The sequence below is a fragment of the Staurois parvus genome, unplaced genomic scaffold (assembly GCF_062004578.1).
Source record: "Staurois parvus isolate SC_StPar_1 unplaced genomic scaffold, SC_StPar_1.0 ptg000226l, whole genome shotgun sequence".
NCBI classification, from domain to species: domain Eukaryota; kingdom Metazoa; phylum Chordata; class Amphibia; order Anura; family Ranidae; genus Staurois; species Staurois parvus.
In genome coordinates this window covers 276,788-420,000 of record NW_028318022.1, presented here as the reverse complement: position 1 = coordinate 420,000, position 143,213 = coordinate 276,788, and the positions used below count along the sequence as shown (strand labels likewise).

Genomic DNA, 143,213 nt, shown 5'->3' with positions numbered 1-143,213 from the left:
CCTAGGGACCAGCATCATCTATATACAGCGCTTGTTGTTAAGATAGTTGCCACTGCCCCAAAATCAGAAGCTGGCTTACGTTCCAGGGATGGGAAGGGATGGGATGTGATGTATCGGCTGGGGAACACTGCTTCGACTAGTTTTGTCTGTAATTGGACGTCCAATTACAGACGAAACTAGTTGAACGTGCACAAAAAAAAAAAAAAGTAGGACACATGCAGATATTATGCATGTATGCGCATAAACGTGAGTACTTTAGGAGCGTATTTTATGCCAGATCTTCTAGCTCTGCCAGCAAGAACATTTTATTCATGCAGAAAATAATTGTAAGCCATTTGAATGAGCCCTGAAAGAAAAATCTTTATTCTAGAATGGGGTCTGAAACCCATCGATCGCAGGCAGGTGACGGTAGATCGCATCCCTGCCATGCCGAACTTTCATCTGAAATGCTCCTACCCGACATGCAGAGCGGCATATCCCTATGTGTACTGTGCTGATCCCTATCAACCCTCCTGCCCATCTCAGGCATTTGTATGTGACATCATATGAGAGCAGAGGCTGGCAGGGATTAATGCAACTGAAAAGGTATCACTGTGTTTTAACAGCTTCCCTGAGGAAACCATTTCTATCCCCCAAACTGCTGCCCCCCTGGACACTGCCCTACATATTACTGACTCCTGGATACTGCATTTAGCACACGTTTAGCATTTTTTTGGCAAAAATGTTCCTCTCCTGAGTGCGATTCTTCTGTGTTCTGTGTATCAGGAGAGGGACATTTAACTGGCCCTAAACTCTGCTGCTGTTATACTCTGGTAAACGTCTACGTGTGCATGGACACATAGACATAGTTGACAAAAACCAAAAGCTCCTGAATTCATGTTTATGAGCAGCAGTGTGCATGAGGCCTTACAGTGACATTTGTTTTAGTATATTTCACATCTCACATTTCACCTATCCCTGCTCTAGAGAAAGTTTACCTTTAGCTCACGAAGATTCATGCATTCTTCCCAGGAGTAAAATTTCCTTTTCATCCTGTTAAAGGAAAGAATGTAACAAAATGTATAAACATATAATTTAGTTTAAAACCATCCACTTTTACACTTTTTGAAGTGAATCAAACAAGAAGGCCCCTTCCAAAAGGGGTGGACTCCACCAGGGGATCTGACCACGGAGCAGGCGGATGGCTGGTCCGTGTCCGCTCCGCTTATGGCTGGTCAGATGTAAATGGACCACCTGTCCATTTACACTCGACTGCCATCTGATCTGCTAGACAGATCGGATCAGATTTAGGCGGGTGTAAAACAGATACATGTCCGATTACACCGCCACTCTATAGAGGAGAATGGAAGGTCCGATCGGGTCTACCTGAAAAACGGACAGCCAAACTTGATTGGTCCACTTGTGTAAAAGCGGCCTAAAACTGTACATTTAAAACAATTTCAAAACTATAAATTGGAAACAATGTTTCTGCAAGCACTGTAAAACAAAACAGTGTTTTGAACTGAAGGGTTTTAGTAGAAAATAATTTTTATTCAAAAAAAAATGACCAATCAAAGTATGGAGGGGTTGCTAAGGGCACCAACATCCTGATAACATTTATCATATAAAGAAAAAGAATCAGATGGACTTTTGAGGTGCCAGGACGCAAACAAAATTACTTTTAATAAGGTTACAGCATAATCATTTTTCTAAAAACATCTGGTTAAAAGTATTAACATGTGCATAGGTACAAAACTAGAATACCTCCCTTTAACTACAAACATGTGGACCCCACAATTGCAAGATCAATATAGGTGTTCTGTCCAATAACCTTTAACACGAGCTTGGGATATCCTCCAAATAGATTAGTTGATTCAACAAGTTTTTGCAGGATACCCCACTTCTTCAGGAGATGTAGGGGAGCTAAGCAGACAAACCAATGGGAGATCCAACAACTTGGCTGGCAGCAATCATGGCCAACTGCAAGTGATGTCTCTCCCAGGAAGCAGGAGTGGGAGCTAATTTAGGTGGTACCCTAAATGCTGAACAATTAAGCTGACACACAAGTAGAGGTACAGACTGTAGTCATTTGAAGTTTTGTAATCCACTGTGCTATAGGCGGCCAATAGGGACAAAATAGTATATTTCTGAAAAAGTGCAAATAGCCACTCTTCAGAATATACTGGAATAAGCCTGAACACTTCTTTGCTTAGGTAATCCCAAGAGTCCCCAAAAAATTCTGTGTCGAAAACAAAAACACAAGCTATAATAGCAGATTACATCTGCCTCTACATCATATTGCTGCTGACACCCCATGATGTAGAGGCAGACAAGATTGGTTATTATAGTTTGTGTTTTTGGCTCTTTGAATTTTTTACTCCTGCGGGGGTCAAACTACAGCCTTCACAGCTGCTGCTGAAGATATGCTGATCCAGAAAGCTGCTATGTACAGACAAGCTCAAGCAGGATTGTTTTAAGTCTTTATTGAAGTCATGAAAGAAAAAAACATCTTTAGTTGACAAAAAAATATATTGATAAATGTTGGCAAACAATACAGAGTGTTTCTCAACAATGCTGAGGAAAAGACATCAAACCTTCTAGGGCATTAGCAAAAACTGAGGCAGGACTGTATAGAAGCTGACTTAACATTACTTTTGTTTGCTATTGTCCAAACCCCTTGAAGGCAAACAGTATAACTCTAATATCTAAGAATTCCTTCATTCCTGTATCCCTGAATGAACGATAAAGAAATTTACGTTGTTTTATTTATGCATAAAATTACAAATAAAAAAAAATTTTTTGCAAGACAATATCACCAAAATAAACCTGGTTTGGCCTAAAAAAAATTATACATGTATTACATGGTTATCTTAAGTACTGACAAATGTTGCTGCCAAACAATAGACCCATAGCAGAAATATAAAATTGCTTTGGTCCACCCCCGTACCACACCATACCGGTGTAGAGGTACTCACTTTTTAACAGCAATCAGTTCTCCAGACTCTGTGCTTCGTGCAAGAAGAACTGAGCCATATGTGCCATCTCCAAGCTGTTTGATAGTTGTATAACGGTTCATGATGGCAGGTGAGAGATTGCAGGGACATTGCAATAGTAAGGGGAAATCCCACTATCAGTACGATGAATCTTCTAAGCACAGTCAAAGTGGAAGCCGCCAGGGAGGCTACAGGCAGTCAAATGTAGTCATATTCTGAGAATAAAGAGAAAAAACAAAACAAAAAACAACTTGTAAAAACATACAGCATGCAATGTGGGTCACTGGTATGCAATATGGACCAATCAGAAAAATGCTTTTACTTATTACTGCTCTTCTAATTGTTTGCTGTAACTTGATGCATGAATGTGTGGTAACCTCTGCTTATAGGATAAGTTCACCTTTCCTAACATGCTACACCCATATTCAGTGTGCAACATGTTACAAAGTACCAGCCTCCATTTTCCCCCACCCCCCCTAGATCTCCCGCTTTGACAGTTAGCGGGGATTTTCCTCTCTAGCTCTCACAATTTTAGAAAAATGTGGCCGTGCAGGACTCCACTGACCAGGCTGCATAATTCACAGTGTTCTGTGAATGGGAACCTACAAGCCCTGACAGCCTTTGCGGTCATTGGCTTGCAGTTCTCAATGAACATCCATGTTGCTAATGAGTGTTGCAGGTCTGCAGGAGTCCTGCATAGCACCAGCAATCTGCTGGTGCCATGCTGATCACTGGTGCAATGCTTTACAGGCTCCCAAAACAAAAAAAAAATAAATGCACATTTTTTACCTGCAAAAAAATGTGCATTTATTATTTTTTGTTAAAAGGTGAATCTATCCTTTAAAGTGATTCTAAAACGCATATATTTTTTTTCTAAATAACAAATATGTTATACTTACCTGCTGTGTGCAGTGGTTTTGCACAGAGCAGCCTGGATCCTTTTCTTCTCTGGGCCCCCGCAGGCTCTCCTGGCTCCTCCCTCCTGTCGGGTGTCCCCACACCAAGCAGCTTGCTATGGGGGCACCTGCTGCTTCGTGTGTCCATTCACACACGGAGCCATGGCTCGGCCTCACCCTCTCTCTCTTCTCATTGACTCACTTGCTGTGATTGACAGCAGCAAAAGCCAATGACTCCCATTGCTGTCTCTGCCAATGAGAAGAGGGAGTCCTGGTATAGCCGAGACTCCAGTGCACATTGCTGGATCGAGAGGGGGCTTAGGTGAGCATTAGGTGAGGCTGGGTGGAATACTGCACACAAAAGGTTTTTTAGCATCATGCATCCACTTTAAACAGTCTTCCACAAAAGAAGCACACATACGCTAAATCCTGCATAGTTATCAAATCCACTGTGAAGGTGTAATTTTAGAGCTACAAAATGCTCGGTATCCATACTAAGTATAAGGACTCAGGTGTATAAAATCAAGCACCTAGGCATGCAGACTGCTTCTACAAACATTTGTGAAAGAATGGGTTGCTCTCAGGAACTCTCAGTGAATTCAAGCGTAGTACCATGATAGGTTGCCACCTGTGCAATAAATCCATCTGTGAAATTTCTTTGCTACTAAATATTCCACGGTCAACTAATCGTGGTATTATAACAAAGTGGAAGCAACTGGGAACCACAGCAACTCAGCCACCAAGTGGTAGGCCACGTAAAATGACAAAGCGGGCTCAGCGCATGCTGAAGCACACAGTGAGCAGAAGTCGCCAACTGTCTGTAGAGTCAATAGCTAAAGACCTCCAAACGTTGTGTGGCCTTCAGATTAGCACCACAACAGTGCATAGAGAGCTTCATGGAATGGGTTTCCATGGTAGTGCAGCTGCATCCAAGCCTTACATCACCAAGTGCAATGCAAAGCGTTGAATGCAGAGGTGTAAAGCACACCACCACTTGACTCTAGAGCAGTGGAGATGTGTTCTCTGGAGTGACTAATCACGCTTCTCTGTCTGGCAATCCGATGGACGTGTCTGGATTGCCAGGAGTATGGTACTTGCCTGACTGCATTGTGCCAAGTGTAAAGTTTGTGGGGTGGGGGAATTAAAGCGTGGGGTTTCAGAGATTGGACTTGGCCCCTTAGGTCCAGTGAAGGGAACTCTTAAGGCGTCAGCATACTAAGGCATTTTGGATAATTTCATGCTCCCAAATTTGTGGGAACAGTTTGGGGATGACTCCTTCCTGTTTCAACATGTCTGTGCACAAAGCAAGGTCCAGAAAGACCTTTGGGGCGAGTTTGGGGTGGAGGAACTTGACTGGCCTGCAGAGAGTCCTGACCGCAACCTGATAGAACACCTTTGGGATGAATTAGACCGGAGACTACATGCCAGGACTTCTTTTCCGACATCAGTGCCTGACCTCACAAATGTGCTTCTGGAAGAATGGTCAAACATTCCCAAGACACACTCCTAAACCTTGTGGACAGCCTTCCCAGAAGAGTTAAAGCTGTTATAGCAGCAAAGGGTGGGCCAACTCAATATTGAACCTTAAGGACCTAGACTGGGATCTCATTAAGATTTATGTGCGTGTAAAGGCAGAAGTCCCAATACTTTTGGCAATATAATGTATGTCAGAAAGCAAGGTGGTGTTTTACCACACACTAGCTAACTGAAGATCAGTTAAAGCAGAGTTCCATTCACCCTGTCAAAAAATAAAACTCAGCAGCTACAAAAACTGTAGCTGCTGACTTTTAAAAAACAGCCACTAACCTGTCCTCGGTCCCGCGGTGTGTTCCAGGCGCCGGCATCTTCAGTGTGGACACTCACTGCATGCGCTAGTAGCGCTGCGCTTCAAGAATGGTCCTGTAGTCTTCTGGGACCTGTCATGTGTCCCAAAAGACTACATGGAGGGAGGGAGAGAGGACATCTTCCGCTTCTGGTTGCCTAGGCAATCAGACCGGAAGTGGGAGTGGGTACCTGTCAAATTCGGGTACCCACTCACCCCCGCCCCCCAAAGGTGCCAATCCTTAATGGGGAGCAGGGGAGTCGTTAAAGTGGAACTTCCCCTTTTGGGTGGAGCTCCACTTTAAGCTTGCCATACACTGTGCAAAATCGCTCCGTAGGAGGTCATGTCGCCACCCTCTCACATGTAATCCTTCTGCAGAAAAGTAAAAAAATGGTCAACTGAACAGCAGCTGCATTCAATCAGATGTAGCCACTATTCAGGTATTCTGATAGCCACTGGTGGCGGCTCTCAAAATACAATATCTGACGGGAGATTCCTCCATCCCTACTGTATAGCGCCTATGGAAGGATTTGTTTGATTATTCTCCTTTAGCTTGCAGGCTGACTGAAAAAAAAATAACTGTATATGGCCAGCTTTAGTTCCAGTCAAACCTCAATAATATCAATATTATTACTGTCTATGCTTCAGTTGAAGGGACATGGCAGAATGTAAGAGAAAATGCCCCCAAATGAAGCAGAAATCACATTATTTAGATCTTCAACTGGAAATGGTTTTTCCACCAGCAGACCTCCCCTCCGCTCTTTTCTGGTGACAACTGTCAAATTTTGAGGGTGAAGCACCCCACCAGAAATACAATAGCAATAAAACCTGACAGACATTCTAAGTCGTCATCACTATATCCAAAACTACAAAAGAAAAAAAATAATCTGGGCGCCCCAAAAAAAAAAAAAAAAAAAAATGTGGAGCTCTGCTTTCAAATGTTTTATTGGTTGCTGTGAGTTACTGTTTATCACTACTCTTTGTTCAGGGTACTGGAATGTCAAATATACGTACTGAAACCCATGCCTAGTGTTACTGAAATATTCTGTATAGCAAATGTCAAGCTGTGTAGAATTGCAGGGAAGTCTACAACATCTCCACAACAGTAGACAAATTAATTCAGCAACCAGTCAGTGCAATCCTAAAGGAAAAGTTCACTTTAAAAAAAAAAAAAATTATAAATGCACATTTTTTTGCCGGTAAAATAAAATTTTTTTGGAGCTTGTAAAGCATAGTACCAGGGATCAGCAGATTGGTGGTGCCATGCAGGTCTCCTGCACACTGTCAGTGTAATCTATGTGCTTGTACCTTGTACAGGTAGACAGTTGACACTGACAAGAAGACTCAATGAATGTCAGGACTTGTAGGTTCATTCATTCACAGAACTCTTTGAATGAATGATGTTGCTGTGTGACAGCTAATATAGGGAACTTCTTCTTGTACTGCTGTCACAAGGGGAGAGGGCAGCGGCTGTGGGAACATGCAACATGTTCCACCCTAAAAATGGGTGGAACATGTAACATGTTCCCAAAGGTGATCTTATCCTTTATGACAATAGGTACATTTTTCGAAGCCATGGGACTTGTTCTTCATAGACATTAATATACTGTACTGTAACTATTAGAACATTACTATGTTACTCCAGTCATGTTTTTAACTAATCAGCAAGACAGAACAGGCTTATAATACATGTTATCTAGGCGATCAAAGAAAAATAAATAGAGAAAGATAATATAAAAACGCATATCAACATAAGTTTATCCACTCATAGATTTATCAACTCTCCTAGATTAGGAAAACATACAGAACATAAAGGATGCCCAATATTACCTCATCTTTGAGACCAGCGACAAAAACATTCAGCACTGTGCTATAATAATGATCATCTCCTGCCGACTTCCTGTCTAACAAATCTCTTCGGAAAAAGCATAGCACATTAGATGCTGCCTCACTTAGCAACGCATACACTGACAAAAGTAAAATACCTTTGGGGATGAATACCAGCCAAAGTCAATAAAGCAGAAGACATTACTGTAAATCTGAAAGGAATACATTTACAGCATCTCAAGCGTACCCAAACAATGTATAAGAAATGCAAAATGAATTCTAACACTACACTACAGAAATCAATCACAAAATAAGCGCTAACCGATGAATACATATCCAACAGAAACAAAAGCTGCAGGCTAGGCCAAAACCTAGGAACAAACACAGGTGAAAGCAAGTAGGTACAGTAATCTCCAGCTTACCTGTGTTCTGCTGGTGCCAAGGTCACCTGTATCTGCCTAAGCTGCAGCCTGCATTGAAGGATCCAAAATGCAGTATTGCCTCCTCCACTTGTGGCGCCTTGACAGCAACTGCTGGAAGTAACCACTATTAAGGCACCAGACAGCCCTTACCCTCTGTGGAGAATGAGGCTTGGAACCAGAACACCTAGAAATGACTTCATCCCCCTAGAGATTGACGCCTAGTGTCATCCATTCAAACAGGATCACAGTCAGGCCACATTTTCAATGCAGCTAATGTGCGAGCCCCTGCCACAAAATTCCCTACAGTGCACATACCCAGACACCAGGACTGGAAAGCCACACTGCCTGTGTTAGTCCCTGTCAAGGGGATGTACCACTACTACACATGGCCCTTCCCAGGCACAGAAGGAGAAGGGGGAACCAAGCCACCTCCTTCCCATACAGAGGATGGGTTCTGGAGGAAATTCTAGCACAGAATCCTACCAGCTGTTTGCAGTGCAGCCGGGTAGGTAAAGGAGTGGATGGAAGAAAAGGATAACCAGAGAAACAGGGGCCTCCCTCACCTAGGTTCCGACCGGAAGAAACAATAAAAGTGACTGGATCGGGAGAAGGACTTCCTTTTTTACCTTTTAAAAAGTGTCTTTGGTGATGCATTTCCTGTTTCTGTTGGGGAAGGTGCCTATATCTCAAATGCTGTCTGGGAAGATGATTGGGAAAAAGGTTTTGAGTAGGTAGAGCTTTTTAGTAGAAGAAACAATGCATGTCTTTTCACCCAAACAGATTTTATATACATTGCCTGCAGCAAAATATGCAGTACAGTGTATTCTTCTGACCCACTTTTGGCACCTGTAAGATGTCTAAAACAGAGTTAGGTGCAGATAGCAGCAATGAGGATTATAGAGCTGTTAGCACTTGAGAAGGCCAAACACAGAAAAACGGCTAATAAAAATAAAAGTGCAGAGCAACAGAAGCACATCTACCCAAAATCACCATATAAACTCAATTAAATGCAAAAATATTATAATATGTCCAAAATGTGAACGTCCAATTCAATCTCCATGACACGCACATCCACGTGTGACTTACAGGTGAAACTCGAAAAAAATTAGAATATTGTGCAAAAGTTCATTTATTTCAGTAATGCAACTTAAAAAGTGAAACTAATATATGAGATAGACTCATTACATGCAAAGCAAGATAGTTCAAGCTGTGATTTGTCATAATTGTGATGATTATGGCTTACAGCTCATGAAAACCCCAAATCCACAATCTCAGAAAATTAGAATATTACATGCAATCAATAAAACAAGGATTGTACATAGAACAATATCGGACCTCTGCAAAGTATAAGCATGCATATGTACTCAGTACTTGGTTTGGGCCCCTTTTGCAGCAATTACTGCCTCAATGCAGCGTGGCATGGAAGCTATCAGCCTGTGGCACTGCTGAGGTGTTATGGAAGACCAGGATGCTTCAATAGCGGCCTTCAGCTCTTCTGCATTGTTCGGTCTCATGTCTCTCATCTTTCTCTTGGCAATGCCCCATAGATTCTCTATGGGGTTCAGGTCAGGCGAGTTTGCTGGCTAATCAAGCACAGTAATCCCACGGTCATTGAACCAGGTTTTGGTGCTTTTGGCAGTGTGGGCAGGTGCCAAGTCCTGCTGGAAAATGAAGTCAGCATCCCCATAAAGCTTGTCTGTGGAAGGAAGCATGAAGTGCTCCAAAATCTCCTGGTAGACAGCTGCGTTAACCTTGGACTTAATGAAGCACAGTGGACCAACACCAGCAGATGACATGGCTCCCCAAATCAACACAGACTGTGGAAACTTCACACTGGACTTCACGCATCTTGCAGTGTGTGCCTCTCCATTCTTCCTCCATACTCTGAGTCCTTGGTTTCCAAATGAGATGCAAAAGTTGCTCTCATCAGAAAAAACTTTGGACTACTGAGCAACAGACCAGGTCTGTTTTTCTTTAGTCCAGATAAGATGCTTCTGACGTTGTTTGTTGTTCAGGAGTGGCTTGACAAGAGGAATACGACATTTGAAGCTCATGTCCAGGATCCGTCTGTGTGTGGTGGCTCTTGATGCACTGACTCCAGCCTCAGTCCACTCTTTGTGAAAGTCCCCAACATTTTTGAATGGCCTTTTCCTGACAATCCTCTCCAGGCTGCGGTCATCCCTGCTGCTTGTGCACCTTTTTCTTCCACACTTTTCCCTTCCACATAACTTTCTATTAATGTGCTTTGATACAGCACTTTGGGAACATCCACCTTCTTTTGCAATTACCTTTTGAGGCTTTCCCTCCTTATGGAGGGTGTCAATGATGGTTTTCTGCACAACTGTCAGGTCAGCAGTCTTTCCCATGATTGTGATTCCTACTGAATCAGACTGAGAGACCATTTAAAGTCTCAGGAACCCTTTGCAGGTGTTATGGCTTAATTAGCTGATTAGAGTGGGACACTTTGAGCCTAGAATATTGCACCTTTTCACAATATTCTCATTTTCTGAGATTGGGAATTAGGGGTTTTCATGAGCTGTAAGCCATAATCATCACAATTATGACAAATCACGGCTTGAACTATTTTGTTTTGCATGTAATAAGTCTATCTCATATATTAGTTTCACCTTTTAAGTTGCATTACTGAAATAAATTAACTTTTGCACCATATTCTAATTTTTCGAGTTTCACCTGTAGATGTGTTCACTTCTTTATACTATAAGTGCACCTCTACCACACCAGGAGAAAAACCTGCTCACCTCCAATATTTCATTTAAAGCTCATCTCCTTCAAAATAAAGCAGACTTTCTGGTCCCCAAATCCACTTCTTTTACAGGTGATAACCCTCTTCTCCCCCGCTTATGCCCAGAGATTGGTGGATGTGTGTACCATGTAATAAAAAGGCTAAAACATAGTGCTCTGTTTGAGACTTTATTTTCCCCACCGTTAAAATCACTCTCACATAATTCTCATGTAAAATCAGCATATAAGTGTGATTTTAATGGTGGGGAAAATAAAGCAGAGGAGAAGAGGGATATCATCTGGATAAGAAGTGGATTTCGGAACCAGAAAGGCTGCTTTATTTTGAATGCGATAAGCTTTATATTATATATTGGAGGTGAGCAGGTTTTTCACCTGGTGTGGTGGCAGTGCACTGATTGTGTAAGTGAAGACATGAACACATCTAAGTCACACGTGGATGTGCATGTGTCACGGAGATTCAATTGGATGTTCACATTTTGGACTTTGGTTATATTATTTTTGCACTAATTGAGCTTATATGGTGCTTTTGGGTAGATGTGCTTATGTTGCGCTACACTTTTATTTGTATTAGTTTATGTTAGGGTGAGGTGATATTCACTAACAAGTGTTCAGCTTGCATTATTATATTGGGGTTTAAGTTTTATTTATTTACTTATTCATTCACTGTCATTTGTATACATAGTTGCACTGATTACAAATTTGTTTTTTTTTGATCAGACCCAAGTCTGCTATATTGTGTACGTATAGTAAAAACACATTTGGGTTGGATTGGGTTGTTTTTTTTTTTTTTCTTTTCTTTATTGGAAGAAATATGGGGCTTCCAGCCAACTGAAAATGCTTGTTTCCTGGCTGTCTATAACCTCAATATTTTGCAGCAAGCAAAGTCAGAATAAAGTCAGAACTCTCGATCTGCATTTATGTTCTAGGACAGTGGCTCTAAGTATTGAAGCCTTTGGTCCAGCAAGACAGCCAGGCAACTTGCTTTTTCAGCAATAGCAGCCTGTGTATTTTCTCATTACCGGGACTCTTTATAAAAACCTTTTTACTCCTTGATTAGACTGATTTAAGTGTCAAATCTATATTATACCCCCACTACAACACATTCCCTTGTACTTTGACCCAAAATGTTTCTATATTCTGCAAGAAATGGAAACAGACATTTTTGAAGATGTATGGACTGATACCTATTATCCTGACACATTTCTATTATTCGGAAGCATCCATGGTGATTTTTATACTGGAAACCTACACAGAAATGGATCTCCAGTTCATACCAGAGCTGGAACCTTGAACTGGACTCCTCTATGTGATAACATAAGGGAGTCTCCACTACCATATGGCAGCATGATTCCCATCCCAACATTGTTCAAGCTGCATCATCAAGCAAATTCCAACCCTTTGGATGAACCTGCTCTCACAATATTCCAATATATGTGAATGGATCAGCTGTGAAATCACTTTTCAGTAGATGAAATCTGAGACATGGCACTAAGCCATGATGAACAATAGAAGTCATGACAGAGGAGAAACTCCAATGTGTTGTGTTCTGCTACCAAGTCCCATTCAACAATACACCCCATGCAATGCCATAGAAATCATCTTGTGACAAGGGAATTACTAAAGAACTGCAGGTTACATCATGTGCACTACTTGTGTAGTTATCACCCAGGTGCTAATCTAAACAACACTGCTCTTCTATTGCTGCACAGAGCAACATTTATTCCATGTACATAATATAGGCGATGGATGATCGATTCTACTAACCAATCATGTCAGAGTTTCAGGTGCAAAATGTGTGAGAAACAAAGATAAGTAAGTGGTAATACAATACCAGCAACAACTATACATTTTTTTTTTCTATTAAAGTGGAACTTTACCCACCCCCCATCTTTTCCACTGGATTATCTACAAAACACATACTCACACACTCAGCAAATCCCATGTCATTCTTCTGGACTTCCATGCTCTGGTGCTGTATACTGCACTGGACACCCTAGCTGCCGTTGTGCTATATGCTGGGTGTCCAGTGTGCCCCCGTAACTTTAAAGAGGGGTGGGCTCCCTCAGGTTCACCTGCCCTCAGTCTATCCATTTATGCACATGCTTCTACTATGGAGGCTCTCAAAATTTAGAGTTAGGAACTGCAGAATATTGGGTTGCCGTGAAGAGGCTCTGCAGCGTACACATGTATTTGCGAATGTGTGCAAACTAAACCCCTGTTTTTAATGCATACTGTTAGACAGGACAATTCGGTTTGTTCGCAAGCTGGTCAGTTCGTTGAGCTGGGAATTTTTCTCTTTTATTGTTTGGCATGCTGTATACTAGGTCCCACGCTGCCATCGAGAGACAGCGGTCTCTTCCGCCGAAAACCTCTGATGATGCGCTGTGGTGCATGGGCTGTAGAGTACTCCAAGGCCTTATGGGATGCATGGAACAAATATACAAATCCTTTGATAGGCAAAACAGTTCTCATAAATGTATATCTTCTGTGTATTAAAGCTGATTGCTCCATTTATTGTCCCTTTAAATAGCTGGCCCAAACTATTTACTGCACTTGCCCTTGCTGTGTGCACCAGCTACATACAATATGCAGCGCTGTGTTCCGAAAATAATGTGGACTTCCCGTCTCATTCCTGGAACAAGACATAGTTGGTCTAAATGTCACTTAGCCAATAAGAGGAAGCTTTTATTCATTCATAGAACATAAAGCTTCCTGTGAATGGCTGAGGCAGGCATCACAATCTCTGATTAAGCCAATCAGAGGAAGCTTTGTATTCATTGATAGAATACAAAGCTTCTAGTAAAGTAGCAGTCCACCTGACTATCTTGTTCCAGGAATGAGACTGGAAGTCCCCATCTCAATGCCAGAACACAGTTCTGTATACATACAGTTATTACAATGTGCCTAGCAAACACACCTGTTACTGCAGCAGATTGTTTGAGCCAGCTTGGCCCAAACAAACTATATGAAGAGGCATTAACCACTTGCCCTCCAGAGGATTTACCACCCTTCCTGACAAGGTCATTTTTTGCATTATGGTGCCGCGTTACTTTAACTGACAATTGCATGGTCATGCAACGCTGCACCCAAATTAAATTTACGTCTTTCTTTTCCCCACGAATAGAGCTTTTTTTGTTGGTATTTGATTGCTTGTGCACTTTTTATTTTATGCGCTAGAACAAAAAAAAAAAAAAAAAAAAGACCGACAATTTTGAGAACAAAATCCCAATACGTGTAAATTAATTGGTTTACTTGAAAGTTATAGCGTTTACAAATGGCGGTATATATACTGGGCTTTTTTTTTTACATTTTTACTAGTAATGGTGGCAATCAGTGACTTATAGTGAGACTGCGGCGGGCATTCTGACACTGGGGGGAACTGACTTGGTGTCAATGCGGTTTTGCATTTTCCCACGATCGGCGGTCAAAACGTTCCTAACCTGAACGCGATTCTTCCATGTTCAGGAGAGGGAGGTTTAACCTCACCTAAATGCGGCAGCTCCTAAACTCTGCTAAAAGCCTATGTGCACGAGTCGAGTTTTGGAGCTTTGGCAAAACAAATGCCAAAGCTCATAAACTCGAGTTTAGGAACTGCTCGTGTACATAGAGCCTAAAGCAGAAAACTGATGCAGCCATCACATCTAATAGGAAAGCTGCAATATGTTTACTTTTGGGTTTAATACTGCTTTAATCCGTTGTCTGCTGGGAACTGTGTTTTCTTCAAGGGCCCCAACTTTACCGGCCAATATTTTTTTTCAATCAATCACTGGCCAGTGGGATATAACTGGGGCTGTTAGAGCAAGTTAGGACTGTCTTTATATACGGTTACTAGGTAAATGCTGTTCAGTTCTGTTAATTACGGTTAATAAGAATACTGCAGGAGTTTCACCATATCTATCACATAACTACCACCTCTACGCCGATGACATGCAAATCTACCTCTCTACCCCTCGCCTCACCCCTTCAGTCTCCGCCCGAATCACAAGCCTACTGAACGACATATCAGACTGGATGTCACTCCACTTCCTCAAATTAAACCTTTCCAAAACGGAGCTCCTAGTTTTCCCCCCAGCCCGAACCCCCCCCCCCTCCTACCCTCTCCATCACAACCAATGACGCCACCATCAGTCCCACCCCGCAAGTCAAAGTCCTAGGTGTCACTCTAGACTCAAACCTGTCCTTCCTACCCCATGTCCAATCACTGTCAAACTCATGCAGGCTCCACCTCCGCAACATCTCCAAAATACGTCCGTTCCTAACCCCAGACACTACTAAACAACTCATTCACTCCCTTATTATCTCACGACTCGACTACTGCAACTCCCTCCTCACCGGCCTACCTCATCACAGACTATCCCCGCTTCAGTCTATCCTGAACTCAGCAGCCAGACTCATCCACCTTACCAACCGTTCCGCATCTGCCACCCCCCTCTGTCATTCCCTCCACTGGCTTCCGATTGCCCAACGCATAAAATTCAAACTTCTAACATTGAAGTACAAAGCTATTCATAACACTGCCCCAAACTACCTCACTGACCTGATATCCAAATACCACCCAACCCGTACTCTTTGCTTCTAACAAGACCTCCTACTTTCTAGCTCCCTGGTCTCCTCCTCCCATGCCCAACTACAGGACTTCTCCAGGACTTCCCCCATCAGACTGTCACCTACCCTCCTCACCTTTAGGCGTACCCTGAAAACCCATCTCTTCAGGGAAGCCTACCCCGCTCTCACCTAACAGCCAATCTCCTCCACTCCTCCTACCACTCCATCCCCCACAGCCACTTCCTCCTGTACCACTATCCCCTCCCTCCTAGATTGTAAGCTCGAAAGAGCAGGGCCCTCGAACCCCTCGTGTATTGTTTTGTTACTGTATTGTCTCATGTACTGTGCCCCACTATATTGTACAGCACTGAGCAAACTTTTTGGTGCTATATAAATACTGTATAATAATAATGTCTCTTAGAGCAACATTATTTGTCTGATTGTTTGCATAAGTACACTTACTAGTCATTTCTCTTGCCCTCTCTTTCCTCTGCAACATCTCCAAAATACGCCCCTTCCTAACCAATGACACCACAAAGCTTTTAATGCACTCCCAGGTTCTCTCTCTCCTCGACTACTGCATCTCCCTCCTCATTGGCTTACCTTTACATAGGTTATCCCCCCTCCAGTCCATCATGAATACTGCTGCCAGACTCATCCACCATACCAACCATTAAGTGTCTGCTACCCCTCTCTGCCATTCCCTCCATTGGCTGCCACTCACTCAACAAATTAAATTCAAAATACTAACAACTTACAAAGCCATCCATATCTCAGCGCCCAGGTACATCACTAACCTAGTCTCAAAATACCAACCAAATCGCACTCTTCGTTCCTCCCAAGAACTCCTGCTATCTAGTTCCCTTGTCACTTTCTCCCATGCTCGCCTGCAGGACTTCTCCCGAGCCTCTTCCATCCTATGGAATTCCCTACCCCACTCAGTCAAACTATCCTACTCTGTCAACTTTTAGGAGATCTCTAAAAACATTTCTCTTCAGAGAAGCCTATCCTGCCTCCAACTATCAACTGTACATGTATTTTCTCCATCGGCTCATCCCCCACAGTTATTACCTTTTGTATCACTTAACCCCCCCCCCCCTTTTAGATTGTAAGCTCTAATAAGCAGGGCCCTCTGATTCCTCCTGTATTCAACTGTATTGTAACTGTACTATTTGCAATCACATTGTAAAGAGCTGCACTATATAAATTCTGTATAATAACACTCATTTCTCCTTTTAGGCTATGCTTGACCCCAATATATTTTTTTTATATCCCTCTGCACTGTCTGGTCTGAAGAGGAAGCTGAGTGACCTGCAGACACAGCTGAGTCATGAAATTCAGAGTGATGTCATCACTATAAACTGAATAAAATAACATTGCCATCCCCCTCTCCTTCCCCACTCCCATGCCTGTTTTGTAATAAAGTGTTCTCTATAATGGGAACAAAAAAAGAAATCCCTCAATGTGTGTCAGTAAGTGCTGGGTGAAAAACAAATCCCCAAATTTTGACAGGTTCGGGACCCTCCAACAATGAGGGACTGGATAGATAGAATCAAATATATTATTAGGATGGAGCAGTTATGCCATATGGAGGAAGACAAAATGGAAAAATGTAGAAATTCATACCACCTACTCCAATCTTTTCGAAAACATCTGAAAAATACCTTAAGATGAGGAGTGCCCCGGTGGCAGAGTTACAAACTGGTTAACTAGATCAGTGTTTCTCAACCTTTATTCTGTCAAGGAACCCTTTAAAATTATAGACAGCCCCAAGGCACCCTTTAAAATTACGGACAGTCCCAAGGCACCCTTTAAAATTATTGACAGTCCCAAGGCACCCTTTAAAATTATGGACAGTCTTGAAGCACCTGTCTATAATTTTAAAAAGGCACCCCATTCTAAAATGTGAAAAACTAATAGTTTTATATAATGCAGCAACATCCACACATGTAGGAAAACCAACACTAGAGGTGATTTTTTTTCTTCCAAAGCAAACACACTTTTGCACACTGGTACTGAGAAGTATTCCAGTGTTTCTCTTCTCTCTCAGTTTTTCTCCATCACTGAAATAATGTGACCCCAGCACTGATGGAGAGGGGCAGGGGAGGGTCAAACTAGGATGATGTGCAGGCAGCTGACATCCTCCTTATCAACTGATATCAATGACTGTCAGGACGTCGGAGGCTAAAAGGTCGGAATGGTGCACAATGAACACCTGTGGATTTGTACAACCAAAAGGCAGGCTTGTTCCACCCACTAGGTTTTGGGCAATTTGTAGACATTTTGCCAAGGCACCCCTGAAGAAACCTCAAGGCACCCTGGTTGAGAAAGGCTGAACTAGATAATAAAAAATAGGGTTGTAGACATAGGTTTGAAAACAGGGAAGGAAAGAGATGGTAAGAATTACTTGGAATACTGGGAGGGGAGTGAGAATGGGGTTAAGGTTTTTTTTTTCCCTTTTGGGAATGTATATCTTGTGATAAATGATATATGGTTGATTTATGTATTATAATAACACAATAAAATATATAATAAAAAAAAAGTAAGTGCTGGGTGAGCGAGGCATGTCATCTTCAGAGTAATCACAAGACAATTCAAATGGCTCCTCTGGGAGTATATACGCATTAAGGATCTGAACACAGCATATTGGGCACTTGTGTGCATGATCCCTAAGGCTCCGTTCACACTTGGGGGTTTGTGATCTTGGGCAGATTCCAAAATGCTCTGCAAAAATGACAAATTACAAAGCGCCTGATCAGGTGCCATTCATTTTCAATGGCACCAAAAACACAGTGTGGTTCTGCCACAACTGATACACAATGAATCATGCTGCAATCACAGCAAACTGTATCTTGTTGCTCAAAAAGGAGCAGGAGCTTCTTTTGGGGGACAAGCATTGCCTGATAGTCACTGCGTTTTGGTGCCACTCAAAATGCATGGCACCTGAGCAGGTGTTGTGATTTGAAATCTTTGCAGAACGGTTTGAGATCGCAGGCAGAATGGCGTGATTGTAGATGCCCAAGTTTGAACAGAGCCAAGGTGAGAGACACAAATCCAGAGGAAATAAAGTTGCTGTGAGCTGCCAATTACAGCCTAAAATCTATTTTGTTTGGTCACACCAGCACAGCACCATCACCATGGAATAAGACTCGAAATGTAAACAAGTCTAATATTAGACACGCTATGTTGGATTAGAACACATACACACCGACTTGTTTACTACCAGAATAAATCAGAGAGGCTCACACAGAATGATATGTAAAGTGCACCACTCACCAAGTGTCCTAGGCAGCAGAGTTGGCTCTCTCCCATCTTCTCTGTGGTAGAAGTGAGACACTCCTGCCTGCTCTCGCTGGTTCCGATGTGTCGTTATCCTCCCCCGGTCTCACGTTTCCTCTTGCAGCCGTTCTAGACAATAGAGTATGGCTACAGAATGCAGCCCCATTTTTGACAGGAAACATATGACCTCCACTCTCCCATCTTTTTTTCCAGTGAACTTTAATGTAACAAACAAGTATAGATTGGAGAGTGGAGCTCCACTTGACAGGAAGCATGTGACCTCCACTCCATTTTGGTATGTAATAAACTTTAATGTCATAAATAACCAATAAACACAACTCAAGGAAGTAGAGGTCACATATATCCTGTCACATATTTCATGTGTATACTCTTCAAGGTGTTGTGACTACAGACTGGAGCTCCACTCTGGAAACTTTAAAAAAAAACAAAGTTGGAGTGGAGGTCACATGTTTCCTGTCCAGAGTGGAGCTCCAGTCTGCGGCCACACCCTCTTAAACCGTATACACAGGAAATATGTGACGGGACGCATGTGACCTCCAATTCCTTGAATTGAGTTTAGTGTTTGACGTTAAAGTTCATTAAATAAAAAAACTGGTGGATTGGAGGTCACATTCTTCCTGTCAAGTGGAGCTTCACTCTGCAATCTCTACTTGTTCATTACAATTAAAGTTCACTGGAAAAAAAAGGGAGGAGTTGAGGTCACATGTTTCCTGTCGAGAATGGAGCTCTATTCTGCAAGCCGACTCTATTGCCTTTAGCCACCTGTTGATCTCGCTTGTTCCGGTGATCTTATCTCGCCAGCATCAGCTTCCCTCTCGCTGGTTCCGGTGGTCCTCTCCAGTGTTTTGCTCCGTGTTGTCGCCGCTCCTAGTGCTGTCACCACGCTCGGCTCCCGGGTGTTCCGCTCAGTCATGGCTGCCGCCCGCAGGTCTCGCTCAGACTCCCGCTGCGTCCTGCGTTATTCCGACCGAGAACTGTGCTGAGCTCAGAGGACCCGACAACCGCCCAGCATGGTAATATGAGGAGGGGGCCCTGAGGCGGGGAAGGGGGAAGCGGAGGATGACTGAGCGTTATTAGAGTTTATTAGGGGCAAAATAACGTGTTCATTGTGTGAGAAATACATTGCAGTGACGTGACGTAAGGAGGGCCAATCAGCTGGCGCCTAAGTACAGCATACGCCCGCCTGTGGGACTGCTGGGCTTGTCCTCAGATGTCATGTACAGGGAACTGTACTCTCCACACCACCCCCTACTGTATGTACAGGGAGTGGCAAACCTCATGTCAGTGTCAGAAATCGGCTCCTTTACCACATGCCTAGCGGGCACTTTTACCCCCTTCCTGCCCAGGCCAATTTTCAGCCTTCAGCACTGTCACACTTTGAGTGACAATTGTGCGGTTATGCAACACTGCACTGAAACAACATTTTTGTGCCCTTTTTTTAAATAGATATATAAAGCTTTCTTTTGGTGGTATTTAATCACCACTGAGGTTTTTCATATTTTTGCTAAAGAAACTGAAAAAGACTGAAACATTTTTTTTTAAAGTTTTTTTTTTTTAGTTTCTGTTATAAAATGTTGTAAATAAATAATTTTTCTCCTTCACTGATGTGTACTAATGAGGCTGCAGTGATGGGCACTGATAGGCGGCACGGTGGGCATTGATGGGCATCACTGATGGGAGCTGATAGGTGGCACTGACAGGTGGCATTGATGGGCACTGACAGGTGGCACTGATGGGGCTACACTGATAATTAGTGTTCATGTCCCCTCTGAGAAATGCCACTTACCGGCTCTCCTCTTCTCATGCGCTGTCAGCATGAGGAGAGGACTGTCTATAGCCGGCATTTCCTGTTCACATGCGATCAGCTGTGATTGGACACAGCTGATCACATGACAGCCAACGTCATTGGCTTTTTACAGTGATCAGTGATCCGCTGTGTCTTAGGGACACTGCACCACCGATCACTGTGTGCCCCCCGGGGGCATGCATGCATGCGCATAGTGGGAGGACATCATATGATGTCCTCCCAGAATATAATAATGTAATCAAATCAAACACAGAATTCTGTCCAAACAATATTATATAGACACTGCATATTCTAGATAACATCACGGGTGTGGTATATTTTGAAAAATGGGACTGCGCAAAGTCCGACATCGCAATCAGGACAGTGGAACCTCGTTTCCTTACAGATTTTTTTCCACTCATCTCGCCGAGAGCAAAATACCACGCACATCCGTGTAGGTGCTGCCTTTTTTTGGGTTGGTGGGATGTGGTCCATAAAGTGATGTCCAGTCAGGCATTGTGGGTTGACAACTCCCACAGCACGTCGTCCGGATCTACCCACAGACACTGATGGTGTTTGATGTTTGAGGAAAATCGATTCCGCCACTTTCCAGATAAAGTCCGCATGAAGCACAGGCTTGTCACTGTTTTTGCAGAACAGAATAGGCATTCCACAAGCACTGTTCCAGAAGATGCTGGAAAATCTTTTTGTAATATTTCCTCTGCTGTTTTCTCATCGCCGGATAGAAATTCATAGGTTGGTCAGCTCTGTCAACACCTCCCATGGTGTTATTGTAGTCAATAACTACCTGTGGCTTCGGAATGATTTTCCCGCCTTTTGTTTGTACCATCACTGTGGAGGCATTGTGCACATCCTTCTTGTCCCGCCATCTAAGTGCCATCATTTTGCCTTTCTGCCGGGCAACTATTTCTCCCGACTTGGTTTTTTCCAAACATCGATGGCAGGTTGCGCAGGTTAACCCGAACGGTTTCATATGCATCCATTTTGTGCTGCAGAAGAACCTCGTAAAGTTCTGGAGAGGTATAGAAATTGTCCGTTGTTACACAGTAGCCTTGGTTTAGCAGAGACTCAATCAGTGACAGGACGGAAGATGTTGCCATTACATATTTGCTGTACTTGGGATCAAATTTTGTGCCTTTGCTGGTGTATATAACTGTGTTCCATATGTAGCCGTTAGAGGATTCGCACAGCAGGTAGGATTTGCGATGTACTATATCCAGCTGAGCCTTCCCTAGTAGGCCATTAGACTTTCGTCTATGCTAATGTCTCTCTCTGGCATATAGCTGTGCTGGAAATTTCTGAAAATTATTTGGGAGACTTCCCAAATTTTTTTTAGCTTGGGAGCTGGATGAGATGTTTCATCAAAATCCTCATGTTTGCGAAGTGCAAAAATTTCATAAGTGAAAAGCTGTACACTGACATGACTGTGGCAAGCATTTTGTTTGTGGTCCAGTACCGCTTCTGCAGCGGTTTCTCCACCACTCCTTGCAGAATAATTAGGCCAAGAAACAGCCAAAAATCCTCTTTGGTTACAGGTTCCCACTTTCTGCTTTGTGAAAACCTGCTGTATGGAGCAGCTAATTGTTGCGCTGCGTACTTATTTGTCTCTGTCACAATTATTTCAATAACCTCATTGGTCAGAAACAATTCTAAGTACACCAAGGGGTTGTCACCTTCAACATGGACTTTCATACCAGGTGCACCGGTAAACGGAAATCTTGGTGGTGCTGGCGTACCGCAATCAATAGTGCACCACGTTTGCAGATCACTCACGTCAATCTCAGATTCGCCACTGTCTTCACTGTCGATGTCTGAAGACAAATCACCACATGAGTCGCTATCGCTCAATTCACGTAGCTCCTCGCTGTCGATGTTTGCTAGGTCATCATAAACTGTTTTGGCGCTAGCGAGATGCTTTTTGGAAGCCATGAGTGCAAAACCATTCTTAGTCACAGAAACTGCACTATGGATATATCTGAGTTACAATGTATGCACTAGAGTAACACTTTATTTTGACACAGGTCTATTTTTAAAACTCCTGCCTCCTACAAACCCCGCCCCCGACAGCACAGCATGGCTGTCTCACGCTGATCACACTGATCAGCGTGCGATAGCCGGGAAGGAGACGGGACGGAGGAGATGGCTCGAGGCGGCTGCAGGACCTGGGACACGGATCGCAGGACCAGATATGTATTTGCGGTGACCCCGGCTCTGTTTCGGGGTTACCGCTTTTGACAGCTAGATTTAACCCCGAGCCAGGCTCGGGAAAACCGCTAGGGAGGTTAAAGTAGAACTATATCCAAAATGTTTTGTTTTTATTTTCATTCTGGATAGCGTAAGGGAGGGTTATCACCCCCTGTCAGTGTTTTTGTTTTTTTGCCCTCTGTGTCCCATTGGGGAGATCTTTTCACTTCCTGTGTCATATCCTAAACAGGAAGTTAGAAACAATCCCTCCAAAGTAAAGGAAACACCTGGTTGTTACCAGAACAAGTGCCCCATTGAAAGATTTGTCCTCCTGATGACAACCCAAAAGTTGGGTTTGTTTCACTCTCAATGCTAATAGTAAACAGGACAAATAGGGTGAATTTCCCCTAATAGGAAAGAGATTGCAATAAAAGCCTGACAGGTGTTGTAATCCCTCTTCACTGTATCCTAAACTAAAAAAAAAACTGCCTTTAGTTACACTTTAAACTTAAATTTTATTTTACATAAGTAAAAGCTAACCAACATAAGCACCCCTGCCAGTGATAAATCATTTGTCCCAACCTTCTGTCACATTGACTGAATATCTATCTTGGTCTGTTAAATGTAATTTTGTGGCATTTCATTAAAGTTGAAAAAACATTGCTATGCATCTTTAGCCATTTGCCCTCCAGAGGCTGTACCCCCCTTCCTGACCAGGCCATTTTTTGTGTTACAGCGCTGCGATACTTTGACTGACAATTGCGCAGTCATGCAACACTGCACCCAAATGAAATTTATGTCCTTTTTTTCCCTCGAATTGAGCTTTTTGTCATAAATTTAGGCCAAAATGTATTCTGCGACATGTCTTTGCTAAAAAAAAATCCCAATACGTGTAAATTAATTTATCTACATGAGAGGTTTTTTTTTTTTATAGCGTTTACAAATGGCGGTATAAATACTAGAATTTTTTTTTTTCCCAACTAGTAATGGCGATCAGCGACTTATAGTGGGACTGTGGTGGACATTCTGACACTGGGGAGAACTGACTTGGTGTCACTGACATCCCCAATGACATCAATACAGTGATCAGTGCTTAAAAAAAAAAAAAAAAGCATTGACACTGTACTAATGGCACTGGGCAGGCAGGGGTTAACATGAGGGCAATCAAAGAGTTAACTGTGTGCAGGGAGTGTTTTACAAGGGGGCAGTGTGTTGGTGCTTCACTGTAAACACAGCCATCCAGAGTAGTGTGCCTGAGCAGACAGGGAGGAGAACTGTTTGGAAACAAAACAGTCCTCCTCTCCGTCGGTTGCTCGGTAATCACTGGGTGCCGGCGGGTAATCACGGGCCGGGACCTGGTGATTTACAGCAGCAAATGGCGGCGCATCCCCTACCTGGAAATGCAAAATCGCGTGTGTGTATATATATGTGATTTTGCGCACCCCTGCCACCCTGTAGCAGTATATCTGCTATAGGGTGGTCGGGATGTGGTTAAAATGCATATCACAACCACTAGTGTAAACAAGATCCCTTGATGGATACATCAGGGGTCTATTAGAATGCTAAGATCTCCCCTGCACTTTGCCTTAACAGATCCAGTACAGAAAGTATTCTATCTGTGGTCGGCACAGTCACGACAGCTTTGAATCCAGAAGTGTTCAGAGCAGAGCACTTCTAGATTCACTGTAGCAAGGATAGATCCGTTATGTGATGTCTCATTCATGCCTCTCACTGGCCGTTCTGACAACCGATATTGTGGTCCTGGGCTCCAAGGAGTGGGGATGCTTGAGACCCTATGTTTGGATTTTAATCTTTAACCATTTCCCGCCCTCCACATAGTAAAATGGTGGACACAAGGCGGTTCTCTCGTTCTGGGAGGACGTCATATGACGTCCTCCCATTCTAACTGTGCATGCGCAGCTCCGGGAGCACGCAGCATTGCGATCGGCGGTGCGCTGTGTCTCTCGGACACAGCTGATCAATGGAAAGAGCTGAAGATGTCGGCTCGGTCATGTGATCAGCTGTGTCCAATCACAGCTGATCACGTAAACAGGGAAATGCCGGTTATCGGCATTTTTCTCCCCACGAGCTGTCACGCTGACAGCTCGTGAGGAGAGCTGAGCTGGTAATCGGCATTCCTCGGAGGGGACATGTACACAGATCATCAGAGCACTGATGATCAGTGTGCCCCGATGATCTGTGTAGCCCCAGCAGCGCCACCTGTCTGTGTCCATCAGTCCCAGCTCTCAGTACTCATCCATTCCACCTGCCAGTGCCCATCAGTGCCACTTCAATGCCACATGTCAGTGCCCATCTGAGCTGACTTTCAGTGCTACCTATCAATGCCAGTCAGTACCGCCTATCTGTGCCAGTCGGTGCCATATATGATTGCTGCCTTTCAGTGCCCATCAGTGATGCCTATCAGTGCCACTTACCAGTGCCACCTATCAGTGCCCATCAGTGCAGCCTCATTAGCGCACATCAGTGAAGGAGAAAAATCACTTATTTACAAAATTTTATAACAAAAACTAAGAAAAATAGTTTTTTTTTTCCAAAATTTTCAGTGGTTTTTGGTTTAAGAAAAAATAAAAAAAACCCAGAGGTGATTAAATACCACCAAAATAAATCTCTATCTGTCACAAAAAAATAATAAAAATTTAATATGGGTACAGTGTTGCATGATCGCGCAATTGTCATTCAAAGTGCAACAGCGCTGAAAGCTGGAAAATGGCCTGGGCAGGAAGGGGGTATAAGTGCCCTGTAGGCTAGTAGTTAATAAAAAGAAACAATATGTAGGGTTAAAGCACTAAATTAACATAAACCTTCAGGAGCAGTGACAGCATATTAGCACATTATGGCAGACTTAACTTTTTAAGTGATCTCCTCCCAGAGCTTCGATGTCAGCACTTCTCTCCATTACTGGTGCTTCCATCTTCTCCAGGTGTTCTTCTGTGTTGAAAGTCTTTGGCCACTTGTTTGTCTGGGCCCTGGTGACATAACTCCCACACATGTACCAGGTTGAAGTAACTCAGGTGCACTTAATTTTACTGAGACTGTACAAAGCTGTCTCCGGTAGTCTTACAATCAAAGTGCTGGCAGGCAAGGAGAAACATCTGTAACAAAAAGAGACATGGTAGGTTTTCCCTCTATTCCTGTTCTGGTGGCTGTGACAGTGTACTTATCCTTTGGAAATAATTAAAAACAAAAACCAGGTGTTAAAATGTTTTAAAAGTTATGGACTAGTGCATTCATTGAGAACTGAATTCTATTTAATCTATTTTGCAGGCGGAACGTGATGAGGTTTGTTACCCTGACATCCTGAAGGCTGATGAAAATGGACGATCTGGAGAAACTAATCTTCAGGTCCACAAACCTTTTCCTTTTAGTTTGATATGTCAGATATAAGGTTACATGCACTCAGCCGTAACAAAATGCAATTTAGTGTGCCATTTTGTTTATGGATCTCATGGCAGTTGTATTGTTTTCAGTGAGGACATGCACATAAGTGCATAAACATGCGCTGTGTTCACATCCCTAAGCAAAAAATGTAAAATCTGCATTTGAGGACGTGCATTTATCACGCATTTGCATGTAACTGCATGTATACACTTATACATACATGCACAAAATTCATTCTGGCATTGAAAACATCAGAAGAATAGAGAACTAGAATTTTACACATGTCAGTGCATAAGCGTCTTTATGTGTTTAAATGTAAACGCAAGCATTTGATCATTTTACTTTTTGTGCAAGAAAAAGTATGTGAGCCCCTCGAAATTAACTGGTTTTCTGCAGTAATTTGCCATAAAATGTGATCTGATCCTCATCTGAGTTACAATAGACAAACACAATATGCTTAAGTTGCTAACACAAACCATTCTGATTTCTTATGTCTTTATTGAACACACCAGAGTGTTGGAAGCATTGATTGCTGGAAGAAAAAGTAAGTGAACCCTTAACAGTAGTAGCTGGTCAAACCTCCTTTGGCAGGAATGACTTCAAGCAAGTGCTTTTGATAGCTCTGGATCAGACCTGTGCAATATTCAGGAGAAATGTTTGACCATTCCTTTTTATAAAGCTACTTCTGTTCTTACACATTTGTACTATGGTGTGTATGGCTCTCTTGAGGCTCTTCAACAGCATCTCTATGAGGTTAAGGTCTCCCCTCTGACTGGGCCACTCCAAAAAACACGTTTTCTTTTTTTGACGCCAGTCTGCGGTGGATTTACTTTGATGCTTAGGATCATTATCCTGCGGCATCACCTAATTTCTAGCGAGCTTCAGTTAATGACAAGAGGTTCACATACTTTGTCTTTCCACTGTATATGATCAGTACAGTTCTTATGGTCATGTGCATCTAAGTAAACTTATGCATATGCCAGTTATTTTAATGGACGGCAGCACTGCCGGTTTTAAAATATTAAATATATATATTTTTTTTGCATACTTGGGGGGAAATAAACTGTATTTTTTTTTCGTTAAGGACAAATGCTATTTATTAGCAAAAAAAGGCCTGTATAATATATCAAAAATGTATTTAACAGTCTAATAGTTTAATGGCTGTGACTTGCCAAGAGCTTCTCTCAAAACATATTGGTCTATGCTCGACACAATGACCTTCAGTGCCTGCTTATTTTTTAAATAAAGCCATGTGACGCTGTCAGCAGATTGTTACAGAACTATTGGGCATTCATTGGCAAATACTCTGTGGGGCATCATACTGAGGAATGTTAATAAACAGCTTGCATGTAGGAAACCATTAAACATCACAATTTCCCCTACAAACTTTTGTAAAGGTGTCTACTCTATTCCAATGGTTTGTAATGTTTAAAGTGTCATTGAACTGAATTGGTAGCCAGTGATTTTAGTAGTCTAACTTGATTGTAAAAGTAAGCCTCACTGTCAGTGGGTGAAGCTGCCCATGATAGTCCAGTAGTGATGAATGGTATAGAACAAGCTAGAATCGCCGCAGTGCTTGCATGGCAGGAGACAGCTGAAATTATATGCAGACTGTCAAAAATGCTTGCTATTGCAATCAAATGTCGGATTAGTGAAACACTACAGGTTTGGTGTAAATTTTCTCACTGATAAAACAAAGTAAGCATCAAAGACAATGATGGTGGACATTTGTCAAGCAAATCAAGCTGTACCTCCTTCAGCAGAGTCTCTGTGACAGGTTTTCAGCCTTGTGCGTCTTGATTCCTGGGCAACTAAGTGCAACAGTTTCAAAAGTACAAAGACCAATTTATTAATAAAGATGAGACAGCTTTCCACTGTACACAGACCTATAATTTAGAAATGGTGAGGCTTATTACATTTTCAAGCGCGGACTTAACAGGCAAAGATGGAATTTATTACTCCTACTGTAACCTGGTAATAAATCTGTCTTAAATGTGTCTCACTGCTCCTGTTTAGCATTGCTTTGCCTTGTGACAGGATTGATAAATATCCCTTACTGTGCATTACGCCTTGTTGTAGGTGTATCTGTTTAGGCAAAAAAAAATGTTGTACTTTGTGATATTGTATATTAAAATATATTTTTGTGTTTTTGACTTGCATAGGAGGAGCTGCAGGTGTTTCGAGCATGCTGGATGTCCGAACTTACTCCAGGAGGGAGTTCTTCAGGAGTAGAGGCTCAGTCCAATAAAGTACTGAGAGGATCTCTTGGGAAGGTCTCAGATACCAAAGCTAAACAAGAACTGGCCAAGGAGGAGATGGTAATTTTTTGCAATGTTTTTGGCAACTCCGAGTTAAACAATGGTTTGTTTTCCAGTGGTCTGATAACATGGATTGGAGTATTTTGAAAGAAAATTTGTACTTTAAAAATGTAAACTTTTCTTGATGACATTTTTGAAAAATATTCATTGCTTAGTTGTTATGTAGATACTTAGACTTTGAGGTACTTACCCAAAACAATAAGAAAATAAACTTTCTAAACTTAGACTTTCCTCTAACTTTACTAGCTGCAAGCTTGTTCTAAGACAAATTCTAAGTAAAGAAGCCACTGCCAGACGGGTACCTAGTAATTTCAGAAGGAGGTTGGTGCTCTCAGCCTCTGTATTACTTGCAGTTAAGATTTATTTTAAAATTTTAAGATGTTAAGTATGACTCTCTTTGAATATACGATGTGTATTATAATTTTGTATCAATTGAGCATACAATGCAGGGGGGCGGTGAAATATTTTTTTTTTTTTTTTTTTTTTTTTTTTTAGTAATTTTGAATGGATCAGCAAACATAATATGTACATTTTTTTTAAAACAGGCCAGAGAACTTTTTCTTAAAGCTGCAGAGCAGGAGCAAAATGGAGCACTCTATGAAGGTAATGGGTTTTGTTATATGCCTTTTAGCATTAAACCAGTTTATTGCAAAGGTTTTACGAAGTAGACTGAGCTTTGATTCAAAAAAAAGTGGTTAGAAACCATAATCCCTTCTTCATTTATATATATTCCTATAATGTCCTTCCCTCTCCATTTCACAGACGGCAGGATGTAGTCAGAGTTGAATGTGAAGCCCCAGAAATTTACAGACTAGCACTTGGCTTTATTCCCTACTCACTTTCTCAACACTAAGCTGCAAGAGAGAGAGTGGAATGCACCTGCGTGGGTAAGGAATGAAGTGTAGTGCTCATTCCTGCGTTGCTGGGGCCACGTATCCAATGCTGAGTACATCCTGCCATCTGCAGACTGGTGAAGGGTGGACAATTATATGGGAATCTTAAAAAATAAGCATTTTTTTTACAAAATGGTGCACAACATTTTAATGTATTAAGGACAGTCTGATGCAATGGGAGGTTGTGGGGAAAAGTACGTGAAGGTGAGCTAACCCTTTTAAAACTGATTTCTTCGTTTTAAGTGGAACCTGAGCTGCTGAAAACACCAATTTTTTATTGCTGTTTGAAAACATAGTAGTGCAGCATCCCTGTCTGTAAAAATGAGATGCTAATGGAGATATGATTACTGTCTTACCCTTTCTGGGGCAATTAAAGGAAGAAAAAAAATCCAAGGATGTTTTTATGGCTAGAGCTGAGAAATCCACTGTGAAAATGTCTTGGCTAAAGTTTTATGTAAATCATAACAATCTTAAAATATTGTCCTGTTAACATGCATGTTAAAACTGCTAAATTTCAGGGAAAAAAGTGTGTATTCATTATATTACACCCACTTCAATAAACTTTTATAATTTCCTAAGTGTTATAGAATCTAGTTATGATACTTGAGAATGTTATATGATGTCACAAGTTCTTATGCTGTCTCCCACTGTATTGTTTTAGCTCATGGAATCAGCATTGCTTAACATTCATTGTTCACGAATCATAGGATTTGCAACCACGTGACTATGGGCGTGTTTGTACTGCTCTAAGTTTTATAGCTAGACCAAAGTTCTCTTGTCACCTTTTCATCTCCCAGGAGGTATTTGCTGTACCCAATGTAGTCTTTATACTGAAAGGTAAGAACTAGGCATGTGTTAACACAACTTTTTTTTTTTTTTTTTTCTTTATAGCTATCAAGTTTTACCGCCAAGCCATGCAGCTTGTGCCTGACATTGAGTTTAAAATTAATTACAACTGGTCCCCTGATGGCGAAGGGAAAAACTTGTATGTATCAAAAACACAGCTGTACATGTTTTAGTCATGAAATCTTTATGATGGCATAATTTCTGATGCCCAGTGAAATAGAACCTGTTCTACACAGTTGGGTTTGTGACTCATGTAATTCTGTCTTAACTATCAAAGTGATTTATACCTCTTACAAAATGGGTTTTAATGAACTTGGATTTTTCTTCAGGAAATCTGCCTCACAAATTATATATTATAAGGGAGAAAAGACATAACAGCAACGCTAATCTTTTTTTTTTTTTTCTTCAGTCTTTTTTTGGGTTACAAACTGGTGCTATCAGAAACGGTGTAGTGGCATGAGTCTTCAAATTGTCTTATTGAAGTACAAAACGTCAGTCAGTATATAATGTTGGTAAAATTAGGAATTCAAAAGTGAATAAAGAGAAAGCAATCAAGGACGTTTAGGGAATAACAAATTACAATGAAGGAGAGGGGAAAGGTCATAGATGGGGGTGAGAGGTCGCAGTCATCTTTTTTAAGGAATTAAAAATGAGTGGGATTATCACAAAACATTCTTTGCAGTAAGAATGTTTATGCATGTTGAGGCTTTGCTTCCTTTTACAAGTTCATGATTTTAGGGGCATTTGGGAGTGATATCTTAACGTCACCATATGATGGTGGTGAGCGTTTTATGTAGTGAATGTGTATTGTGTTTTGCACTCCTGTGGCTGTAGTTTATGTGTTAGGTTTTTTGTTTTTTTGTTTGGTTTTTTTGTTCTTGGCATACTGTATTAAAGCTTTATTAGGATTAAGGCCTCATTCACACAGGCAGTGCCAAAATTGCATTTATATGCATTTAGAGGGCGTTTCTAAATGCATATAAATCTGTTATGATTTTTCATTGGTGCCATTCATACTATGTGTTTACATGCCTTTAGAGAAAATAGAACCTCTGCTTCCAGTATCTGAGTAGAGATGGCTAAACACATGTAAACATGCCCAAACACGGCTAAATCTGCTTCTAAGCAGGAATATCTAAATGTGAGATACATTTATCTGGGAGGCATAGTAGTTGGTTATACTTCCTAGTAACTGCTTATGTATTTAAAAAACTTAATACAGGAGTACCAGTGTGAATGAGGCTCCTGGCTAAGTTGTGTTTTTTTTTTTTTCTTTCTTTGAAAGGATTTGATTTGAAATATGCTGTAGTTCTTCCCATGGCCTTTTTATTGGGTTAGGCAGTTTAATTCTAACCCTCCAACTGCTTAGACTTTTTCTTTATGATTCTGCGCAGAAAAGAGTATTTTGAAAGCATGACTTGAAGCAGGGAGTGGATGATACCCTTAGCAGGCAGGCTTAGCTGAATATTTTTTTCAATATTCTATAGTAGGTTTGTTGGACATGTATCAATTGCAGAGCTCCTGCCATGAAATGGAATTTTGTCTTTTTAAATGCCTGTTGTTATTGTCATACAATTATACATGGCTCAGAAAATGGAGTTTGCAAAACTGGATTCATCCCAACCTGTAGGGCATGCATTAACTGCTTCCCAACCGCCCTATAACAGATATACTGCTACAGGGCGGCAGGGGTGCACAAAATCACGTGTGTGTATATACGTGATTTTGCATTTCCGGGTAGGGGGCGCGTGCCTACCCACGCCGCCATTTGCTGCCGCAGCTGTCAGTTACCGGGTCCCGACAAGTGATTACCTGCTGGCGCCCGGTGATTACCGAGCATCTCCGACGGGGAGGAGGACTGCTTGTTTAAAAAAAAAAACTGTTCTCCCTGTCAGCTCAAGCACACTGCTCTGGATGGCTGTGCACCAATACACCACCCCTAGTAAAACACTCCCTACACAAAATTAACGCTTTGATCGCCCTCATGTTAACCCCTTCCTGCCCGGTGCCATTAGTACAGTGTCAATGCGTCTTCTTCTTTTCTTTTTCTTTTTTTTTTTTTTTTTGTTAAGATAACAAACATGTCATACTTACCTGCTCTGTGTAATGGTTTTACACAGAGCAGCCCTGATCCTCTTTTTCTTGGGTCCCCTTGCCAATGATCCTGGCTCCTTCTCCCTGCTGAGTGTCCCCAAAGCAAGCTGCTTGCTCTGGGGGCACTAGTGTGTGACCACTCCCAAGATGGCACCTGTATGTCCATAAGACATACAGAGTGTGGCTCAGCTCCTCACTAGCTGTGATTGGCAGCAGTAGCCAGTGGCTCCCTCTGCTGAGTCTCAGCCAATGAGGAAAGAAAGACCCGGGAATCTTTTGGTTCTCATGTACAGCATTGATTGCGATTGGGCTCATGTTAGTATTAGGAGGGAGCAACACAGTGAAGGTTTTTTACCTTCAAGCATGAAGGTTAAAAAAAACCTTTAGCCTTTAGTACCACTTTATTACACAGATTACCATACCTCTCTTTTAGGAAATCAGTGTTGAATACTTTCCATGAGGCTCTGTTTAGACATTAGGAACTGCTTCTATATTTTGGAGATGTGGGGTTTAGGACAGACTCCATATGGGTTTTTTCACTATATTTGCACCTTTGAGACTACATAAAATACTTACAAGTTTAACCTACTCCCTTCAGCATCTCTCAGTGCATGAAGAAAGGTTGTCCATTGTTTCCCCTCTTATTGGTTCTTTCAGTATATTCTTGGCACAGTTTGTTTAGTACTAATATTCATAAATGGCTACCAAAAACCTTTACAACTTTATATATTTAGAGTTAAAAACAAAAACATTTCTGTATGTGCAGGTTTACTTGTGAAAGGGATATTTGTTTTTGTATAATGTGTGTTGTATGTGTATATTATGAGTGTGTTTGTTGTGGGTTTTTAATATAGTTTTGTGTATTTTGCAACTTTCATTTTTCTTTGTAATAATTTCACTTTCTTACTATCACCAAGGGAGGAGGACCTTGTTTTAATTTGTAAAAGTAACTGGTTGGCTGTATAGCCACCCTGAAAGCACAAAACCCAGGGGAGTCACTTTTAAAACAAGTTCAAGACTCCCATTGTAGTTTTAATCCTTCTATTACGTTACGTACGTAGTGAGTCCATCACTCTTAAATAAGCATATGTTACCCTCTTTTATGTCTGGCTGGCGATAGCCTCTAGGGACAGTTCTTGATACTCTATAGTTCAGCTTTCAGTCATCCCACAATTGCAAAATGCAGAGTTTTCTGAAGTGTACAAATTATGTGACACTTTAATTACGCGTTGCATATTCTTGATCCATTATCTTTGTGTTCACTCTAAATTTTCAAACTTTAAAAAATGTTTTTAGATGCATGTATCTTAATTTACTTTGAACCTTTGCTGTACAGTTATTACCCATTTTCAAGTAAAATGTATTTTTATATTTATTTTTGCTCATGGACACTTGTTAAGGGTCAGCTGAAAATTAAAAGGCATTGCTCTGCAACACACATTGATGCACTGAAGGGACCCTTAAGGCTTTTTTTCTTTTTTTTTTTTCCCCCTTCTGATCTTCTTGATGTCGGAAGGTTGGATCTCTAATTTTGTAGTTATTATTATTATACAGTATTTATATAGCGTCAAAGGGTTTGCTCAGCGCTGTACAATAGCGAGGGGGACAGAACATGAGACAATACAGTAACAATACAATACACGAGGGGTTCGAGGGCCCTGTTCTTTCGAGCTTACAACCTTGTGAAGCTACCTTCTTTATGTGCATCAGTTTTGTACTGTCCTTATAAAATAAGATGAAACCATAAAAGTAGAACTATAGGCAATTTTTTTTTTTTTTTTGAATAGCGTAAGGGAGGGTAATAACCCCTGTTAGTTTTTGCCATCTGTGTTCCGTTGGGGAGAACTTCCTTGAGTTATTCATGAGTTGCTCCAATTTATGAAAACAGTTCCTGCACTATTCTCGGCAATTTCAGGTGTCACTTGCATAGACATCTGTGTATGAAGTCGCACAAATGTCAGGCATGTTGCACCTGAAATTGTACTAACCCGCGGCTTTGAAATCATGCTACTTCTAGGCTTACCTGTAGGTACAGTATATATCTCCTAAACTTGCGTCCGGTGATTTCACTGACACATGTGCACTGCGCTTTCCATGGACGGATCATTCAAATGCGCTGGTCATTCAGAGCACTGTGCCGTGATCACGACTCCCATGCACATGCGCAGGAGTGACGTCATTGCAGTCCAGCTGTTTGGCCACAGCGTGCAAACCTGGAAGGAAGACCAGGTGAAGATGGAACAGTGACTACGCTGCTAGAGGGATCCGCTTTACAGGTAAGTCTGTCATAATTTGAAACTTACCACTACTTTAAGAAAAATTAAGCTGTACAGTTTGCAGTGTAGAAGAACTGAAATCAGACCTTGGGTTCAGTCACTAGTTACAAATCCCTCTGTACAGTCTAATGCATTAGCTTGGCTATATTAGCAGTGTGGATTTATTGCCCTCTGGCTATAGACTAAAATGAACCCTGTATGCCTACAGTCAAAATATTTTTCTCAGCTAAAACTTCATAGGACAGCTGACATCATCATGGATATTATTATTTTTACAGGTACATCTATACATTTTATCTACAGCACTGGTATCTTGTAGTATGCTGACTATGAAGACAGCTCTCTGGAGCTTGTCCTTGATTTAGGCATAGTTTAAGATCAATGGCACCTAGGGATTTATTTGCTAGAACTGAAGAGTGCAAAATCAGGCTCACTACTGCATAGAAACCAGTCTGCTTCCAGGTTTTATTGCCAAAGCTTAATTGAACAAGCTGAGGTTAAACGCTGATTAGTATCTATGCAAAAGTGAGCCTGATTTTGCACTCTCCAGATTTAGAAAATAAACCCCATATTGTCACAGTTGACAATGCAAACTGTTGTATAGAACGAATTTTGTTGTGGGGCCCTGTAATTCGTAGTTACAGCTCTGTTTCCAACCCATACTGTAAATTTGCAATACTGTTGCCTTGATGTTCGTTACTCATGCGCAAAGGTTGTTTTATAATGGACTTTACCTTGTGTCTGTTTGCTTGGCTTTTCTTTACTGTTGGTATTGCTCAGTTGTATGTATTCATAAAATAACCTTTACCTATAAAGTAACTGTGTTCTATGTTCTGAGTGGTTATGTGGCAGAAAACTGCCAGTTCCTGCTTTTATTTACAAACAACTGCTTGTACTTTCAGTATGGAAGATGCCAACGACGATAGCAAGATGGCTGACTTACTATCCTACTTCCAGCAGCAGCTGACCTTTCAAGAGCCTGCACTTAAATTGTGCCAGCCAGAGTATGATGTTACTCAGACTCATATCTCAGGTATGCTTGTACATTTGTGTTTTTTTTATGTATTTTTCAATATCTGTCAACACTAAGCCAGTGAACCTACCAACTACTGATGCTTTTGTGCCTTTTGTAAAAGGAGCTGTCTGCAGCATTTGCCAATATGTATGTAAAACACAGACATTTGAAGTGTATATAAACGGCTATGTGTCTGCACAAACCTACAGTATGTATTCACCGTGGTAAGGCTGCACAAAATCACGTGTGTGTGTGTGTGTGTTTGATTTTGCATTTCCGGGTAGAGGGGCACTCTCTGCCATTTCCGGCTACAGATGTCGATCACCAGGTCCCGGCCGGAGATTCCCCGCCGGCACCCAGCGTATGCCAAGCATCATTGATAGGGGAGAGACCTATGTGTAAACAACACAGGTCTCTCTCCTGCCAGCAGTAGCATACTGCACAGCAGAGAAATACACATCAGTATATTTCCCTGGTAAAACAGCACAGAGTTAACCCTTTGATCACCCCAGATGTTAACCCTTTCCTGCCCAGTGTCTTTAGTACAGTATCAGTGCTTTTTATTAGCACTGATCACTGTATTAGTGTCACTGGGGAAGTCAGTGACAGTCAGTCAACCCCCCCCAGTGTCAGAATGCCTGCTGCAGTTTTATTTGTAGGTCGCTGATCACCGCCATTACTAGTAGAAGAAATTAAAAAAAAAAATCCAGCATACATCCATTTGTAGACGCTATAACTTTCACGTAAACCAATTAATTTACTTTTATTGGGAATTTTTTTTTAGCAAAGACATGTAGCAAAATACATTTTGGCCTAAATTTATGACGAAATTAGATTTTTTTTTTTTTTTTACTGAATGTTTGTTTTTTTTTATAGCAACAAGTCAAAATTATATATATTTTTTTGTTTTGTTTTGTTTTTTCAAAATTGTCAGTCTTTTTTTGTTTATAGCACAAAAAAGAAAAAATGCATAGGTGATCAAATACCACTGAAGGAAAGCTTTATTTGTGGGGAAAAAGGACATAAATTTAATTTGAGTGCAGCATTGCATGACCGCGCTATTGTCAGTTAAGGTAACGCAGCGCCGTATCGCAAAAAATGGCCTGATCAGGATGGGGGGTAAACCTCTGGAGGGCAAGTGGGTAAGAATAGAACTTTTCTTTATAACACCTTTCAATTCTGCCCAGTTCCAAAAACATTTATGTACATAACTGTAAATATACACTCTTTATGGAGGTAAACTGTTGTAAGTTATTTGTTCTTAAAATGAGAACCGCAGGCAAAATAAAAAATTCTGAATGAAAAGTCTGATGTGTTTAGGCATCCTCTGCTGTATCTGCTTGTTTGTATTTGAATTCATTGCAAGAATAAATGTCTGAATGCCATGAACTACCAATGTAGCCATTATAGACCATAGAGATTCATTAGTGAACCAGTGCCCCATTCAGTAACTGCTCTAAAAAAAGAACACACAGCTATGACTAACCCTGAAAGGAATTGATGCAGCTTCCGGTCAACCAAAAAGAAACTGCAAGCAGTCATAACCTGATATTCATACAATTAGTTAATACTACACTGACCAGAATTCCCATTTACGATCTACTGAAAGATACTGAAATTATTCCCAACGGAAACGGTGTTTGTATTCTTCTACCTGTATACAGGAAGTATGCATTCCAGAGCCAAGCACCAGTGGTATAATCCTGGATCATCCCAAAATGGCTAGAAACAGTTGCTTCAAGATGAAATATTTACTTTCTGTTTTGCAGAGCTCCCTATGGAGGTACTGATGTATGTTTTCCGCTGGGTGGTTTCCAGTGAGCTTGATCTACGATCATTGGAGCAATTATCCTTGGTCTGCAAGGGCTTTTATATTTGTGCAAGGTATTACAGTCTGTTACGTTGAATAAATATTCAGATGGATTAACACACAGCTACCTGAATGATAAAGATGTGTTGTGCACATAAAGTATGTGGTGGTAAAGAGGAATCTGGAAGCTGTGCCAAAGGCAAAGGAAAGGTCACCAGTATTGCCTATGATCTTCCTGAGGCTGATCTTTCCCTAGTACTGGCTTACTAGAGTGCTCAGCATTAATGAGTACACCCGAACAGATTTGTCAGAAAACCTTTAACTTTCCTTTCGGAATCAACATTTTCTATGGGACGCTATACTACAAAATACTCCCACAAATTTGGACCATTGATTACAAACAAGATTTGTTAATTTGCACACACAAAAAAGTATTTATTTTTCCTAACATTCATTCAAGACCATGTTGCAAAAGTGAATACACCCCAATGAAAGTCTTAGAAGCAAAGTTAAATTTTAGACCACAAAATCCTAATTAACAAGAATTTAACTACATTATTTATTCATTAAACAGGTGTTCAGCAGGTAGTTGATTATAAAAGGGCGTTACTTTCCAAAGAAAACACCTTCCCATTTCATGCTGTCAGCAATGGCACCATGTGGAAATGTCTCAAGGCCTGAGAAAATAATTTCTTTACACAAAAAAGGTGAAGGCTACAAGAAGATCAGCAAATCTTTTACTTACAGTGGGGAAAATAAATATTTAATCCCGTGCAGATTTTGTAAATTTGCCCACTTACAAAGAAATGAGTCTATTAATTTTATCATAGGTGTATATTAAACAATTGAGACAGAATATAAACCAAAAATCTAAACATGATACAAATATTATAAATTCTGTAGCAATTCAGGGAGCAAAATAAGTATTTAATCCCCTACCAAACAACAATAATTCTGGCTCCCACAGACTGGCTGTGTGCTCATGTGGTACACAGATTAGACCTGTCAATTTAAAAATGTGCTCCTAACAACAACGCATTATGTGTATAAAAGAATCTTTCTTGGGAACCACCGTGGGCAAGAGCAAAGAGCGGTCAGTCGCCCTCGGTTTGGTGTTCCATGCAAGATTCGACCTCATGGGGTAAGGATGATCATGAGAAAAGTGAGGTGTCAGCCCAGAACTACACGGAAGAAGCTTGTGAATGATCTCAAGGCAGTTGGGACCACAATCACCAAACAAACCAATGGTAACACATGTCGCCATGGATTGAAATACTGCAGCGCCCACAAGGTCCCCCTCCTTGAGAAGGCACATGTACAGGCCCGTCGGAAGTTTGTCAGTGAACATCTAAGTCAGGGGTGGGCAAACTGTGGCCCTACAGCTGTTGTGGAACTAAAAGTCCCATAATGCAGTTGCCCACCACTGATCTAAGTGATTCAGAAAAGGACTGGGAGAAAGTGCTGCGGTCAGATGAGACAAAAATGAAAAATGAGGGGCCAATGGACAGGGCCATGTATTGTGAAATCACGGATGAAAACCTTCTGCCCTCAGAACACTGAAGATGGGTTGTGTATGGGTCTTGCAGCATGACAATGACCCAAAACATACCGCCAAGACAACAAAGGAGTGGCTCAAGAAGAAGCACATTAAGGTCATGGAATGGCCTAGCCACTCTCCAGACCTTAATCCTATAGAAAATTTATGAAGGGAGCTGAAACTTCAAGTTGCCAAGTGACGGCTAAGAAACCTTAAGGATTTAGAGAAGATCTGTAAAGAGTGTACCAAAATCCATCCTGAGATGTGTGCAAACCTGGTAACCAACTGCAAGAAACGTCTTGCCTCTGTGCTTGCCAACAAGGGTTTCTCTCCACCAAGTCATGTTTTGCTTGGGGATCAAATACTTATTTTACTCATTGAACTGCAACTATTTGTATCATGTGTGTTTTCTGGATTTTTGGTTGACAGTCTCTCTCTTATTTGAAATATACCTATGATACAAATGAGAGACCCTTCATTTCTTTGTAAGTGGGCAAACTTACAAAATCTGAAGGGGATCAAATAATTTCCCCACTGTATAAGTCTGAATACTGTAGCAAGTGATACAAAAATGGAACTGCAACCATCTCACAGAGACATCTAGGCCGTCCATGGACATTAAAACCTCGAGAGGCGCATCGTCTGATGAGTAGGGTTGGAGAAAATCGCCATGCAAGTTCACTGCTTTTTAGTTTTAGCTAAAGAAGTAGAAAGCCAAACTGGGGTGATTATTTCCCGTGACACAATACGGCTTACACTGCAGAAGAATGGCATGCATGGGTGTTGTCCACGAAGGAAGCCTCTCCTAAAGCCCATGCACAAATAAAGCCTGCCTAGAATTTGCCAGGGCCCATGCTGAAAAAGAAAAAGACTACTGGGACTCTGCACTCTGGAGTGATGAGACCAAGATGCAATTTTGAAGTAATCAGTTCCAAAAACTTTTTATGGCATCACAAAGGTGAGGAGTACAAAGAAAAATGCATGGTGCCTAGAGGGAAACGTGGTGGCAGTGTCCTTTTGGGTGGCTGCATGAGTGCTGCTGCAGTTGGGGAGTTTCATATCATTGATGGTATCATGAATTCACAGATGTACTGCTCTACATTGAAAGAGAAGATGCTACTATCACTCCGTGCTCTGTCGTCATGCACTTTTCCAACATGACAATGATCCAAAACATACATCTAAGGCCACTGTTGCATTTCTGAAGAAGAACCGGGTGGAAGTGATTCAGTGGCCAAGTATGTCTTCTGATCTGAATGCAATCGAACACCTATGCGGAATTCTGAAGAGACTAGTTGAGCATCACTCTCCATCCAGCATCCAGGCTCTAAAAGAGGTAATTCTTGAAAAATGGAAAAATATGTTGCAATATGTCGAAAACATGTTCATTCCATGCCTAGAAGACTTGGTGCTGTCCTTACAAATCATGGAGGTCCTACATAATACTAGATGTAGTAGTTTTTGTTATGGGATGTATTCATTTTTGCGTCAACTTACTTGAGTAAAACGGAAGATTTTGTAATCCTAAGTTTATATTATTAACCTTACTTTTATGTAATGAGCTAAACAAATGTTCTATAAAACTCAGGTTTGTCAAAATGTTGGAACTTTTTCTTCATTAAAATCTTACTTTTTTAAAGGGGTGTAATCCTTTTATGCTGAGCACTGTATGCCTTATTATACACTGTGTGTCTGTATGAAGGCGGCCATCTTGGTAGGGGCAGAGTGTTGCTATCTTATGTCAGAGCCTCGAAAGAAAAAAAAAAAATTAAGCAACACAATAGTGACATGACCAAATCTCACTCTAAATCTGAGACTAGCAGAGGCAGAAGTGCCTTATTTAGCTATGTAGGCACAGGAGTGCCTAGGCACCTATACATACCAGGTGGTGCACTGCTGATTTTCAAGAGAAATTCAAGAAAAAAGTAAAAAAAGCTTAGGTACTGCTTGGGCATAATAAATATCTTGTGTTCCCTATACTATAGCAAATCATTTTTGAGTTTAAGTTCACTTTAAGGGTAAATTGACACCCACTTCTTTGCCCATAGAAATGTTGCTTTCTGCACTTGCTGCAGTATACTTTAGTGTATGCAGCATGGTTTAGAGCCGACGATCAGCTCTATTGTAAAAAGCAATCCGAGCAGCTAACTAGCCACTGGATCGATTTCCGCCGGCTGTCCCATCCTACTCTGGTGTGTGGCATGTCCCTGAAACTCCTTCTCCTCCCAGCGTGTCACCGCCTGGCAGTGCAGCTCCCCTTCCCCAGGTCCGGGGCCTGCTATAAGGTGAATACTTGTCCCTGGAGCTGCTCCCCCTCCCGGAACGTCACCACCGGGCTAGTGCTCTTCCCCTTCTCCAGGTCTGCTGCCTGTTGTATGGTGAGGGCCTGTCCCAGAGCTCCTCCTGGCATGCGCCCCCCCCCCCTCACCGAGCCTGCAGCACGGTGAAGTCCGGTCACCATGGAAAAAGAGTGCAGGCTGCCCTGGCCGTCCCACAGATGCTGGGAGTTGTACTTCTTTCTCTGTTATGTACCCAGATGTACAGCATATCAAAAGATTGGATGATTTGTTACTCGGGGGGCCCTTGGTGAACCTTTCAAATTTATGGAGGGGAATGCCCAGTAGTCAGGGGGGAGACCACCATACAGGGAACAGAGTTCCTCATATAAACAATGGAGCCCTATTTCACACTAATGTGATGCGGGAAAAGCACAGGATTTGCTGCATTTCCCGAATTGCAATTGCACAGCATCCATGCCATTTGCTGCAGGTGCCAATGTTAACGACACCTCAAAACAGATTACAAAATGCCGTGCAATTGCCAGAATCATATGGCATGGGTGTGACCGGCTCTCTTGTAAAAGCAATCTGGGTGACTAACTAGCCGCTGCATTGCTTTTACAAGCAGCGGGAGAGGATGTCCTGCTGCCTTCCGCAGGCTGTTCCATCCCACTGGGACACCCAGTAGACCAGCCAATGCTTCAGCCAGCTGATCATAGGAGGCAGACAAAGACCAGAACTGCTCTGTCTGCCTCCTATGATATAGGAAACCGGAAGCAATAAATCACGTCCTATTGCCCCAGATTTAAACAGTGCCATTTTAAAAAAAAAAAAAAAGCATTTGATCACACCGATCTTGGTGTGATCAAATGCTTTATGGACATCCCCCCCCCATGCTTGCGTGCAAAGGCAAAAGCACGCGTTGGTCCTGCACACATGCAAACAGCGATTGTTCCACATATGTGAGGTATCACCGCAAACATCAGATCATGAGCAGTAATTCTAGCACCAGACCTCCTCTGTAAATCTGAATTGGTAACCTGTAAAGGTTTTTAAAGCGTCGCCTATGGATAATGCATTTAAATTTACATTGTTGCCATTGCACAGGGCATGCACAATTTTAAAGCGTAACATGTTTGGTATCTATTTACTCAGTGTGACATCATTTTATTTTACCAAAAAATGGGTTATGTATTGTGTTTTTGCATTAAAATTAAAAAAAAGTGTAATTTTTTTTCCCACCCACCCATTTATTCTGCAGGGCCTCTGCTGTAAAAAAAAAATGTTTAGGGGTTCTAAGGAATTTTCTAGCAAAAAAAAATTAAAAATAATAAAAGTTTAAAGTAGTCATAAAGCCCCTTTTTTCATTTTCAAAATCCCCAGACATTCCTAAAAACACCTCTGCCTAATAAAAACCAACCCTGCATAGTTTCCATCCTGGGAAAAAAAAAATTATTACTTTGTCTTGTTAAATCGGAACGAGTAGATCGGGACCCCTTTTTTAGTCCCTGGACAAGCAGTGTGTGTGTTGTGGTTTTTTTTTTTTTTTTTTTTTTTTTTTTTTAATTTCCACACCCGTGTATGGGCATGTCTATATTGCCCTTATATTAAGTATTGTTTAATGGGTTTGAAATGCTTCAAAGCTTAAACTATGGCATATTGATGTAACTTTCAGGGATCCTGAAATCTGGCGCCTAGCATGCCTGAAAGTATGGGGCAGAAACTGTGTGAAGTTGCTACCTTACATCACCTGGAGGCAGATGTTTCTTGAGAGGCCCCGTGTCCGCTTTGATGGTACATATTACTATTGCATTGTCTTAAATTTTGTGTTTGCGGCTTATTAAAATGTAAAGTATTTTATATTTTTTGTCCTATAGGTGTGTATATTAGCAAGACTACATATATACGCCAGGGAGAGCAGTCTTTGGATGGATTTTACAGAGCCTGGCACCAAGTGGAATATTACAGGTGTTTGAACACTTTTTACTGTATTTATGACTGTAAACAAGAACAATAGAATAGTAATCTGTACTCTGAAAGTAGTGTGCATGTTTTTTGTTTTGTTTTGTTTTTTTTATGTTCTCTACTCAGTCAACTTAATCTTTTGTTTCACATTTAACACAGGTATATGAGATTTTTTCCTGATGGTCATATTATTATGCTGACCACCCCAGAAGAGCCGCAAACAATTGTACCTCGTTTAAGGACAAAAAATGCAAGGTATGACTTTGTTGTCTGGTCATTTTATACTACTTTTTATGAAAAAATGTTTTTATAGTTTGGATATCTACTAACCCAACAAATGTAGAGTGGATAAACCAGGTTAATTCTACTTTAAATAGAGAAAAGCATAGAAATTGTCCCACCAAATTTGGGCAAACATGGAGCATGTGACAAGCAACACCAGGGCTAGCACTGCCATATCTCCCCCCACACCCCTATCCCCATACTAGGTAAACTAATTTTTTTGTTAATGAATTAGGACTCTTTACAGGCTATACGGTTTAAGCCAGAGATACTTACATTTTCCACCTAACTAGCAGCATAATTGTTAGCGGTGTGTCACTGTGAACAACGTTGAGAAGGCTTACACAGATTACAGAGTACACAGGTTCTGATGTACATTGTAGGTATACGGAATTATTTGTCTTGTCATATACTCTGTTTTGACAAATGGAATGTTATGATAGAGTGATATGGTACCCATGTTACAGTTAACCACTGCTGTCTTAAGATGTGTGGCAAAGCACAAAACTATTTTTTCTTCTTTTTAAGGTGTTAGGTGTTTTAGGTGTTATAAAAATACAATAAAAAATTATCTGGTTAAAAAAAGCTATAATTTATATTGGTACTGGAACTTGTATAGTTTGCTGCCAGTTAGTCTGTCAGTGATAGAGAACATACATGAAAACATACATGAAAGGTTGCAAAAAGGAGGAAAAAAAAAAGTTTAAGGCCCTAATCACAGCAGGTGCACTTGGGCTATGCTGGGCAGTTCCAGTGCTAGAGAGAGCAAATGACCTTGTTCCCTATCATGCCAGATCACATTGCTGTGGTGTGTGCTGAAAAAAAATCACTGAAATGCTGTACTGCTTTTTCAGCACAGTGAGGTTCGATGCAGTGCAAAGTATTGTGCTGCAATTGTGGAAAAGAATGTCACAAGTTCATATGGAAAAAAAATAACAAAATCGCTTGGTGTGCTGTGGTCTGGCAATTGGCACTGTTCCGTCCAGTGTATACAAGGGGCCATGCATGTGTACAGCAAGGTCGCTGAACTTTGAGTGTTTATACCAGGAAGATGCCTGACAAGTGCAGGCATCATCCTGGTATTGTTTTCAAGAGCCGGTGGTAAGCTTTCTTGTAAAAGCTGTCATAGCAGCTAATTAGCTACTGAATTATAGATTTTTTTTTTTTTTTTTTTTTTTTTTTTTTACATTTGATGGGATTTTAAGGGCAACCTTTAAATACACAGAAGATACTTCTTTTATTTATATATCCAATATATAATTAAAAAGATGAACACATACAAAATTAATATCCAAATGCTTCAAAATACATTTCAGAGCAATTCAAAGTACTTATTAAGTTCTAATGTTGTGGTGTGAGTTTCACTGAATCATTTTTAATTAGCCCCTGGATTGCTTTTGCAAGCAACGGAGACCAGCAACCAGGAGACCCAAAGCGTTCAGCTGTCACTTGTGCCAGCTGACCAAAGAGCTGATCAGAGACCTAAACTGCTCCAATCACAGCCGGATGTAAACCGTGCAGCATTTTGTCACATCGATCATAGTGTGATCAGATGCTGTGAAGGGCAGAGAAGAGATCTGGAGTCTAATAGATCCTAGATTTCTCAGTAAAGAGTACCTGTCACTGCCTATTGCTATCATAAGGGATATTTATATTCCTTGTGATAACAATAAATGTGATTTAAAAAAAAATTAAAGAGACAGTGTAAAAGAAAAACAAAACTGATTAAAAGCACCCCGTTGCCATATGCTGGCATACAAAGGGAAATGCACGCATTAGTCCCACATGCATACATAACCAGTGATCACACCACACATGTGAGGTGTCACTGCGAAAAGTCAGATCGACAACTGTAATTCTATCACAAGGCCTTCTGTGTAAATCTAAAAGGGGCGTACGCAATTTTTAAAGCATCATGTTTGGTATTTATTTACTTGGCTTAACACCATCTTTTATATGTTACCAAACAATTGGGCATTAAATTGTGTTTTTAAGCATTACAGTTAAAAAGCGTTTTTTTCCAAAAACATTTGTGTTTGGAAAACCGCTGTGCAAATACTGTTTGACATAAAACAATTGCAACACCCACCATTTTATTCTCGAGGGCCTCTGCTTTAAAAAATATATATATAACGTTTGGGGTTCTATGTATATTTTCTAGCAAAAAATACTGATGTTTACATGAAGACTAGGCCTTTTCTGACACTTTTTGTTTACAAGTGATTTTTTGCAGACAAGTTTAATTTGTTTAGGAAACTGCTGATCCAACCTAGACAAAAATTATCCATCTGATAAAATCCAAAGGCCCACTAAACTATGTAAATTGTTTATAATTTTCTAATTATCAAAGTGAGCTGGGCTCATTACATGACCTTTGTGTTGGACTTAAACTTCTATACTGATATTATGTGATTTGTAGCCTGGCTTTATCCCTGGTATGTATCTATCACCATGGTAATTCTTTGCATTAAACAAAGGTTTACCTGTACAGCACTTTCTGATTTTACTAAGCCGTGTCCAGCAATGGGTTTCCACAGGCACCTTGCTAGGTTTTGGATGAAAAAGTCTAACAATGCTGAAGGACTTGGGATGCTAAGCAATAAACAGTGGAATGCTAGAGTGGTTCCTGCCATTTGCCAGTCCCCAAGTGCACCTATTTACCGAAGGCAGCAAACACATAAAAAGCATTTCTCATATTCAACCTGGTTCAGGTGTTCACAAATTTTCCAAAGAAGGTAGTTCAAAGACTTGGAACACTTGAAGAAGCAACATCCTTATTTCTCCACGAGGTAGCTCTGGTATGGACTTCTCTTGAGCGCTGGCTGTTTTTTACATTCTGCTAGCAATTGATGTTCATGAGAGCCCTGGCAAGCATTTTTATTAAAACTGAATATTTTAACTGATGGCACTCAAGGCAAAAAGGATATTATCGAGATCTCTTGTTATTTTCTTCATATGTTTGCCCTACATTACTCAAGCTGCTAGCACCTTTAAATAATATTGATGATACTACCCATTCGATTGGCTTCTAAAAAAAAAGAGTGTGCTAAGTTGTTGGGTTTTTTTTGTTTATTTAGGTTTATGGAATCAAGTCATTAGTAATTGTAATGTGTATGCCCTGCCCACAGGAGTACTAGCATGATGCTACTGTTTTTCATTATAAACATGTACACTCAGTAAACAATACTGGTCATGCATGCGGTTATTTATTTTAAAATGTTTTGATGTTCCTTAGAATTGATTCTGTGCTGCTTGGCCATTACCGTCTGACTCAAGACACAGATAACCAAACCAAAGTTTTTGCAGTTGTAACCACCAGGAAGGAAGAGGTATGTGTTTGCTGGTAAAATGTCCCATGTAAAGATAATCTAAAAGAATGTGTCTTTATTTCAAAGATTTGGCACACAGTACATCTATAGCACTAGCGTTCCAGAGCATTGAGTTTTCTAAAAAGAGCACAGCAGAAGGTATGTGCTGACTTTTGCTAACTTTAAGTCTATAAAAAGCAGGAAAGGAAGGAATGAGTCTCTTTTCTGCCTTATTCGGGTGTGCTTGCAATTCAAATTTGAGCTATTGAGCTGTCAACAGCAGACTTTTTCAGAAAAGCAATTAGATTTACTTCCAGATAAAACTTACTTCATTTTTTTTACTGGCACCAGAGGGACAGGAAGTAAAAAAAAAAAAAAAAAAAATCTCCCCAATGGGGGTTACAGAAAAAAATTGTTAATATGGTAGGTTAGGCCAGAACATGAAAAGCAAATGTTTAAAAAGGGGAAGAAATCGCGGATCCCATTCCTGTCCTCACTAAACATAAATCCAAAGGAGGGATCGGTCTTCCAGTATTTTTCACTTACTATTATGCAACGATGCTGGATCAACTTCCAGCGTGGTTTGTCCCGTCCGATAAATTATGGGTACAAACAGAGTAGAGTTTGGTTCCCAACAGAGACCTTCGGGCATTATTGTTGGCTAGGTCTGTCACATCCAAACTCTTAACTACATTTCTTCCATCCATCAACGCAACACTGGAAGCATGGATAATATGCCTGAATAAATTGACTACCTCCTCTCCCAAGCTTCAAATTGATATTCCATTATCCGCATATGAATACTTTATCCCGAATCTCAATACCAATCCCTTAAAGGATCTAGGTTGCAGTACTTTAGCTGAAATAGGAAACTTTATCCCATGCAGAGGCCTATACTCTTTTTGCAAATAAGAGGCTATCAGTGTTAATCTGAAGAAATGGCTTGAAAAAGACTCTAAAATATGGCATGTTTTAACCTTATTAGATTAAAAAAAAGGTATCTCTTGGTTCTACAAGTTTTTGCACTATGCCAATGATGTCTCTGTTCCAAACTGCGTGGGTAGATGGGAGAGGGATCTACAAAGATCTTTTACCAGAGATGAGTGGGATGCAGCCTTGAGCAATAATATGAGTATTACAAAATGTACCAATCATTGGGATTGCTCTCTAAAAATACTGTACCGCAGCTACCTTACCCCATACAAACTAGCTAATATGTATCCTAATGTGTCACCATTGTGCTGGATAAACTGTGGCAGGGAAGGTAACCTGTTTCATATTATGTGGGAGTGTCCCTGCCTACACATTTTTGCAAGAGTTTTTTGCACTTATTTCGTGGGTATCTGGAATGCTGACTAGCCCGGCACCGCATTTGGCATTACTTAATATCACCTTAAATCTATTCCCTGGTCAATTTAGAACAATAATTGGCCATATACTTATTGCTGCCAGATTGTCCATTGCTGCTGCCTGGAAATCAAGAAAAACCCCCTCAATATCAGAAGTAATTCAAAGCGTACACTCACATTATATTTGCGAGAGGGCTGTGGCCATTTCCTATCAACATATGTAGAAATTTGATCTGAAATGGTCTCGTTGGAAAGAATTATGTCACACATTATGAGTATATAGAATTGAGTGTGATGTGGTTCCAGTGGCTAAATATGAGCTCTGTTCTTTTCTAACCCATTATGTTTCTCCTTTCCTTTTCTCCTTCTTTTTTTTTTCTTTTTTTTTTTTTTTTTTCTTTTTCCCCTTCTTTTTCTTTCTTTTTTCCTATAATTTATAATACCTGGAGGTCTGACCATATGTGGGTCCACTCTTCTGGGATAACTGTGATGGCAGTTAGTGCACTATACAAATACTCTACGCCTTAATTGTAACCACCTTTGTTGGAAACCAAAATTGCAATTATTGCATTGTTTATGTATATCTTTAATGGTCAATAGGCCAGTATATGATTGCTTTCACAAATTTTAAGACCGTGCTTGAACCATGGTGCTTAGAAAAGTTTGTACTTGCTCTCTATTCTGAATCCTTTTATATTGTTGTAATTGTTAAAATTTCAATAAAAAAGATTTGAAAAGAAAAGTAAATCTATAAACCAAACACTATATATTCACTTTCAAAATGATAGTTGCTATGGTTTGCACATTTTCTGTAAATCATACTTGTGGGTCTCATTTGTAAAACAAACAAATTGAGCCCTATTAATTTATTACTGTAATGCATACATGCTGCATATGCATTTAATAAATATGGCTTTCTACTTTTTATTATCTGTTGTGTGCTGGCAGTCCATAGGAGAGTCTCACATTTAAGAATCAACCCAGCTCTTTGGGAGCGAGAGTGGTGTGGATTAGTCCAGTATTCAGTGAGGCGTGTGTGTGTGTGTGTGTGTGTGTGTGTGTGTGTGTCACGGTCCAACACTCCTATATGCTTGACAGCACAGGCTTTTAAGCCTTGCTGCCGCACTTGCTTGAAAAGAACAGATGCATTTAGTAATGTATATGTAGCCTGACTACATTGTAGTTTGGCTTTAAGAGATAATAGAATTATGAGCTGATATAAGGTTCCAAGTATTTACATGCTGGCTTCATCCTTTCATACTTGCTCCTTTATGCAGAAACCTACAGAGTACCAAAAATATCGTTACTTCCGCCGTGCCCCAGTGCAGGAAACTGACCATAGCTTTCATGTGGGGCTTCAGTTGTGCTCAAGTGGTCGATATAAATTCAACAAGTTGGTTTGGATTCATCATTCTTGTCATATTACTTACAAGTAAGTTTGAGAATGTGATGACTGTGAACACTTTCCACATAACTTCAGTGGAAATGTATTGCCTGTTCCAAAGGTCATATTTGAGAAAATATACAGTGGGTATAGAAAAGAGTCACTCCCCTTTTTAAAATCAAATGTTTTTGCTTTGCAGCCGGAAATGAAAACAAACACAGTTTTTGTTTTATCCAGCCGTATTTACTCATTGCAACTTGTAACATTCAAGTGAAAGATATAACGTCAACATGTCAGAAATTTATTTTTTTTATATTTCAAAAAGAATCACTGAGTTGGAAAAAGGATCATCCCCTTGTGTCAGTATTTTGTTGAACCGCCTTTTGCTTTCATTACAACCTTTAGTCTGTTGGGATATGTCTACTAATTTTGCAACATTTTCCCACTCTTCTTTGCAGAACTGCTCAAGTTCAGTTAAATTTGATTTTGATTGTTTGTGGACTGCAGTCTTCAAGTCATTCCACAGATTTTCAATGGGGTTTAAGTCTGGGCTCTCACTAGGCCATGCAAGAACAATCCCCTTTTTCTCCTTCAACCACTGTGTGGACATTTTTGCTGTGTGCTTTGGTTCAGTCATGTTGGAAGGTAAACCTTCTTCCCATTGACCACTTTCTGGCAGAGGGCAGCAGATTTCCCTCAAGAATTTGGTGGTATTTTGCCCTTTTTCCTTATATCCTGACCAGTGTTCCAGTCCCTGCCGCAGAGAAATGCCCCCACAACAGGACATTACCACCTCCCATGTTGTACAGTAGGAATGGTGTTATTTGGATGTTGAGCTGTATTTGATTTCCACCAGACATATCGTTTAGTGTTGAGGCCAAATTCAATTTTAGTCTCATCTGACCAGAACACCTTTCTCCATGCAGCCTTAGAATCTTCAAGGTGTGTTTTGGCAAAGCTTTGTCGTGGTGGCATGTGGCCTTTTTTGAGGATTGGCTTTTTTCTTGCCAACCTCCCATACAAGGCACATTTGTGGACAATTTTGTGTTATTGTTGTCACATGCACACAATAACCACTGTTTGTTTTAAATTCCTGCAACCTCTTGGTAGCCTCTCTGACCAGTTTTCTCCTGGCTCTTTCATCCAGTTTGGAGCGACATCCTGATCCATGGTGGGTCTGTATTGTACCAAATACCTTCCACTTCCTAATAGACTTCACTATGCTTCTTGGCATTGGGGGGGTTGTTTGGGGAGTGCAGTGCTTTGTTCCAGTTTACTTTTTTTATGTCATCTTTATTGAAGTGTCACAAAATGACACTTCATTAAGGCCTGTACATGGGAGTACATTGCTGTGCAGCTTAAAATTCAAGACTAGCTGCATTTATATGTAGCGCACCTCATCTTAATTCAACATCATGGTGTGAACATGGCTCATAGAAAATAACTGTTTTCTTTGTGCCCATAAGTTGTGCCTACATTGATCTATACAGATCAAAGCAGTTCAACAGATCAGGTGTAAACATACCTTTTAATCCTTAGTTTCTTTATTTTAGTTTATAATATAAGCACGAGGGGAAAAAAATAGCATACTGAAGATGGAGAAATTACCTAACATAGATTCAGATCTTTTTTTTGATCTCTATCCATCCACCTTTGTTCAGTAAGTATTGAATGTATGATGGCTTTATATTTCTAAAATAACAAGGATCGTATGAAAATTTAGGGAAACAAGCTACAAATTAAAGATGTTGATGTAGGAGGAAAAAAATGTTGATAATCCTAATTTGCCTTATTGTTGATCATTGTTATTTGTACTGTAAATTTACAGAATTGCATATTGTTTCCTTAGTGAGTTAATGTGTTTTTTATGTTTTGGGGGTTTTTTTTGTCCATTTTGGTTTCCATTAAAGTGATACTAAAGAGAGAAGGGTTGATTGCCATAATTCATTCACATTATCAATTTATATATAATGCCGCTGTATTAGAATTTTTTTTTTTGCTTTTTTTTTTAATTCATTAAGTACTTTATTGCTGCAGCTCTGTTGTGTGGTCATGTGATCTTTCCTTGTTCTTTGGCATCTGCAAGGAAAGATCTATGGGAGGGGCTTCTATTTCTCTGCTGATGTATGCTCTCTGCAGTGTGAGTCTGTGTCTGGATAGCCCTGATTAGTGCTGTTCTAGCCACATGACTGAAAAAAAAATCTTTTCAGAAGAACAATTCAAATTCAATTATGAATATGGAAAAACTGTTTTATATAGCTCCCCTTGGTGCCGATGCCTCTTGGCTCTTTAAGGGTTTCAGAAGCTAGGAGGTGGTTTTAGGGTCATGTGACTGCCGTGATTCGCGGTCACATGATCGGGAAAAGTCCTGAGTCATGTGTGACTATAGTCATGTGGGCTTCACAAATAAGAAAAGAGGAAATGAAGAGTTTAGAGGAAAATTGCAACTGGAGTATTCTCAGTAGAGAACACCAGCTGGTCTACACAATCTCCGGCTGCAATGGGGGACACAGAAGCAGGGGAGGGACAACTGTAAAAAGGATCAACCAGATATATTTGTTTACACAAAACGAACACTTTAGTGGCTTTGTGAGTATGCACACTCTGTTATATAGCATGCAATGAGCGTTTTTGCATAGTCTAGGTTTAATGACACTTTTTAAATTTCTCTTTTACAGATCCACTGGAGAGACAGCGGTAACATCATTTGACATTGATAAAATGTACACACCACTCTTCTTTGCCCGTGTGAAGAGTTACACTGCTGTATCAGAGAGACCCCTCTAAAGTTTCTCTTTCATTATTGCATGATTTTTAAGGATAATAAGAAAACAATGATGCTTTTGGCATACATTTATCTGTGACTTCTGCTGCAAACAGTGGGTGCTTTAAAAGATGATTTTGTTTTGGGGGCATGTAGGGGTAGAATTTGTTTTTCTAAACTTGAATTCTTATTTTCAGGCATTGTGCATTTTGCAAAAATGTTTTGATAATGCTATCAGCATAAGTTGTTCTCTGCTGTTTTTTTTTTTTTTTTTTCTTCCAGTATGTTATTACTGTTTTCTGTTGTTACACAAATTGCCCCATGGCTGTTTAACTGAATGTTGTGTTCTTCAAGACATTCACCTACTGAAAGCGGTACATGACATATGCAAGATATCAGTTTGGTTGTGTCCCTTACACTCTGAAATACACTATTCATTGGTGTTTCTAGAGAGACTGGAGAAAACACAGGGATGATTTCTTTTTTACATTTGCCTCTCGTTTTCCCATCTAAAACAATATTACATTAGCCGAAAGCACTTAAAACCGTTGATTTGGTTTGCATGGCAGTCAGGACACTTGAAAGTGTCATGTGAATTTCCTAGTAGCAAATTCTACAATGGCGATGCATCACTGCAGTTCTTTGTTGGATCTGCTTCCCTTACTGCTCATACTGCTTTGCATTCAGTCTTGCAGATTGCCATTTGATATCTGGGTGTTCAGAATGATTAAAAAGTAGGAAGACTGAAAGAGCAGCACACTGACAAAGACACTTCATACTGGTGGATTTTTGTTAGATTCCTTATAGAAGTATAGCTTCATGAGCCAAGTGCTGTAATTGTCCTCCACCTAAAACTGAAGTTACCATTCTTGTGGAGTTCTCAATACAATCTTCTTTCCCAGTTAATGAGATAGTTATACTTAATGCTTTAACTGCACAGAGTTCTTGGGTTGTAAATGACAATCCTGGGAATGATGTAGATCCCAGATCCCTTGAAAACATGCTAGCAAATTATTTCATTATAAATGAGAGTTGTGTGCAATATTTCCTCTGTTTTATAAAGGGAACCATTGGCAAAACAATCCTGGATTGTTATAATCTTACAGGAATGAGGAATGTACTTTGCCATGGAACCTGTTCTAAAAAGCCTTGTGTTTTATGTATCTTTGTTACCTCTTTTTTCCCTTCAATTAAAATTGAATTATGGAAAGAATACACTGAATGATTTGTTAACTCGTCATGGGTCTTGTTATTTTTGTTTAGTATCATGGTTATCAGTTAATTTAAATAACCTTTTATTTTTAGAGCACCACTTTTTTTTTTTTCTTTATTCTTTTTTTATACAGGAAACTGAACATTAAGATGGAAGGAGGTGAAATTATTGATGAGATTCTTTACGATATAGTTGAACTACTTTCACTCAAGTTTTTTTTTTTTTTTTTGTAAATGTAATGCTTTCAGCTAATTAGCTTCCACAGTAAGACTTTTGTAAAATCAGAAATATTGAATCAGTAGGGCTATTACTAACTGATAAAGGTGGTTCATACACAGCTATTATATTTCTACAGTGGAGCCTTCCTTAAATGGATATAGTGTGTACTCTCCAGCGCTCCAGGAATCAAATGTCAAAAGGGAGGCCAAGGGAACCGGGGACAAGAGTGGCCTATGGAAAATGCCTCTGGGATGCAGCCCTCCTCGGATGGGGGAATCAACAACTGGAGAAAGGGCAAACAGGTGGCGCAAACACCTAGTGCATTATCCAAGATTTATTGACAATAAGAAAAGACAAAAACATACAGACATAGCATGCATGTATGTAAACCTTTGTATAATCGAGATGGCTGCAACAAAGGGCAGGGTGTTCTGACTGTCAGTATGGTCGGCTTGCTGACGCATTTCAGGGATACATTTCTTTCCTCAGAGCTACTGACCAGCCTGCATGTGGGTTGAGCTATAAACAGCCATGGCTGAAAGCATTAGAAGCAATGCCCCTTCCTCCGGGCTTGTTAGAGGGGTTATTAAAAGTGCTTGAATGAATAAATTAATAAAAATGCAAAAATCAGAGGATTTACCCCCCTTTCTGACCAGGCCATTTATTGCATTATGGCGATGCATTACTTTAAGGGACAAGTGCGTGAGTATGCAACGCTGCACCCAAATGAAATTTTTTTTTCCCACTAATAGAGCTTTCTTTCGGTGGTATTTGATCGTCTGTATTTTTTTTTTTTTTTTGTGCTGTAAAAAAAAAAAAAAAGACAATTTTGAGGAAAACAAAACAATATTTTTTTGCTATTAACCTCTTCATGCCAAGTGCACGCAAATGTGCGGCCTCTCAGCGTCTGGGCCTTGACACCGAGCGGCCACACATTTGCGTGCAATTAAAAAAAAAAAACCGTGCTGACAGCACGTGCTCCTATCACACATCTGGTACTTACGGAAAGGTCCCGATCTCCTCTTATATTCAGGACTTTTCCCGATCATGTGACCGCAAATCACAGTGGTCACATGACCCTAAAACCCCGCCCACCTCCCAGCTTCTGAAACCCTTAAAGGGCCAGGAGGCACCAGCAAATAATCAACGTGTAAATTAATTGGTTTACATGAAAGTTATATTGTAAAACGCTAAGCAAACTGGCGCTATATAAATCCTGTATAATAATAAGTTATAGCGTTTACAAATGGCGGTGGTTTGTATATATATAATGAGATTTTTTTATTTTAATTTTTACTAGTAATGGCGACAACTTATAGTGGGACTGTGGTGGGCATTCTGACACTGGGGGGAACTTACTTGGTGTCACTCACATTCCCAGTGACACCAATACAGACAGTGATCAGTGCTAATAAAAAGCACTGACACTGTACTAATGGCACTGGGCAGGAAGAGGTTAACATCTGGATGATCAAAGGGTTAACGATGTGCTGTGTGTGCTTCACTGTACGCACACTGCTATGCATGGCTCTGCTATGCAAAGCCATGTATAGAAGTGTGCAGGAGCTGACAGGAGAGAGAACCGTATTGTTTACTTACTGTTCTCTCCCTCCATCAGTAATCCTCCTCAATCACCGGCCGGGACCCGGTGATTGACAGCCGAGGCTGTGAATAGCGGCGCAGGAAGGGCGCGTGTGCACCCCCTACCCAGAAGAAATGCAAAACCACGTGTATATATACGGGATTTTGCACACCTGTGCCGCTCTCTAGCAGTATTACTGCTATAGGGCAGACAGGAAGCGGTTAAAGTGATACTAAACCTACTGCCACCATTTTGTACTTTTATATCATGTTTAAATAGTATTATATTATTTATACAGGATTTATATATCGCCAACAGTTTGCTCAGCGCTTTACAATATAACGGGAGACAATACAGCAACAATGCAGTTCAATACTAGAGGGAAAGGAGGTGAAAAGGGGAGTGGTTAATGAGCCCGCGGTTTTTAAAACGAAGCTTTTTCAAGCTGACAGAGACTTGGGTTCAGTAGCCATTTTTAAGCTCATGCTGAACAAAGGACACACATGCTTTAACACAAAGAAACTACATATTTTGCTTTCATTCAAGGAACAAACAACTTATATTTTTTATTTTATGCTACATTTCTTTTTGTATTTAAAATGGTAATTTTTTGTATTGACTTTGTATCTTTTGTGTGTGATCAAATACTGATTTTTCTTAGCTTGCTCTAGAAAGGATTTATTCCTACAATCACCTAAAGACACAAGAATATTAAGAGTTTTTTCACAACTCTAGAATTCCAAGAGCTGGTTCGCACTTTCTGGGCGTTCAGACATCCGGCGTCTGTTTCTTAAATTTGCAAGGCGGCGACTTGGTCATCTGTGCACACATTTACGACATTTTATACAGTTGATGTGTAAGCATCCTGGATGCTAGTTTTGGCTACATTGTTTTGCAGGCTGCTGTTTTAGACACCTAGGCGCCCCTTTGGGGTGGCTTGGAATGTTGGCATTTTGCCCTGGGTTTTTTCTCGATTACGTGTTCTGCCCACCCCTTGTTGTGGCACTGCTTTGGGACATTCCTGTTTTGGTCATGGATAAAAAAGAGGCTGTGTCTGTCATTGAACATAAGAGAAAACGGGATGTTACCTTAAAATTCCTTTCTCTGAGTTCATTTAATTTTTTTCTCTTTGACACTACTTGCGACTAACTGGGTTGACTATAGCAGAGAGGAGGTTATATACCCGGAGAGGACTGTGGAAGTGCTGAGTTTCTTTTTCTGCCTAGTGTCCTACTCCTGTAGGTGGGGCTAAAAAAAACCCTGTGTGTTCATGGATAATGAAGAAAGGCTGTGTCCATCAATGAACTCAAAGAAAGGGATTTTACAGCGAGTAACAAAAAATCCTGTTATTTCTATCCTGAAAGATTCTCTTTAAAACATTTAACCCAATGTACAAAAACACTTTTGTTTATAGTTAATTTTGAGTCAGAAATGTACACTTTTTTTTTAATCAACAAAGTGAAACAAACATATTACTGCACATTGTATCAAGTGAGATAATGGGATACATTATATTGCCAAAAATATTGGGATGCCTGCCTTTGCACGCACATGAACTTTAATGACATTCCAGTCTTAGTCCGTAGGGTTCAATATTGAGTTGGCTCACCCTTTGCAACAATAACAGCTTCAACTCTTCTGGGAAGGCTGCCCATAAGGTTTAGGAGCGTGTCTATGGGAATGGGGCCATCCCCAAACTGTTCCCACAAAGGTGGGAGCATGAAATTGCCCAAACTGTCTTGGTATGCTGACACCTTAAGATTTCCCTTCACTTGAACTAGATGGTCGAGCTCAATCCCTAAAAAACAACCCCACACCCCCACCACCAAACTTTACACTTGGCACAATGCAGTCAGGCAAGTACAATTCTCCTGGCAACCACCAAACCCAAACACATCCATCAGATTACCAGAGAAGTGTGATTCATCATTCCAGAGAACACGTCTCCACTGCTCTAGAGTCCAGTGGTGGCGTGCTTTACACCACTGCATCTGACGCTTTGCATTGCACTTGGTGATGTAAGGCTTGGATGCAGCTGCTTGGCCATGGAAACCCATTCCATGAAGCTCTCTAGGTACTGTTGTGCTAATCTGAAAGCAGCGCAAAGTTTGAAGATCTTTTTTTTTTTTCTCTCTCAAGAAAAAGGTTTTATTCAAAAAATTAAATTGTGCAAAGAACCAGAGCACATCAAAGATACATAACATACTTTAACCACTTACCACTATAAAAAAGCCAGAGTTTTGAAGAATAAGGGAATTGTAGAGAAGCACAAATATTATACCATTACACTTTATTCTATATGAAGAAGTGATGATAGATTAAACCCATTATCACACTATCACAATATGCGGTCCATAAACAGATCTGCAGGGACCAAACCAGGAGTATCCTGCCACGAGGCCCAGAATTTGTCAAATTTACTAGTACAGCCTCTGCGGTGAGATATATATATATATATATATATATATATATATATATTTATTTCAAGCCTAATTGTATCCCCATTTGGGCTACCCATTCTTTCAGTCTGGGAGGGTCAGCAGATGTCCAGTGCTTCAGAATCAACTTGTGTGCCTGGAAGAGGGCTCTAGGTATGGCCTGTTTAGGGATATCCTTGACAGAGAGATCACCCAGGATACCCGAAAGACAGTATTTAGGGTGTTCTTGGATCTGTACTTGGAAAGTCCTATTAATAGTAGCAATAACCTCCACAGCAGGTGTATCAGGTCCCTGTGATCCCTACTACAACAAGTACAAATGGGATCTGTTTCCTATGCCCATACGAAATATCCTTGCTGTTGTAAAGTGGACTCTCAGAAGTAGGTATAGTTGGAAAAGGTGTTGGGCCACATTTAAGGAGCATGTGGAACCTTCAAGAGCTTCCTCCCACTGCTCCCCCTCAAGACTCCCAATATCCCTCTCCAAGTGGAAGACTGCCCTAAAGGGGTAATTCTGCAAAAAATATTCAGTAACATAGTGTAAGCATGTGATATGTTAAAAATAGGAGTATAAGCCCAAATATCAATTCCTTGTTGCGCCTGCACTGCATGTTTAAGTTGCAAATAATAAAATTGCATCTGGGAAGGGAGTTGGAACTGCACTTGAAGGTCTGAGAAACAGCGTAAGCTGCCATTATAAAAATGTGGCATAGATGAGTAATACCATATTGTTTCCATTTTGCACCGTATTGTAACAGACTTAGTTCTCGATAATGACCATTATCCCAAATAAGACTAAATCTCGTAAAGCCTGTAACTTGTTGCATTGCTCTATGTTTTCTCCACACTTTTTTGTAACAAAACATATGTGGGAAAAAGCTTATTGGATTTGCTAAAAAGTAATGCTTCCAAACCAGCTGCCACCTCTGCGTTAACCGTGAATTTCAACAGTCCAGTAGCTGGGTCCTGGAAATTCATCTCAAGGTGAGCTTCAGGACTCATGGCCTGCGCTATGTGTTGTAGTTGGGAGGCTAAATAATAGAGCGAGGGATTGGGTAGGGCCACCCCCCCCCCCCCATCATCTTTAGGCCTTTGCAATTGCTCCAATTTAACTCTGGGCATTTTAGATTGCTATAGGAGATGAATCGAGTTAGTAATGCTGAACATTTTTAGAGGGATAACAACCTGGGAGTTGTGGAGAACATACAGTATTTGTGGCATAAGGATCATTTTAATAAGGTAGATCCTGCCTCCCTGATAGTTGCATTAGGGGCATGGTAGAGAAGTTGAACCCATGAAGCCTTTCCTAAACCCAAATTTGCGCATAATGGCCCGAAGATAAACCCATTCAATGCTATCAAATGCCTTATGAGAGGGACAATAAGGATCGATCTCCCATATTATCCGCTCTTGATTGTATATTTAGAAATAGTCTGCGTATATTAATGGCCGTAGATTTTTGGGGCATAAACCCGGATTGATCCGAGTGTATAACAGGATATGACCTTGTTCAATCTAAAGGCTAGGACTTTAGCCAGGAACTCTCTGAAGGAGTGATATGGGTCTATACAATCCAGGGTCCAGCGGATCCTTACCCGGCTTTAATATCAGGATTATATTGGCCCTGGTCATGGAAGTCGAAAGGCAGCATCTGTCTTTTACATCATTAAACACTAGTAAATTTGGTAATATAGTTTCCTAATAGTATTTATACATTTCCATGCATAGGCCATCCTCCCCTAGGGCCTTTGATTTTCATAACCAACTAGTCGCTAGCTGGAGCACCTCCAAAGTCAGAGGGGCATCCAGTTGCCTCCTAGAATCCTCAGTGAGGCATGGCAATGGAATAGTACAGAAGTACTCAGAGAAGGTGTCCACAAAGTAATTTTTTTAGACTGATACAAGGTATAGTAGTAATATACGAGTTGAGCCAATATAGGATCTAGAGAATGAATAATTGACCCCTCACGTGTACGTAGAGCACCTATGAAGGGGAATACCTGATGGGAATGTGCTATTTTAGCCAAAAGATGACCAGTCTACTCCCCCTCCTCATAAAAAGCCAGTCTGTGGAAGAAGCATTTTCGTTCCACAGACAAAGAGATACCCTTCTTGAGCTGATAGCCAAGCCTCCCTGTTCATGTCAGAGGGATCCGTTATAAAGTCCGTCTCCAAACGGTTCACCAACTGTGCTTCCCTGTCCCTCTGTTCATTAGTAGCTCATTTAACAGCCTGAATCTCTGAGATGAAGAGCCCCCCGAAGGAAGGCCTTTAAGGATTCCCAGGTAGTGCCAAGGTTAAAGAAACCTGCATTATTGGCCCAAAAAATCAGATATCTGTGATTCTGTACAATCGGGATGGAAAACGGTGCAGCCAAAAGGCAATGAGCTTCCATGAGGCTTTGGGCAAAGTAGAGGGAGGGCGAGTCTCCAATTTAACTATCAGAGCGGAATGATCGGATATACCTCTGAGGGCATATGAAATAACATGGACATACTGTTTAGCAAGCAAAGAGCACAAGCACAGGTCTATACAGGAAAAGGATGAATAGGATTTAGAAAAACAGGAAAAGTCTTTCCACTGGGTGACTGTGGCACCAAGGATCAATCCAGCTCATTTCTGCAGTAAACTTTTATAGGACAGTACAATGACAGCAGTCCCTTGCAGTAGCAGGGGGTGTTTATCTTAAGCTAGGTCAAAATACCCATTAAAGTCCCCCATTATAAATAGGGGTACATCTGGATGTTGCAGCTGGTACTCTAGCAAAATTCTCAGGACCAGGCTGTTAAAAGTTGGTGGGATATAGATAAATGCCAAGATACATTTCAGAGTGAATAAGAGGCACAATGATATAACATATCTACCCTCATAATCTATGACATGGTCAAATTCCTGGAAATCTAGGTAGCTGTGTACCAGTACACTCACGCCCCACGATAGATGGTGAGAGTGGTGTGGTACACTTTGCCCACCCATGCAAAGTTCAAACAAGATATACTGTAGAGTCAGGTGTAAGATGTGTTTCTTGCAAGGCACAAATGACAGGTAAGTGTTTACGCAGGGAGGTAGACACCATGGTACGCTTCAGGGGATCATGCAGCCCCCTAATGTTCCATGACACTATTCGTACCGTAGTCATTGCATGAGCAGAAGCAAATATATGACAGGATAATACAATGGTGTTGCAGCCAATCAGAGATTGGGTTGTATACTGGCTGAAGGGTAGGTGGCTTGTAATGTTCCAGCCAGGTGCAAGTCTACCTAGAGTCCCAAACAGTCTATAATGTAGATGATGAAGTGCTCTGGAAAAATAGGACCAAACTGGTTGAGTGGATGAGAGCAATGGCGCTCCAACATGTGCGATCAGGTAGTATCGGAAGACATCATGTAGCCTGAACCAGGAGATCCATAGTGTAGCAGCAGTGCAACATGTCCAGGTATCGGATATTTCCGTGGGCCGTAAAAAAACTGAACAAGTGGAGAACAACAGGTTTTCTCAGACGCAGATAGCGCAGCAATATAGCACAGTATTTTGCCGAAAAGAGCATTGAAAAATAAACCACAAAATGCAAAAATTAGTGTACAGTTCTCTGCTTTGAATGTAGCTATTCGTTTCCAGACACTGAAACAAACAATAATTAAATGTAGGTGGCCCTTAGCCAATATACGGTAGGAGAACGTTCTACCAGTGGAATGGGCAAGCTCAATCCTCCTCTGCAGCTGGTCTTCGAGCCTGGCGGAAGGCATTTTCGTTGGCATCAAGCCAAGGGGAAGACTCAGCCGCGTTTTCAAAGAAATGTGCCTGTCCCCTGACGGTGATGCAGAGCTTAGCAGCATAGAGCATAGCATACGAGGCATGCAATTTCTGTAGAAACTTTTTAACCTCAGAGAACCATGCTCTGCGTTTCTGGAGCTCGGCAGAAAAGTCTGGATAAAACGAGACCCTTCTGCCATTGTATTGAATATTTTGTTGTTCTCGAGCCAGCTTAAGAAAAATCTCTTTATCCCTACAATTCAAAAGGCGTGCCAAGACAGGGCGCAGTGGATGACTTGGTGGCAGGGGGTGAGGGGGAACTTTGTGTGTCCTCTCAACCAAATAGAGGGGCGTGAAGGCCTTCTTCCCAAAATGTCAAGCAGCCAGTGTTCCACAATTTCAGTGGGGTCCCTGCATTCCACTTTCTCTGGTAGCCCCACAATCCAAATATTATTGTGCCTCAAACGATTTTCAAGGTCTTCTGCTCTCACATCACTGGCTTTAGCTAGGCGGCTGGTAAACTGGGTGTCCCTGATGAGGGGTGGCAGTTTGTTGAGGTCACAAATTCTGCTGTCTGCAGCCGTATTTCTCTCTTATTTTTTGAGGATCCTGGCGAATCAGGGCTACCTTTTCCTTCCACCCCCCAAAATGTTCCCTAAGGTTGTTAACGATAGCTGTAGATTTGTGGGCTGCCCTTAGGATTTCTACTAGCATGAGTTGCTCTCCATCCTCTTCGTCACCCTCCTCTGTATCTGTAGGCTGTAAGTCTGGCTGGGCTGTAATGGCGTCTGAGCCCTGTAAACACTCTGCCTCTTCAAGCTCAGTATCAGAGATCTCTGGGGAGTTCACAGCGACATGCAGAGTGCCTTGCTCCGAGGGTCCTGGGCATAAAATCTCATATCCCTAGGGGCTTCCCCTGAGGAGGCTTTAGATGTTTTAGGTGTTTTACTCACAACGTCCATTTGCCCAATGGGCATGCGTTGTGGAAGAGCCGTCGCAGTGCCATGTTGCATTTCAGGCTGCGGACCTTCTTGTTTTTATGGGCCACCATGGTTCCAAGGTGAGCACCAGGTACATCAGGGCTGTCTATGGGGATCCAGGAGCAAATGGGAGCCGATTTCAGGAGTCTGCAGTGTCAGGACCAGGATCAGTTTAGGATAGATTCCGAGATGCGTCTGCTCACATGCCACTCTTGGCCATGCCCCCCAAGTTTGGAGGTCTTTAGCTATTGACTCTGCAGACAGTTGGTGACTTCTATGCACTGTGCACTTCAGCATGCAATGAGCCCACTCTGTCATCTTACATGGCCTTCCTCTTCGTGCCTGAGTTTCTGTTGTTCCCAGATGCTTCGACTTTCTAATAATGCCACTAACAGTTGACCGTGGAATGTTTAGTAGCAAAGAAATTTCATGGATGGACTATCATGGTACCACACTTGAATTCACTGAGCTCCTGAGAGCGACCCATTCTTTCACAAATGTTTGTAGAAGCAGTCTGCATGCCTAGGTGCTTGATTTTTTACACCTGTGGCCATGGAGGTGATTGGAACACCTGAATCCAATGATTTGGAGGGGTGTCCCAATAGTTTTGCCAATATAGTGTAAGGGATATAATGTGTCACACTTCTGACGCATATAAACTGGTATAAGAAAACTATAGTACAATATAAAATATGATGTATTTTATGGTGGTTAATGTAAACAAAACACACCTTGCATCTGCTACCAGTTAAAAGGCCTGTGCAGTGCCCTATGACCTAACAATGTTCTTTCTTTAGTCTGCTAACACACCACACTCACCTGGATACATCCAGTCTATGTAGGATTCAAAGCACGTAAATGCTAGTAAATGAAAGTACAAATAAAATAAAAGTAGTTAGGGGACTTTATTTTCTATTTAAATGAAAGTAGTCATTTTTGGTTAGTTTGACCTTTTTGGGCAAATTTTGAGAACATGACTGTTTTGGCTAGATGAGCATTTCTCAACCTTTCTACCCTGAGGGAAACTCTTGAAGAAAATGTTCAGCTTCCTGAGAACCCCTGAAATAATGATCTTATTTGCAGTTCACAGGATGTGATTAATCAGATAGAGATCTTATAATAAAGTAAATAAAAATTACCTCCTAGTAAGTGTTTGTATTTTGCTGCACGAACAATTACGCATGCTTAGAGAACAGTATAACTAAAGGCAAAACCTTTTTATTCGTTTTGGATAGAGTGGAAAACAACTGGAAACCTTTTGGGTTTTTATTGCTGCCTATACCCCCCCACCTTGGAAGATTCACTCTCTCCATTTGTCATGTGTACTGTTATCGTCGAAAGTGAAAGGAACAGATAAAATCCCAAATTCCCAGAACAGGAATAGAGGGCAAATCTTTCAATGGATGACACTAGTTCTGGTGAATGCCAAGGACTCCCTCACTTTGGAAGGATTTTGTCTCACTTCCTGTTTTGGCTATAGAATAGGAAATGAAAGGAGATCTTCCCAATAGGACACAGATGGCAAAAAGAAAAAAGAAAAACAGACGGGTTATAAGCCTTCCTTACTCTATCCAAAATGAAAACGAAAAGTGTTGCTTTTAGTTCTACTTGGTCAGTGCAGACATGTATTTTTAACTGTAGTGTTCTCCTTCAATCATGTTCAGTGAAAATGTAGTCCCTTATGCCCCTTTCATACGTAGTGGATTCCGTTCTGATCAGCAAGGGATCTGCTCACAGATCCTCTGCTCATTAGAGCAGAGCAAACGGATGACGCATCCATGTCCACTCAGTTACTGCAGAGTGGACATGGACAGAGCTTGCTTTGCTCTATGGGTGGTCGGGAGTAAACGGACTCTGCTAACCATTTATACCAGACTACCCTCCAATCTGATCTGCCTAAACAGAAGAGGGCGTATCCCCTTCTGGGTTTTTTTTTTATCCTTTTCCAGATCAGACATTAAGGTAGGTGCAAACAAATGGTGGTCTCCCCTTGCTTTCATCTAATCCACTGCAGTCAATGCCTTCTGCTGCTTGGTTGATAGCTATTCTAACAATTTAGCAGCTGAGACAGGTACTTTCTAAAAAAGGAAACTTCCCCTTTTTCTGGAGAGCTAGAAGTTACAGTAAATGGAAAAGAAACAAACAACTAGCAGAATCAACGAGTAACAAAACTTACAGGGGGATTCAGAAAAACAAACACTGCTGTATAAAATCTGAACTCTTCAGTTTTGCACAGGGCTTATTACAGCATGCATTAGAAGTCTTTCCTTCACAACTACACTGACCCTGGCCCGTCCCTTCATTCATTGGGGTTCAGTTCTTTCAGTCTTGAGGGTTTGGCATCACATGTGATCATTATGTAGAGTGGTCTTCATGCAAATGCAGTCTGCCAGACAGCACTTCTCTTCCAGGCTAACACCTGCCCATTTTGATATTTGTCTGACTCTTCCCAGGAGTCAACCTACTGCTTGCATTACCAAGGCAGGGTGCTGTGATGTTTTCAGAAAGCTGTAAATGGCCCAGTCCACTAGCCATGATCTGCCTGCATTGCATAGTCAAGTACAGAAATCCAGTGATGACATTGCTGGGTCTAAAATTAGGTATGTCATGAAAACAGCTTTTATATAATAACTTAATTACCTTGGTGATGAGGGAAGAGGAAGTATACATTAACCACCTCCTGTCCAGCCGTTGTATATAAACGGCCGGATGGTGGCAGTGCAGGGGCGGGTGGCCAATTATAAACAGCCTCCTCGCACCCTGCTTGTGCGCGCTCCCTGGGAGCGCACATCACCGTGATCGGGTGCCCACTGTGTCCTCCGGACACAGTGGAACACCGATTGTCGTACGGGACCTCTCCGCGAGGTCCCGATCATGTGATCACTGATTGAACAATCAGTGATCACATGCAGAGTAGTAAACAATGATGTCACTTCTGACATCATTGCTTACTACGTGTAAAATCTGTGAATGATCACAGAGGTCACATGGTACAAGGCTATTCACAACAGCCTTGTACCATGTGACAAGCTGTGACCAATCACAGCTCACACAGTATTTCTCAATGGCTGCAAGAATGCAGCCAGAGAGAAGGAGAAATGATTACAGCCTTTATGGCTTTAAAAGCAATCAGTGTTTTTTTTTTTAATTTTTACTAGTAATGGCGGCGATCAGCGACTTATAGCAGGACTGCAGGACTGCCATGGGCATTCTGATACTGGGGGGAACTGAATTGGTGTCACTGACATCCCCAGTAACACCAATACAATGAGCAGTGCTAAAAAAAAAAACCACTGACACTGTACTAATGGCACTGGGCAGGAAGAGGTTAACATAATGGGGTGATCAAAGGGTTAACTGTGTGCTGTTTTACTATGTGCTGTGTGTTTGTGCTTTACTGTAATCACACTGCTTTGTATGGCTGTGCTGTGCACAGCTATGCAAAGCATTGTGCACGAGCTGACAGGGAGGAGAACAGTTTTGTTTACAAACAGTTCTCCCCATCCGAGATCCTCGGCAATCACCGGGCGTCGGCGAGTAATCACCGACCGGGACCCGGTGATTGACAGCCGCGGCCGTGAATGGCGATGCGGGTAGGGTGCACGCACCCCCTCCCCAGAAATGCAAAATCACGTGTATATATATATTTACTGCTACAAAGCGAATTGGAAGTTGGGTTAATGGCAACCCAAAACCAGGTTGCAAAACACAGTGCGATTGCCAGAATCGGATCGCATGGGTGTGAACACCCATGCAAGCGACTGTAACATGCACAGTCACCACAGACAGCGATATTCAGAGGATTATTACATACAGTAGCACTCTTCAAGAGACCGGGATTCTTTAGTTCGCATTAAAAGCTTTAGAGACAGTTTCAACACTTTTCAAAAAGACTTTATTACTAGAAAGGTCAAAATGGTGCAATTAAAATATTTACAGAAAAAGATGTTACGAAGACATAAAGAGAACAATAATGCAACAGAGAAATAAAATAAAGGAGTTCAGAAGGCAGAATACTTGCAGAGTCCAATTGTCCAAGCAAAAAGGTTGCCTTGGCTCTCAAGTCCGTTAGATGTTTCTTGGTCTGTCAGCCCTTTTCTATGATACTAAGGGGGTGTTGCCTGAGAACAACTGACCAATCATCCAGTTTGGGGATGGGTTCTAGGAGGTAACCAAGTTTATGACCAAGTCCCAACTGCAATTTCATACTAATATTAACCACTTTCCGCCCGGCCTATGGTCAAATGACGGCCAGGCGAACAGTTTGGAGGGCATCATAATTCGTCCTTCCCAGATCACGAGATCTGGCGAGATCTGTCACTGGCCGTGTACCTAGGACACGGCCAGTGACAGATCTGTGTACCGGCCCCGTTGCCAGTACCATGTGACCTATCACAGCAGGTCACATAACAGTTGTATACAATGAATGGCTTCCTTTCATGCCATCCATTGTATACAACTGTGTCTAGCTGTGAATGGTCACAGTGATCACATGCACAGGCTGGGCCAATCACAGCCCACCTGTGTCATGTGATTAGCCAAGGCCAATCACAGCTATTCACAACAAAAAAAAACCCTGAATGAATCGATTTCATCCAGTTAAATGTGTGCTTATAGGAAAAAAATTTTTTGCTGTAAGCAATCAAATTGTGTAAAAAAAAAATACTGATCACTTCCCCAAAGTAGTACAATGTTACTATGGTCATAGTGCAATATGAAAAAAAATCTTAAAAACAAATTAAAAAATTAATAAATAATAAAAAAATTTAAAAAAATTGAAATAAACTATCTTTTTTTTTTTCGTGCTGTCACCAGTCAGTGTCCCTGATCACCGCCACACCAGTTATATGCTGACGCTGTACTGCACTGGTGACTGTGTAAAAAAAACAATTGTGAAAATATTGTCTTAAATTTCTTCATTTTTCAAAAAATTATGACAAAAAAATTACAACTTCAAAAAACTCGCCATGCCTCTTATGAAATACATCGGACGATCTACTTTGCAAAAAGGGGTCATTTGGGGGATATCTGTATTGTTCTGACATTTTTGGGCCTCAAGAAATTAGATTGGCTGTCAGTACTTCAGGACTGATCAATTTTCAGATCTATACCATAGTTTGTGAACTCTATAACTTTCCTACAGACTAAATAAGTACTGATTTGGGTTATTTTTACCAAAGAAATGTAGTAGAATACATCTTGGCCTAAATTTATGAAGAAATATTTTTTTTGCAAACATTTATAACAGAAACAAAGAAAAACATGGGGCTTTTTTCAAACCTTTCGGTCTTTTATTTTGTTAATTTAGCAAAAAATAAAAACCCCAGTGGTGATTAAATACCACCAAAAGAAAGCTCTAGTTGTGAGCAAAATGATAAAATTTTAGTTTGGGTATAGTATTGCATGACCGCGCAACTGTCATTCAAAGTGTGAGAGCGCTGAAACCTGAAAATTTGCCTGGGCAGGAATGGGGTAAAAGTGCCCATATTGAAGTGGTTAATAACTTCTAGTGTGTACAGGTGGTATTCTAGCAACTGGCAGATTAATATTCAGAATTATATTTTAAACCCAGGGGTACCAAACACAGCGCACCCTTGTCACCCAGGAGGGTAGAGACTGCTTCCTATGTGCTAACATAGTCATGTATGACCTTGCTTGGCTCGACATGAAATGATCTATCCAAATATATACCTAATATTAATGTGCCCAGTTCCTGTTGAATTTTATGAATTGTATGTAAAATTGCGACATGTTTTAAGGCATGCTCTGCATTTCCAGAGCCCTAATGCCTAACAGGTCATGTGTGACGGCTGACTGAGTTATTGTTTTACAATAGGGCAGAGGAAAGTGTTTTTGCAATGAAGACATCTTGGCAAGCCTAATTAGTGGTTTACAGCCTGGAGCTTCATCTATTTGTGTTTTATTTAAGATAAGAGGCTCTTTTGAAGTTGTTACAACTTATAGCCACAAATTCCATTCCTAGAGGAGGGAGGAGAGAGAGCGATGATTGTAAGTGAAAACAACATGGCTGAGACCTGAACAAGATGGCTGTCACGTACAGCGCCCATGTCTCTATTGCGCACAGTCATCACACTTACCACTTTTGGTGGATGGTTGGTCCTTCATTTGTTGACTGAAATCCATGGCTTCTTCTCATTGCACTTTCTTCTGGTTTTAGCTGCCTTGTCTGGTGCACCATTTTGATCCCTGATGCTCTACCCTTGGTCATGGCAGTTTAAAATTGGTTGGCTCTTTTTTTATCTAGACTTCTTCAGGTATTGATTTCTTCAGCTATTTTTTGCATTATGATTTCCATATTGTTGGATCTATCAGTGGCTTTTTGCCAACCCCTTAGTTGGACTGCTTTTGGATGTCCCGACTGAGAATTTCTACAATTTCTGTGTCCATCAATGAACTTTAAGAAAAAGATTATACAGTAAGTACAAAAATCTTATTTATTTAATGTTTATTTTGTGTGTTAAGTTGCCCAGCTGCTCTCCTAACTATATATACAATACATAGAATATACATTTTAATTAAAAAATGCATATAGAATTCCAGCTCAGAATCTAATTATTAAAGTGACTAAATAAATATGCTCAGGGAATTATTCTGAAAATAGTTAAAGGGGTTGTAGTTACCACTTTCTTTAGTGAAAACAGCCAGTAGCCTCTACATATGCATTATATTGGCAAAAGTATTGGGACAACCCTCCAAATCTTTGGATTCAGGTGTTCCTATCACCTCAATGACCACAGGTGTATAAAATCAAGCACCTAGGCATTCACACTGCTTCTACAAACACTTGTGAAAGAATGGGCCGTTCTCAGGTGCTCAGTGAATTCAAGCCGTGACAGGTTGCCACCTGTGCAATAAGTCCATATGTGAAATTTCCTTGCTATTAAATATTCCACAGTCAACTGTTAGTGGTAATATAACAAAGTGGAAGCAACTGGGAACAATAGCAGCTCAGCCATGAAGTGGTAGGCCACATAAAAAAACAGAGCGGGGTCAGCGTATGCTGAAGCTCAGAAGCCGCCAACTGTCTGCAGAGTCAATAGGTAAAGACCTCCAAACATAATGTGGCCTTCAGATTAGCACAACAACAGTGCATAGAGAGCTTCATGGAATTGGTTTTCCATGGCCAAGCAGCTGCATCCAAGCTTTACATCACCAAGTGCAATGTAAAGCTTTGTATGCAGTGGTGTAAATAATGCTGCCACTGGACTCTAGAGCAGTGGAGATGTGTTCCCTGGAGTGACGAATCACACTTCTCTGTCTGGCAATCTGATAGATGTGTCTGGGTTTGGCGGTTGCCAGGAGAACTGTACTTGCCTGACTGCATTGTGCCAAGTGTAAAGTTTGGTGGAAGGGGGATTATGTTGTGGGGTTGTTTTTCAGGGGTTGGGCTTGGCCCCTTAGTTCCAATGAACTCTTAAGGCGTCAGCATACCAAGACATTTTGAACAATTTCTTGCTCCCAACTTTGTGAGAACAGTTTGGGGATGGCCCTTCCTGTTCCAACATGACTGCACATCAGTGCACAAAGCAAGGTCCATAAAGACATGGATGAGCGAGTGTGGGGTGAAGGAACTCAACTGGCCTGCACAGAGTCCTGACCTCAACCTGATAAAACACCTTTGGATTGAATTAGAGCGGAGACAGTGAGCCGGCCCTTCTCGTCCGACATCAGTGCCTGACCTCACAAATGTGCTTTTGGAAGAATGGTCAAACATTCCCATAGACACTCTCCTAAACCTTGTGTACAGCCTTCCAAGAAGAGTTGAATCTGTTATAGATGCAAAGGGTGGGCCAACTCAATATTGAACCCTACGGACTAAGACTGGGATGCCATTAAAGTTCATGTGCGTGTAAAGGCAGGCGTCCCAATACTTTTAGCAAGATAGCATCCAGAAAATATTCACAGCGCTTAACTTTTGCCACATTTTGTTATGTTACAACCTTATTCCAAAATGTATTAAATTCATTTTTTTCCTCAACATTCTACAAATAATACCCCATAATGACAACATGAAAGAAGTTCATTTTGAAATCTTTGCAATTTATAAATTTAAAAAATAAAAAAAAATAAAAAAAATAATAATTAGACTCACCTTTAGTTGAATTCTTATTACTTAGGATTTTGTTGTCTAAAATTTTGCTTTGCTCCTAAGACTTTCATTGGGCTGTATTCATTTTTACAACATGGTCTTGAATGAATTTGTTATGAAAAATACTTTTGTGTGTGTACAAATTAACAAATCCTGTTTGCAATCAATAACCCACATTTGGGTTGTTGATTCTGAAAGGAAAGTAAAGGTTTTCTGACAAATATGTTGGGGTATACTCATTTATGCTGAGCACTGTACATACTGGAGGGTACATCACATAGTAATTGTTGCAAAGCTTTTGATCTGTTATTATTGATAAACTTTAAGAGACAGATTTAACTCCTGAAGTTGTCAGAAGAAATACAATGTGTACACATACAACTGGTTACAAAGCTGCTCCAGACAGTTGTGTTTCCTAAACTCTGTAAGGGACATGTGTTTTATCTGCTTATCCATGGAGTTTGTCATCCAGATAGTTTACTATTTGTTGGCTAGATGGTTGTTCATAAATTGTCTGCTGGATGTTTTTGTCAGCTGGTCTTCCTGGTCTGCTGCAGTTGTCAGTCAGTCTGCTAATATTGTCCATTTTTTTTTCTCAGTTTTCGGCTTTTGGTCATTCATCTGTGCTTCATTCCAACTTAGTTTCTATTTTTGTGACCTCTCCTTTGCCAGATTTTGTGTATGTCTGTGGGTCTAAAGTGTGTGTATACTGTCACACAGTAGAACATATGTTACCCTTCTCTCTGGTAAACATCACAATATCACAAATGCTAAAATCAGACTAGGTTCACACTGATGTGGTGCGGAATTCACATTGGTTTCTGTGTGAATTCCGCACCGCATCACAATCGCACCCCATTCATGTGAACCGATGCGGGTGTGTATGTTGACACCCCAGAATCAGTCCACAATACACTGTGCGATGTGCAGAATCGGATCACAGGGGTGTGAGTACCCATGTGGTCTGATTCTAGTGTGGACCAAAAAAAAGGTCCTGCACCTTTTTGGTGCAGATGCGGGGCGATTTAAGTCATACAAACTGTATGGTTCAAATTGCACCGCACAGAATTCACGTGTGATTTGCTCAGGATTGCGGTGCGGTTCCTGTGCGAATTACATTCGCTATGTCGCACCGCACAAGTGTGAACCCAGGCTTAAAGAGCTTGGCAATTATGGTTCTAGGTAAGTATTAGGCTGTGATGGCCAATGTGGGTGTGGTGGGCGCTTTCTATCACAACTGTGGCAAAGAAACATCAGCTGCATATTTAGGAATTCATTTTTGCATCAGGTGTAGTGCCTGTGTTGACAGGCCTTTGTTTACATCAAATTGGGAATTACATTCAAGTTTATATAAATGCAAACACTGCTTGAAGGAGGTCAATTGCTGGTCCAATACACTTGACAATTAATCCAGAATGATCTCAGAAGCTTTTATAACTGATGCCATCAACGCACGCCCAAAGCCCATTGACACAGGCCTACAATAAGGTTTCTTTAGCCTAAGAGTGGCAAAGTTTTCAAAGACACAGGATAGTAATAACAAAATCAATAACCAAATTAAATAGAACCGGTGAGGTGGTTTGCAGGAGGCTTTGAGCAGTGCCATATCTGTTGAGTATAGTAACACATTTTTAAGAGGTATGGCTGATTCTCTGATATCATATAAAAGGTACTATGGAATATCTTGTTTGGTCCAGGGAACTAATATAGTTTTGGCTCAGGAACAGACCTTTCACCCCAGAATGCAAAACCAGCCATAGTTGCTTACAAGTTTCGTATTGCCTTCCTCTAGACCAAAACCACAGGAAATTTGAAAAGTTGTACTGTATTTTATGGTAGTTATCTCTCTTTCAGCAAAACGGTTTATGAATAGCTGACAGATTAAACAGGCATTTACTGCGCAACATACAAGCCTTTGACCCTAGGTTCACACCTAAGTATTTTCTGCAACGTCTTGCATTTTGTAGAAATGAAGTACAGTTATTTTACCTTGATTTCCTATGGAACATGTTTACATCTCCGCGTTTTCACCCGGTGCGTTTTTTGGAAAGGGTCAGGGACTTTTTTGAACACAAAAAGATGCTGTTTTGGTTCTATAAACACTGCAGAAAAGCATGTAGTGCGTTTTTGATATGTTTTGCATTTTAAATCTGCCTAGCAATCAGGTGCAAAAACGCAAAACCTAGCCTTAGCCTTTTCTGCAGCCAAAAAAGAATATGATTAATGAAGCTCCTTTAGCTCTTTGCATGATTCTTTCTATACTTCGGCAATGCAATATTTCAAAATATGTTTCCTTATACATTTCTCAGATTGACATAGCAGTCTGGTACACAAAACATCCAATACAGTTACCAGTCAGAACTTCCTCCTTACACAAATCTGGTTCTTTGCTACCACAAATACAAGGAACTGAAAGTGATTCTTTGTCCACTGGTACTCTGGGATATCTCAACTCTTGGCAAAGGTAAGTATTTGGAGGTTTGAAGGGCTTTTTTTCCACCTAACAACAGTCTCAGGTGAATCAGCAGACCTAAAGTAAACGTTTGATTTTAGGCCCCTTTTAGGTGCAATTGTTTAATTTTCCAGAAGGGCATATGATGACAGTGGAAGTAATGTGGTGGAATCATCCTAGTAGGTTTATATGGCTTCTCTGCTGTACATGTAATAAATCTGTTAGGAAATAATCATACCCTTCCCATCATAATGTACACGGCAGTTTTATGAAAAATAAAACAGAAGGTGATTTTTGTATTTTTTTTATTTAAGCTGTTCATTGTAAATAGAAAAAAATTGCTTTTAGTCCCTCACAGATGAAAAAACAGTATACAAAATTGATCACAGTATATGGTATCTTTTTTACAAGATTACAGTACACAACTCTAGCATTACTTCACTTTGGCAGTAGATGGAGCTATTATGTTGTCTACTCTTTCTCTAGACTGGCTGGACTATGAAAAGAAAAGAACTGACAGTTGTGTTGCCTGTCCTCAATGCAGTACTACAGCAATACACTGTTCTCTTTTTACAGTTAGCTTTGCTTTATATTTGTGCAGATATTTGTCAATCTGAAAATGTAGCCATTCCTTTCTTTTCATATTTTTGGATGTCACTTTAAATAACTATTTCAAACTTTTTTTCTCTTTAAAACATGTCCTGTGCAAAATGGCAACAATTGCATGTTTAGTACAGTTGTTTAAATATTTTGAAACACCCTGGTTATTTTATTACATTTTTTTTTTACGTGATGGTCCATGACATATACAGCTTCTCCCAGAAGTGAGTACACCCCTCACATTTGTAAATATTTTATTGTATCTTTTCATGTGACAACACTTAAGAAATGACACTTTGCTACAATGTAAAGTAGTGAGTGTACAGCTTGTATAACAGTGTAAATTTGCTGTCCTCTCAAAATAACTCAACACACAGCCATTAATGTCTAAACCGCTGGCAGCAAAAGTGAGTACACCCCTAAGTAAAAATGTCCAAATTGGGCCCAAAGTGTCAATATTTTTTATGGCCACCATTATTTACCAACACTGCCTTAACCCTCTTGGGTATGGACTTCACCAGAGCTTCACAGGTTGCCACTGGAGTCCTCTTCCACTCCTCCATGATGACATCACAGAGCTGGTGGATGTTAGAGACCTTGTGCTTCTTCACCTTCCGTTTGAGGATGCCCCACAGATGCTCAATAGGGTTTAGGTCTGGAGACATGCTTGGCCAGTCCATCACCTTTACCCTCAGTTTCTTTAGTAAGGCAGTGGTCATCTTGGAGGTGTGTTTGGGCTTGTTATATCGGAATACTGCCCTTCGGCCCGGTCTCTGAAGGGAGGGTATCATGCTCTGCTTCAGTATGTCACAGTACATGTTGGCATTCATGGTTCCATCAATGAACTGTAGCTCCCCAATTCCGGCAGCACTCATGCAGCCCCAGACCATGACACTCCCACCACCATGCTTGACTGTAGGCAAGACACGCTTGTCTTTGTACTCCTCACCTGGTTGCCGCCACACACGCTTGACACCATCTGAACCAAATAAGTTTACCTTACTCTCATCAGACCACAGGACATGGTTCCAGTAATCCATGTCCTTAGTCTGCTGCAGGTTTTCTTGGGCATCATCTTTAGAAGAGACTTCCTTCTGGGACGATAACCATGCAGACCAATTTGATGCAGTGTACGGCGTATGGTCTGACCACTGACAGGCTGACCCCCCCCCCCACCCCTTCAACTTCTGCAGCAATACAGGCAGCACTCATACATCTATTTCCTAAAGATAACCTCTGGATATGACGCTGAGCACGTGCACTCAACTTCTTTGGTCGACCATGGCGAGGCCTGTTCTGAGTGGAACCTGTCCTGTTAAACTGCTGTATGGTCTTGGCCACCATGCTGCAGCTCAGTTTCAGGGTCTTGCCAATCTTCTTATAGCCTAGGCCATCTTTATGTAGAGCAACAATTCTTTTTTTCAGATCCTCAGAGTTCTTTGCCATGAGGTGCCATGTTGAACTTCCAGTGACCAGTATGAGAGAGTGAGAGCGATAACACCAAATTTAACACATCTGCTCCCCATTCACACCTGAGACCTTGTAACACTAATGAGTCACATGACACCAGGGAGGGAAAATGGCTAATTGGGCCCAATTTGAACATTTTCACTTAGGGGTGTACTCACTTTTGTTGCCAGTGGTTTAGACATTAATGGCTGTGTAGAGTTATTTTGAGGGGACAGCAAATGTACACTGTTATACAAGCTGTACACTCACTACTTTACATTATAGCAAAGTGTCATTTCTTCAGTGTTGTCACATGAAAAGATAGAATAAAATATTTACAAAAATGTGAGGGGATACTCATCTGTGAGATACTGTAATTACAGTGTTTAATATGAATCTATCACATCAAAGTGACTGGAAATAGTGGATCTTATATTATGTCCTTTGTTACATGAATAACATTTTTTTCTATCTCCTGGTAGTTCAGTGCTATAAAGGTGGAGACAGTTGATCTGTAAATCTGTAAAGGTAGGACTCTTCCTGGCTTTGTTGGTATTCAGGTAATAGGTGATTATCTGCTATGGAATTTAAGGTGGCCACGTTGACTTTGGATGGAAACTCCAAAACATGCATTGGCTGGCTAGTGTGGGGGTCATTTAAAGATGTAATATCCCAGCACAAATCATCAAGTGGTTGTGGTTTCTTTTCAAAGAGAGAATTATTCCCTGCTTGTTGGTCATCATCACTGTGTAAATCAAAATCCACAGCAGAAGCCATCAGATCAACTTCACTGTAGTCTTCACTGTCATTGAGGCTGCCACTTCTAGTGTCTTTGTTCCAGCCCAGATTGTTTAACGTGTCAGTGAAATAGTTGTACGTCTTTGTTAGGGGCAAGCAGTTGTTCAGCATGTGATCCGATAATGATTGGTCTATCTCCGTATCCTTAAAGTCATAGTAGGTTGGGCAAACCTCCTGGTGAAAAGCTGCACTGGACAAGTTATCCTGTATTTCACCTGCAAGAGGCTAAGACAGAAGTGATGTTAAAAACTGTAAGAAAACCTTTCAGGCTACATTTTCTTGAATAAATCTAGTAAATTAAACCATAACTAAAGGAAAAACGTTTTTCTACATTTTGGATATTTTTCGGAGATTTTTTTTCCATCTATGTCCTATAGGGGAGATTTCCCTTCATCTCCTGTCCCAGAGCTGAAACAGAAGGTGAGAGGAAATTCCTTCAAAATGTGGGAATCCTGGGGTGTCACTAGGATCACCAGAGCAAGTGTCCCCCTTGGAAGATTTCCCCTCTATCGTTCTGGTGTTAACCCTAAATTTTTGTTTACTTTCACCTTTGATGATAATGGTACACAATACAAATCAGAGGCGTAACTAGAACCTTCAGGGCCCCGGTGCAAAAAAACATGAAGGACCCTCCTGACCTCTGGTTCCGGCCCTTCTCACCATTGCTGGCGCCCTTTACTCCCATTGCAGGGCTCTTTATTACGGTCCTGCAGCGGGATCCTTTCACATGTCCTGCAGCAGGCATCCTTCCTGCCATCTTGGGTAGGGTTGCCACCTTTTCTTCAAGGCAAACTCGAACACTTTAGTGGCACATGACATATTATTTTGTGATTAAATAACATTTACATGGATTTAATCACAAGAGTCCCACCTTACATCAGAGTCCACAGAGTTTCCTCTTTACATCTGAATCCATAGACCTCCTCTTTACAACTGGATCCAAACACTTCCCCTTTGCATCTGAATCCGCAGACTTTCCCTTTGCATCTGAATTCGCAGACTCCCCCTTTGCATCTGAATTCACAGACTCTCCCTTTGCATCTGAATTCGCAGACTCCCCCTTTGCATCTGAATTCGCAGACTCCCCCTTTGCATCTGAATCTGAAGACTTCCCCTTTGCATCTGAATCCGCAGAGCTCCCTTTGCATCTGAATCCATCGAGTTCCCCTTTGCACCTGAACTTACAGAGTTCCCTTACACTGTAGGGGGGGGGGCTCTACAGACTCTGATGTAAGGGAGAACTCTGGAAACTCTGATGTAAGGAGGGGACTCTGATGTAAGGAGGAACTCTGCAGGAACAGAGCACTCCTTACATCAGAGGTCCCCTTTACACCAGAATCCACAGTGTTCCCCCTTACATTAGAGCCCCCCTTAAATCAGGGTTCTCAGAGCTCCCCTTACATCCAAGTCTACAGAATGTCACTGTAAGGCGGAGCTCTGTGGATATTGATGTAAGGAGAACTCTGATGTAAACGGTGCTATGGGAACCCCGATGTAAAGGGGGAGGCTCTGATATAAGGGGAACTCTGTGGACTTTGGTGTAAAAGGGAACTCTAATGTAAGGGGGTCTTTGCTCACCAAAGCCCCCACTTACATCAGAGTCCACTGAGCATCCCTTACACTGGGTAATTAGTGCACTCACAGGCAGAAGAGAGAAGGGGGGACGCTTCAGGGGTCTCCAATCTGAATAGTTCTTCCACCATGTACAGTAGTTGCGAGCTGCTGGTCTTTCCCATTCACTCATCCCCTTCTGAGCATAGTGCTGCTGGGGATTGGAGAGTAGGTGGGGCTGCAGGAACACATAGGAGGAAAGGGGCTCGAGGAGGAGAGAGTCCATCTTTCTCTATCTCCTCTCTTGTCTGTGTGATGGAGGGGCGGTCTGCCAGTGCTGGGTCTGGGCAGTGTGAGAGTGTAATAGACACGCTCTGCTTATAACTGTAGCCAGCAACCCTGCCATGGAGCCACAGGCTGGGTAATTGCCCCCACCCACCACATTGGTAGAACTCCAGGGCCCAGATGCAAGTGCAACCTTTGCAACCCTGGTAGTTTCACCACTGAGTGAGCGGCAGTGGCGGTATTGTGTGTGTGTGGGGGGCAGTGGCAGTGGTGGTAGAGGGGATGGAATCAGTGGCAGTGGTGGTGGTGATGGTGGGATCATTGCTAGTGTTGGTGGTGGTGGGGGGATGTGATCAGTGGCAGCATTGGTGGTGGTGGGGGAATGAGATCAGTGGTAGTGGTGGTGGAGAGAATTGGATCAGGGGCAATGGTGGTGGGGGGGGGGTGAGATAAGTAACAGTGGTGGCAGCGGTAGGGGGCATGGGATCAGTGGTAGTGGTGGTGGGGGTGTGTGATCTGTGGCAGCAGTGGTGCGGGATGGGATCAGTGGCAGCAGTGGTGGTGGGGGAGGATGGGATCAATGGCAGTGATGATAGTGTAGGAGATGGGATCAATGGCAGTGGTGGGGGGGATCAATGGCAGCTGTGGTGGTCGTGGGAGGTTGTGATCAGTAGCAGAGGTGGTGTGGAATAGGATCAGTGGCAGTGGTGGGGTGGATGAGATTAGTGACAGTGGTGATGAGATTAGTGACAGTGGTGGTGAGAAGATGGGATTAATGGCAGCGGTGGTGGGGGGTGTGATCAGTGGCAGAGGTGGTGTGGGATAGGATCAGTGGCAGTGGTGGTGGTGGGTGGGATTAATGGTAGAGGTGGTGGGGGGAATGGGTTAGTGGCAACAGTGATAGCGGGGGGAATGTGATCAGTGGCAGCAGTGGTAGTGGAGGCGGTGGGATCAGTGGCAGTGCTCATATGGGGGATTGGATTAGTGGCACTCAGTTGCAGATCACTCGATTCCCCTTCCTTGCTTAGTCTCTTTGTATCTCCAGCTTCTTTCCTTCCTTCGGGTGCCTCTAGTAACCCCTATACAGACATAGGGTCTCCTTTCACGGTGGAGAGCTCCTCCCCCTTCACTCTACTGGCCCGGCCTGGGCCAGCTGACCTTCTCTTTCAGTCTATGTCTCCCAACACGGCATCTCCCTGCCCTACAGTTGGGAACTGAATGGCGGACTGATGTGTGGATATTTGGTGTGACCACCCTTTGCCTTCAAAACAGCAATTCCTCAATTCTTCTAGGTACACTTGCACACAGTTTTTTGAAGGAACTTGGCAGGTAGGTTGTTCCTAACATCTTAAAGAACTAACCACAGATCTTCTGTGAATGTAGGTTGCCTCAAATCCTTCTGCCTCTTCATGTAATCCCAGACAGATTCCATAACCACTTGAAAACCAAACCTTTTCTGACACCTATTGTTTACAAGTAAAAATCTGTATTTTTTGCTAGAAAATTACTTAGAACCCCCAAACATTGTAGTATATGTGTGTGTATATATGTATGTATGCATTTAGAGAATAAAATGGTGATTATTGCAATTTTTTGGGATTTCATTATTTGCACAGAGGTTTTTTGAACATGTTTTTTGGAGAAAAAATACACTTTAATGAATTGAATAAAAAACACATTATATAACCCAATTCTTTTGTAAAATATGAAAGCTGATGTTACGCCAAATAAATAGATACCTAACATGTCATGCTTTAAAATTGTGCACTCTCATGGAATGGCGATACTTAAAAATATCCCTAGGCGATGCTTTAAAAATTTTTACAGGTTACCTGTTTAGAGTTACAAAGGAGGTCTAGTACTAGAATTATTGCTTTCATTCTAACGTTCGCACAAATACCTCACATGTGTGATGTGAACACAGTATACAAAGGATTGAGTGACTTATGTATGTGTTCGCTTCTGTGTGCGAGCACGTTTGTTTTTTTTTCTTATTTATTTTTATTTTATTTTTTACACTGTCCCTTTTATTTTCATTTTTTTTAAATCACTTTCAAAGATCCTTTGTATTTCTATAGACATAAGGGATGACAGGTCCTCTTTAGTCTATAAGACCATAAAAAAAAAAAAAATTGTTTACTTCCACCATAGACTGTCACTGCGGTCCTCCAAGATCATAGAGGTGATCAGAGATGATCTGGTCTCTGATCACCGCTATGACCACCCACATGATTTGGAATTGCTGGTAAAAGCAGTAAGCCCAAAAAACAGCAGCAATCAACGGGAGGGGGACGACTAATTAGCCGCCCGCACCGTTTTCGTGTGATAGACAATTGCCGACTGCAAAAAAAATACTGGGGTTATGGTTGATAGCTTCAGCTATAACTCCAGCAAACCACTTCCAAACTGCAACATATTGCGGTCGGCAAGTGGATAATATTGAAATCCGGGCTCTGTTCAGGCCAAACCATCAGTTCCAGGACTCCTTGTTCTTCTTTACACTGAAGATAGTTCTTAATGACATTGGCTGTATGTTTGGGGTCATTGTCCTGCTGCAGAATAAATTTGGGGCCAATCACACGCCTCCTGGATGGTATGGCATGATAAGTAAGTATCAGTCTGTATATCTCAGCATTGAGGACACCATTGATCCTGACCGAATCTCCAACTCTATTTGCAGAAATGCAGCTTAAACTTGCAATGAACCTCCACCATGCTTCACTGTTGTCTGCAGACACTCATTAATGTACCACTCATCAGGGAGTCAGGTAATTTATCTTCAGTGTAAAGAACAAGGAGTTCTGGAAGTGATGATTTGGCTCCCAAAGAACTCAGCAACATCATCAAGTCTGTCTGGGATTATATGAACAACCTACTTGTTGAGTTCTTTCAAAAATTGTGTGCAAGTGTACCTAGAAGAATTGCTGCAGTTTTGAAGGCAAAGGGTGGTCACACCAAAGATTAATTTGATTTGGATTTCTTTTATGTTCATTTACTTTCCATTCTTTAATTGATAAAAACAATCTATTAACACTTCTATTTCTGAAAGTATTCTTAATTTACAGCATTTTTTTCACACCTGCCTAAAACGTCTTCACAGGTGTGTTCACAGAGGACAGGTGTGTTTTTTCTTGAAAGCTTATTAAATCCTTAATGCAGTCCAAAAGAGTCTTTTTGGACTCTTTTTTTTTTATCCATAATACACATTTTTTCACATATTACCCTGGTTCTGGTTACCTCACCTAGCACAGTATTGACTATTACAGTAAGATATCATTTTGGTCTTCCATGCTGATTGTAGTGATGTGGCCTGCTCATGCCAAACACACTTCTTGTGGCAGTTGACTTGCTTCATCAGGTACAGCTTACAAAAAGATAAGTACCAGGACCACACAAAATAACTAAAAAAATCAGTACAAGGGACATTATTTACTATTAATTTGATGTGTCCCTTGTGCTGCTGGCTCTTGGAGTCAATGAAATTGTCTTCTTTTAACCCCCTCTACCCTAAAGTGGAACTTTAGTCAGGAAATTAAGTCCTGCTGGCCCCTTTTGCAGGTATAGCTATTTAAAACATTAAAAATAAGTGCCTACACGGTTTAAAATCCAATACTACGCTGTCTCACCCTGCTCTGCACATACACAGTTGCCCTCTATATCTTGGCACTGTGGCCAATCTGCTGACAGCTTAAAGAATTACTGCTCCTCAGGGGCTCTGGGCTTCATCAAAATGGCAGCCTTCAGCAAAAAAGAAACAGAACAGTGCTGGAGGCAATTTAAAGGACACACTAATTTTGGTAGCATAATTATTAAGGTGGAATGCATGTTCTTTACTAAAGTAGCATAATTATTAAGGTGGAATGCATGTTCCTTACTGAAGTAGCATAATTATTGAGGTGGAATGCATGTTCCTTACTAAATAGCATAATTATTAAGGTGGAATGCATGTTCCTTACTAAAGTAGCATAATTATTGATGTGGAATGCATGTTCCTTACTAAAGTAGCATAATTATTGATGTGGAATGCATGTTCCTTACTAAAGTAGCATAATTATTGAGGTGGAATGCATGTTCCTTACTAAACAACATTATTTTTCATCAAATTGTTATGGGTAAAGTTCAGCTTTAAAATTTCTGGTGCAGTTGGGATTCAGAAAGGAGGATGACATTTTCAACGAATCCAGAAGCCAGCAGCACAAGGGACACGTCAGATTGATAGTAAGTAATATCCATTGTGCTGATATTGCTTTTTTATTTTATTTTGTCTATACTTAAGCTTTAAATTAATACACAAAATTGTAATTGAAATGTCACTCACAGGCAAGCTGAGCAATCAGTGGAATGTTCAAGGCATTCCTTTGCCCTAGAATTGCCAGGAGAAGGTGCAATATGAGATACAAAGCAGGGGAGTCTTAACCTGATGAATCAAGGTCATATGCAAACAGAGGTGAGATGCTGAGTTAATAAACTCTTTGAATAAATTTGCATGGATGCTTCATTGTCATTATATAGACTTAGTAAATTTTATTTATTTGTATTTTCAGAGTCATAATTGATTAGCTTCAGGTGTAGCCAAGCATTGCAGTTTGAATACATTAACAACAGTCTACATAAGTAAGTATGTTGGACTGTTCGGTTTACTGGTTTCAATCAGCTATGTAGTGAGACTTTACTGGTATAACATACTTTGACAAATTGTAATTTATCTATGTTTTTCAAGTTACCAATTAGTTGTCTGTAGTGTTTGGTGTAGCTTTGTGAACTTAACTGCACACATTAATAGCAGTGTCTTTTCTGTCTTGTGTCTCTTATATCGGCCTTGAGTTTGTCCAGGGAAAGGAAAAATGCTCCATGCAGTGGGGCTGCCCCTACACTACAAGGGTAAATACTTATTTAGGTCTAGGCTTCTAGGAGCCTGCAAAAGCAGTTTTACTTACCACTCTGGCAGCCATCGCTCTCCTCTACCCCCTGGCAGTTGGCTGTCCCTTGGTTTGTCCAGTGCAGGGCTATGTGCTTTGCAGTGCACTTGATGACAACAGAGGACCTGTGACCTCCGGAGCATAGGGGAGAGGGGGTTGCGGGGACTGGTCTTATAGCCTGGTGGAAGCCTGTGGCAGCTGAGGATCAGGCTTTTACAGTCCCTGTCCTGTACAGTAGAACCCAGAAAGGCAGAGGTAAAAGTAACACAAAGAGCCAATCAGATGTGTTGCAGTGCAAGAAGTACACTCATCAGTTTGTTGGTGCTCTTTTTACTGTCCAGACTGGGGGAGGGATTACGAGGCGTGTAAATGAAAGGGAACCCACAGCAGAGCCAGACCCCCCCCCCTTCCCCTCCCCATGCCAAGCAGAACTGTGTATTTTGCAGTTTGACTGGAATTCAGCTTTATTTGACTTTTTATTATTTTCTAGTATAAGATTTCTAAAATGTTTTAATCCTGTGTGTTTTTTTTTTATAAATTAGAATCACACACCATAAATTATACATCAATGAGGTTTTATCTCCAATAACCATCCTTCTTTTATTTCCAATACTTTGACATTATAAAAGTGGTTCTGGAAAGAAATGTCCTTGCCCATGTTAAAAGTAGAACTGAAGGCAAAACCTTTTTTTCATTTTGGGTAGCGTAGGGGAGGGATATACAGCACCCATTGGCAAGTTTTTTGGGGGGGTTTTTTGGCATCTGTGTCCCATTGGGGAGATTTAATTCCTGTCCCATAGCCAAAACAGAAAATGAGAGGAAATCTTCCAAACTGAGGGAATCCCTGGTTGTCACCAGAACTATGTGTCAGAGACTGGGTCTGAACCTGTGTCTGGTAATGTCTCTTCTGGCTGAGCTACCTGGAATGCTGGACAGCTTCCTGGATAATTACTTGAATAATCCTGCCATGACCTTGTTTGTCACGAACCTAGAACCCTTTGCTCCTCCAACGAACTTCCTGATCTAAGCCATGTCTCTGCACTTTCTGTTTGCCGGATTATTTTGCTCTCTTCAGCCAGTATCTCCCTCTCGTCTTCCCTGCTACCATTCATATTTTGCTACAACTCGTTATCAACCCTTGGCTTGTTTTTCGACTATGCCTCTGCCTGATCCCAACCTGCAACTACTCGTTACTGACCTTTGGCTTGTTTACTGACTACGCTTCCATGTGATCATTACCTGCTTAATCCGCTACTGGATCCCGGCTTGCTGACCTCCTGGAGGGGTGATCCTGAGGACCGTGACCTGGTGCTAACATGCAGCAAAATCAATCTCTACCCATCAGGAACTCTGGTGAACACTGGTTAGTACTTAGACTCAGGTGAGCCCGGGTCATCTGCCAGGATGACTTGGCTGTGTACCTATCCTGCTGGTTTCTGTGTGAGCCTTTCCACTGCTGTAGCAACTGGTCTTCAAGCCTGACCCCTGATTGTGACACTATGTCCTCATTTGAAGATTTCCCCTCTATTCCTGTTCTGGTGACAACCCAAAATTTGAGATTTTCTTTCACTCTCCATTATAAAGGTAAACAGGACAATGGTGAATCTGTTTAATGCGGGGCCCAGACAGCAATAAAACATTGATAGGTGTTCTAATCCCTCTCCACTCTGTCCAAAACGAAAAACATAAGTTTTGCCTTTAGTTATACCTTAAAAGAGATATTTACATGCACTCCATGGAAGGTATAGGACACTTCGTCCTATTGTGACAGAGCTCAGGAATCACTTTGTGAAATGCTGTAGAGCTAGTTGGCATGACTTCTCCATTATTTCTAGCACATTATGATGAATGTGTTGCTGTGAATTGTAGGTAAAATGTGTTTTGGCCTAGGGCATGCAAGCTTGTGGAATGTTAAATGCGTAATATCCCACAAGAGGTGATCTCAAAACAATTAAAAGGCAACCTCACCACAGCTATAAATTCTGCACGTGTCATTAAACAAAGATATTACTTGTCATATCACGGTTCTTTATAACATGAAGTACATGTGGTAGCCCTGTACAGCCCCAATATGTAATACACCTACAGGTGAAACTCGAAAAATTTGAATATCGTGCAAAAGTTCATTTATTTCAGTAATGCAACTTTAAAGGTGAAACTAATATATGAGATAGACATTACATGCAAAGCAAGATAGTTCAAGCCGTGATTTGTCATAATTGTGACGATTATGGCTTACAGCTCATGAAAACCCCAAATCCACAATCTCAGAAAATTAGAATATTACATGCAATCAATAAAACAAGGATTGTACATAGAACAATATCGGACCTCTGAAAAGTATAAGCATGCATATGTACTCAGTACTTGGTTTGAACTCCTTTTGCAGCAATTGCTGCCTCAATGCGGCGTGGCATGGAAGCTATCAGCCTGTGGCACTGCTGAGGTGTTATGGAAGACCAGGATGCGTCAATAGCGGCCTTCAGCTCTTCTGCATTGTTTGGTCTCATGTCTCTCATCTTTCTCTTGGCGATGTCCCATAGACTCTCTTGGGGTTCAGGTCAGGCGAGTTTGCTGGCCAATCAAGCACAGTAATCCCACGGTCATTGAACCAGGTTTTGGTGCTTTTGGCAGTGTGGACAGGTGCCAAGTCCTGCTGGAAAATTAAGTCAGCATCCCCATAAAGCTCGTCTGCGGACGGAAGCATGAAGTGCCCAAAAATCTCCTGGTAGACGGCTGCGTTGACCCTGGACTTAATGAAGCACAGTGGACCAACACCAGCAGATGACATGGCTCCCCAAATCAACACAGACTGTGGAAACTTCACACTGGACTTCAAGCATCTTGCAGTGTGTGCCTCTCCATTCTTCCTCCATACTCTGGGTCCTTGGTTTCCAAATGAGATGCAAAAGTTTCTCTCATCAGAAAAGAGGACTTTGGACCACTGAACAACAGACCAGGTCTGTTTTTCTTTAGCCCAGGTAAGACGCTTCTGATGTTGTTTGTTGTTCAGGAGTGGCTTGACAAGAGGAATATGACATTTGAAGCCCATGTCCAGGATCCGTCTGTGTGTGGTGGCTCTTGATGCACTGACTCCAGCCTCAGTCCACTCCTTGTGAAAGTCCCCAACACTTTTGAATGGCCTTTTTCTGACAATTCTCTCCAGGCTGCGGTCATCCCTGCTGCTTGTGCACCTTTTTTCTTCCACACTTTTCCCTTCCACATAACTTTCTATTAATGTGGTTTGATACAGCACTTTGGGAACATCCACCTTCTTTTGCAATTACCTTTTGAGGCTTTCCCTCCTTATGGAGGGTGTCAATGATGGTTTTCTGCACAACTGTCAGGTCAACAGTCTTTCCCATGATTGGGATTCCTACTGAACCAGACTAAGAGACCATTTAAAGGCTCAGGAACCCTTTGCAGGTATTATGGCTTAATTAGCTGATTAGAGTGGGACACTTTGAGCCTAGAATATTGCATCTTTTTACAATATTCAAATTTTCTGAGATTGTGGATTTGGGGTTTTCATGAGTTGTAAGCCATAATCATCACAATTATGACAAATCACGGCTTGGACTATCTTGCTTTGCATGTAATGAGTCTATCTCATATATTAGTTTCACCTTTTAAGTTGCATTACTGAAATAAATGAACTTTTGCACGATATTCTAATGTTTTGTGTTACACCTGTAAAGTAGTGAAACATTTCCAGAAGCATAAGTGCTGCAATTACATCTGAATTTTCATCATCACTCTTTCCCTTTTTTTTTTTTTGCTGTAAATGGTATGGATAGTGTTACAGTTAACTACTTGGAATTGTGAATTTTTTTCCTGTATACTACTTGGAATTGTTTACTTTGCTGTCCTTAAACAGTTGCCATCACCAAAGAAAAACTTAAAGTAGATTTCTGTTAAGAAAACGTTATACTTGCTTTTCAGATGACCTGTGTCTATTGTCTGTGTTCTGTTGCAGCGCTATAGCCTCCGTTAGACTCTTTCAGCATTCATCATTTTTACGAGTGTCGGATGCATGCTTCCCCTACCACATACCGTGGTTCCTTCTGCTGACCCCTATCTCACTACAGTGTCCTGTAGGGGCCAGAGGATGGAACCACAGGATAGGTGTGGGGGGAGGGGGGGGGGGATCATAGGCATTTTACACACCCAAAAGTCAAGGGCATAGTGGCAGGGGTCACAATTGTGGCCTGGTCCCATGCTCCTGGGGGGCCCCTAGGGCTCCACTGTACACCTGGCTAGGAAGGGCAGCAGGGGCAGCATATAGAGGGACCGATGCAATGGGACTTTCAGCGGCTGCAGGAGGAAAAGGGAGGGATCAGTTCCTCTACATGCCGCCCCACTGCCACTCCTCTCCTGCAGCTCTGCCAGCTTCCTTCCTCCCCTCTCCCACCAGATGCTGTGGGGCATATGTCAGGATGGAGATCGGGGAAGGGGCCTGTTAATATGTCATTTACTGCCAGCTTTCTTGTCTTAATGAATACGTCAGTGATCTTTTCATTCATAAGTGAGACATAGTAAACCATGTTTACTATGCTTTAGTTTGGGAATAAACGGGAAGCTCTGTACAGAGATATTCCTGTCCATTCATTCTGTGCAGCTGAGCTTGCAGAGACAGAGGTTGAGAGCTGTGTCCTCAATCTCCTTTCTGTGTCTCAAAGGCAGAAGATCAGAAATCTATTTAGACCCCTAATATCTCACCAAAGCCCCCTAACGGGGCTCCTAAAAAAAATTGTAAAAAATAATAAAAAATAACATTTTAATAAGTAAAATAAAATGGTAAAAAATAATGTAACTAAAAATAAAAAACTATTGACACCAGTGGTGGAACTACCAGGGTCACAATGGACACACTTGTGACTGGGCCCTGACATTCCGCCACTGTGGGGGGTCCTCAAGACGGCAAGAAGGGGGTCTGCTGCAGTGTGAAAGGGTCCCACCATGGGACTGTAATAAAGGGCCCCGTTATGGGAGTAAAAGGCCACGGGATCAGTGGGAAGGGCCCCAGCTGGGGGCCAGGGGGGCTCTACATGGTTTCTTGCACCAGGGCTCTGAAGGTTTTAGTTATGTCTCTGCCAAAAATGTTGAATGTTGAAAAGTCTACACACCCAAAAATTCTGAATACTGAAAAGTCTAAAGCAGCCCATACATGGATCATTTTTGTTCATTCAACCAGTGGGTGGATAGGGAAATCCTTCCCACATTGTTATTATATTCTGACAGTGGGACTTTCCTGCCGTCAGAATACAATGATCAGTGTTGCCAACTATAGCCGATGGCACTGATTGTTTGGGGAAACCCAACAGACTGGTCGTACATCAATAAATAGACTGACTTGTGTACAACCAGCCTGCCCGTACATGCTGAACCAGCCAAATTTCGATCCAGCTTTACAGAGGCCATAGCACCCCTATACAAAGTGAAAACAAGTAATGTGAGGGCTAAGTGTAACACCTCTTCTTTCTGTAGAGACCTTTTTTTTTGCACTGAATGAAGGAGTTTGGAGATTTGGAGGAGGCTGAGAACAATTGAAGGAACTTTTCTGAGTTAAGAATACATACTTGAATAGAATTTTAATTGTTTATACACCTGTATTTAGTATCACTTTATACTCATGTATAGTACAACTACATGTACTAAAATGTATAAACTACAAAAAAGATAAGAAGATGTGTGCCACCCATGTGATCAGATTCTGGAAATCAAATTGAGTTTTGTGAACAGTTTTGGGGTATCATTAATTTTGAACTGACACCAACAGCAGAATGCATGAATGTGGTGCAGTTTCAAAGTGGTGCGGGAAACACACAGGATTTGCTGCATTTCCCACACAGCATATATGTGAACCAGGGGTGGACTGACAACTCATGGGGCCCCTGGGCAACAGGGGATCATGGGGCCCCTGTGTCCTTGCCCAAACTCAAAAAAGCCTATGAAAAAGGTACCAGGGGCATCTCATGGGACCCCCTACTGACCCCGGGCCCTCGGGCGGTGCACGAGTTTCCAAATGGTCAGTCCGCCCCTGATGTGAACCAAGGCTTACTGTATATAGTAGAATGAGCCATTTGCAATCATGATAGATGGAAGCTATGCAATAAAAATGGCACTGAAAGATATTTGACAGCATCTCTAAAACAAATAAACTGCTTGCATTTCTTACCTACCTAGGCGTGAAGCAAGCATAGGGTTGACAGCCATAAAGCTGGATATTCAAAACCAGACACCAATGGTTTCTCCTAGATTTCCTTGAAAGCATTAATATATTATAAATGCACACTTTTTTATTACAGGCAAATTTAGCAAGACAGAAGAAAGAGGATATGTGACGTGCAATCACCTATAGTAGGCAATCAAATTTCAGCTTACTTCAGATAAGTCACTTAAAGCTGAATATCACCCAAAAGGGGAAGTTCCGTTTTATGTCCCCCTCCCCTACATTTGGCACACTATATAATTTGGAACGGAGCAGGTACCTGGTCTTGGTAGGTACCTGCTCCCACTTCCATTCAGATTAAAGAGGAAGTTCGGCCCCCTGTCTTTGCCCAGAGCCTTCTGGAACACATCAGGGATCCCAGGAGGCTGCGGGACCATTCACAAGGGTAGCGCGGTTTGCACATGTGCAGTGGGAAGTTGGCTGTGAAGCCACAAGCAGTCACAGCTGGCTTCCCACAGTAAACATGCCGGGGCCCCGAAGACTGGCAAAAAACCAGGCCCAGGTGAGGACAGTGCTGGATTCTTGGACAGGTAAGTGTCCTTTTATTAAAAGTGAGCTGCTACAGTATTTGTAGCTGCTGACTTTGAATTTTTTTTTCTTTGTAGGGTGAAGATCTTGTTTATGAAATGATTGCTGATTGGTTTCAATGGGTTACCACACTTTACAGATCTTGGGATTTGCATTTTCATTATCCACTTGTAGTTCACACTGTTTGTGGATCATTGAACTAATGCAGTAATTAGGGTTGTATCTGTCCGGGATACACCTGGACAGTCCGGGTTTTAAATAATGTGTCCCTGTTCTGAGATTAGGGCTACAGCAACAGCTACAGTGTCTCTGCTCTTTCCACATAATAATTGCACTGCTAGGCCAATGTTCTTCCTCCCCTGTCTCCCCCCAGCACTCTCAGCACATGCACTCCATGTGCTCCAGCGCTTGATGCAGACAGGCGTGGAGATGGAGCATCCGTGTTGCTGGTTTCTCTGGCTGGTTGCAGAAGGGACACGGAGGTGGAGGCAGAGCCTCCATGCTGCTGGTTGCTCTATGGACAACTGTGGGTGGAATAAAAGTGCATTGCCCAGCCTTGGAGATTGCACTGGGAGACTAAGGTTGAATTCACACTAATAGTTGCATAGTATGTTGTTGGGATTTTGTGGCATGTTTGGGACTCAACAAAGTGTTTTAAAGTGGTCGGGGTGGGGGGAAATTGAGAGCAGGATGAATTTGTGAGGAGGGTATGTACAGATGGGTGTTAAGCTAGCTGGTTTCAGTTGCTCTGTGCATGCTGCTGTCCAGTGGCCTCTGCAGTGATGGAGCAATGAATTTGGGCTTGTTCACTCTAGTGGTTGGGGGGCAGTAAAACCCTGCCTTTGAGTCACACTTTTACACCCCTGCCAGATGCTACCCCTTGAGCTGCAGGGACAGCAGCCAGGGGTGCAGAATAGCTACAGTATGGAGGAATTATAGCCTTTGTTGCTTTCAGCGGGTTTAACGTCTGCCGAATGCAAGCCATTCAAGTGAATGCTGCCCGCAACTGTGGTGATCAAGGGGATAAAGTAGGCGGTGAGGAGGAGATACAATGCCTCCTCACCGCCTGTCAAATGCTCTCTGAAAAGAGATCCAAATGCAGATTTCTCTTTAGAAACCAACACTAGTGTGAACATTTTATTTTTTTCTACATACTTACTTGTAAAATCCATTTCTTTGAGTACATCACAGGATACAGAGCATGCTATAATCATTACTATCTGGGTTATATGCCACCTATAGGTGAATGGACACTGGCAGGAAGTCCTCCCCTATTTTAGCATCCAGTCATTTGAATGAATCCGATTATGCAGACCCTTGATTCCTATTAGAACACTTTTGAGATTGGCAGTAGTCTTACAGAGAGCTGAACTTCAGTGGACATCACCTTCAAGACACTGGCGAAAAAACTAATGGACTTACTGTGTAGGAGGAGTTATATAGGGGAGGACTTCCTATCTGCTTTTGGTCTGTCACTGTCCATTCACCTATTCACTTGAAAGTAAAGAAAACCATTGTAGCTGCAAGATGTATATGTCCCCAGCTGCTACCTCTGCAGCTAAAGGGGAGTGGTTGGGGGTTGGTAAAAGCGCTGCTCAGTTGCAGGGTTTTACTGCCCCTTAACTGCCATCATACCCTCCACACTCCTATCCTGTATAAACTAACCACAGTTATGCCCTCCACACTCCTCTCCCACACATACTAACCGCTGCCATACCCTCAACATTCCTCTTCCACACATACTAGATGCCATCACACCCTCCACACTCCTCTCCCACACATACTAACTGCCGCCATATCCTCAACATTTCTCTTCCACACATACTAACTGCCATCACACCCTCCACACTCCTCTTCCACACATACTAACCGCCATCACACCCTCCATACTCCTCTTCCACACATACTAACCGCCATCACACCCTCCGCACTCCTCTCCCACACATACTAACTGCCTCCATATCCTCCACACTCCTCTTCCACATGTACCAACCGCCATCACACCCTCCACGCTCCTCTTCCACACATACTAACCGCCATCACACCCTCCACACTCCTCTCCCACACATACTAACCGCCATCACACCCTCCACACTCCTCTCCCACACATATTAACTGCCATCATACCCTCCACACTCCTATCCTATATAAATTAACTGCAGTTATGGCCTCCACACTCCTCTCCCACACATACTAACCGCCGCCATATCCTCAACATTCCTCTTCCGCACATTAACTGCCATCACACCCTCCACACTCCACTCCCACACATACTAACCGCCATCACACCCTCCACACTCCTCTCCCACGCATACTAACCGCCGCCATATCCTCAAAATTCCTCTTCCGCACATACTAACTGCCATCACACCCTCCACACTCCTCTCCCACACATACTAACCGACATCACACCCTCCATACTCCTCTTCCACACATACTAACTGCCATCACACCCTCCACACTCCTCTCCCACACATACTAACTGCCGCCATATCCTCAACATTCCTCTTCCACACATACTAACTGCCATCACACCCTCCACACTCCTCTCCCACACATACTAACCGCCATCACACCCTCCACACTCCTCTTCCACACATACTAACTGCCATCACACCCTCCACACTCTACTCCCACACATACTAACTGCCGCCATATCCTCAACATTCCTCTTCCACACATACTAACTGACATCATACCCTCCACACTCCTCTCCCACACATACTAACTGCCGCCATAGCCTCAACATTCCTCTTCCGCACATACTAACTGCCATCACACTCTCCACACTCCACTCCCACACATACTAACTGCCATCACACCCTCCACACTCCTCTTCCACACATACTAACCGCCATGACACCCTCCACACTCCTCTTCCACACATACTAACTGCCATCACACCCTCCACACTCCTCTTCCACACATATAACCCGCCATCACACCCTCCACACTCCTCTTCCACACATACTAACCGCCATCACACCCTCCACACTCCTCTTCCACACATACTAACCGCCATCACACCCTCCACACTCCTTTTCCACACATACTAACCGCCATCATACCCTCCACACTTGTCTTCCACACATTCATACTGCCATCATGCCCTCTCCTGCATTTACTTCCTGCCTTCATAGACTCCACATTTCTTTTAAGCACATACTCTCCTGCAAATACTGGCCACTCTTACACCCTCCTCACTTCTCTCTTGCAAATACTACCTACCGACAAATCATCTGCACATAATGTCACACACTTCGTACTCCTTTTCTACACATACCATCATACGCTCCTCACTGCTGCATATACTGCTGTACATTTCACACTCCTTTCCTGCACATACCGTAATACCCTCTGTACTTAAAGAAAATGAAAAGGAACACCCCTGGTCCTCACTGCACTTACAGTACTTCTGTGGTAATGGAGGAGTTTTATTTTATTTTAAATTATTGTGCTGAGGCTTTTACACTGCTCAAAAAAATTAAAGGAACACTTTTTAATCAGAGTATAGCATCAAGTCCATTAAACTCCTGGGATATTGATCTGGTCAGTTAAGTAGCAGAGGGGGTTGTTAATCAGTTTCAGCTGCTTTGGTGTCAATGAAATTAACAACAAGCGCACTAAATGGGCAACAATGAGACAACCCCCAAAACAGGAATGGTTTTACAGGTGGAGACCATTGACATTTTTTTCCCTACTCATCTTTTCTGACAGTTTTTCACTAGTTTTGCATTTGGCTAGGGTCAGTGTCACTACTGGTAGCATGAGGCAATACCTGGACCCTACAGAGGTTGCACAGGCAGTCCAACTCCTCCAGGATGGCACATCAATACGTGCCATTGCCAAAAGGTTTGCTGTGTCTCCCAGCACAGTCTCAAAAGCATGGAGGAGCATCCAGGAGACAGGCAGTTACTCTAGGACAGGGGTAGGCAACCTTTGAGAGGTTGAGATCTACCTGAACAACATGAAAGAAATCAAAAATCACTGGGATTCGACGCCATTAAAAAAAAAAAAGCTAGCAAGACCTAAATAGCAAGGAAAATGTAGGAAAATATAATAAAACAAATGTCACTGTAAAAATACAAACTTAGCCTAGCTTAAAAATGGACAGTGTCAGTCAGTAGGCTGTGGACTTGTCAGTAGGGCAGAGGTTGGTGTCAGTCAGTAGAGCAGTGGATGGTGTCAGTCAGCATGGCAGTGGACGGTGTCAGTAGAGCAGTGGACGGTGTCAGTAGGGCGGTGGATGGTGTCAGTAGTTTTTATTTTTACATATTTTTCTTTAAGAGCCCTGTTGAAAGGGGAGCACTTGGGGGAAGGGTCAGGCAGCAGAAAAAAAGAGGAACAAGGACGGTAGGGGTAGCGGGGGAGGCATTTACTAGAACCGATCCCCTGGATTTTCCTCCTGCAGCAGCTGTATGCTGGTTGGAGGGTGAGGAGGAGATGCTATCTTTCAACTGCTCCAGGAGGACAATAAAGGGGATCGTCGGAAGGCAGGTATTTTAAATATCGGAACTCTCAGCAAGTGGTTGGGGATCGGGATTTCTCTGCTGGGCTCCAGCATAAGGCTGCTTAGGCAGCTGCCTTAGAGCATCAGGGTGGGGGAGCAGAAAAATCCCAATCCCTAGCCACTTGCTGGGAGATCAGACTTTTAAAATACCTTTCCATGGGAGGGAAGGGGGGAGAGAGGACACTGCTGGTGGGGTCAAAGGGGGGCAGAGGACATTGTTGGGGAGGGGGAAAGGGGGCCAGACAACACTGCTATGGGGGAAAGGGGGGCAGAGGACATTGCTGGGGGGGAGGTCACTGCTATGGGGGAAAGGGGGGGTCAGAGGAAACTACTGTGGGGGGGGGTGATATGAAGGGTGGCCCTGTCCATAGCAGTGTCCTTGGAGCATCACCTCCTCCCCTTTCTCCGGTAGTGTCCCCCTGCCCCCCCTTTCCCCATAGAAGTGGCCTCTGCCCCCCTTCTCCCCCCCCAGCAATAGATTGGTCCTAGCAACCAATCACCTGCGGGTTAATATGAAAAGTTCATTTGGCCAGCTCCTCCTCCCTCCCTCGGTCCTGAGCCCTGCTGTCCTCTGCTATCCGCTCTTGCACTAAGAATGACAACAGCAGCGGAGGAGGCTTAAGGGAAAGGGGGGGAGAAGGACCTGTTAGCAATCTACTTGTCACCTTCCCGCAGACATCAGGTAGACCGTGATCGACGGGTTGCCGACCCCCGCTCTAGGTTGGGATGAAATTCTTGGACCTGTTTTCAGACCCTATGCTGGTGAAGTGGGTCCTGGGTTCCTCCTGGTGCACGACAATGCCCAGGCCTCATGACGAGAGTAAGCAGGCAGTTCCACGTGAAGGCCATACAAACTACTGAGTACCATTTTGAGTTGCTGCAATAAAATTATAGCAAAATGGACTAGCCTGCTGCATCATTTTTCACTTTGATTTTCGGGGTGTCTTTGAATTCAGTCCTCTGTAGGTTGATAATTTTCATTTCCATCAAACGATGTGGCATCCTTATGTTCCTAACACATTACCCAGTCCATATCAGTATAGATATCCAGCATTATATTTTTCCCCATTGAGATCTGATGTGTTTTCAAAGTGTTCCTTTAATTTTTTTTGAGCAGTGTATGTGTCTATGAGACTCTTACTTGTGGCACAGCAATCTAATCATATTATATGGGTACAGGCATTCTTTTGTTTTATTTAACCATGCCCCCTTTAACCCCCTCTCACTGTCAACATGATTTGGCCCCACCAACTGTTCACCTCAGCACTCTATGTGTGCCATATTACTACTCTCCTTGGGGCACCCAAAGGTGCCCCAGGTCTTTTACAATCCTATAGTGTATACTACAAAAGAAAAATGCAGTGTACCGCTAAAGGGTTCGGTTTGGCTTGAAGAAAATGTGGCAACCCTACAGTATGTCCTTTTTATACCTGAAACATGAATGGTCTATAGAAGACAAAGTAAAGCACAATACCTCAGAATTCTTGTTCCATCTATATTCTCCAGAGGTGGATTCAATTGATGTGCGATTCTTCTTCACTGTCTTTCTGCTGTCTGATTCTAGCTTTGTTTCTGGTTTTGGGTGATCATGAACTCCCTTTGTCTTAAAAATGAAGAAAATATGAATGTAAAAATATAGCAAAACCTATAAAAACAATAATTATAAGCTTTATTACAAAGCTGGATCCATTTTAAAGTAGTTGTAAAGGCTCAAAGTTGTTACCTTCATGCATTCTATGCATGAAGGTATAAAACCTTTTCTGTTTAGCATTCCGCCAAACCCTTCCTAATACTCACCTAAGCCCCCTCTTGATCCAGCGATGTGCACTGGAGCCTTGGCTATCTTGAGACTCCCTCTCCTCATTGGCTGAGACAGCCTTTGGCTCCATCTGCTGTCAATCATAGCCACTGAGCCAATGAGAAAAGAGAGGGGGCAGAGTCTAGCTTTGTGTGAATGGATGGAGCAGTGGCTTGGGAACAAGCCTGCTCAGGTGCCCCCATAGCAAGCTGTTTGCTATGAAGGCACAAGACAAGAGGGAGGGACCAGGAGCGCCATCGGGGGACCCAAGTAGAGGAGGATTCTGGCTGCTCTGTGCAATACCACTGCACACAGCAGGTAAGTATAGACATGTTTGTTATTTTGTTTTAAATTAGGCCTTTAGTATCACTTTAAATGCTAGTATCTTAGATTGTGACTATTTGGTGCAATTGCTCCTGGTGTGGGGTGGATAAAGATGCTGCAGAACGGGTTCAGTTAGCCTTGGGGATCAATTTAAAAGAAATCTAAAGTCACAGCATACACTTTACTACATTTTATAACATCAGCATTGCAATGGCAATACAAACAAGATTTATATTCAATAATCTAATATAAGCTTACTTCCTGGATTCCCTGAATGCTTTACAGATTCTTCTTTGCTGTTTACTTTCCATTCCTAAAGACTACATACTGTATTGCATGATCCCTTGCTGCCTGCAAGCTGTGATTCCTGTACTGTCTTCACCTCCTGAAACTCCTCCTGTCAGCACCTCTGTACTTCAGAAGGCAAACTCTGTGAAATGTGTGACACAGCAGTGCCTACTCCCAGGGCATTGTGAATATGTGTCACAGAATTCAAGGAAGTAAATGTGTTGTAATCTTCACAAAGTACATTTACAAACTTCATGATTGTTCAGATTAACTGCTTGCTACCCACCCACAGTATATCTACTGCAAGCTGGAGGTAGCTGCAGGCTAGGCAGTGTACATGTACGTCGCTGCCTGCTTCCAGGTTTTGGTGCGTGCGTGCGTGCGTGCGTGTGCGTGCGTGTGCGTGCGTGCGTGTGTGCATGCGTGCAGCCCCCTGCTGACCTGTGCTGTGAATGGACACAGCACAAACTTGTTAGCAGGTTTTATGTAAATGATTTTGCCTGAAACCTGCTAATCGGCTGTGTTCAGTCACAGCACATAGTTCTGCAAACACACAGAACAGTGATCTGGCTGTTTCTTCTCCCTGAAAAAAAGGAGCCTATTTTAAATGACTCTGTGCTGATAGGCTCACTTTAACCATCTTTAATATAGCCACACCTAAAAGGTTATATTCAACCATTCACATCAGCACCTATCCTAGAAGGAAATGATATACATTTATAATTCAGGAGTAAGGGCAGTCTCTGTATGCAGCAGGGCTTACTTGTCAGATGTAAGCATTTGGGTGTCTACGCTGCTGCCCGATTGCTTCCACACACCCCGCTAAAGTGCCAGCAGTTGGCATAACCCCCCCTGCGCAATGTACCCATGGTCCACTTACCCATCTGCGGGCCTGGGCCCGGCATAGAGTAGACGGGAGGGAGGAGAGCGTACACATGCCTGCTCTTCTCCCCTTCTCCTCTTCTTGCTTGACCCAGACGTGATGTGTATGACATTGCTTCCTGGTCCCTGTTGACAGACTTTCCGGCCATCAAGGCCTAGAAAGAATGTATTGCAGTGCGATGTGCCCTGCACTTCATTCAATGGATATCTAGACCCTGCACATTCAGGGTCCAGATATCTCAATAGAGAAAACCTGTCACCAACAAATGATCACATAGGGGACTTTTTCTCCCCTTTATGATGACAAAATAAAGTTAAGTAATAAAAAAAAATTTAATTCTAAAAAATGAACATTAGACCCAAGCATATAATCCCCCCCCCTCAAAAAACCACCCCCATATATATACGCACGTACAAACGTAAGCGCACACGTCGGGCGCCTACACATGAAAACGTTGTGATACATGTTATATATTGCTAAACTGATGACCTATAGGGGGCTTTAAAAGTGTTGGCTATAAAAAATATAGGGTAGTAAAGTTTGTCGCCATTTCACAAGCGCACGCAAATGCTGATGTCAGCTTATAGTTCTCAATTAACTACCACGGCACTGTTGAGCACTCTGGGAGTTCATTGATTCTTCCTGTCAGTGTGAAACTGCTTGCATGTACGGACAGACAGATTACACTGACAGTCTCCAGGAGTCCTGCATGGCACCAGTGATCAGCAATGCTTTACAAGCTCCAAAAAATGCATTTATTATCTTTTTTTTCAAAGGTGAATCTATCCTTTAACAAAGCATAAACCGGAGCTTGATTTGGCTGTTCAGCATACGCTTGTACTGAGCTCACAAGTGCTTCCATGTGCGAGGGTAACCTGAAGGAATAAAGTTTTTTGTTTGTTTTTTTCTCATTGGGGCTGACGCCTCATTTACTCGCTTCTGCTGAGCGTTAAGAGAACCCGACACTGCCCTTTCGTGATGAACACCGAATCGGTGCTTGTCACGCTGTAAGGTCTATCCCCTCACTTCTATTGCCTGAGTGTGGTACTGGAGACAGACAGGGAGGTGAGTATGAGATAAACATTAAAAGTTTAAGTTGCCATAAAGCCCCTTTTATTTTTAAAAGCCCCAGACATTCCTAAAAGCACCTCAGATTTAAATACGGCTTTGGTTAGAATTATATTTGCATAGCAGAACAAGTAGATTGCCATGAGGGGCAAGTAGATTGGGACCCCCTTTTAGTCCCTGGACAAGTAGTTTTTTTAAAACATTTCCACACCCCTGTCATATTGGTAAAGGGACACCAGGGCTGTACTGGAATGGATTAAGTTGGAGTATTTAGTCTCATTGGATCACATTTTAAAAGCAGCAAACATATTAAATTTGATGTAAACCCTAAAATAATTGCATTTAGTTTACTAAAGCACCAAGTATCATGATTGCCATTTTATTTTCATCTTTTTCCATCCTTTGTTGTATCTTAGTGCTGCTGATCTTCGGCAGCCTTGTTGAAGCCACTTTCTTTCTACATACCCTTGCTCCAGCGATGGTTGCATGGCATTTATCAGGGAGGGTTTCCTGATGGTGACAACAGTGGCACATGCCTGCATAATTTGTGCTGCAAAGCCCACCTGTAGTTTCCATAAGAACTCTGTGTGATAGAGTGGAAATGCAGTAATGCTATTGGGAGACACTGTCACCCTAATAGTAAGTTCCTGAACAGGGATCTGTTTGGCAAGATCACCTACTGTATATCCATAACACTTCCATAACATCAATAAATTAAAGCGTATATAAGATTTACATATACTTAAGCATCTTAAATAAGCCTCACCTAAAACCTAGTTTTGAGGTGGTGTCTACTACAGTGAAGGTAATAAGTATTTGATCCCCTGCTGATTTTGAATGTTTGCCCACTCACAAAGAAATCAGTCTAAAAATTGAATGGTAGGTGTATTGTAACACTGAGAGACAGAATAGCAACAAACAATTCAAAAGAAATGCATGTCTAACAAAGGATGCACTGATTTGCATGTTCATGAGGGAAATAAGTATTTGATCCCCTTCACAAAACATGACTTAGTACTTGGTGGCAAATCCCTTGTTGGCAATCAGACGTTCCCTGTAGTTGGCCACCAGGTTTGCACACATCTCAGGAGGGATTTTGGCACACTCCTTTTGGCAGATCCTCTCCAAGTCATTAAGGTTTGGTGGCTGATGTTTGGCAACTCAAACTTTCAACTCCCTCCACAGATTTCCAATCAGATTAGGGTCTGGAGACTGGCTAGGCCACTCCAGGACCTTAATGTGCTTCTTCTTGAGCCATTCCTTTGTTGCCTTTGCAGTGTGTTTTGGGTCATTGTCATGCTGGACCACCCATCCACAACCCATTTTCAATGCTGTGGCTGAGGGAAGAAGGTTCTCACCCAAGATTTTACAGTACATTGCCCCGTCTATCGTCCCTTTGATGCTGTGCAGTTGTCATGTCTCCTTAGCAAAAAAAACACCCCGAAAGCAGAATTTCCACCACGATGTTTGACAGTTGGGATGGTGTTCTTGGGGTCATAGGCAGCATTTCTTCTCCTCCAAACATGGCGAGTTGAATTGATGCCAAAGTGTTCGATTTTGGTCTCATCTGACCACAACACTTTCAGCCAGTCCTCTGCATCATTCAGATGTTCAGTGACAAACTTCAGAAGGGCCTGGACATGTGCTTTCTTGAGCAGAGAGACCTTGAGGGAACTGCAGGATTTCAATTCTTGTCGGCGTAGTGTGTTACCAATTGTTTTCTCGGTGACTGTGGTCCCAGCTGCCTGGAGATCACTCACAAGATCCTCATGTGTAGTTCTGGGATGATTCCTAACTGTTCTCATGATCATTGACACTCCATGAGGTGAGATCTTGCATGGTGCACCAGACCTAGGGAGACTGACAGTTGTTTTGTGTTTCTTCCATTTGCGAATGATTGCACCAACTACTCTCACCTTCTCACCAAGCTGCTTGGCCATAGTTTTGTAGTCCAGTCCAGCCTTGTGTAGGTCTACAACCTTGTCCCTGACATCCTTGGACAGCTCTTTTGTTTTTACCGTGGTGGAGAGTTTGGAATCTGATTGTTTGATTGCTCCCGTGGACAGGTGTCTTTTATACAGGTAACAAAATGAGATTAGCAGCTCTCCTTTTAAGAGGCTGCTTCTAATCTCAGTTTGTTACCTGTATGAAAGACACCTGGTCGCCAGACATCCTGCTGAATGATAGGGGATCAAATACTTATTTCCCTCATAAACATGCAAATCAGTACATAATTTGTTAGACATGCATTTCTTTTGAATTTTTTGTTGCTATTCTGTCTCTCAGAGTTACAATACACCTACCATTCGATTTTTAGACTGATCATTTCTTTGAGAATGGGCAAACATTCACAATCAGCAGGGGATCAAATACTTATTTCCTTCACTGTATATATTGATCGTTATTTGCCCTGCATAACACCCGATTTTAATTAGCCACCATATTTACTAGCATGGGTTAGCCATCTCAAACTCTTATAACTCAGATTCATAGCTATGCTCAAGACCAACCTCTCATATACATGGATATCCTGGGTGCTGGCTATTGTAGTCCATCTCTACCATCCATTAAGAATATGAAAAATTATCAGCTACACTCCACTTGTTCCTCTTGCAATATTTGTTTAATAATCAATGAATTGACTGCATACTGTAATGTCTCCACTCCAAAACCAACCTTTCAATGTGTTTCACTACTTCTGGCTTGCTCACAAGGAGTGGTGCATCTCCTAGCTTGTGAGCAAGCCAGGAGTGGTGAAACCCATCAAGAAAGATTGTTTTTTGGCTGGAGACATCAATGTATGCAGTCAATTAATTGATTATTAAAAAATATTGTGTGGCTGATATTTTTTCATACTCTTATTTTCTCTTGTCACGTACCTGAAAATATATAAATTGTCCTTCATGCCTCCAGAAGTTGGTCACAGGAAATCCACCATGGCCACGACAAGACACAAGTTTCAATGACCCTTTGCAATTTGGACATTGTTTACCTAGTGAAAAGAACTACTGGTGACATTTTTCTGCATTTATTTATATTATTAACCAATTACATTTAAAAAAAAACATTATAGTACCATAGACATGCAAAGGTCTCTTGATTTATATTACACTGGGTGTGAACTCCTGATTAAATAAATTCTGCATACACTGTACTTGTTCATACTGTCTGCTCACTCTGCCTATTACACCTGCCTGTATTAACTGTATTATTATTATACAGGATTTAAATAGCGCCAACAGTTTGCTCAGAGCTTTACAATATAACAGGAGACAATACTGCAACAATACAGTTCAATACAAGAGGGTTAGGTGGGTCCTGCTCCTTGGAGCTTACAATCTAAGAGGAAGGAGCTGGTGGTACAAAAGGTAATAACTGTGGGGTATGGACTGGTAGGAGGAATAGAAGATTCCGTTATTAGCTGAAGGCAGGATAGGCTTCCCTGAAGAGAGAGGTTTTCAGAGATCGCCTAAAAGTGAGTAGAGTAGGTGATAGATTGGGGTAGAGAGTTCCAGAGGATGGGGGAGGCTCTGGATAAGTCCTGGAGATGAGCATGGGAGGAGGAGACAAGGGAGCTAGAGAGCAGGAGGTCATGGGAGGATGGTTTGGGTGATATTTGGAGACAAGATTGGTGATATAATTTGGGGCAGAGTTATAAATGTTTTTTTATGTTATTGTTAATGTTTTGAATTTTATCCGTTGGGCAATGGGAAGCCAGTGGAGGGATTGGCAGAGAGGGGTGGCAGATATGGAACTGTTAGTAAGGTGGATGAGTCTAGCAGCAGCATTCATGATAGAATGAAGAGGGGATAGCCTGCAATGAGGTAGGCCAATGAGGAGGGAGTTACAATAGTCAAGGCGTGAAATAACTAGGGAGTGAATAAGTTGCTTAACAGTTTCAGAGGTTAAGAACGGGTGTATCTTGGAGATGATTTGTAGGTGAAGTCTACAAGATTTGGACAGTGATTGGATTTGGGGCTAAAAGGACAGATGGGAGTCTAGGATTACACCTAGCACTTTGGCATGAGGGAAGGGACTGATGGTTGTATTATTGATCTTGATGGAGAAGTCAGGGGAGGGGACACAGGCTGGAGGGAATAGTATGACATTAATTAGTTAATATATGAAGTCAATAGCCAGATCTATTAAAAAAGAATCATTACCACTGTTTATATGTAATTTACAGTATCTCACAGAAGTGAGTACTCCCCTCACATTTTTGTAAATATTGTATCTTTTCATGTGACAACACTGAAGAAATGACACTTTGCTACAATGTAAAGTAGTGAGTGTACAGCTTGTATAACAGTGTAAATTTGCTGTCCCCTCAAAATAACTTAACACACAGCCATTAATGTCTAAACCGCTGGCAACAAAAGTAAGTACACCACTAAGTGAAATGTCCAAATTGGGCCAAATTAGCCATTTTCCCTGCCCAATGTCATGTGACTCGTTAAGTGTTACAAGGTCTCAGGTGTGAATGGGGAGCAGGTGTGTTAAATTTGGTGTTATCGCTCTCACTCTCATACTGGTCACTGGAAGTTCAACATGGTACCTCATGGCTAAGAACTCTCTGAGAATCTGAAAAAAAGAATTGTTGCTCTACATAAAGATGGCCTGGGATATAAGAAGATTGCCAAGACCCTGAAACTGAGCTGCAGCAAGGTGGCCAAGACCATACAGCAGTTTAACAGGACAGGTTCCACTCAGAACAGGCCTCGCCATGGTCGACCAAAGAAGTTGAGTGCACGTGCTCAGCGTCATATCCAGAGGTTGTCTTTGAGAAATAAACATATGAGTGCTGCCAGCATTGCTGCAGAGGTTGAAGGGGTGGGGGGTCAGCCTGTTAGTGCTCAGACCATACGCCATACACTGCATCAAATTGGTCTGCATGGCTATCATCCCAGAAATAAACCTCTTCTAAAGATGATGCACAAGAAAGCCCGCAAACAGTTTGCTGAAGACAAGCAGACTAAGGACATGGATTACTGGAACCATGTCCTGTGGTGTGATGAGACCAAGATAAACTTGGTTCAGATGGTGTCAAGCGTGTGTGGCGGCAACCAGGTGAGGAGTACAAGCAGTACAGTCAAGCATGGTGGTGGGAGTGTCATGGTCTGGGGCTGCATGAGTGCTGCCGGCACTAGGGTGCTACAATTCATTGAGGGAACCATGAATGCCAACATGTACTGTGACATACTGAAGCAGAGCATGATCCCCTTCAGAGACTGGGCCGCAGGGTAGTATTACAACATGATAACGACCCCAAACACACCTCCAGGACGACCACTGGCTTGCTAAAGAAGCTGAGGGTAAAGGTGATGGACTGGCCAAGCATGTCTCCAGACCTAAACCCTTTTGAGCATCTGTGGGGCATCCTCAAACAGAAGGTGGAGGAGCACAAGGTCTCTAACATCTACCAGCTTCCTGATGTCATCATAGAGGAGTGGAAGAGAACTCCAGTGGCAACCTGTGAGGCTCTGATGAACTCCATGCCCAAGAGGGTTCTGGCAGTGCTGGAAAATAATGCTGGACACACAAAACATTGACACTTTGGGCCCGCTTTGGACATTTTCACTTAGGGGTGTACTCACTTCTGTGAGATACTGTAAATAATGAGTTGTTTGAAAAGGCATATGCCTTTATGATGCATTCTTATCAGATCTATATTTGGAAGATCACCCTCTAAAGTATCAATTTTCTGTAAAATAATTCCTTGTCTAAGAAAGATCAGGTGTGTGAAAGGTATTACTTTACTCTCTCACCAGATAAAAATGATCTTTAGAGATGTAAATTTTCATCTGTATGTGTTTAGAACAGTTCAGTTTTCATGAAGTTGCTCAAGATGACCAGGGCTACTTAACAACACCTGTTTTGCTGTTTTACTAGAGGCATTATCCCCATTTAGCACTTGCTTGTGTAACCCACCTATTCTAGACAGGGGACAGATGTGACTCAATGCATTTCTCTGCAGTACACAAGGATAAATGAGCTTATTCAATAATGCAGCACAAAGAATAGTGATAAAATGCGTGCAGTAACCCTTATTATCCAATCAAGTTTTAGAAAACTAAATTCATATCATTCTAGTTTTAAAAATCAGAGGCTTTTGGGTTGATTTACTAAAGGCAAACAGGCTGTTCACTTTGCAAGGGAACTTTCACTTTTTAAGATAATTGACTCTTAAAGCTGAACTCTGGGCATAAAAACCTGTGTAAATATATTCTTCAACAGCCACAAATGATATAAATAATTTTTTTGTGCACCAAATGTCTATACAAAGCCAGATATTATCTTGCAAAAGTAGCAGTGACATCATCACTGTAGTGTACATAGCCTGTGCAGGGAGCAGGGCCATGGGAGGACCAAGCATGCCCCAACCACTACAGGCTGCCTGCAGAAAACTACAGGAATGGGCAGACACTAGACCAATCACCCTGCACAAGGAGAGCAGCAGAAACTGGTCTTTAATACAGGAAGCTCCTGATACAAAGTTTGAGACTGGATTACTGCACTGATGTGGAAGAAGTACACATGCTCTGTGTGTCTATGGACACACAGAGCATAGCTCGGGAGGGTACATGCATGAGTGTCCCCTTAGCAAGTGGCTTCCTATGGGGGCTTTCAGCAGGGGGGAGGAGCCAGGAGCGCCGGCGGGGGACCTGAGAAGAGAAGGTTCAGGGCTACTTTGTGCAAAACTATTGTACAGAGCAAGTTAGTATGACATGCTTGTTATTTTAAAAATACCTTTAATATCACTTAAAGTGCAAGGAAAATAAAAGAACAGTAATGTTGCTTGCACATGAATGGAAGATGGAAGCAAGCAGAACTTCGCCTCATTCAGTGAGTTAAGGGAAAAGTCCCTTCAAAGTGAACAGCCTATTTGTCTTTGGTAAACTAACCCCATTGTGTCATCAAAGAAGACTAACAATAGGAGGCAAATTTTCATTATACAGTATAGGCTGTCTTATGCCTTATTTACAATGGTTTGTTTTTTTTTCTCCTTTTCTGCTATTGGGCCGTTGAGAGTGGGTGGGAGGGTCTGTTTCACCCTCCTTTTGACATTTCTCTGGTCTATAGGCTGGTGGCCAGTAGGTTCATTTTTAGCTCTGAGGAAGGGGGTTCAGCTCCCGAAACGCGTCAGCTTATCCGCATTTAGACACAGCATCTTTGTGACTTTTTTGTGGACCCTATACACTGCTTTTAATATCATTGGTTTGTGAGTATACATCCATTTGTTAATTCATTAAAACATGTGGTGTACCACGGTAATGCACGATGAGAGTGCGCCCTTGCCTGTTCTTTTTTATTAATGTTGTACCCATAAATGACTTATGGACAGACGCATACTTATATAGGAAAGAAAAGTGAAACTGAAACAAGGAGAAGTCTGCAACCCCATGAAATGTTGTCACAACAGAAAATGGTTCATGGGCTATTTTGACAAATTTGGCAGAAGACTTGGCAATAGGATGTCTTCCAATTTCTCAGAGGAGACTGATGGAAGAGGAATTCCCCTAGAAATGTGTATCTCTCCAAACTGGCATCTTGGCACCCCCGGCATGTGATGTCATCCAGGAGGTATGTAGGCACTGGCAGAGGTGGATTTTCCTCTGTGGACATGGAGACAACGGAGCATGGGTCCCATCTAGCCCATCCGGGCTTTCCCAGCACTCCTGAGCCTCAGAGTGGATCTCTGGTCACATCGGCTGCCAGTATACCATACTACAGTGCTCTTTCCTTCATCATGTTTGTGAGTGCACTTACATAAATATTTACATATACAGTGGGTATTGCAAATAATCACCCCCTCCCCTTTAAAATAATTGCATTTTGTTGCTTTGCAGCTTTAAATGAAAACAGACAGTTTTTGTTTTATCCAGCTGTATTTACTCAGTGCAGCCTATAACATCCAAGTGAAAAATATAACAATATGTCAAAATTTAGATAAAAAACCTATTACTGTAAACTCAGTCAGGTGTAGCTAATTACCTTCTCAATGGCACACAAAGCCACTTGACATTCAACTGTGGTCATTTTGCTTAGCTCAGCATGAAAAGGGCTTTCCTGGAGCATTTCAGTCCCTTGTAATGCAACTGAAGCAAATAATCAACTATGGGTGGCAAGGCACTGTCAAAAGATCTCCGGGAAACATTGTGGAGAGGCATAAGTCAGAAGATGGATAAAAAAAATTCCAAAGGATTTATCAATGCTTAGAAGCACAGTAAAGTCTATTATTGAGAAGTGGAAGGTATTTGATACAACAAAGACCCTCCCTGGATCAGGACATTGCTCCAAACTGGATGAAACTGGATGAAAGAGCCAGGAGGAAACTGGTCAGAGAGGTTACTAAGAGGCCTACAGCAACTCTGAAGCACTTGCAGGAATTTATGACAAAGAGTGGTCATTGTGTGCATGTTACAACAACATTACAAATTCTCCACAAATGTGCCTTGTATGGGAGGGTTGCAAGAAAAAAGCCACTCATCAAGAAAGGCCACATGCAGTCACCACAAAGCTTTGCCGAAATGCATCTTGTTGATTCTGAGGCCACATGGAAAAGGTGTTCTGGTTATATGAGACTAAAATTTTATTATTTGGCCACAACACTAAACCATATGTCTGGCGGAAATCGTATACAGCTCACCATCCAAATAACACCATTCCTACAGTAAAGCATGGAGGTGGTAATCTCCTGTTATGGGGGTGTTTCTCTGTAGCCGAAACTGGAGCACTTGTTAAGATAGAAGGCAAATAGATGGGGCAAATACCATCAAATTGTTGAGGAAAATCGGCTCCCCTCTGCCAGAAAGTTGTCAATGGGAAGAAGGTTTACCTTCCAACATGACAATGACCCAAAGCACACAACAAAAATGACCACACAATGGTTGAAGGAGATAAAGGTGAATGTCCTTGCATGGCCTAGCCAGAGACCAGACTTAACCCCATTGAAAATCTGTGGAATGACCTGAAGACTGCAGTCCACAAATGGCCACCATCAAATTTAACAGAACTTCAGCAGTTCTGCAAAGAAGAGTGGGTAAATATTGCAAAGTTAGTAGACATATCCCAAAAGACTAAAGGCTATCCGTAAATCAAAAGGTGGTTCAACAAAATATTGACATGATGGGATCCTTTTTCCAACTCAGTGATTCTGTTTTTGAATTTTTTTTTTCTGACATTTTGGTTTTATATCTTTCACTTAAATGTTATAAGTTGCACTGAGTAAATACAGCTGGATAAAAAAAGAACTGTGTCTGTCTTCATTTTAGGCTGCAAAGCAACAAAATATGATTATTTTAAATGGGAGTTATTCTTTTCTATACCCACTGTATTTACTGCACTATGATCTTTTTGTTCTGGATTTCTCTATCTTATTGCTTGTCCACATGATCCTGGAGCTTCCCCTTTGGTCATCCAGCAGCATTGGATCTTTACAAAAGATGCCAGCTTCAGAGGTTTACCCATGACTAATTAGCTAATTTGCAGGGCTTCCATACAGTGCTTTCATGTGCATTAGGAAGCACTATTGAAGGCCTTATTGACTATAGGAATAGAGGTATTTAACTGGAACTAGGATTGAGTGCCTGTTGTATCTTTTCTTTTTTACATGAGTTATTTTAAATCATTTTCATGCAGTTTTTAAAGCAGTATTAAGCTCAAAACAAAAAAAATTAATATATTGCAGTTTACCAATCATTAAATGTGGTGGCTGCACCAGATCCCTTTTTTAGGCTTTTTTCCTTCTGTTTTCACCTGGTGACCTGCCCAGTGACACATCCCCTGTATTAAAGTGCCTCAACTCTGGATGAAGGAGCACAGGGGGTGCAGCAGACTGCAGCATTGCCAGTCTGGGGGGAAGGAGGGTTAGATGTACTAGCAGATTTAAGTACACTAACAAAGTTAAGCCAAATTTCAGGTAACACTTTATAATCAGATACAGCTTTTTTTTTCCTTTTGGGATAAAGGTTTTAAATAAATAAAAAAAGCTGATCATTGTAAGCACCCCTGTTAGTGTTAAATGGATTGTTTCACCACTCTTAACGGATGGATTCTGCTAGAGAGCTTATTCTTTTGAAAAAACTACAAACTCACTGGCCAGATAACCAGATGAAAATAGAAGAAAGAAAGCCTAAAAAATCTAATGCAACCATCACATCTAAGAATTGGTAAGCTGCAAGCAATACTACTTTAACTCTTAATGAATTGGTCCCACAGAGATGTCTTACTACCTGTTATTCCTAGAGAAATATATGCCTGGCTAACTACTGTAAATGGTTTAGCTGCTCAGTGTCAGCACACCTCATGTATGAGAAATAAAGCAGCCAGTAGTAATCAACCATTCTTTTTATGTCATTATTTTTAGTGTAGGCCAGAAAATGAAGCAAACAACTGAACCTTTAACTTAACATGAGATCCAATGAACTGTGCTTTATTAAACCTATTAAATCAGCACTCCCTATGCAAATCTGTATTTGTGTAATTCAAAAGAACCTTCCTAACATAATGACATCATAAAACCATTAAAAGCATAAACATATTCACCTACTTTGCTGTTTCTGCCGTGCTTTGTCACAAATAGCAGGTCTCAGGTATATCTTTTTGCCTTCTGGAGTTGTGCAGTCATTGCTGCAGACAAGGACACCAAGGCAAGACTTCTTCAAAATACGAGAATTATGATTGTTGGTGTTACGCATAGCCCAGCCACTCAGGTGTCTCTGTGCATTTTTATCCGCAGAGCTGTAAATGTGTTTTACATAGGAGTCTGGCCAGTCCTGGAACCAGTCCGTTTTCTCCAAATCCTGAAAAAGGGACAGTTATTACTATATAACCTTTGAGTATATATTTACATAAGTCTTCAATATGTTACTTAACATTGATTGTGGTGTAAACTGTATTTGTATGTAATATATAAACTATAACAGTCTGTAAAACCTCATACACAGTGCCTGTGTTGAATGTGACCTCTTGCCTGGGAATGGTATGTTAACTGTTGTTTTAGTGCAGGTTGCATTTATAGGCTTGATATCAACTGTTATTGCAGCTATCAGTACCCAATGCTACTGATCTACTGCATTTGCTGGACATCTCTAAACAGTTCATGCATTGAGTGTGTCTGTTATTATTTCTGCAGACAATTACAAAATATCAGTGTAAAGCCTCTGTTACAATAAAAGTATATATTTGTGTTTTGTACTAAAATAAATGTAACTCAAATTCCTGGCTATTATCATCATGCTGCTGTCTCCTATTAGCCCCATCCACTTGATGCTCCAAAAAGTCAATGCTGGAGTCCATACATAATACACAGAGTTTATTCAAATAAAGCAAGTGATCCATTATGCAGAAAGCTGACTTGTTTCATTTACAAAGCCTTATTCATAGTAATGTATGGTGCTACTTACACAGTTAAAGGAAACTTGTCATGAGAGTAAGATGTAGGCTAACTTACACCTTTACTTGTGCATATGCTAATGTCATGTCATGTCATTTCAAAAGTGGTTTTCAATATTTTTTAGCTTTACTTTTTTTTTTATAACAATGTCTGGTGATCCTGCCACGAGGCAATAAAAGCTCTATATTTGTCTTTAAATTTTTTACTGGTGTTGTCACTCTGTCAGACAGGCTTCCAATGGAGACTACAGGTGGCTATTGCAACACACATTAACAGCTTCCATACAGGGCACTTTTACCCCCTTCCTGCTCAGGCCATATTTCAGGTTTCAGCGCTCTCACACTTTGAATGACAATTGCGCGGTCATACAACATTGTACCCAAACCTAAATTTTATCTTCACACAACTAGAGCTTTCTTTTGGTGGTTTTTAATGAACACTGGGATTTTTATTTTTTGCTAAATTAACAAAAAAAGACCGAAAATTATGAAAAATAAAAACACGTTTTTCTTTGTTTCTGTTATAAAAGTTTGCAAATAAATAATTGTTCTTCATAAATTTAGGCCAAGATGTATTCTGCTACATGTCTTTGGTGAAAATAACCCAAATTAGGATGTATTTTTTAGTTTGTAGGAAAGTTATAGAGTTCACAAACTGAGATATATCTGAATATTGATCAATCCTAAAGTACTGACAGCCAATCTAATTTCTTGAGGTCCAAGAATGTCAGAACAGTACAGATATCCTCCAAATGACCCCTTTTTGCAGAGTAGACAGTCCGGCGTATTTTGTTAAGAGGCATGGCAAGTTTTTTGAAGTTGTATTTTTTTTTGTCATAATTTTTCGGAAAATGAAAAAATTATTTTCACTATTTTTTTTTTACATACTGTCACCAGTGCAGTACAGCGTCAATATATAACTGGCATGGCTGTGATCAGGGACACTGACTGGTGACAGTATGAAAAAAATATATATAATTTTTTTTATTATTTTTAATTTTTTATTAAATTGTTTTTCTTTTTTTTAAGATTTTTTTTTTCATATTTCACTATGACCAAAATAGTACAATGTTACTATAGTAACATTATACTACTTTGGGGAAGTAATCAGTATTTTTTTTTTTTTACACTACTTGCTTATAGCAAAGAAAGCATTTACCTGAATGACATCGATTCATTCAGGGGTTTTTTTTTTTATTGCACTTAGCTGTGATTTGGCCACGGCTAATCACATGACACAGCTGGGCTGTGATTGGCCCAGCTTGTGCATGTGATCGCTGTGACCATTCACAGCTAGACACACTAGTATACAATGGATGGCATGAATGAAGCCATCCATTGTACACAACTGTCATGTGACCTGCTGTGATTGGTCACAGCAGGTCACATGGTACCGGCAACAGGGCCGGTACTCAGATCTGTCATCGGCCGTGTCTGAGGTGCACAGCCGGTGACAGATCGCGCTGCTGTGCGGCTCTGCAGGTGCACAAACTGCGCATGCCCGAAAGGACGCCATATGGCGTCCACCCGGAACACCATATGGCATCCACCTGGAGGGATTTTGCCAGCCGCCAATCGGCCATTGGCCGGGCGGCAAGAGGTTAAACAGGCATAGTTAACTGTTGTCACCGTTAGAACAACCACCTTGAGAAATGCCCTACTGCCATTGATGGAGTGCAATGCATGTAGACAGGAAATGACTTCAAAGAGGTTGCAAAAGAATCAGCAACACTGAGATGCAAAATAGGATGAAAAAAGTTAGAAAAATATCTATTTTGGTGAAAGGTATTTGCCTATAATACACAGCTCATTAGAATACTAAATTACCATTCAATTTTTACATCTACCTTAAGCAGGGCTGGGCCGAGGCAGAATCAGCACCCGCGTTGAGTGTTGTGCTGCAGGGGGCTTACAGCTGGGGTGGAAGCCTCTTCTTCCTCTGCATTGCCTGGCAGTCTCCTGCACTGTGCACTGACAGCTCAGACCTGCAGATTACACTAGGAGATTGTGGCTCTCCCAGAGTAAACAGTGGCACTCCACTCTGCTACTATTGTACCTTTTATGCATAGATTACTCTTATGTGTAAATAAACAAAATATAAACAAAAAAAAACCCTTAACTATCATTAGGTTTTTTACACTCTGTTATATCCTTCATATGTTTTGTTAATTTTTTAATGATTTGTATGTAAACTTTAATTTTTTTTTATAAACTTGTGTTTAATAACCTGATGCCACATACAGTGAATCCCTGAAAAAGGAGATATACCTCCTAAATAAAGTTATACGTGCTCAAACAGCACAAAAACCACAAATAAATACAAAACAGATGTAAAAACTCCACCCTATCATATAGCTCATAAAGAACTAAACAATCTGATATGAATAAAAGATATTGTATAGTGAAATATACTTAAATGAATAATTATAAAAAAGTCCAAAAAAGTGCAAATCTGCAAAGTGATCCAATGATTCAAAACCATGCACGTGGTGTGGTGAATGTGCTTCCTAGCCAATGATAATAAATCCTTAAATGGTTGAATTGCCCCCTCACCTCCTTACCACAATCCAATGGGCCAACGCGCCTATGGGATCACATCAGGATCCTTCATGGTCAAAATCTCCTCAGTGGATGGTGTCCATAGAAATCCCCATCAATGGTGGTGCTTATACATCACAGGCTCCCCTCCAGATATAGGTACCGTAATATAGCCAACTCACATATAGATCATAATGATGACAAAAGAGAAAGATCCTCCATAGTGTCATACCATTTATTACATGTAAAAAAGCAAAGAAACGCCACATGCCCACTCACTTGGTAACAGATAAAGACAAGCATTCAAACCACATGCTATGGGTGTACTTATGCATGGGTTTCAGGTGTGCCAAGATGGCGTCCACGCTGGAACTACATCACCACGTACCTAGGCGTTGCGTCACGTTACCCACGTGACTTCCTCAGGGTTAATAAAAGTTTTTAGAAAAAAATTAAAAAACAGGGTGTCTGGGCATTCCCTGGCTTGACAGAAAATAGTAACAACATCCCGACAACAGTGGTTCAGGTATATCTCACAGTCAATGGAAAAATGGTACATATAGTAATAAATACATGCAGCAACAAAAGCAATACTGACAGTAGGACTGGTCATTTAACTACAGTGGTACTACAAGAAGGAACCAAGAATAAGGCAGGTACCGGTAAAGTGCAAAGTTAACTCCCACATGGGGGGAGAGAGGAAGGTGAGGACGGATGGATGTGTGTGAAAGGATGAAGTCTGGATCCGCCCACACTCCACCACCCTCCCCCCAGAAATAACAAAATCTTTCAAGGTATTACAGAATTGTCAGTATCAGATCTAGATTCCGTAGTAGAGGGAGACTCAAGCCAAATGCCCCATACCTTGTGGAATTTCTTAGGACACACGCAGGCGAGATACTGTGTGTCATTTTGTATAACGGTAAATCTGAGTAGATCAGTTTCTTCCAACATCCTAAGGAAGGTGGCCTCTCTGACTTCCAAACTAACACAATTGCTTTACTGGAGTAAAAGAAAAGTAAACCCAGGAGTAGGGGCGGACTAACAATTCGGAAACTCGGGCACTGCCCGAGGGCCCAGGGTCAGTAGGGGGCCCCATGAGATGCCCCTGGTACCTTTTTCATAGGCTTTTTTGAGTTTGGGCAAGGACACAGGGGCACCATGATCCCCTATTGCCCGGGGGCCCCATAAGTTGTTAGTCCGCCCCTGCCCAGGAGGATCCTAGACACTCTGGTAAATGCTGGGTGATTAACTAAGCCCAGGAGACTTGTGGCAACCGTCTGGGGAATAGATATCTTTCCTAAAGAGTGAATGAAGTGAACGACAGCAGCCAAACTTTTTAAATTTGCATTAGCTCCTGTTTGTGGCACCAAATTTAAAACTGTTGCAAAATCTGGTGCAGCTCTGCATAGAAACCATTCTGCTTCCAGGTTACTTTTCAAAGCCTAAATGAACAAGCTAAAGTTAGAAGCTGAATGGCTACCATGCACAGCTGCACCAGATTTTGCACTCTTCAGTTTTAGTAAATCAACCCAACGGCTTGTACTTGGAAGCATGATTTTGGTGCCTTTTTGAAACAGACAAATCACAGAATAAAATTTGTTGTTAGCCTTATTTAGTTTTAAACAGTAACATTTGTAGCTACATTTTAGTTAGCCCTTATTGTTATTAACTCCTTCATTCACACCCCTTAGCTTTTTTTCTGTTTGTGTATAAACATTTTAGATTGGTGTTCGTTTTTGTGATGCAGAATGAGCTCTTGAATGGGTGTAACTCCTATAATGGGTAAGACAGGTTGCATGCTGAAGGCAGTGATTATGTGTTTCTGAACAGGTCAGCAGTTGGATATGTGTTTCCATTGGGTAGTATGGGCCTGTCCCTGGATGGATTTTGTTATATGTGCTGCCAAACATTTTTGTAGGTATGTCATTATTTTATCACATTTCATTGAAGATATCACACGTTCTGTTTGTTCTTTAGCAATCCATTCAAACGTTAATCTAGTTAAGACAGACTAGAACAGGGTTTCTCAACCACAGTTCCATGGAACCCTATGGTTTCTCCAGAGGTTGTTAGAGGTTCCTTGAACAATGAGCAATTTCTGAACAGATAAGTTCCTACTGACACCATTGATCTTTTTATCTCTCTATAAGGGGTAATTCTTCTGATCACAAGTGTAACAAGCATTCTTCCCACTGACCATCACACTAATATATTATGAGTTGTAGATATAGCAAATTTTAGCAATGTTCTCTTGAGACTTAAAAGTTATGTCAAGGGTTCCTCTGAGTTGAAAAGGTCAATAAAATCTGGACTAGAGTATGAAGGCAAGCATCTGAATATTTTCTGTTGCAAACACTTCCACATTTGCTTTCCTCAGGTTTTCCAGATCTGCTAGACAGAATACTCTACAGTTAGTTGTACGAGTAAAACACTGAGTTGCATAATCATATTAATATTAGGTAAATATGTAGGTAGAAAACTACCTAAAACTGCTTATTATATCCAACCACATAATCCATCAAATGCACTGCTAACATGTAATGAGTATAGGAAGAACTGGTGTTACCTGTTTTATGTGGAATTGAATAGAAGCCAGCAAATGAAGACAGACAGGGTCAAGAATGCTAACCAGAAAACAAATTACTCTTGTATAAAGGTACTGATAAGCAGAGAGGTGAATCACAAAAAAAACTAACTCTGCTACTTTAGTTTGTCCTCATGTATGACATTCTCAATTGAAGGGAACCAAAATAAATCTACCCATAGAAATCCAAAAAGAGTAGGAATTTCAGAAACATATAATGTGAGCTCGCTGCTGATAGCCTTGCAGCTGAACTCAAGGTACAATCTTTATGGCATACTTACATTGGTGCAGCTTGGACCAATGTAAGTATGGCTATCTCCTACCTGAGGGGCCACTAGGAAAACTGACAATCACTGTAGTAGTTAGAGCTTCTAAAGTGATAGCAATCTTCCAGGTCCTGACAACAGATGGTTGCTCCCTCAGCACTGAACGCCTTGTATTTTTATTCAATAAAGAAAAGGCACTCTCTGATTGCACATGATGCATGATATCATTGGCCCTCCTCTGCACTCCAGTTGGAGAATGTTTTGTATTCACTGAAAAGAATACAAAGAATTCTTTGAATGTGGCAGTGTCCAGGGATTGACCCCTGTGATCAGTGTGTAGTGGAGAAAACCCTCTGCACAGGACCCAGAACTTTGTGGATATTATTGTAATAGCACCGACTATTACATGATTGTCAGCTTCCTCTGAGGCCCCTTAGGTATGAGATGTGCACATTGGACCAATATTATTAATATTCAACAAAACCTCTACTTTTCAAAAGTATGGACAAAAATGTATATACTCAGTTATGCCTGTGCTGGACATTCATATAAGGATACACAGTTGGAAAAAAAAAACAGTCCACATTAAGACACACTTGACATAGCACAGACTAGCTAAGAAAAAATGAAAAGATGTCATAAATCTCCACAAGCAAGGTTTTTAAAAGACTTCAAAATGAGGGTCTTGCCTTAAATGTCCCTTTTGTTAACAATCTAAGTTAGCAATACACACCCATGAGTCTAGTTTTTTTAATTACCTTAGCCAAACATTATAACCAATCTTTAACTCCTGCTGTGATGGAGCTACCTTCATAAAAACGTGTTTACTCTAATTTATTAGAATATATCAATCAGGTAGATGCCAAACATGCCAATATTACAAGGTCCAAAAAGGAGGAAGTGGCAATGTTCTATGGGTGCAGTAACATTAGACCTAGGAAGAAGAAGCATGCTATCTGTATCATATCTGGTATCTAATAATTCATAATTTCATTCTGATAAATAATATGTTTGTTGTCAGATTGTGAAACTTTGGTACATGAACCCTTTGACTGGGCATAATTAGATCGGGAATACCCCGTCAATGGTTAACAAAAAAAGTTGAGCTCTCATTTGAGATGGAAACTAATAAAGATACCGAGAGAGTAAGGTTCCTGAGGGTCAGTGACTCTTACAAACATTAGATTGGACTCAATCTGCAATCAAATCGAACTCTGCACTGAAACAAATACCTGGCAAAATTCCACAAGTATTTTTCACTTTTTAATCCCTTTTATTTTACAGTGACTTTTGTCTGTTTTGTGATATTGTTTCTGTAAATATTTTGTGCATGGTTAAACTGAATCTTTGAATGCTCTAAAAAAAAATGAAAGAACTTTACCTCTGTAAAGAACTACTCTAGTGTAAATCTCTAACATTCCTGTTTGGGGCTGGCAGCAAGTGAAACAGGCATTTTATTAAAAAGTCAGAATTGCAACAGTGGATGCTGTGAAAAGTGCAAATTTCCATTGAAACATTCAGTGGTGGCTAATGAATGTGTAAGCATTAACTGCAATTGTAACATTGTTGTGTAATTGTAACATTCTGGGGGCAGCATTAGGATGTGACAGCATAATTGTCACACTACACACTAAAGTATTTAAATATTATTAACAAGTAGTAAAAACACTTTAAAACAAGCCTTCTTTCAGCTCTGTATCTGTAAGCATTGTAAAAAAAACATTTTCAAATTTACAACAAAGGCACAGCTTTTGTCAGGAAGATCAAGTGCATGGCTGTGCCCGAAGATCTGTATGTACACATAGTGCAGCTCATGGACCTGCATGCATGTCCTGTACTGGCCTAGAGCCCTATTTAGGGCTATTTGGCACAACTACGGAGAATTGCTGAGTGGTCATCAGCTCCTGTGACTCATGGCTAGACCCGCATTCTACTATCTTGTAATTGACCTGGCATGCTGCTTTATCTAGATCTCCTGTTGCTGACCTTGGCTTGTGTCCTGACTTCATCTTATCCTTGCTGTTTTGGTACTTCTGCTGCTCCTCTAATATCTATCCCAGACTGATTCTGACCTTTCTCCTGTCTTCTGACTTGGTACCACTGCTTCTCAGTTGTTGCTGACTTTGGCTTTTCTTGACTACAGCGTTACTTACTGTGCCTGCAAGTTCCTGTGCTCCACCTTTGTGCCACCATTCTGCATAGGCTCCAATATGACCACCTACCTTGCCAGGATCTACAGCAGGCACCCATACAACTCCTCATCCTGCTACATGTCACCAATCTCTATACGTGTTGAACAGGAGGTGTAAGGGAAGCCTTCTTGTCAGCTCTGCCTCCATCAGATATAAGGCAGCTTTTTTCTATGACAACAAAATATTGGCAGCCTGCCAGCCCTCTATTTCTAAGCTCTTAGAAACCAACTAAAACCCTAGGGGCAATAGGAGACCAACAGGTCCTATTTTTTATGGTTAATAGAGTTTATTATATTATTTTGGTAGTTTGTAATATTCTGATTGCGAGAGTATGGGTTACTATGAACAATTTATGCAATCTGAAACATCTGATTGTTACCCACTTTTATCCATTGATTAATGGTATTTGCAAGGGCTCTCCTGTTTTGTACATTTGTTTTGAAAATCCTTTAATAAGGAATAAATATTGGAAACCAACTAAAGCCCAAGCCATTTTTTTGATTGTTGAAGATCTTTGAAAAATAATCATTTTTTTACATTAAAAACAGCAATTATAGTATTTAAAATAGCTTGAAGAAAAAATGGCAGCTAATATACTTACTATAGTTATGATACCATTTTTAAAAGGTTTTCATTTCCCAAGCCATTAAATTGAATAGGTAAACATTTACAGTGTGTCTTAGCAAATTCTAGGCTGAACTCACAAGAACAGGTTTTCCAGGTAAAGTGTCTTTTCCCATGCATTATACACCAACAGATTATCTGTGTCTTTTTGTGCTGGACTTGCATATGTTCTTTCCACCATAAAATGATAACCCCCGTCTAAGCAGCACAAGCTAGGAGTACCTGACTCCCTAAGAATATTCTCTTCTGATGAATGTTATCTTTAGAGTAATGAATTGCCTTTGTAGTATTGATTTAATACTGCAGTCCCTAAACTAGTTACCTGGCCAGTTATAGTCTACTGATTTCTGTAAACCACCCCCGACAACAAGGAGGTCCTGCATGCAGCACTTTTTCATTGTGCACCAACGGGAGCCACTGTACAGACTGAGAGAGGGTGCCTGGCACTGGAACACAACTAATTCTAGCACCCGACAATCTTTTATAGGCACTATAGGTGGAATAATATTTTGCTCAATGATGTCTGTTATAGTTCTGGTCTTGATATCTTAATGAATCGTTGTGGAACATGGAGCCTGCACAGAGATAAGAGACCAATGAACATCAATGCTAGGGGAAGGGAGTGGGTTGTTTTCTGACATCAAAGCTGGGAGCCTTTTTCTGACCTGACATCAATGCTGGGAGGCTTTTACTACTCCCATTGACACCAATGCTAGGTGGGGATTTTAATACACCCACTGACACCAATGCTGGGAGACTTTTACCACTCTGACTTGACACCAATGCTGGGGGTGCTTTTATTACTCCTACTGATACCATTGCTAGAAGGGTTTTTAATACTTTAACCTGGCATTAATGCTGGGGCGTCTACTACTCCCACTGATACTAATGCTGCCGGAGCCTTTTAAGCCTCTCAGTGACACCAATGCTGGGGTGGAGGTTTTACAACCACTAACACCAGTGCTAGGGGGCTTTTTGCTACAGTCACTGGCACTAATCTTGGAGGGAGCTTAACTACTCCCACAGACACCAGTGGTAAGGGAGAAGCTTTTACTACTTCACCAAATGCTGGGGGGCTTTTATTACTTCCACTGACACCAGTGCTTGGGGGGGGGGGGGTTGCAGGCACCAAAGCAGGGGAGGGGGGAGCTTTAGTACTCCAACAACAATTCTAGGAATGCTTTTATTACTTTTTTAGTACCCTGAGGCAGGTACACATTTTACTTCCACTGAAACCCAGACACGTATTACTCCTTAGGGATTGTGCACATATTTCCTTTTATTGAAGCAAGGGCTACAAAAAAATAAAATTTAAAATATATTTTTAGTCAGATACATATGAAATATTGAATATAATTATTTTGTATTCTCATTATTAGCTAGCAGGTAGAACTTAAGGCTCTATGCACCACTGGGCTAAAAAAAAACGCAAGTTCACGGAAAACAACACTTGTTTAGAGCATTTTTTACACATGTTTAGGCATGTTTAGGAATGTTTATTGTTTTTTCTGCCAGAAAACTCCAATCAAAAATGCAAACCAGAAGGGGTTTTTTTTCTGCATCTAAACGCTGAGCTTAAAAGATGCCTCTAAATGACCTAATGCGCGTGGACACATAGGATAACATTGAGCTGCTTCTACAGGCAAAAACACAAAACTCCTGTAAAAGCAGCATTGTTTTTAGGCCAGTGTGTATGGACCCTTAGGCTCATTTTCACATTATCTAGAGATACCTTTGTTCCTCTGTAAAATTCCTGGTATTTACTAGGCTCAATAGTTCAAGCTGGAACTTACACACTATTAAATAAGTCAGAGCAGTGATTCCTTCCACTCTCTTCACACTCCTTTGTCTAAGGTTGCAGTGAAAGACAAGGGGACTTTTTTATGCAGTGCACTAAAATGCGTATTAATCTATTTACTTTTTATTTTTTCATACATGGTCAGCAAAACCTTCACCATTCCCCTTTTTCAGTGGAAATCTGAAGAAATAAAAGTACACTACTATTGTTAAATGATTGCTTTGGCAAAGGCAAATAATATTCCATTGAAAACTTTCACTTTCAATTGTTAATTGTTTTCTTATTAATATACACTCAGTATCCCATACTTACGAAGTGAAAACAGAATTTTAGAAATGTTTGCAAATGTATGAAAAAGGAAAACTCAAATGCAATATTGGCATAAGTGTCCAGAGCTTTTGCAACAACAAAGTTCCATAAGGACAACTATCACTGTAGCCCTCCATCAATCTGAGCTTTATGGCAAAGTGGCTAGATGGAAGCCTCTGCTCAGTGTTAAACACATGAAAGCCTGCTTGGAGTTTGCACACAAGCATCTGAATGACTCTCAGACTGTGAGGAACAAGATTCTATGGTCAGGGTGACACCAAGCTTGAACTGTTTGGCCTCAGTTCTAAATGTTATTTCTGGAGGAAACCAGGCACCGCTCATCACGTGCCCAGTACCATCCCAACAGTGAAGCATGGTGGTGGCAGCATCATGCTGTCTTAGTATTTTTATGCAGCAGGGACTGGGAGAAAACTGAGGGAAAACTGAATGGAGCAAAGTACAGAGGTATCCTCACTCCTTTGTGCCATCATTTGTAGTCATGGAGTCTAGTAAATGCTCAGTCTTGTCCAGGATCCTCAGTAGGAGTTGGGTTTATCATACTGGCAATTGTTAGCAAAGTGACAGACTACTTTTTCAAAATACCAAACTGCCGGACAGGAGTATATGCCATAAACATGAAAAGGTTTGAGCAGGTGATATTCTGGAAAATTGTAACAATGTTTAAGATCGGCAGCATTCAGGCTGAGCTATAATGCAGGCAGACAAAGAAGGTATTTGTCAGGAATGGATTCAGCACTGGTGGTGGGACTCTCCTGCCATGTGGGCTGCAGTACCAGAGCTGACCAGCGGGTGCTCTCAGCACTGGTGGTGGGACTCTCCTGCCGTGTGGGCTGCAGTACCAGAGCTGACCAGCGGGTGCTCTCAGCACTGGTGGTGGGACTCTCCTGCCGTGTGGGCTGCAGTACCAGAGCTGACCAGCGGGTGCTCTTAGCAGCCAGAAGCTCACAATCAGCCAAACCTGGGGCTGATTACAGAAAGGTGTATATAAGGCATGACCAGGCCTGTGCTCTGGGCCTTGGTGTATGTTTTCCCTTGAGCCCCTGTATCCTGTTCCTAGTTCCTGTGAGAAGATACCTTGTTGCCGACCCTGCCTGATCCTGATTCCTGTTGACCGTCTCCTGTTCTGACTACTGGCTCATCCCTGACCATCCTTCTGCCTGATCCTCTGTACTGCGCTGTCCGTGAGTTACTGAACCCGGCTTGTGACCTTGACCATTCTCTGCCTGCTCCTTTGATACCTTGCTGCCCGCACGTTGCTGACTTGGCCCGTCTGACCACGCTCACTACTCTGCCATCCATCCATCCTGCATGGATCCAGCCGTACCTGCACATACCTCTGGCGGATCCCTCTATCACTAGCAGGTGTACTCAGGGGCCGCGACCTGGTTCCTGTCTGCGCCAAGTCCATCCCCACCATCAGGCGCCCTGGTGAATAGCAGACTGGGACTTAGACTCCGCGCCCTGGGGAATCCTGCCCTGAGGACCGCTAGAGGTACCACCAGGCAGTCGTTACAGAACCCTACGGCCGGCCTGACCATTCCACCTCTCCAGCCCTGACTACGCCTGTGTTCCTGCACCTCCTAAGATTAGTGGAAGGTTAGTTTGCTCACTGTGCGTTTATATATATATCTGGGTGGCTAATAATAACCTGTATTATACTATACCTGAAACCTGCGTTTCCCTGTGTCAGTCCACACCTTTCTGGTCACTCCTTGATTCCTGACATCACACCAAGGCCTTTCCTGACCAGAAGTGGCTGCACAGGGAAGCCATCTTGACTTGTCGTGAAGGATGCATCCTGATGAGGTTATATATTTGTCTATGCTAGTCTTTGATGACAGAGAATATGCCTATAAGACTCTGCGGGAGTATACCCGGGATCAGCTGCTAGAGTGCATACGGGTCGCTCATTCCCTAGTAGGTCAGGACCTAGAGCTCTCTGAGGTGCAACCATTGATTCAGGCTTGTATTGAGTTGGCTTCATCTAGTACCCCTGAAAGCAGGGATGAATTTCTTCCTCCATTCAGGGCGAGTCAAATAATATCACTGGTATGGTTGTTGGAGGATGATCCGGATTGCTTCTTGGAGCATTATTCAGCATATTCACCACAGGTGCTAAAGAAGTGTATAAACGCAGTGCAAACTTTGATCAGACAGGCCTTGTGTAAGCTGAGCGTTGTCCAACCCTTACTGCAGACATGGTCAGACTTGTTACACCCAGCCTCAATCAGCTTGCAATGAACCAGTCCTGTTTCTCATCATTCCTCTGCTCAAAGCTCTTTTCCTGCATTCCCGACAGCACCCCCAGTGACGGCCCCCCCAGTGACAGCCCAGTATACCCAGCAATCCGCCACATGTCGGTACCCTACTCCCATTCACTGTACCATCCTGCCAGTTGACTCGGTGCCAGTTGACTCGGTGCCCGCTGTCGTACCAGTTGACTTGGTGCCAGTTGACTCGGTGCCCGCTGTCGAGCCAGATGACTTGATGCCTGATGATTCGGTGCCAGTTGACTTGGTGCCCGCTGTCGTACCAGTTGACTCGGTGCCAGTTGACTCAGTGCCCGCTGTTGAGCCGGATGACTTGATGCTTGATGACTCAGTGCCCGCTGTTGAGCCGGATGACTTGATGCTTGATGACTCGGTGCCCGCTGTCGTACCAGTTGACTCGGTGCCAGTTGACTCGGTGCCCGCTGTCGTACCAGTTGACTCGGTGCCAGTTGACTCGGTGCCCGCTGTCGAGCCAGATGACTCGATGCCAGTTGACTCGGTGCCCGCTGTCGTGCCAGTTGACTCGGTGCCCGCTGTCGTGCCAGTTGACTCGGTGCCCGCTGTCGTGCCAGTTGACTCGGTGCCCGCTGTCGAGCTTAGTGACCCGGTACCCGCGGTTCTGCTAGAAGGCTTGGTGCCCACTGTCGTGCCAGATGACTCTGTGCCCGTTGTCGTGCCAGATGACTCTGTGCCCGCTGACGTGCCTCTGCCCGCTACACAGCCCGACATGCCAGCCCCTGATGTCCAGTTAAACTAGCCGATAACTGATACCCAGCCTGCTCCTGGAAATCCTGTGCCCAGTGACCTGCCTTCCTTGATTCTCCTACACAAAGAGAAGTCTACCAGCAGGAAACCCAGCCAGCCGGTTTACTCCGGCAGTAGGATATTCAGCCAGTTACCGGACCCGGGCGGTGGAACATTTTGCCCACTAAGGACTGTTTGGAGCGTCCTGAGGCCGCTCCTTGAGGGGGGGGTTCTGTCAGGAATGGATTCAGCACTGGTGGTGGGACTCTCCTGCCGTGTGGGCTGCAGTACCAGAGCTGACCAGCGGGTGCTCTCAGCACTGGTGGTGGGACTCTCCTGCCGTGTGGGCTGCAGTACCAGAGCTGACCAGCGGGTGCTCTCAGCACTGGTGGTGGGACTCTCCTGCCGTGTGGGCTGTAGTACCAGAGCTGACCAGCGGGTGCTCTTAGCAGCCAGAAGCTCACAATCAGCCAAACCTGGGGCTGATTACAGAAAGGTGTATATAAGGCATGACCAGGCCTGTGTTCTGGGCCTTGGTGTATGTTTTCCCTTGAGCCCCTGTATCCTGTTCCTAGTTCCTGTGAGAAGATACCTTGTTGCCGACCCTGCCTGATCCTGATTCCTGTTGACCGTCTCCTGTTCTGACTACTGGCTCATCCCTGACCATCCTTCTGCCTGATCCTCTGTACTGCGCTGTCCGTGAGTTACTGAACCCGGCTTGTGACCTTGACCATTCTCTGCCTGCTCCTTTGATACCTTGCTGCCCGCACGTTGCTGACTTGGCCCGTCTGACCACGCTCACTACTCTGCCATCCATCCATCTGCACGGATCCAGCCGTACCTGCACATACCTCTGGCGGATCCCTCTATCACTAGCAGGTGTACTCAGGGGCCGCGACCTGGTTCCTGTCTGCTCCAAGTCCATCCCCACCATCAGGCGCCCTGGTGAATAGCAGACTGGGACTTAGACTCCGCGCCCTGGGGAATCCTGCCCTGAGGACCGCTAGAGGTACCACCAGGCAGTCGTTACAGAACCCTACGGCCGGCCTGACCATTCCACCTCTCCAGCCCTGACTACGCCTGTGTTCCTGCACCTCCTAAGATTAGTGGAAGGTTAGTTTGCTCACTGTGCGTTTATATATATATATATATATATATATATATATATATATATATATATATATATATATATATCTGGGTGGCTAATAATAACCTGTATTATACTATACCTGAAACCTGCGTTTCCCTGTGTCAGTCCACACCTTTCTGGTCACTCCTTGATTCCTGACAGTATTTTCTACAGAAGGGTAGATATTTACTTTTATACATTTCTGTTTTTCTGATTTTTTTGGGTCATTAAATTGTTCTGACTCAGAAGAAAATATCAATAGGAGAGATAACATATACTTTGCGTATATACATCAAGATCACTGAAAAAATACAACTTTTTTTCTGAATACGAAATGGAAATCCCAGTAACCATTCACTCTAACTTATGTTTTCTTTAAACTGGGTATACACTTGTAGACGTATTGTCAAAATGTTTCATTTTAAGAATATTTGTTCAATTTTCTAATCATTAGTAGGGTCAAATCAGTGTTTGTTTTCGATTGCAGTGACAAGAAAAGTCAATGGAGCAGGCTAGAAAATTTCTCCCAGTGTATGTGGTTTTCCTTCAAATCTTAATGCTAAAGCAAAGGAACTTTTGAACTACTTTTAAATGACATTTGTCAATAATAGAGAGAATTTTCATACAAATGTTTGTAGGAATATTTATTCAAACATTCATTTGAATATTTACTAGTGTATCTCCTTTCTACTCTGACCAAGACCTGCGCCTCCACTCCCTCACCGAGATGACCCCTGAATGCTGACATCACCTAAAATTAGGTAGCCCAAACTATTAATTGTACTCAACCCTCCAAGGCCCCAGGCCCTGACAGCTTTTTGGGCCTATACCACAAAAAAATTCCATGCTCCTAATACCCCACTTGACTGCCTTTTTCAATAGCTTGAAGAAAGGTTCAGTGATCTCTCCGTACTCCCTGAAGGCTTATATTGCTATGATACCAAAGACTGACCCCCAAGCCTTCAGACCAATCTTCTTCTTGAATGAAGATATCAAAATCCCTTGGAAGGTCCTGAGCACCCATATTGACCAATATCTATGCTCTCTTTTTCACAGACCACGTGTGCTTTGTACATGGGCTTCAAGTGGGTAAGTGATCCCAGATTTTCAGATATTTGTATTGGGTTTCATAAAAACTTTGGAAAGTTGCACTAAAAATCATTTTATATGATTCCTAACTTCTTGAATGTTTACCCTACTTTTTTCCAAGCCTTTGCCAAGGTTTGTTTGGTGCTAAGAAAAGGAAGGTTGCTAGAAAGTACATTACAAAAGCATTTTGCTATTCCGAACCAGGTTTTATTCCAGTCTCCTGGAAGTTGATAAATTGTGAGGTCTTGTTTCCAACTGACATAAGAAGGGCTGACATTAGTGGGGTATGAAATTAATGCAGAGAACAGCATAGATATCATCCTTAGGCAGTTGGGGTAGTGCAGTCAGGCATGTTCTAATGAGTTTAGGTAGCAGTATTGGTATGGTCATCACTCTTGGAACTTCAACTAAGCTAGAATTTGTGTAGTAGAGGAGAAGTGGTGTTCCAGCCTAAAGTGGTACAAGATCCATCAATTCTATGGGTGGCTCTCGACATGATGGATGTTTTTGTTCAGGAATGAAGAGTGTATTTTGTTTTTGTTTTTTATTTTAATAGCATTTATGCAAGGGGGAGCACACAAAAAAGTAGACCTAACATTTAGTGCAAGGGGTGCTTTAACCTACCAGTAAAAAAATAACACATTGCCTGCCATCATATTTCTCTTTAGTTTAGTTTAAACTTAAACTCCTAGCCTGTCACTGAAAACTAACACTTGCCCCAATTCCTCTATAACATTACTTTTATTTCACACTCAGTTAACCTCTTAATACTTCACCTCCTCCCAACCCAAAAGGGTAACCAGTAACCTAAAGCTAAAATTTAAGTACTGAACCTAAAGCCTATGTGCAGCAAAAAAAAAACATAACAAAGAACAAGGAACATAGCTTACAGTCAGTAGGATTGTTCTTGTACTGATGCCTCTTAGGTGAAATCTTGAGTGAAATCCTCCTTCGTCCATGCCCCCCGCTCTCAGCCCCTGCAATCGTCTAGTCTGGTTATTTATTTATTTTGAAATGATCATTTTAAAAATGATATACGTATCTGCTCTGTGCAACGATATTGCACAGAGCAGTTAATTATCTTTTGTTTTGCAGTCTCCCGACAGTGCTGCCTGCTTATTCTTTTCCTTCTGAGTGCCCCCTCAGCAAGCCAGCTGCTAAGGAGGCATCCGTGGCTCAGCCACAACACCCCCACTTCCTTACAGGATTTGTCTGACAGCAGCAGCAGCTTCTATGAATGGAACATGATCTATGAGGGAGGGAGCAGACCTATCAATCATCTGCTCGACGTCCATTCATGGGTCGCTTTCCATTCATAGAAGCTGTAGTTCAACTTCCACGTTTGGAGCAGCCGGGCAGGAAGGGTGAGCATAGTCGCGCACTTTCAGTGACAGCCTGTGACATCCCCTTAGTTCTATTAACCCCTGTTGCACTGGAAGAATATGGTTGGCAGGGATGAGGGGGCATGGATGGAAGAGGACACATTCTACTGACTGTAAGTATATGAACTTTCAAACATCTGATTATATATACTTGTTTATGTCCTAGAAAACCTTCCAGGTTGTGCCCTTCTTGAGATAATGCTCTATATTGTTGCTGCTGATGCCACTTGCACATGCTCATTTTATCACCTATTCAGAGCACATTGGCTGTGCCATGAACTACAAAGCTACCTACCTTGGGAGATGCAATTCTCTATCTCCAGCAAAGTTGCTGGATGGTGAGATTTTTTTAAACCTCCTTACTTTCTGAAACCCCCTTTTCTCTGCACATACAGTACACAGGATATATGGCTTATGTGAACTGAGAACAGAAGTTAGGGAAAAGAAGATAAAGAACTCTCATAATGGCTCTGGCTTTAGCAATATTCGGGGACAAAAGGCCTACACACAAAAAGCTTTATATAAAGGACGTATTTACTGATTAGAGAGCACTATTTTATCTTTATGAATGGGATTTTGAATTTCTAGGACAGCAGTGTGTAGGGTTTAATGCCGTTTGAACTCAACTCTAACCTTAAAGAGACTTTCTCACTTACATTCACCTTCTCCTTGCTCCCCTGCCTGTCCAACCCTACAAGGTTGATGATGTTGTCCTTGTTGGGTGACATTATTCAGATATGGCAATTGGTTGATCAGATCCCAAACTTTGCATATAGGAAGGAGTCATGTGCTACCCCATACCTGTAAGTTGAAGGTATTTGTAGTAGCTGCCATTGATAATTAGAGCAGTGGGAGAGTACAAGGAAGCTGTGTATAAGTGGCTTGGAAGATAGACTATTAGAATATCTCTGTAACCTAAAATTCTCTAAATGCATACTTATCGGTATCCCTGGTTAACTGTGCAGTTGTTATAGTGCTAAAAATTATATGGCACAGATGGCAGACCATCCCTTTAAGTATACTCATTTTGGGAACTACTACAATTAAGCAAGTCCAAAAAAGTTTTCACAAAAGTTATGAACTGATGGTAAATTATCATAATGTGTTTGCAGTACTTCCGTGTTTCAAATATTGTTTTACTCTGGATTATTCAATGAAAAATTCCAAATTTTGTCTTATCTACCAGTGAGAACAATTAGACCGACTTCTTGCACAAATGATGTGTTTGGTCCTTCATTTCAGACTCAGTATTTGTCTTATACAGTATGTCCTGGGCATACATACAGTACAGTCATGAATTTGAACAAGAACATCCCAGCTAGAAATTGCCGTTCTTATTTTCATACTGGTATCTGCCATATCAGCTTCTATAAACCTAGAAGGTTCTGGAACAAGTAAATAATAAAGTAAGTAAATATTGTAAGTAAATTAATTAGTTCAGGGACTGAATGATACCAGTAAAGTGCATCTTATACGATGTGGTGGTCCATGTCGAGACTGTTGGCTTATTTGGCTTTTGGTTCAGTTTTTTCCCTTAAAAAACCCAATTTATGTGATTCCTCTAATCTTAAGGTCTCTATTGCTTAGCATTATTTTATGATAAGTCTAATTTCCTGGCTGCCATGCAGATCCTCTTGTTTCAGTACCTTGAATCACTAACCTGGATCAAATAAATATTAAGGGCAAAGGGTCAGCCAAGGCTACTAGGATTTCTAGAAGGCAATCAGCCTTGTGTTTCTCTTATGATAGGTCTACTCCAAAATTGGCCTTGACTTTAGTAAAATAGTTTGCAAGCAATGACATAAAGCCATGTTTCTGATGTCTGCAAACTATGTACAACTAACAGTGCCTGTTCTCTTCACTGAGTAGGTGTAGGTGAAATCATTATTCAGATTGAGAAGTCAAATGCGGCATGCTTTCTTGTAACATTGGTATTTACCATACGTTCACAGGAATGAGTAGAAAAAAACGGAGCAACCTAAGCTTTTTCTTATGGATTCATACTATTGGGTTGTCATTCTGATCCTGGCCTCACTACCCAGTAGCTCAATGATCTGAACAATCATGCAGGATGGAATTGAGGACTTTTCAGACTTCTCAGTCTGTATACTTGTTCCAGATCAGTAACTCACATGGTTGTGAAGGTACAATAGGTAAAAACTCCACAGCCTGAAACTTTAAAAAAACAAATCCATAGATTTCCAGCCCCGCACTTTTCCATAATCTATCATTTCAAGAGAAACTTTGCATTATAATTTTAAACCTTACAATTCAGATGTTTGTTTCATTTTGTATTTGTATAGGCTAGAACTGATCATAATTCTATTTATACTGTCTCCAGTTCTGTTGATGGTCTCCCTTCCCTAATGAGTCTGTAGAAAAAAAAAAACAATGTTGTCCATTTTACAGATACACTTTTTCCTGATGACCAGAATCAGAAACAACTAATTCAAAGGCATATATGTATATTTTAAATATACATCCTTAAATCTATTATGTACACATTTAAGAACTTGCACTACCAGATGGTTCAGGACCTCACTGTTAGTAATATGCTAAATTAGGAACATATAGCCATCCCCACATTACTTGGTAAGGTACAAGCCTGATAGATTGATATCACCTAACATATTTATAAACTGTAACAAGAAAGCAAGTCAGGTTGATAACATACTATACCTGTGGCAGTTTCATATCATTGATATCCCAGTTAAAAACTTTGGTTTGAGACAGAAAAACTTCTTGTTCCATTTCAGAATCCCTTGTGTACTCAAGTGTTATTGCCGGGGGTCTGGGCAAGGAGAGTTTGCTTTAAGCTAGATCTGACCACATCCAAGCAGTTGTGACAAGGAAGTCATTTCCTAAAGCTACTGTAATAAATGACACAAACAGCACAGTATAAGGGGAAAAAAACTCCTCGCCTTGCCAGAAAAACTTGTTTTAGAAACTGTTTCACAAAACGTACGATGAACCTGTAAGGATACAAATATGGGTGCTGCCGCTGCTCATTAACATTTAAAGGGGAAAACTGTGGGGCTTTCGTTTTCATCCTACCTTTCAGTCTGTGGCTTGGAGCAAGTATGCAGACAGTGAAGTCCTGCATGCTCGTTATGGGTTAATGACATACTAGGTAGCAAAGCCAGGATATGGTTGATAGCTTGCACCTTTAAACACAAGTTAACAATGACAATTTTACACAATACTATCTTCACAGTGTATTGGGCCAAGCAAAAGTGCATTCTCAAAAAAAATGAATGGCAAAAGCATGTTTGTATTGTAAATGTTGTATTGAAGCAATTAAAAAGGAAACAGTACATTGATTCAAAACACAGTTTTGAATGTCTACCATACTGATAAAATATAGTTTCCAAAATGTTTAAAATAGATTAGTAGTAGTAGCTCGAAAGAGCAGGACTCTCGAACCTCCCGTATATTGTTTGTTACTGTATTGTCTCATGTACTGTCCCCCACTATATTGTACAGCGCTGAGCAAACCTTTTGGCGCTATATAAACACTGTATAAAAATAATAGTAGCAGTATGTGAGATATATATAATCTTTTATGCCCAAACATAAAGCATATGTTTAGCCCAAACATTTTTTTTTTTGATAACTGTTCACTTCCTGCCCCTGAGTTATCTTAATCTTAATAAAGTGAAAGGAATTCCCCTCTTCTACAGCTGTCACCAAAACAGGCATCTCCACTGGAAGATTTGTATTAACCTACCTCTCTGATGACAGCTAAAAAAATTACAGGTTTCCCATCTCTTTCTGTATAGGGGAAAATTGTCACAGAACAAAAAGAAAGGGTGAATCTAGTGGGGACACAGATGACAATAAAAACTTGACAGGAGTTCTACCAACTTGACAACTAACACCTCGACATCAATATGGGCTATACATACACTTGAAAGGACAACTCTACCTTTGTACAACTGTCCTTAAATAAACACTCCCACGTTCCTGAGTACACCCAACTAGGACAAATACTTACCTTCGGCCTCAATCCAGCAGTCTTTACTGTGCTATACTGCTCAGAGCTACATAGCCTTTCTCCTGAAAATAATAAAATAATTACTCCCCCATTAAATGGAAGTTTAATGGCACAAAATATTTCCTTAAAATGTTCACTTTATTGTAATCACATAATTTTTTTTGTTGTTTTATACGCATTTTGTTGTATTAAAAAAAAATCAGTTTTAACATAATCACTGAGGTACAATAAACATATGCTGGTTGCACATTGCTTTACATATGCAGAGATTACATAATATTCTGACGCATTTCACCCCTTCGGGGTAGGTGTTGTTTTTTGTTTTTCATTTATACATATCTATTTTCCACTGTAAATATCTTTATATACACACAGACAAAATGCTGATTTTTTTAACCCATGTCTCTCTTTTCCTGATGCTGGTACCAGGCGGCCTCAGTGTCTGTCTGAGTCTGTAAAGCGGGCATCTATATCCCTCCCCTTTTTTCCCCCCAGAGTTTGGATGGGAATGGTGGTAATTAGATCTCTGTTTGTTTTTATGAGACAGACATTTCTTTATTTCATCGTTTGGTAACGATTTGTATTATGTATAATCATTTAATCTTTTACTATTACGGTGCTATTTTGTATTTTCTAAAGAGATGTATAGTTATTTTACCTTAGACTACATTATACTGTTTGCAGAGTTGTCCCTGAAGAAGGAGTTGAATATCTCTGAAACATGTCAGACATATTATGTGATCTCTGCATATGTAAAGTTATGTGGGGCAGCAAAGTAGCTAAATGGTTAATACTTCTGCCTGGTAGTACTAGTACTGATCTTGAGAGATATATATATAAGGTGGTGGAGTGATGGACTGATATATATTGCTGACCGCTGGGTAGATTTGTGTTTTTCACGCGTGAAGATAACTAAAAGGCTCGAACACTTTTAAGTACTTATTCACTGGTGCATGGACTTTTTATATGTTTATTTTATTTTTGGGGAGTTTTTACACATTGATTTATATTTTTTTAATAACGTATCAATTTGATGTACATTTGATGTTTGCAATACGCGCAGCAGGATTTTAAAATTATAATCTATGGTGGATTAGTATCTAATACATGTGCTTGCTGCTACCTGCGTTTCAATACTTGCACATTATAATTTGTGCAGCATCTATCTGTTTTGTAAAATGATAGACTCGCCATGTAGGGATGAGCTGACCTGTTGTGAACTGAGTTACTAAGAATTATTACCCAATTACACAATTTGCAGCCTAGTGGGATGAGGTGCGTGATAATTTAAAACGGCACTGGCATATTCTTACACGTTCACATGAATTAGAAGGAATTGCAGGCCCAAGACCATTCATGGTTGCTAAGAGAGCAAAAGGTTTGCTCCCTTGTGGGCACTGATATATATGTAAATTTGTGGATTGTACTGAGGTGTTCATTGACTCTGAGGGGAAGAAAAATGATCAAATTGGACAATTTATTAACTGTGCAACCACTAGAGTATTCTATATTATTGAGTGTCTGTGTAAAAAATACTACATGGGCAAAAGTAAACGTCAACTCCGTACCAGAGTAGGTGAACACCTAAAAAGCATTAGGCTTAATGAAGCTACACCAATAGCTCAACACTTTATTGAATACAATGAGGGACAAGTGACAGGGCTGAAAGTTAAAGGCTTTTATGCCCTGAAGTTATCCAATGAAAGAGGAGATTTTAACACGGTGTTATTGAGAAAAGAAAAGAGTTGGATTTTTAAGCTAGGGACTATGACACCTAAAGGACTCCATAATTAATTAGTCTAAAAGTGTTCTACTGAATCATAAATCTATCTTTGATTAACTCCCCCTATCCCCCATTTACCTTTCATTTGGTGAGTGTGGATATGGTTTTCCATTTGAGGATACCTGTTCTAATGTTTATATAATTTTGTGATTGCCTTGTCCAGCTTTGAATTAAAATGTAATAGTGGAATGGATGTTGAGTCTAAGTCGGGCTGAGTTTCCACTTTACTATAGATTTAAGTACTGGAGGTGCAATTAAAATGACCAGTATCTCCTATTTTAGGAACTACTTCAATATTCTTATTATAATACAGGATTTATATAGCACCAACGGTTTGCTCAGCGCTTTACATTATAGTGGGAGACAATACAGTAACAATACAGTTCAATACAAGAGGGATTTGAGGGCCCTGCTCCTTGGAGCTTACAATCTAGGAGGGAGGGGTGAATGGTACACTAGGTAATAACTGTGGGGGATGGAGTGGTTGGAAGAGTAGAGGATTCCAGTATTAGCAGAGGGTGGGATAGGCTTCCCTGAAGAGATAGGTTTTCAGTGATCGCCTAAAAGTAAGTAGAGTAGGCGATAGTCTGATAGATTGGGGTAGGGAGTTCCAGAGGATGGGTGACACCCTGCAGAAACCTTGGAGACGAGCATGGGAGGAGGGGATAAGGGAGCTAGAGAGGAGGTCTTGCGAGGAGCGGAGAGTACGGTTTGGGTGATATTTAGAGACAAGATTGGTTATGTAAATTGTGGAAGTGTTGTGGATGGCTTTATATGTCATTGTTAGTGTTTTGAATTTTATCCATTGGGCAACTGGGAGCCAGTGGAGGGATTGGCTTAGAGGGGTGGCAGATACAGAACGGTTAGTAAGGTAGATGAGTCTGGCAGCAGCGTTCATGATAGACTGGAGTGGGGATAGCCTGCAATGAGGTAGGCCAATGAGGAGAGAGTTACAATAGTCGAGGCGTGATATGACAAGGAAGTGAATAAGTTGCTTAGTGGTTTTCGGGGTTAGGAACGGTTGTATCTTGGAGATGTTGCGGTGGTGAAGTCTACATGATTTTGTCAGCAATTGGATCTGGAGCTGGAAGGACAGATGGGAGTCTAGGATTACACCTAGTTCCCTGGCATGAGGGGATGGACTGATGATTGTGTTATCGATATTTATGGTGAAGTCAGTGGAGGTGGCACGGGCTGGGGGGAATACTAAGAGCTCAGTTTTGGAAAGGTTGAGTTTGAGGGAGTGGAGTGACATCCAAGCCGATATGTCACTTAGTAGGCTAGCAATGCAAGTGGAGACTGAAGGGGTGAGGTGAGGGGTAGACAGATAGATTTGCGTGTCATCAGCATAGAGATGGTAATTAAAGCCGTGGGAGTTTATAAAGTGACCAAGGGAGGAGGTGTAGATGGAGAAGAGAAGGGGTCCAAGGACAGAACCTTGAGGGACCCCTACAGAGAGAGGGAGTGAAGAGGAGGTGGCAGCGTTATAGGTAACACTGAAGGAGCGCTGCGATAGATAGGAGGAGAACCAGGAGAGAGCGGAGTCTCTGAGGCCAAGAGAGTGTAGTTGTTTGAGGAGGAGGGGATGATCAACCGTGTCAAAAGCCGCGGAGAGGTCGAGTAGTAGGAGTATTGAATAGTGGCCGTTGGTTTTAGCAGTAAGTAGATAATTAGAGTGTTTTAGTAGGGCAGTTTCAGTGGAGTGTAGAGGGCGAAAGCCAGACTGTAAAGGGTCGAGAAGGTTGTTGTTGGTGAGGTGGGAGCTCAGACGATTGTAGACTAAGCGTTCTAGGAGTTTAGAGGTAAATGGCAGCAGGGAGATGGGTCTTAGGTTGTTCATATTGGTGGGGTCCAGGGAGGGTTTTTTAAGTATGGAAGTGATGTGCGCGTGCTTTAGAGGGGAGGGGAAGGCACCTGTAGAGAGGGAAAGATTGAAGATGTAAGTGAGGGAGCATAGGATAGAAGAGGAGGGTGACCGAAGGAGTTGTGAGGGGACAGGGTCCAGGGGGCAGGTGGTGAGGCAGGCTTCTGAGAAGACCTTAGTGACCTCTTCGGTGGTAGCGAGGTCAAAGGAAGAAAGTGTTGAGGGAGGTTTGGTATGAGGAATGCTGTCAGGGCTCCCGGGTATGACCAGAGGTGTGTGACTGACGCAGGGAAACGCAGACTTCAGATAAGTTATAAACAATTTATTAACACTAACAATACAACATAAACGCAGTGCAATACTAAAACATAACACAGTGAAAACGAACCAAACCAAACCACCCACAGATAACAGTACATACAGTGCAAGCGTCGTCAGGCAGGTCCGGGTCAATATCAATCGGGCAGGTAGGTACAGGGGGAGCAAGCGGAGAATAGTCAGGTCACGAGCAGGGTACAGCAACTAACAGGCAGGTAGGTACAGGGGGTCAGGCAGAGAATGGTCGGGGTCACAAGCCAGGGATCAGAACAGGAGAAGTCAGCAGAGGTCAGAATCAAGCCGGGTCAGCAACAAGACAGGAACAGGGACAGGAGCAGGATGCAGGAACAAGATACATGGCCCAGGAAAAACACAACACCAAGGCAGAGTCTGCAGGTCTGAATGTCCCTTAAATACACCAGTATAATTAGTTCCAGGTGTTTGACTGGCTGCAAGGTTGAGTCTCTGATTGCTGGGAGCACCCGCTGGCCAGCCCTGGTACTGCAGCTCATAGCAGCTGAATCCCACTATTGCTGGCCAGTCCATTCCTGACAGTACCCCCCCCCCTCAAGGAGCGGCCTCAGGACGCTCCAAACAGTCCTAGCTGGGCAAAAAGTTCCACCGCCCGGGTCTGGTAACTGGCGGGATATCAAAGACTGGCACACCGGGCAGGACTCCGGGCAGGGGCACACCGGGCAGGGGCACATCGGGCTGGACTCTGGGCAGAGGCACATCGGGCTGGACTCTGGGCAGAGGCACATCGGGCTGGACTCTGGGCAGAGGCACATCGGGCTGGACTCTGGGCAGAGGCACATCGGGCTGGACTCTGGGCAGAGGCACATCGGGCTGGACTCTGGGCAGAGGCACATCGGGCTGGACTCTGGGCAGAGGCACATCGGGCTGGACTCCGGGCAGAGGCACATCGGGCTGGACTCCGGGCAGAGGCACATCGGGCTGGACTCCGGGCAGCGGCACACCGGGCAGCGGCACACCGGGCAGCGGCACACCGGGCAGCGGCACACCGGGCAGCGGCACACCGGGCAGAGGCACATCGGGCTGGACTCCGGGCAGAGGCACATCGGGCTGGACTCCGGGCAGAGGCACATCGGGCTGGACTCCGGGCAGAGGCACATCGGGAGATTACCAGGTGAAGCAGCAGGCACCGGGCCCCCAGGCGGGGCGATAGGCATCGGGCCCCCAAGCGGAGCGGCGGGCCCCCAGGCGGGGCGACAGGCATCGGGCCCCCAGGCAGGGTGACGGGCATCGGGCCCCCAGGCGGGGCGACGGGCATCGGGCCCCCAGGCGGGGCGACGGGCATCGGGCCCCCAGGCGGGGCGACGGGCATCGGGCCCCCCGGCGGGGCGACGGGCATCGGGCCCCCCGGCGGGGCGACGGGCATCGGGCCCCCCGGCGGGGCGGCGGGCGCCGGACCCCCAGGCGGAGCGGCGGGCGCCGGACCCCCAGGCGGAGCGACAGGTCTCGGGCCCCCAGGCGGAGCGGCGGGCGCCGGACCCCCAGGCGGAGCGACAGGTCTCAGGCCCCCAGGCGGAGCGACAGGTCTCAGGCCCCCAGGCGGAGCGGCGGGCGCTGGACCCCCAGGCAGAGCGACAGGTCTCGGACCCCCAGGCGGAGTGACAGGTCTCAGGCTCCCAGGCGGAGCAACAGGTCTCAGGCCCCCAGGTGGAGCGGCAGGCGCCGGACCCCCAGGCGGAGCAACAGGTCTCGGGCCCCCAGGCGGAGCGGCGGGCACCGAGTCACCAGGCACGACAGTGGGCACCGAGTCGTCTGGCAAGACTGCGGGCACCGAGTCAACTGGCGGAACTGCGGGCACCGAGTCGTCTGGCAAGACTGCGGGCACCGAGTCGTCTGGCAAGACTGCGGGCACCGAGTCGTCTGGCAAGACTGCGGGCACCGAGTCGTCTGGCAAGACTGCGGGCACCGAGTCGTCTGGCGGAACAGCGGGCACCGAGTCGTCTGGCGGAACAGCGGGCACCGAGTCGTCTGGCAAGACTGCGGGCACCGAGTCGTCTGGCAAGACTGCGGGCACCGAGTCGTCTGGCGGAACAGCGGGCACCGAGTCGTCTGGCGGAACAGCGGGCACCGAGTCGTCTGGCAAGACTGCGGGCACCGAGTCGTCTGGCAAGACTGCGGGCACCGAGTCGTCTGGCAAGACTGCGGGCACCGAGTCGTCTGGCGGAACAGCGGGCATCGAGTCGTCTGGCGGAACAGCGGGCATTGAGTCAACTGGCAGAACAGCGGGCACCGAGTTGTCTGGCAAGACTGCGGGCACCGAGTCGTCTGGCAAGACTGCGGGCACCGAGTCGTCTGGCAAGACTGCGGGCACCGAGTTGTCTGGCAAGACTGCGGGCACCGAGTCGTCTGGCAAGACTGCGGGCACCGAGTCGTCTGGCAAGACTGCGGGCACCGAGTCGTCTGGCGGAACAGCGGGCATCGAGTCAACTGACGGGACTGCGGGCACCGAGTCGTCTGGCAAGACTGCGGGCACCGAGTCATCTGGCAAGACTGCGGGCACCGAGTCGTCTGGCAAGACTGCGGGCACCGAGTCGTCTGGCAAGACTGCGGGCACCGAGTCGTCTGGCAAGACTGCGGGCACCGAGTCGCCAGGTACGACAGCGGGCACCGAGTCAATTGGTACGACAGCGGGCACCGGATCAGGTACCGGATCATCTGGATCAACAGCGGGCATCGAGTCAACTGGCCTAATAGGATCATCAGACTGGATCAGTTCATTATGCTGGGTAGAAGCATCCGGCTGAGTGGAGGCATCCGGCTGAGTGGAGGCATCCGGCTGAGTGGAGGCATCCGGCTGAGTGGAGGCTTCAGGCTGAGTGGAGGCATCAGGCTGAACCACGGAAGGCAGGTTCTCAGACGGTAGGCTCACCGGTTTGGATACTGGCAGGATGGTATTGGTTGGAAAGAATTTTCGCTTTTTTCTGGTTTTAACTACTGGGGCACTGCAAGTAAACGGAGGTCTGCAAATGAATGGAGCAGCTGGAGACAGAGAAGAGCTGGAGGATGGAACAGGGGAAGGAACAGTTGCTACAGAGGGCTTCTTTACAGGGTTAAAGGCAGGATAGGTGCAGCGAGTGGGAACAGGGTACTGACATGCGGTAGATAGCCAAGTATACTGGGCTGTAACTGGAGGAGCTGTTGGGAATACAGGAGTAGAGCTTTGAGGAGATAGATTAGAAGCAGGACTGGGTTTTTGTAAACTGACTGAGGCTGGGTGTAACAAATCTGTCCATGTCTGCAGTATGGGTTGAACAAAGCTGAGCTTACACAAAGCCTGTCTGACCAAAGACTGCACTGCGTTTATACAATCTCTTAGTACCTGTGGTGAACATGTGGAATAACGCTCCAGAAAGTAACCCACATCATCCTCTAATAACCACACCAGGGACTCTACCTGGTCTGCACTAAATGGTGGCAAAAATTCATCCCTGCATTCGGGGGTACCAGATGAAACCAACTCAGCACAAACCTCAATCAATGGCTGCACCTCAGAGAACTCTGTGCCCTGATCTACTAGAACATGAGCGAGCCATATACATTCTAGCAGTTCATCCCGGGGATACTCCTTCAGAGTTTGATAAGCATACTCCCTGTCATCAAACACTAGCAGATATAAATACGCAACCTCATCCAGATCCATCCTTCCCATCGACAAACCAAGATGGCTTCCCTGTGCAGCCACTTCTGGTCAGGATGGCCTTGGTGTAATGTCAGGGCTCCCGGGTATGACCAGAGCTGTGTGACTGACGCAGGGAAACGCAGGCTTCAGATAAGTTATAAACAATTTATTAACACTAACAATACAACATAAACGCAGTGCAATACTAAAAACATAACACAGTGCAAACGAACCAAACCAAACCACCCACAGATAACAGTACATACAGTGCAAGCGTCGTCAGGCAGGTCCGGGTCAATATCAATCGGGCAGGTAGGTACAGGGGGAGCAAGCGGAGAATAGTCAGGTCACGAGCAGGGTACAGCAACTAACAGGCAGGTAGGTACAGGGGGTCAGGCAGAGAATGGTCGGGGTCACAAGCCAGGGATCAGAACAGGAGAAGTCAGCAGAGGTCAGAATCAAGCCGGGTCAGCAACAAGACAGGAACAGGAACAGGAGCAGGAGCAGGATGCAGGAACAAGATACAGGGCCCAGGAAAAACACAACACCAAGGCAGAGTCTGCAGGTCTGAATGTCCCTTAAATACACCAGTATAATTAGTTCCAGGTGTTTGACTGGCTGCAAGGTTGAGTCTCTGATTGCTGGGAGCACCCGCTGGCCAGCCCTGGTACTGCAGCTCATAAGGCAGGTGAATCCCACTATTGCTGGCCAGTCCATTCCTGACAAATGCTAAGTGGGGTGGGTGTCTATGTAGTGGCGATGTCCCTACGAATTGCGTCAATCTTGTTTTTGAAGTGGTTTGCAATCTCGTGGGCAGTGAGTGAGGCACTAGGTGGCGGTGGAGGCAGAGAAAGTAGAGAGTTAAAAGTAGAGAAGAGCCGACGAGGACTGGAAGAGAAGGTATTAATGAAAGTGACAAAGTAGGCTTGTTTAGCAGCGTGAAGGGAGGAAGTGTATGTTAAGAAGGCAGATTTATAACGGGTGAACGCTTGGTGGGATTTGGTTTTACGCCATAATTGCTCCAGCGCACGACTGTGTCGTTTGAGATTTCGAGTGTAGTCAGTCTGCCAAGGTTGTAGTGGTCGGGGCCTGATGCTTCGTGTTGTTAGGGGTGCAAGCGACTCTAGAGCGGATAAAAGCAAGTTGTTGTAGACAGCAGTGGCCAGGTCAGGGCAGGACAGGGGATTGATGCTGTCATAGAGTTGGTCAGTTGCAGAGTGGAAGGGAGCCGGGTTCAGGTTTCGTAGATTTCTGCTGGTAATTGTTTGCTGGGGAAAGGGGGTGTTTGTGAGGTTATAGGGAGTACAATGGTGAGAGAAGACAAGGTCTAAGGTATTCCCGTCGGAGTGAGTGGAGGACTGTATACACTGTGCTAGTTCAAAAGAAGAGGTTATATGGAAGAGTTGGGATGTAGCCGGGTTATCGACGTTAATAGGGATGTTGATATTGGGTAGCTCAGAGAAAAGAAAGTAGGGTAGCCAGGCGGCAAAGTCATCGAGAAAGCGGGACACGGGTCCAGGAGGCCGATAGATCACTGCAATCCTCAGAGAGATTGGAGAGAACAGCCGGATGCAGTGGGTCTCGAAAGAAGAGAAGGATAGAGAGGGAGGGTTAGGGAGGACTTGAAAGGTGCTCAGTGGTGACAGAAGTAAACCAACCCTGCCTCCTTTCCGACCACTGGGTCTGGGTGAGTGGGTCAAGATGAGGCCTCCATAGGAGAGTGCTGTGGGGGAGACAGAATCTGCTGCTTGGAGGCAGGTTTCGGTGAGTGCTAGAAGGTTAAGGGAGCGGGAGACAAAGAGGTTGTGGATAGAGGTGAGCTTTTTGCAGACCGAGCGGGCATTCCATAGTGCACATGAAAATGGGAGGGTGGTTTTGGGGAGCAAGGGGACAGATATTAGATTGAGGGGATTGCGGTAAATCCTGGAAGAAAGAGGATGTCTTGTGTGTGGGCGAAGTAGTGGAGGACCAGGGTTCGGGGACATATCCCCAGAGGTTAGGAGGAGAAGAAGGGAGAGGAAGGTGGCATGTGAGCGGGATGTATATGAGCGCGCATGCCTTCCAGTCCTGGTGTTAGGGTCAATAGGAAAGTGAAGTCTCAGCAGGAGGTGATGAGAGCAGTAGTAGGGAGATGGAAGCAGTGAAGTTGAGATGTACAAGTTTTTGGGTGGAGCAGAGGGACAGAGAAGTGAGGTTTTGGGAACAAAAGAAAGGAATATGAAAAGGAGGAGTAGAGGCGGCATTTAAAGGTGCATGGAGTGGGGATCAGATATGAAAACATGTTCCCAGGGGCGTTTGATTGAAGTTTGTCTAGCATGCAGTAGAGTTTCTTGTTCTATCTTCCTGCAGCTAGAGTTCTTCTCCTGCAGATGATTTCTGTTTTTTTAAGAAAGGGACATCCCTCGGCCCTCACTATAGGTTGGAAGGGTGAACTGTCCCTTTAAGAGATGTACTTCCTGACGAAGCTCACGGTTACGTCGGTGAAACGCATTGATGTGGGCAGCATCAACGAGCCTTGGGTCCCAATGCAACTGGCAATGTAACCATCAGCTGCCCGCTGCATCGGCATTCAATGGCGGATGATTCCACTTGGCTTAAAAACACATGGATCCTCATGTAAAGCACCAAGTGAAAACTGGATGTTAACCATTACCAGTATATCCTGTGGAGGAGTGGATAGAAGTAGATGCAGCCTTGAAGGAGAAATTACTGCAACATCGGAGTGGTGAGAGCCTCGAGGGAAAAGTTTGGGTGATTGTGTGTGGATTCCCACATGCCACGGCCCAAAAAAAGTATCATGATGGACTGACTGTCAGTGGCTCTCTTACTGTGCTTGTGCTATGCTCTACTAATATCCTGAATGCTTTAATTAATCACTCTCTCCGCACTCGTCGGAATTGTACAGTTTAAATCTTGACACATGGACATAAGGGCTTTGGCAGTCTCTTGGACACATTTGATCTGATTGATTATTACTTTATGGTCTGCAATGTGGCGATCCAGCTAAGTCATATGTCTGTTCAGCCTGTCCTGCTAATCCAGTTATTCACTGTGGACTAATCCAATTTCATACAGGTTGTAATATCTGCTCCCACACTACGTCACGTTTTCCAGACGGACTATTTAATGCTTTGTATGTTAGCATAATATTATACGGTATAGACCCACACATGGTTATCTGTATTATATCACTAGCCTTATGGCTATTACTTGGCATCTTACCTTGGGAAGGCTGTCAGATCTAGGAAGGAGTTACTATTACTCACTGAGTGAGATAGCGGACCGGAGGATCATAGTTGTAGTCCACCAAGTGTTACTTTACAATTCCCCTTCCACCCACTCCTTGGACTGACAGCTTGCTATGGAACATCATGAATTTTGATCTAGTGCATGAACAGCAGTGTGATTGAGTGGGTGTGCTGGGCCTGGAATCTTGTGATTCAAGGCGATAACGTTATCAGACCTTGTTTTAATGGTGATTGTAGGTTGTATTGACCAATATTTTAATCTTTGATCTCAATAATGCTATTTTTGTTTGGTTACACTGCGGTTGGTCCTCTTTTAAAGCCTCTTACGGGATGGCCTCTCTTGGTCCCCTATATGTTTTCTATAGATTAGCCCTTGGCTCAATTCAAGCTTGGTTCAAGCAGGGTTCAGTGAATGTCAGAGAAGTTTGGATGCTGAACCCAAAATCCACTGAAATGTCTGAGAGTCAAATCTTTAAAATCAAAAATGCCCACTGGGGCATTTTTGTCACAAATAACATGGGGAGAGTAGGCATTTGGTGTTGCCCTGGGAAACATGCACCAATGGGATAAAAAATGTTTAAAAATTTAATTTGGCCAGGATCAATGATTTTCATATAGCACTGACATTTATATAGTAAAATGGATTTAAATTGCCAGCAAATTACATTTCCCTTTTGGCTTCTGTTTAAAAATATGGCACACATGCCCCTCCAGAGGTTAATAAAAATATGTTTTTTTAAAGAAGTTGACAGTTAAAACGGTATCATTTTTGTTTATGTTGTTGTAAATGTCACTTTCCAGAGCAAGGATATTAAGGGGAATCCTCATGCAAAAAAAAAAATGTGAGGTTCCCTTATGAAACCCATACAAGACCTTTAATCCAAGCATGCAGCCTGCCTGGCCAGAAAGGGTGTGTATGTGTGTGTGTGTGTGTGTGTGTGTGTGTGGGGGGGGGGGGGGGGCGAGCATGCAGCTACCTTCCTCCTGAATGATACGAGGCCACATGTATTTAACACGTAGGTAAAGGGGTTCCTGGCAAAGTACTTTGTCCCCACGGTCATGAGGACAAGAACCTCTTCTCCACATCCCTGGTTTGCTGGTTGTGGAGGTCTGTGGGCAGGGTAGTTTATTGGAATATCAAAGCCACCCTTAAAAATAAGGGAGCCCCCAGATACCGGCATCCCCCTATGTAAACGATTAATGGGTATATAATACACCTATTCATTCACAAAGAAAAATATAAATTACAAATAAAGACACTCAAACAGTTGACAAACCTTTTATTAAAAAATACAAATCCCCAAAAATGTTCCTGCTCCCTGAACTGTCATTAGCTATATAAGGAAAGGAATGGGAATAGTGGTGACATACTTTACCAAATATGGCCATGGCCATAGTGGGCAGGGATGTTACTGTTATCCCTGCCCCTTTGCTTATGTGGCCAGTGAATGGCCATGTAAGCCAATGCACTGGTGGCGGTGTCCAGCACCTGCTGGTTCCCTAGGAACCATTGACAGCAGGAAGCTGTCATATAAGGGGTACAAATACTGCTTCTATATATATATGATCCTCGGCTCCCACTGAACAGGGAGCTGAACGGGCAAAAGTTTGGGTGTTCAGATAAACCGACAAAGTTGGCTCAAGCCTACTCCCCAATTGGAAGAGAAAATCTGAGTTTTTGCTATTATCCGGTACTTCCTTCCCTGCTATTAATAGTTTCACTAGAGAGTAGGTGGAAGTAAGTGCCCATTCACACTAGCACCAATGGGATGCACTGGGTTGCATTGCCAAATGAAGTCTCAACTCAAGGACAAGGCAGTTTGCCTTATGCTCTATTGCTTTTGTTCACACCAACACAATGCAGAAAAAGGTAGAATGCACTGCATTTTGCATAGTATGTTCCAATGTGCATATACACACCACAATGCACTGCAGAACATAAGAATATGCACATGTTGAACAAAAAAGAAAAT

General features: G+C 42.3%; 3 protein-coding genes across 4 annotated transcripts in view; 1 reads left to right on the top strand and 2 right to left on the bottom strand.

Annotated features, from left to right (window-relative positions):
* The window catches only part of CILK1 (ciliogenesis associated kinase 1), a 72,619-nt gene extending 53,900 nt beyond the window's left edge, over nucleotides 1–18,719 (bottom strand). Inside the window, exons 1-3 of the mRNA XM_089679509.1 lie at nucleotides 18,524–18,719; nucleotides 2,955–3,187; nucleotides 978–1,032 (exon numbers count right to left, since the gene is read on the bottom strand). Of these exons, the coding sequence (XP_089535635.1) occupies nucleotides 978–1,032; nucleotides 2,955–3,055 (156 nt within the window). The 5' untranslated portion in view covers nucleotides 3,056–3,187; nucleotides 18,524–18,719. The remainder of the gene's footprint in view (nucleotides 1–977; nucleotides 1,033–2,954; nucleotides 3,188–18,523) is intronic.
* A 613-nt stretch (nucleotides 18,720–19,332) lies between these two features.
* FBXO9 (F-box protein 9) lies at nucleotides 19,333–53,270 on the top strand. 2 transcript variants are annotated; one of them, XM_089679507.1, is made up of 13 exons: nucleotides 19,333–19,560; nucleotides 25,824–25,901; nucleotides 28,100–28,255; nucleotides 28,801–28,858; nucleotides 30,040–30,133; nucleotides 35,267–35,397; nucleotides 37,149–37,263; nucleotides 42,681–42,799; nucleotides 42,883–42,973; nucleotides 43,130–43,225; nucleotides 46,488–46,581; nucleotides 49,187–49,341; nucleotides 51,972–53,270. In XM_089679507.1, exons 1-13 carry the CDS (start codon nucleotides 19,558–19,560, stop codon nucleotides 52,078–52,080), a joined length of 1,299 nt encoding a protein of 432 aa, XP_089535633.1. In that variant the 5' UTR covers nucleotides 19,333–19,557; the 3' UTR covers nucleotides 52,081–53,270. The 2 variants fall into 2 exon arrangements, with proteins under 2 accessions (XP_089535633.1, XP_089535634.1); XM_089679508.1 differs by lacking the exon at nucleotides 25,824–25,901.
* Nucleotides 53,271–75,223: 21,953 nt separating this feature from the next.
* GCM1 (GCM transcription factor 1) lies at nucleotides 75,224–129,296 on the bottom strand. The gene is made up of 5 exons (XM_089679506.1): nucleotides 129,061–129,296; nucleotides 108,588–108,840; nucleotides 100,918–101,030; nucleotides 95,152–95,280; nucleotides 75,224–75,877 (listed from the first exon to the last, which is right to left on the bottom strand). The coding sequence occupies exons 1-5, from the start codon at nucleotides 129,130–129,132 to the stop codon at nucleotides 75,344–75,346; spliced, it is 1,101 nt and encodes a 366-aa protein (XP_089535632.1). The 5' UTR covers nucleotides 129,133–129,296; the 3' UTR covers nucleotides 75,224–75,343.
* Between the last annotated feature and the right edge of the window lie 13,917 nt (nucleotides 129,297–143,213).

Excerpts from the sequence above, each read along its gene's own strand:
- FBXO9 (XM_089679507.1), top strand. Across the intron at positions 25,902-28,099 it reads CTGGAGAAACTAATCTTCAG|GAGGAGCTGCAGGTGTTTCG; the intron begins GTCCACAAACCT and ends TGACTTGCATAG. Across the intron at positions 46,582-49,186 it reads TAACCACCAGGAAGGAAGAG|AAACCTACAGAGTACCAAAA; the intron begins GTATGTGTTTGC and ends TCCTTTATGCAG.
- GCM1 (XM_089679506.1), bottom strand. The coding sequence starts at position 129,132 with ATGGAACAAGAAGTTTTTCTGTCTCAAACCAAAGTTTTTAACTGGGAT. Across the intron at positions 101,031-108,587 it reads AGCACGGCAGAAACAGCAAA|GTAAACAATGTCCAAATTGC; the intron begins GTAGGTGAATAT and ends TCTTTTCACTAG. Across the intron at positions 75,878-95,151 it reads GATGGAACAAGAATTCTGAG|CCTCTTGCAGGTGAAATACA; the intron begins GTATTGTGCTTT and ends CTTCTGTCTTAG.